Source organism: Haemaphysalis longicornis, unplaced genomic scaffold, assembly GCF_048455015.1.
Source record: "Haemaphysalis longicornis isolate Haplotype H1 unplaced genomic scaffold, Haemaphysalis longicornis Haplotype H1 scaffold_13, whole genome shotgun sequence".
Taxonomy (NCBI): Eukaryota; Metazoa; Arthropoda; class Arachnida; order Ixodida; family Ixodidae; genus Haemaphysalis; species Haemaphysalis longicornis.
The window spans coordinates 7703352-7847530 of record NW_027526233.1 but is presented as its reverse complement, the minus strand read 5'-3'; the positions used below and the strand labels follow the sequence as shown (position 1 = coordinate 7847530).

General features: G+C 48.1%; 2 protein-coding genes and 1 pseudogene across 2 annotated transcripts; 2 read left to right on the top strand and 1 right to left on the bottom strand.

The window, feature by feature from the left end:
* Positions 1 to 47406: 47406 nt before the first annotated feature.
* On the bottom strand, positions 47407 to 51441 carry LOC144164322 (uncharacterized; annotated as a pseudogene).
* Positions 51442 to 63577: 12136 nt separating this feature from the next.
* On the top strand, positions 63578 to 143294 carry LOC144164316 (AB hydrolase superfamily protein YfhM-like). Its single transcript, XM_077694813.1, has 7 exons — positions 63578 to 63907; positions 87680 to 87810; positions 108158 to 108270; positions 111075 to 111258; positions 116071 to 116210; positions 138682 to 138950; positions 143199 to 143294. The coding sequence occupies exons 1-7, from the start codon at positions 63665 to 63667 to the stop codon at positions 143292 to 143294; spliced, it is 1176 nt and encodes a 391-aa protein (XP_077550939.1). The 5' UTR covers positions 63578 to 63664.
* LOC144164165 (uncharacterized) lies at positions 125332 to 127640 on the top strand. The gene is made up of 2 exons (XM_077694683.1): positions 125332 to 125584; positions 126227 to 127640. Exons 1-2 carry the CDS (start codon positions 125332 to 125334, stop codon positions 127360 to 127362), a joined length of 1389 nt encoding a protein of 462 aa, XP_077550809.1. The 3' UTR covers positions 127363 to 127640.
* Positions 143295 to 144179: the final 885 nt, after the last annotated feature.

Here is a 144179-nt window from a genome sequence, read left to right as displayed (position 1 = left end):
TTTATCGGCTTCTTTCGTACTAGCTTGTTGCGGTCCCTCCTCAACTCTAGCCTAATTCGAGATCTTACCATACGGTGGTCACTACACCTTACCCTTCCGAGCACTTCCACATCCTGCACGACGCCAGGGTTATCGCATAATATGAAGTCTATTTCATTTTTGTGCTCCCCATTCGGGCTCCTCCAGGTCCACTTCCGACTCTCCCGTTTACAGAAGAAGGTATTCATTATGCGTAGGTTATTCCGTTCTGCAAACTCAACTAGTAGGTCCCCCCTGCTATTTCTACAGCCCAGACCATAGTTCCCAACTGCCTTGTCTCCAGCCTGATTCTTGCCTACTTTAGCATTGAAGTCCCCCATAACTACAGTATACTGCGTTTTTACTTTAGCCATTGCCGATTCCACATCTTCATAGAAGCGTTCCACTACTTGGTCGTCGTGGCTGGATGTGGGCGCGTAGCCCTGCACCACCTTGAGCTTGTACCTCTTATTGAGCCTAATTACAAGAGCTGCTACCCTTTCGTTAATGCTGTAGTGTTCGTCTATGTTGCCAGCTATGCTTTTATTGACTAGAAATCCCACTCCCAGCTCTCTTCTGTCCTCTAGACCACGGTAACATAAGACGTGTCCATTTTTCAGCAGCGTAAAGGCTTCGGCTGCCCTCCTAACCTCGCTAAGCCCTATTACATCCCATTTAATGCCCTCTAATTCCTCGAACAACACCTGAAGACTTACTTCGCTAGATAAGGTTCGCACGTTAAACGTTGCCATGTTCAGATTCCATTGGCGGCCTGTCCGGATCCAGTGATTCTTAGCACCCTCTGCTGCGTCACAGGTCTGACCGCCGCCGTGGTCAGTTGCTTCGCAGCCGCTGGGGACTGAGGGCCGAGGGTTAGTTGGCGTATTCATGGTATCACTTTATCAATATCGATTATCAATACAAAGAAGACTGTGAACTGCTGCAACCCGCTCACACTGCTGGATTTTAAACTGCTGCTTGCTCACCATTTGCTGAGAGAGGAACCGCACGTTTGTGAAAGCGACGAAGGACTGCCACCCAAACGATCTGCGACCATGACAGCACTATTGCCTCCTGTCTCATTCAGGACAGCGGGCGCCAAACACATGACCGAGCTTTCGAAACAAAAGTCACCATCAAGGTGCCGTAACCTCGGATGCTCTCAACGCACAAAGTTTTGGTGCACTTGCTGCAACGTTTTTCTTTGTTTAACTTCCTCAAGAAACTGCTTCAAGCAGTGTCATAGCTAGAATTTCCATGCACATTGCCGTGCACATTCCGTGGTAGGCCAACGCCAGATTTTACATCAATAAAACTTTTTTGTTGTGATTCCCTGGGTTCAGGGGCTTATGTACACCTTTTCTTTTTCTACACGCGGCTGTTTGTTAGTCGGGTCTCACGAGGATATTGATCTTTGGGGCATCCCCACATAAGCTGCTGAAGGGTGCCGAGGGACTGGCAGGCTCTACAGTTAGCTGAATGGTGTACGGCTGGCTCTATTAGGTGTGATTTAGAGGGTTTGAGAAATGCGTTTGCAAAGGACGCCATGTTTGTTCTTGATGGATGGTGATTTGTGTGCGTGCCGAGGAGGTAGACACGGCGAGAAAGGCAGTAATGGGTGGCAATTTTACTGTATGTGATCATCCGGTGTCTAGAGGATCTGGCGCCATCGTAGGGGAACGAGCTGGGCCCGGATCGGATGGTGAGTTCTCGAGCCATACTGTGGGAAACTTCATTCCCCTCCAGGCTAGTGTGCTCCGGAGCTGCGATGATTTCTACGAAGGACGTTGGAGCTGCTTTTTGGAGAATTTTGAGTGTCTGAGCCGGAGGCGAAATTTTGAACTGGCATTTTAGAATCGGTGATGACTAAGGAGGGGGTCGGCTTTTGCATTAGTGCCAATGCTACTGCCGTCTCTTACGCCGTGGCGGGGTTGGCCGTGCGAATAGTCAGGAAGTTGCGCTGGACCTGACTGGAAGGGCAATGGGAGACGACCGAGAAGGCACCATGCCGCCGATATTCCGCTGCGTCGATGTAATGGACGTCATGTTTGTCGTGGTATTGTTTGTGTAATGCTTGTGCGCGTTGAGAAGGCCTATTGATGTTGAATTGTGGGTGCATGTTACTGGGTATAGGTTTGATAATTAAGGTAGAATGGATATAGTGAGTTTGTGTGGTCTTCTCGGGGGTCTAGAGCATTTATTGCCGCCGTGGAGAGAGGGATGCTTGGACCGCCATGCACGGCTTAGCCATGCATGGCGGTCCAAGCGCAGAGTTCTGAACACCAGCGCATGACCCTCGCAGTTCTCATGCGTCTAAACGTGCCACAATCCTCGTCACTGTCCATGTTGTCGGCCAATTAGGAATCCGCAACATCATCCGCGACCACCATGTGCTCACTCGCACAGTTATCAAAAATACAGACACAACAGTTGCACTAGTCAAGTGAATTCTCTACTGTATTCTAGCTGCAGTGGCCCGGTCCTATTTTACAGTTCTTTTCTATACACTTCGCCGATTGTCCAAGTTTCTTAAGCGGAGCAGGTCTTTCGATGTCTCCGTCACTTCATAACGGTGAAACTGGAGTTGTCGCAGGCTACAGCTTGAAACACGGGCACGTTTCGCGGAAAGGGGGGCTTAGCGCAACAAAAGATGACGACGCTGGCAGACGAGACACACTGCCAGCGTCCTCGTCTTTTTTTTGCGCTGAGTCCCTCTTTCAGTATGTACTAACTAGCCCGACAGCACATTTTATTGAAGTTTTGCAGCGTCGCAGGCCCTTTTTCTAATATTGTTGGTGTTTCGAACTACACGGGGATTCTTGCGTCTTTCAGCAAGAGTATCGTTCACTTCGCGATGAGGAAGTCGGTTACGAGCGCTGTTAATGGGCTGAGTACAATGAGGATCTTCCGCCAGTTGTACCGCGCGTCTGTCTTCTATTGAGGTCATGCTGAAAGGTATCTGCTTAACGTGGTTCTTCTAGGAAGAGGCTCCGACAGCATATGAGGACACGTTACAAACGACGCGAAATCAGGCAGTTTGAAATGCGGAGCATTTCTTAGGCTCGCCTGGTCCTGCGTCGTTGATGGCGGCGCCGTCCACACGCTCACTGCGCATGCGAAACTCTCCTCCTTACACCCCCAGCTCCGCGATACTACACTATAAAAAAAGAAATATTTAGCGGCGCCCGGTTTCGATCCCACGACTCTCTGGCCGCAACGGCAGGTACGCGGTGCTGTTCCCACTACGCTACAAATCTTTTTTTTTTATTGCCTGCTTTGGAACATACAGAACACATACATTCATTCACAGACAGTCGTCAACCTGACTTTGGTTGACGTCATGTGTTTAAAAGTCCCTTAGGTGTACCAACGATTCCATGTCTGCAAGACATTCGGGCGGATTCAACATATATTTTTGATTTTCCACGTATTCACTCATTGCCTCCCTAAAATACTGCCTCCGGCTTCGCGCATCGATGTCAGAGTACCTTGCGGCCATTCTTTCTTTCCAAATAGAGCTCAATCCAACAAGCATGATCAGGTCGTAAGGCATACCATCCTCGCTTTCAACAGGCAAGAACCGTATGCCTTGGGCATCCACAGGCAGATCCTTTTTCAGAGTTCGTTGGAGCACATCCCACAGGAACACAGCCTCCCAACAATCGATGAATACATGCTCAATAGTTTCAGCTTTTTTGCATATGATACAGTCAATTCCCCATGGCACGAACAAGTCTTTTTCAGCCATCCACGTCTTAACAGAGAGGGTTCCAGTATGCAGTTTGAAGAAAAAGGTCTTTACGCTAGGGGGTACCTGCAAACGCTTAACTCTTTTAAGCACATCTTTACCCCTACCTCCTCTATAAATCAACCGGTACATTGGTTCTGGGAGGACTACATCACACACGTCTTTATACAACTTTTTTTCCTATTTACTTGACGCAAGTATTCCCAAGAAAATCGAACAGCCAAGAAACGGCATGACAGTACAACTTCTCTCATAAAACCATGTAGGCCGCCAGGTATAACATTCGACGTGACTATAATATCCGGTAACGCTCTACCCAGGCGCAATTGACAGATAGTTCTTAACGTTGGGTCCTTAACATTGCGGAGAAACAAGAAACGGTTTACAATTTGACGTACAAACAAGTGTGCTAGTCCCAAACCTTCGTCCCTGACCCTACGAAACAGGTTTGTCCGGCTTGTCCGTTCCAGTTTGACCCCCATATAAACACAGCGAATACACGATGCAGTCTTTGAACATTTGCTCGGGAATTGTGAAGAACCTGAAGGACATACCACAGTCTGCTTACAAAAAATAAGTTGCACACAGTCGTTCTTGAAAATATTGATGAGCTCCACCCTTTCCACTTTTCTGCCCTTTATTTCATTACTTCGGCTTCCTTCCTCCAATACGGATCGCTGTCTTTATAAAACTCCAAAGTCACACCTAAGTACTTTGCCGGTGTGCTGACCCAATTCATGTTAGCGAAGATGCTAGGGGTTGATGGCCAGTTTCCATGGCAAAACCCGAGGCATTTTTTCCAGTTTACGGCACTCCCATTCCCCTCACAGGATCGTTTGACGATTCAAATCAGGACGGGAGCAAGTGCTACGAACCCGCCTTATGTCCTTGACTCATTCAAACTACGTCAAGAAGCTACTATTACAACGAAGGCACGCGAAGCTGAACGTCAACGGAAACTACGAACTGAAAACTTTAGAGGGGGATGCTGAATTTCCCGTGGGAAAGCTGTGGCGGGAAGCGCAACGCGCCTTGCAGCTCAACCAGCCCCGTCCGCAGCGCCTCCGATGCTGATTGTGGCAGGATGCCCCTAGGGATTGGCCAACCAAAGAATCCATCACGAGATAGGTTCGCGTTCAACCACCGTCGTCATCTTCCCTTAGGGGACCCGCCGAAGAAGAAGAAGAACGAGAAGACAAAGCTGCGAAGAGGAGGGCGTGTACATTGCTCTCAGCCGGTGCACCAATTTCAACAACCTTTACCTCACCAAAGCTGACGGAGACTACCGATTCTACCACAGAGACAACATCGACAAGAACATGATGGACGAGTTTCGGCGCCTCGAGAACCACCGCCTACTCACCATAACACAACAGCACTTGCGTGCCTTTGCCACCGGTGTGGACCCGGACGCGGAATTCCCTCTGGCGCTAGTAAAAACCAGATCACTCAACATAACGGCAACACAATGGAACCACACGGAACCGCCACGATGCTTCGTATCCTGATCAGGGTTCCCCACGGGAAGATGGTGTAATTTTGTTGTTCTTGACGCGTCTCGGAGGACCCTACGGGGGCATGTAATAGGCATTATCTGAAGCGCACGTTTCCTTCTAAACTTTTCGCGGGGTCATTCCTCCGGCATTTCATCAGAGCTTTATCGTACAATTTTATGCTTTCTTTGTTGAAAGAAAGTAGTTGAGGTACTCCGTCAGGTCTCGAAAGGGCATTGTTACCATCGTCGTCCATGGTGACCGGCGTGCACGTCTGTGGGAGTTGTTCCTCGTCGTGTTCATTTTCATACACAGTTGAGTCGGTGCATTTTCCTACGAATTGTTCACTGCGACGCAAGTTCGGCGCGTTATTAATGCCGGCTGTGGGTACCTCCAGAAACTGCCAAAAAGTGGAATAGATGTCTTCATTCGCGCGGGCGTCCGTGCAAAGAACAGACGAGTCTGCAGCCTTTCCATCTATTGCTATCTTCTCAGAGATAACGATCATTGTAAGGTCCACGCCATGCTTGTATTGAGAGTGACCAAAGCAGAATTTGTTTCTTGCCACTGTAGTTCGCTCGTTTTTGGCGCGAACTTCCAGATCTGGTCGGAACCAAATAGAAGGCTTCTGCCTTGCTTGACCTCCATTCCTCGGACAGCCATGGTGTGAGCCAGTGGCTGCCACCTCGGTGACCAGGCGTTGTAGAAGCGTGTTGCCCTTTGGTGCTTCAGCCACGTCTTCCCAAATGAAAGGCACGACGATTGCTTCAATGTCTCTGCACGTACTGTCATGTTGACTGCGAGGGTCTCTCTGACGACTTTAAACTTCTTCTTGGGACATCCAGGTCACCCGAAAGCACTGATGGCCAGATCGATTTTCCCAATCGCCGCTGACTTCAACTTGAAGGCGACGTCTGCTCTGATGAGTGTCCGCTGGCTGCCATTCTCAAAAACTCCACGACGTAGCAGCAAGGCGACGAAGTCATCATCCACGCCCGGAACGTATGTAGTAGAACGAATTCGCTGACGAGTCGCGGAACGGCTGATTTGCGCGCAGCCAGATACAAAGCTTCATGTGGCATTTCTGCAGCCGATTGCCGTGGTTTTCGAGAGTGGCCAGCGGGGCACATTGTGGTTACATGTCATCGTTACTTGACCTACACCGGACCTTTTTCCGGCACCTCCGTACGAGATGTCCCTTGGCAGTACATCTGAAGCATCAGCCGTCACTTCCTAAACGGGTTCGCTTGTAAAGCAAAGGTAGGTCATGTGGACATGCTTCCGTTCTGTGATGTTTGGCGGAGCAGGAGAAGCAAGAAGAAGTCTGTGCCTTTTGCGCAGGACGGCAGCGGTCGGAATATTCTGCTGCTTATTGGGCCCTCGGTCAGTCTCCTCACTGCGTTGAGGCTCGCTGATCCGTAAACTTCTTTCCCTGCACTTGACTTGCACTCGCAGGAAAGACAGCAGAATGTCTACATCCTAGGCAGAACTCTGACTGCTCGTGGAAGCGGTGCTCGCTGCAAGGCTCTGCTGTTTTAAGTAATCGACAAGAATGTCACCAGGTATCACCTTTGAGAGCACTTCATTCAGCTTAGCGGCGGAAGAAAAAATTCCAATACCCAAGCTTTATCGTCCTGGTAAGTTCATTTGCAGGCTGTCGTACAGCTTCCTGAAAGCGGCCACGTTGCTGACTGAATCGACAGGCCTGAGCGCCGGCACGTTTTATAAATGCATCTGCTCGATCACTGTCGAACTGCCAAAACGATTCTTTAAGATATGAGGCGCATATTGATTGCACTACAATGTCACTTGTAGTCCAGCAACGGTTTCAGCAGCAGCTCCACCAAGAAGCGAAAGCAAGTTATGAAAGCGGTAAATATTGCAGAGACGGGGATCTTTGTGAAAGGAATGTCGAAAGATGTCCAACAAGGTTGCCGCCGCGTGATCGCTCCGTCAACACGCAACAGTTCTAGTTTCTGGAGACGTGCTCCAAGCTCACGATTGGGTGGTATGTGCTGCCCGGTAGACTTCACCGCTCGGCCGTCTTCGCTAGCGTCATCTCGTGGAGGAGCAGCCCGGAGCGTCGAAGATGACTTCAACACTTCTGGTGCTCCTGGAGTAAAGCTAGTACACTCGTTACTGCGTCGATACACTCCATGACGGAAGCGTAGTCTTCCGATGCTCGTTCGTAGGACAGGTGGGCTTCAAGCTCGGCGTTAAGTGCGGACAATGATGCATTGCTCGTTCGAAGACGCCCGTGAAAAACACAAAGGGCAGAAAGGTCCAAGGTCTGAGATTGTAGCAGCTAGTCCACCTTGCTGATGATCTTCGCGTTCGTAGCCCGCCGTGACGCGCGCTTGTTATTCATTCGTTCCCTGCCGGTCGTAGCTGAAGAAAGGATCAACCAGCTCGTCAGGAGAAGGCTTGCTGTATTGCTGGCTTGCTTCCGGGATTAGAAATCCGCAGCATCTCTCACTTTTGCGGCTGCAATTCCCCACCCTTTTTTCAGTAGCTTTTATTTTGAAATTTTCTTACTTAGATCAACTGCACGCGTCCTATTCGTAAATACAAGTGGCCTAGTACGTTTTGGGAAGGTTTGTTAGCAGAGACGGTGCAATTACCATGGTTGCCTGAAGTTCTGCATCACCCCAAACCGCCCATCCAACACCAACGTGAAAACATGCAATGAAGAGGCTCTGGCAGCAGCTGTAGGCTTGATCTAGCAATTGATGATGGTTTGATTTTATTGGCGCAAGGCCGACATGGGCAAAGAGCGCCAAACACAAAGTGATTTGATGAGGAGAGAACAAGAAATAAAATCAGTTAAAAGCTATGAGCATGGCTGGTGTAAAGGGCCAGGGTGAAGAACAAGAGTGGTTAAAAATAAATAAGGTGGCTGGTGTATAGGACCAGGAGTAAAAGCTATGGGTGGTATGAGATGAGTTGTAAAAAGTGAACTTCTGATAGGAACTGAAAAGTGCGTTGAACAGAAAACATGGCATCGTCTCCTAAGAAGTATGACGGGTGTGGTGGAATATGTCGTGTGTGTAGTTGAGGGAAGTGTTTGCGTCGTGTAGTGTCGAGTGCCTTACATTGTATGAGAATGTGCATCACGGATAGGGCCTCTCCGCACCTGCTGCAAAGAGGTCTTGGAGATCCAGTGAGCAGGTGCGAGTGCGTTGCATGAGTGTGCCCTATCCGTAATCTAGCCAAGGCGACTTCTGTGTATCTATTGCGTGTATCGGAGGTGTACGGTCCCAAGTGTGGTTTTATTACGTGTAACTTGTTGTCTGTCTGTTCGCTCCAATGTGTTTGCCATGTTTTGCGAAGTTGTTGTTTGATGTGTGGTTTCACGTCGGTGTAGGGTAATGTGGTGATGTCTACTGCATTCGAAAGTGTAGCAGCAGCGGCCATTCGATCTGCGGCTTCGTTCCCGGCTATACCACAGTGGCCAGGGACCCAGCAAAGGACGAGTTCAAATTTGTGGACATACACCGACATAATACCTTTGATGATAAGATTTACGACGTGATTTTTTGAAGACTTTGTAGAAGACAATGCCCGCACAACACTGAGGGAGTCTGTATAGATAATGGATCGTGGGATGTGACTTTGAAGGACATGATTAACAACAAGTACACCATAAGCCTCTGCCGTAAAGATACTAGTATGACTATTCAGAGTTCTAGTGACACTAAGGCCGGGCCCATGCGCCGCGCAGGACACAGAGGTGGAAGTCTTAGAGGCATCCGTATAAAATTCAGAATAATGATACTTCTCCTGCAGATACAAGAAGTGCTGCTGAATTGCACATGTGGGAGCTCGGTTTTTATCAACATGTGTGAAAGATGTGTCGCATGACACAGGGCGGAGATGCCATGGTGCTATGAAATCTGTTACAGAACTTTGGATGGTGTCTAAAAAGGAGACAGCAAGCTCTGACGCTTCCTCTCTAACTCTGTAAGAGAAGGGCGCAGAGAACGATGGTCGATTTAAAAGGAGTACAGTCATGGATGTATCATAAAAAACTGATTTAAAAGGATGGTGTGGCATGGATGAAATTTTAAAGGCATAAAGGAGGTCTGTGTATGCTCGTTGACGTTGAAGGTTCCATGTGTTGCACTCTACATACAGGCTTTCGACCGGACTAGTTCGGAAGGCGCCACACGCCAAGCGGAGCCCTAGATGAAGGACAGGGTCCAGCATTCTGAGAGATGTTTTAGTGGCTGACCCATAGACAACGCTACCATAGTCCAGTCGTGAACCTATTAGGCTGGTAAAAACACGTAAAAGAAGTTGTTTGTCAGCACCAAAAGAGATGTGCGACAGAACCTTCAAGATATTCATTGTTTTTAAGCATTTATGTTTTAGTGGTTTTATGTGTGGGATGAATGTGAGCTTTTCGTCAAAGATTATACCTAAAAACTTGTGTTCCTTTTTGACAGGAATAGAGGCACCGTGGAGTCGAATGTCTGGATCTGGCCGCATGCCACGCCTCTTAGAAAACAGAACACAAGTGCACTTTCCTGGATTAAATTTAAAACCGTTGCGATCTGCCCAGACGGCTAGCTTGTTACCACCAAGCTGCACTTGGCGCTCGCAGATAGACAAGTTACACGATTTGAAGGACAGTTGAATATCGTCTACATAGATTGAACAGGAGATCGATGGTGGCAGTGCCTTCTGAAGAGAATTCATTTTTACAATAAACAAAGTGCAACTCAAAACACCACCCTGCGGCACGCCGTTTTCCTGCACATGAACCCTAGAGAGTGCAGCTCCAACTCGCACGCGAAACGTTCTTTCAGACAGGTAACTAACAAGCGTATTCATCATGTTACCCGACATGCCAAAGGACTTCAAATCGCTGAGGATGCCGTACCGCCAAGCAGTGTCGTACGCCTTTTCAAGATCAAAGAATACTGTCATACAGTACTGCTTATGCAGGAAAGCATCTTTAATATACGACTCTAATGCAACGAGTTGATCGTTCGTAGATCGCCCCACCCTAAAGCCCGCCTGGCAGCTCTCGAGAAGACCGTTGTACTCTAAGAAGTACACGAGTCTCCTGTTTATCATCTTCTCGAGGAGCTTGCACAGGCAGCTTGTGAGGGCGATGGGCCGGTAGCTAGCGGGAGAGGAGGGGTCCTTTCCTTCCTTCAGGAAAGCCACTACTATGGCCTCCCTCCAAGAGCGAGGAATGTGCCCCGAAAGCCATATGTTGTTGTATAGATGTAGGAGTGTTTCAAGAGTGTCTGGGTGTAGGTGTTGTATCATGGTGTATGTGATTTTGTCTGCACCAGGAGCTGAAGGCTTACATGTGCTCAAAGCAACCTTTAGCTCATGAAGTGAAAAAGGAGAATTGTAAGAAGTGTGCGACTTGTTGTTATCACGCAGGGACTTCTTTTCTACAGATGTTTTGTGTTTCATGAAAGTGTTTGTGTAGTGTGCTGAACTGGACACGTGTTCGAAGTGTTGTGCAAGTGTGTTAGCCTGGTCTTCCAGTGTGTCCCCTGTTGTACTAACCAGGGGCAGGCTGTGTGTCTGTTGTCCTTTTAGTTTTCGTATTCGTGTCCAGACTTTTATGTGTGTCAGTGTATGAGTTGATGGAAGTGAGGAAGGTGCGCCAACTCTCCCTTTTCGCCTCACGACGCACTCGTTTTCCAAAAGCCTTTGCCCGTTTAAAAGAAATGAGGTTATCTGACGTGGGGTACCGGCGAAGGACACCCCACGCCTTGTTCTGGGCCTCTCGCGCCCGCCTGCAGTCCTCGTTCCACCAGGGCCTCCTTGGGCTGCGGGACCCACTGGAGGCCTGGGGAATGGACTTTTCGGCGGCGTCGAGGATGTGCGCCGTGACGAGTTGGGCGGCTTCCTCCACGTGTAGGTGTTTTATGGTTGTGTGGTGTAGTTTAGATGTTTCTGTGAATGTACTCCAGTTTGCTTTGGATTCATTAAACCTGTTATGGGAAGATGGACTGCTCGGGCCTATACCTATATACGTTAATGAAGTGGGGAAGTGGTCACTACCATATGGGTCCGTGCCCACACCCCACTCAAGACATGGAAAGAGAACTGCGGAACCAATAGCCAAGTCAAGATGCGAGTATGTATTGTGTCCTAAGTTATGGTATGTAGGCTGTTTTTTGTTGAAAAGGCATGCTCCTGAAGATGTAAGAAACTTCTCTATCAGGCGACCTCGGGCATCCGTTCTAGAGGAGCCCCAAAGAGAGTTGTGTGCGTTAAGGTCGCCTGTTATGATGTATGGCTCGGGCAGCTGGTCGACCAGCGCCTCGAAGTCAGAGCTCAGAAGTGCATCATCAGGACGAATGTAAATGGAGCATACCGTTATCAACCTATTAAAAATTATTGTGCGTATTGCTACAGCCTCGAGGACGGTGTTGAGAGCGACAGGGTGGCATGCTAGGGATTTCCGGGCTATTATGGCTACACCGCCCGAAGAGTGTGTGCAGCCGTCCCTGTCCTTTCTGAAGACCATGTACCTATTTAAGAAATTTGTGTGCTTGGAATTCAAATGCGTCTCCTGAAGACACATCACACTTGGCTGATTAGCATGCAGTATTTCGTATACATCGTCAAGATTTTTAAGAAGGCCTCTACAGTTCCATTGAATTATGTTTTCTCTTCCCATTATTTAGTGTTGGAGCTACTGGAGTGTGTGTGTTTGTTTATGTGTCGTCTTTCGGGGCTGTGACTCTCGTCTTTTTTGGCTTGTCGGGAGGCTTTGGCGTCGGGACGCGTTCCTTGCGCTGCGTTGCAGGCAGGAACGGCCCGACATCCATGTCGTCGTCGGATGTCCGAGGGGTGCCCGACGGACCGGGCCCCCCAGACTTGGCCCCCCCTCGGGAGCCCTTCGTTTGAGCCGCCACCGCCGAGGGCGTCCGGGGCGCCAGAGGTGGCACAGGCGGTGCGGTGGCGGTGGGAACCGGTGCGGGGCCCGTGGTGTCCATCACCTCGGTACCCTCCAACGCACTGGAGGATGGGGAGACAGAGGCGGGAGCGGCACCGGTCCCGACGGAAGAGGTTGCCACCACAACCGCTGCTGCCTCAGCAAGCGGCGTGGTGGCGGGTTGGGCTGCCAGAGGCAACCCAGGGGGGGGCGGGGGAGGGACCAGGTCAGACTCGCTGAACTGGGTCCCTGTGGAAACGAGACGCCGCTCCGCCCCCCGGCGAGCTGCGTCGGCGTACCTCCCCAGGGGGAAAGAGGCGAACCTCTTTCGCGCCTCTGGGAAGGTAAGGTTCTCAGTGACTTTCACCTTGATGATCTCCTTCTCCTGTTTGAATTTCTCGCATGTTCTAGAGTAGGCCCCGTGGGGCCCCTGGCAGTTAGCACACATGAGGGTTTGCGATGGGCAGTTGTCTGATGGATGATCGTGTTGTGCGCACTTGGCGCATGTTAGTCGACCACGGCAGGCGGTAGTGCCATGCCCAAACCGCTGGCATTTAAAACACCGGCGGGGGTTGGGGATGTATGGCCTGACGGGGCAATGAATGAAACCTGCATGTACTGATTCAGGAACTGTGGAATGGTCAAAAGTCAATATTACATGTTTTGTTAGGATTTCCTTGTTATCTCTACGAATCATGATACGCCTCACTGCTGTCACACCTTGGTCCTTAAGGCCTTCCAACAGATCGGTGTCAGTTTCATTCATTAGATCTGACTCAGAGATCACACCCTGGGAGCTATTAAGGCTGCGGTGGGGTGTGACCCTGATGTCGAGATCTGCGATGCGAGTTTGAGTCAAGAGATTTGTAGCTTGTTGCTTGTTATTCACTTCTACAAGAACTTCTCCTGTTCTGAGTTTTTTGGCTTTGTAGGACTGACCAACAATGCCCTCAAGAAATTTGGAGATCAGGAAGACAGACTTTGTGGCAAGGGGGTTCGACGGATCAACAGATTCGATTACCAAAAACCTAGCATAGTTGTCCGGCTTTCGGAAACTCGTCGTTGGCAACGGAGGAAAGGATACTTCGGTGCGGCCCCTTTTAGGGGGCCGATCTTTGGATTTGGAAAATTTGGAAGCCATATATCATAGTATAAAAGCAGGGAGACGGGGGTACTTTCTCCTTTGACCTTACCCTGGTAGTCAAAGAGGTCCCGGAGCTCCCTGCCTGGTAGACAGGCAGGGAGCCCATCGGCCGGAGCTTGACCAAGGCTCCGACGGCCACCGTTCATGGTTTCTAACCCTCCACCTATAAACACATTGCCACGGTTGGATCCAGCGTATGTTTGGGGGCTCGGGGTCCGCGGTATCGCCAGTACCGTCACCAAGATTGCTCAAGGTGCCCCGTGCGGGGTTGATCTAGCAATTCCTCTGGTGTGTGAGTAAGCTGTCGTTCCAGCGAAATCACAGCGTGAATCGGCCAGATAGCTTTCAATGCAGCTTTCAATGACGTTACCAATCCCCTTTAGTTGCCATAACACCAGTGCAAACACTACTGCACACTATGCCGTGATATGCATCGAATTTTTATTTTCGCAGGTTCATGAAACAGTAAGGCACACGCAATGGAGCAGTAAAGTATTGCCATGGCCAGTCGCAATACTGTCTCATTCAGAGAACAAAAAAAAACAGCAAAATGTGCATCGAAATCCGGGGTGTGTCTTTTCGGGCGTAGAGTATCGGTTTAAGTCATCGCCTCTGGCCGGGCGTTCCATGGAAAGATTGCCATTTTTGCCACTGCAATCGCCATGGCCAACCCAGCTCAGTGGGCGTGGACAAATGTCCGAAGAAAATCGTGCAGTCTGTGCTGAGGAGCTATTAAACTATATTGCCACCATCATTAGAAAACCCAGGTCAGTGGGCATGGGCGATCGGTCAGAAGAAAATTCTGCACTCCGTACTGAGGAGCTATGAATCTCTATAGCAATTGTCATTGGCCAACCCACTTCACTGGGCGAGGGGACAGGTCCTAAGATAATTCGGAACTCCGTGCTCAGAAGCTAATGATATATATAGCAATCTTTATTGGCCAACCCAGTTCAGTGGGCAGGGAGGCACGTTCGAAGAAAATTCTGCACTCCGTACTGACTAGCTATTAATCCCTACTGCCATCGTTACTAGCCAACCCAGCTCACTCCGCGCCCTTTTGTCTCCTGTCTCTTCCTCCTCCTGTCTCCTCTTGTCTCCTCCTGACTCATGTCTCCGCGCCCAGTTCACTGGGCGTGGAGACAGGTTCAAAGAAAATTCAGAATTCCGTGCTGAGAAATTGTTAATCTGATTGATTGTAGGGTGTAACGCGCCGACGCAACGCAGGCGATACGGCGCGCCGTATTGGAGGGTTCCGGATTAGTTCTGACCACGTGGGGATCTCTAACGTGCGCCGAAATCTCGTACACACGGGCGTTTTTGCTTTTCGCTTCCATCAGGAAAGCGGCCGCCATGGCCGGGAATCAAACCCGGGACCTCGTGCTCAGCACCGCGGCGCCTTAACCACTGAGCCACCGTGGCGTGTAAGTTATGAATCTATATTGCCATAGCTTCACGGAACCTTCATGACGCCAAGTACATATGAGTATACCCAATGCAACTCTTCAGCTTTCGCATTCGAGCCCGTAATCGGGCTTGCGTATATATTATAAACCTTGCAGTTGTAGGTGGTCAATTTCCTTGATTAGGCTAGCAACAAGTCGAAGGCCATTCAGAACTACTAAGAGCTACGAACGGGTAAAATGGGAGTTCCATATAACAGAATGACACATGCGTGATATAACAGCAAAGCATGTACAGTACAAGAAAAGTGCCCACAGATACCCATTCAAAACCTGCAGAACAAACTTTTCTCGCCCACTGAGCGAAACAAAAACTTTACCATCCATTCGTTACCCATACCCTCAGAGAAGGGCGACAGTTTTCTGTTGTCAAAAGTGCGTCAATTGTAGGACAAAAGCTTCACTGAAAGTGGATGCAGCCTTCGCTGAAAGAGCGTCCAATCAATCGTCAAACCTTCAAAGACAGAAATCGCAAACGAAGAACGAACCCACGCAGTGATTTTTCGCGGACTAAGTAAACCCATCTAAGCACGATCTAAATGTACACCGATACGTGCTTTATGAGAAAAAAAGTATAGTATTGTACACCTTTATACTCGGTGCGTGCACGGTCTAATGTAAAAGCGTTTTTTTTTTATATTTTGAAGTAACCGTTCTGCCAGGACGGAAGCCCGATTTGACGCCCACGCCGTGTTTCGAGATATTTTGTGCGAACAGTTCAGTCGGTAAATTGGTACATGGGGAAATGCGTTAGTTTTTTGGCAGAATCCCGTCAGCCCCACTAAGAAATATTTCGCGTTAAAACCATCGCCCACAATATATAAGCAAAAAAACGCCTCCTTCTGTGGCCTATCCACCCAGGACGTACTCATTCAAACTAAAGGAGACATCCTTGACCGGCTTCCAAGAACCATACACGCTGCATCCTGGCTCTAGACATAAAAGGTGCTTTCGAACACATCAGTCACCACGCTATCCTTCAGTGCCTTTCATGCATTGATCGTGGGCTAAACGTACAATTACGTCACAGCCTTTCTTACAAAACGCACCGTGACCATTGGAATTCGACAGTTGTGGTATGCCCCTTTCAAGACCATCGCTAGTTGTACCCTACAAGGGTCAGTCATCTCGCCACTTTTTCTCAACCTTGCAATGAAAGACCAACCACCATTATTGCAAGATATTCGGCACCGTTGTCACGCCAACTACGCAGATGAACTCAACTGATGAGGCCCCACAGGATTCATGGGTGAGCAACATGAAGCACTTCAAGGCGCAAAAATACCTTCGAAAACGAGGTGTTTAATTTGTCTCAGACAAATCGGCACTTTTGACACTCAGTGCTGGTACCCCGAAAAAAAAACAAGTGCACGCGGGCCTATTCATAAATACGCAACCCGTCCCAACTGTGCCGCACTTGAGAATTCTTGGACCTCTAGTTCCCCAATATGGCTCTGGGCTCCACACAATCGCTCCCCTCCAGAATACTGTCAACCATCTGACACACATAATTCAGCGCGTCGCACATCGTCGATATGGCCTCGAAGATCCTGACACCATCAAAATATTACAAGCAGTACTTAAAGCAGAATCACCTATGGAACACCGTACTTGGCCCTTAAAACGTGCAAAAAAGCTAGATTAAATATAATTATTCGCCAAGCCTAGTAGACTGCACTCTGGCTGCCTACGAAGACGTCGACATCTAAATTATTACAATTAGGCGTAAATAACAGTTGGACGAATTGCAAGAAGCGCGCCACACTTCTCAGATAGAGGGCATGAAGGAAACAACGACGGGGCGCGCAACTCCTCACCGATTAGGTTATACGACCCCACCGGTTTAAAGGGGCCCTGAAGACAAAATACAAGTTTTTGTTATTTGAAAGATTTCGTGTTTTATAGTGCCCCCAGCGCTTGTCCGAATGCGAACGTTGCTTTATTCGGTGAGAAATTATTTATTTTAAGTTAAAATTTTGATTTTCCCGCTACATCGTGCGTTTCTGTGGTCTGCAATGACATCACAGGGACCGATCGCTCTGCAGCCGATTGGGAAGCCTTGTTTACATTCAGTGAACCTATATCGCACCACCCTACCTTGGCAAGCCGTTTTCTGTCTTTGGTTTGCTTTAAAGCAAAGCTTTATGACTCCACCCCATAAGGGTTCTTTCGCGACTGTTGTTGTCAACAGAAAACTCCCCGGAATAAATAAAAGAATAAGTGCCATTGACAGGAAAAGAACCTGGAACTAATAGCATAACCAAGCGAGAGCTCGTTGTCTTACCGATTTAGCTACGAGCCCACGCCGAGACAGGGAAGACAGGTGGTGCTCATCAAGCACATCTACGGGTTTGCCCCTTGTATTCTCGCTGCATGCAACGTGATAGCGTGACACGACCTCACGCGCCGCTGTGCGCTCCGTCCACGGCACGTCTAGCGCCCTGTGCACACCTTACGCACGTGCTAGGTGTTACAAAAAAGGAAGCTCACACCAACGCATGGCATCCCACTTCTAGTACGCCAATGTGCTAAATCCTGTGGTATCCAGTGTTCACGTAAAAAATCACAGCTCCTTGTCGTCCGCCCTCACGCCAAACGACACACTAACAAGCACTTCTTGATGGCCTCGCCATCACGCCAAGCCCCAGCATCAAGATCCCGGGCCTCCGCCTCCAGGCCAACACCAAGAGTGACGTATATGTGCAGCGTCTCAAACACAGCATCAATCAAATAATACACATGATCTAGCGAGTTTCCCCCAAGAAGCGAGGCCTCAAGCAATCCGATACCTTTCGATTAATTCAAGCTTTTGTCCTCTCGACAATCACTTACGTCAACCCCCTGTCTTCTCGGCAAGGAGGACATAAAAATGCTTTATATGATAAGTGGAAAAGTAGTTGAGCAGGCCATTGGTCTTCCCCTGAGTGCGTCCACAGACTGGATGCTTAGCTCGGGGCTCCCAAACACGGTGGAAGAGCTGGAAGAGGGCCATCTTTCTAAACAAAAGCTCCGAATGAGCAGAACGGTGGTGGGTCGTCGTATCCTTCACCTGATTGGCTGGGCAGCAGGGAATGTCACACAACGTGATGTACTCCCGCACTCTTGGCGACAAGAACTAAAGGTGCACTCCTCACATGACGAGGGTCCCCGACAAGCACGGGCTGAAGCGCTCAACACCAGCCTCTGTGGGGATCATGCGGTTACCTACAGTGACGCCTCCCAACATCGAGAACGGTAGTACGTCATCATCGTGGCTACCTCCAGAACCAACCTCGTTGCGTGTGCCTCACTCAGACCCAAAGTCATGATGGCAGCAGAAGACGCAGCCATCACCTTGGCTCTCACTCAACCAGGGAAGGTAGTAACCGATTCCCAACAAGCCTATCGAAATTACCAGTCGGGTTGGGTGTCCCGATGTGCACTGCGTGTGCTAAAAACCCACTCCCCAAACGGTTCCATTCAGCTCATGCGGACACCCGCCCACGCTTCCATGGAGGGCAGCAAATAACCCACCAACAAGCCTGCGTTTTACCCCCCGTGCTATGGAGCTGCATGAGGACAGTCACCGGCTTCTGTCGTTCAGGGGCATAATTCACCATTATCACCTTCAGAGACGGACACTACCTTTGTCTTACCCTGACCTTTTTAGAGAAAAAAAAACTACCCTACGGCACATGCAATCCTGTTTTTTTCCACACCCAAAGCGTCTTCACTTAATGCACCCGAATCGCTACGACGCTGTATGTAAATATGGCTCAGAAGTAGGAACACTCCGCCACATAGTCGGGGTGTGCGACTGCAGCCGTGAGCACCCTCCTCTCTTTCTGTCAACTACCCAACAAGAGAAATGGGAGATGCTGCTGTCCAGCCCCTCTTTGCCTCCCCAGCTTCAGCTGGTGGACACAGACCAGGCGGCGCGGGCTGCATATGGGCTCCAGTGAAGAAACAACCACTCTCTTGGGCCGCACTCGAGGCCGTTCAGAAATATGAATAGAGTATGTCCTGCTCGTCCACCTCCTACTCGTTCTCCTGCTTCTCCTGCTCCTCCACCGTCTCGGCCATTCTTTCTAGAGCGGTGTGAATGAATTTAAAGGATGTCGCATGGGTAATTGTTGTGGGTGCCGTTTACAGCTTTTCTCTCTAACCACATTCACACGGTGGATTGGCGCGATTTTTTACCTTCTTTAAACATTTTTGTTCAGGGAGAAAATGGTCGTTTCTTGAAATGTAGTGCTCGGTCGACCAATATGGTCACGTAAGACACCGTTGCTTGCGTGAATCGGCCAGTGTCGTCTAAGACAACCCCAAAGCCTCGCAGTCCTGTGTAACTAAACCAAGCCTTGTGCGCACGGTACCAACAGCAGTATGCATCGGCGCTTCTATGTTTACGTATATTTTTGTAACGTCCACTGTCTGTCCCACCATTTTTACTGCTTTAAAAAGAATTTACCCTAAATATAAGCGAAAATAGCTGATTCAGCAAGCTTATCAGCTCAGCCTATTTTGTGTTTGCTTTTGCCGCCCTCCGCCAATAGCAGAGCTGGCTGGTATGGCATCATATGTTCTTTTGCGAGAAATGATCTAGTGGGTCGCATGACAATTTCCTTTTTTCCTAATTATGTAGCTTATTTGAGCGACGGTTACGTAATAGTGGTGTCAGTATGATACTAACGAGGGAATCTTTTGAATGAACCAAACTTGTGTTTTCTCTTCACGGCTCCTTTAGGATCCGAAAGCAAGCATACCTTTGAAGATACAATAGCACATACGAGTTGCCCCAATACCAATAAATATGCATGCTGAGTCAACAAGGCCTGAAGAATTGCCCCTGCACGAGCCATGTCCACCAGGTTTGCAAACGACCTAAATACCTGTCATGTAGACACATCACCTTATCCGCACCATCCCGTCCCCGTAACTTGTGTAGAGAATAGACAGAGACAAGAAATCACATCCTGCGTGAAAAATACCACAGCGATTGATACTGCTGAAGAAGCCGCGATAGCCCATGCCATCATCACTGCCCAATACCCAATCACCCTACGCACCGACTGTCAGGCAGCTTGCAGAAATTACTTACAAATTCGAATTTCTAAAAAGCACTTCATCTTTTAACAAGACCGAGGATTACCGAAGTTCATATATTTTGGGTGACAGGACACGAACCCTTTTAGGGGAGTCAGGCGCATCACGCCGCTGCCCGCGCTTACACACACAGGGCCATTTCTCTCACGGGGAAGTCCCCTCCTTTTCAACCTAACCAGCAACCTGTCTTGCACTGCACAGATATCTTAGCGGACTGCGGACACAAACGGCAAATTTTCCCCATTCCACACCACCAATAAACACGGATGAAGCAACAACGTTCACACGACTTCAAACAATCACGCATCCACACCGTACCCTTCTTCATGCCATTTATCGAACAGACTATCAAGCCACCTGCAACTACGGCCCAGCGCCCGGTACCCTTTACCATCAGGTGTGGAGTGCCAAAAAACACCAGACCTGCAACCAATCCCCAACCCCTTCATACAACAGTGGATGGTACGGTTGACCAGCAAGGACCCTACGTTCCAGCTTGACCTGGTGCAAAGGGCCCGCGCAACCAGCCGCAGCCAGGGGATCCCGGGTTAGGGATCTCCTCTACCGGGCGGGTGCCCTAAAAACTGTACCTGTTGTTGTTCATAAAGATTTTATTCATCCATTCATTCATTCCATTTTCTCTATGATATAGAGTGTGTGTGCACTCTGAAATAATTGTATTATATAATTTTCCGAAACGCGCTCTATTGACAATCAAAGCTTCTAAATATGGGGGAATGCGGATATCGTCTAAACCTATTACATAAAAACTTCATTTTACAGTTTGCATCACGGAAACCTGGACGGGCGTTCGACACTGCGCGGTGGAAGAACGCATGACCAATGTTTTTATTTAAATATTTTGGACGTCCCTGTCGGACCGCAGGTTTTTTTTTTTACTATCCCGAAGTCAATTGTCGACCGAGTGCATTTAAGTGAAGGGGAAGCGCGAGTTCGGCATAGAGATAGGTGGGGTTAATGGGCTTTCGAGAAGAATTGGTCACATTGAATCAAAATACTCATGAAAATTTTACTCTAACACCGCAATCTACCACAACTTCACCAAAACACGGCCCAACAAAATTGTCTTCAATTTTATGTTGCCCAATTTATGTAAACACAAAACTTGAGTCGAGAATCACTGTGGTGTACTGAAAAAAAAAGCAAATTCTACCAACTAAACTAATTTTGCCTTTCGTACAAGCCAGTTTCGGAAAATGTAAACCTCATGTCAATGATCACCCTTGCGGAATCAAAAGTTGGTAGTCCTTCTGAAAGTGAAGCCATCTTTCATCAGGGAGCGCATGCAGAATTTTGTCATGTAACTGAAAACTGCAAATCAAGTACAGAATGTATTCTGACTAAGTACGTATTCTTACTGCCAATTTAACCTTACAGGTGGGGGGGGGGGGCGTGGGCGAGGGTTCTGACTTTAGTCGGAATCCTCATTACTACGGAGTAATCTTCGTGAAGTTTTCACGCCCAAAATAGCACTGAGTTCGGACTCATACCGACAAAGATGGCCCTTCCCCTGCGGCTTCGGGCCATCCTTTCTTAATAAAGTTTTCTTCCTTCCTTCCCTCCTTCCTTCCGACAAAGGTGCATGCATATGGTGTTTTTAGTGTTGGCAGCTAACGTCCTGTTACGAGATCGGTGTGGAAGTCTATTGATGCAACCAACAATTCTGACAATCATACAGCGAAACAGCGTACGTGTATGTGCCTTCTGTACACTATCATGATAACAAAGGATAGCAATCTACTTGGACGTGTTCAAATAAAATTAACTGTTCAAATACTACTTAAACGTCTCCGATTCAATAACTGCGTTCAGGTATGCTTAATGTTTTCGTCACCTTATTATCGTTCCAGTCGAAGTTTCAGGGGCAGTAAATTGCTTCGCTACTGCCGATATTTGCGGACTGTATAATTGCAATGAGCGCAAGTTAATAAAAGAGCAAATATTTTAAATGTACCTCGATGTTTATGCATAACATTTAGGTCACTGCGACCTGTTGCGTCCTCGTGTGAAATCCTCACTGTCGTTTGAGTCCTATGATAACCTCTCTTGACCGGAAGATTACTCCTCAACGACTATGTATGTGAGCTCCAGCATATTGTTTCAATGGTTACTTTGACTTCAGCAGTGTCCTTTCGGCTACATTTTGTTGACATTCCAACTGCTTGTGACGTTTTTTTTTATTGGAGTAAATGCACCCGTGGTGTTCGAACGTGACGTTTGGAGCAATTTAAAGCCGACGTAAATAAGACATTGATAGGGCATTGAAGTTGGTACTGTAAGAGAAACGAACCCCGTAATACGAAAACAGAATCTTTGTTTAGATGTGGACACTTCTTTCAATCCATAAGAACTCGCAAGTGGTTAAAGCCTGTTAAATATTGCATGCATGTGCAGCTTTCCCGCTCATGGCAGTCCTTTCAACAGTAATTACTCTGTAGCTATATAGCGAAATGTAAAGTTATTTCGCGCAGCTAATATTGGGGGTGAAAACTTGCTTTGTGCACAGTTTCAAGTGTCGCACGTTGCGCGACTGGGTTCCTGATCCATGAAAATATGCCATAGAAATGCAAGGGGAGTAAGATATGACAGCGAATTACACCAAAAAACGTGTTTTCCTTTGCCGTTTTAGCGATAGTGGATAGCTTCAGTTGAAAAGGTAGTTCTTTTCCAGTGCGCAGCCACAAGTGGCGAAGACCGGAGATGCCGAGCGGAACGCGTTCCTCTCCCCGCTAGCAGACGACGCTCGCTTTCCTAGCGCAACTCGCAACCGCAGCGCCGCGGGGGCGAGAGTCGCGGCAGGCCGCCTTCTCTCCACGGCCGCGGTAGAGTGTACTATACTCGGATACAAGTCAAGAAAAAAGGGGCGTCGCCTAATCCCCCACTTCCACCACCCCCTTCCAGCCAATAGTGTCGCTCTATCAAGGTGACGTCGTGGCCGACCGCATTGCACCTGCGGGCAGCACTCGGAGCCACGCTTTCCTTAATGCGTCCGTGCCGAAAAGTAGTTCGTAAGGGCGCCTTCACTTTGAGCGGAGATAAAAACCTTAGCTAAAATTTTTTATGTGCCCGTTTTAATGCAATGCGTGAAAGAATTTATCGTGAGCTGCAGTAGCGAGTTTCAATTATATTCCTGATGGTGAATTTCTGCTCTTCCGGGTTTTCCCTCAGCCGCTTGCTTCTGGCAGCTTCTGGTTTTATGCATTCCCGGCCCCATTTCCCGCCATGGATCCCGAAGAAGTCGCATCTGAATGTGCTTCATCGTTCTCGACTGAGAATTGTGGTGCGTTGCCATCTACGCCACGCCGATGGTACAAGAAAAACAAAAGCGGCCGTGTCATCTGCAGCTGCGGACGGGAGATGATCCGGAACGCGTACGTTCGTTTGCGGCATCTTCACCCAGAGCGCAGCGTTGAAGAAACGTCCGCGACCGTGAGCGATCTTCTTGGAGTCAGCGTGAGCTTGGTGATGGACGTGAAGAAGGAGATGAAAAATAACGACGGAAATGTTGCGACGCCCTCCCGAAAGCGCCCGCGAAGCGCCGGAAAGAGACGACGCACAGAAGTGTACGACGACTTCACGAAGTGCGCATTGCGGTCGTCCGTGCATCGTTTTTTTCGCAGCAATGAGATTCCGACAGTGAAGGCAATTGCTGCGGATTTCAACGCTAGCGGCGATGTTACTCCTCTTAAGCCATGGACTGTGCGCCGCCTGCTGAATGACATCGGGTTCAGGTATGAGAAGAGGGGCCGGAACTCGCTGCTGATCGAGCGGGACGACATTGTCGCGTGGCAGCAGAAGTACCTCTACGACGTCGCCAGGTACAGGATGGAAGGTCGAAAAATCTTCTACCTTGATGAAACCTGGGTGAGTGCGGGACACACGCTATCGACTGTTTGGACGGACACGACGGTTGCTTCCCACCACGACGCCTTCATGCGTGGTCTGACGACAGGTTTAAAGCAGCCGTCAGGGAAAGGACAGCGCCTGATTGTAACGCACATCGGCAGCGAGGACGGCTTCGTCAGTGGTTGCCTGGATATCTTTCGGGGTATGAAGACCGGTGACTACCACGAGGAGATGGACGGCACCCGCTTTGAAAGGTGGTTTGGCGCCGTTTTGCCGCAACTGCCACAAGGTAGTGTAATTGTCATGGACAATGCCTCGTACCACTCGCGGCTGGAAGAAGCAGTGCCTACGACGTCTTCGCGCAAACAGGTCGTTCAGGACTGGCTGACGTCCAAAGGACTTGCTTGGGATGAAAAAATGCTTAAAAAGGAGCTCCTCAGCCTTGTGACCTCTGTAAAGACACGGTACATCAAATATCGTGTTGACGGTGCAGCTGAAAGGGCAGGATGTATTGTGCTTAGGCTCCCACCCTACCATTGTGAGCTCAATCCCATTGAGCTCATATGGGCGCAGATGAAACGAGGTGTCGCAGCCAGAAATGCCACATTTAAGCTGGCAGATGTAGAGGTGCTCCTGAGGGAAGAAGCTGCCAAGGTAACAGCTCAACACTGGGCAAACGCAGTTCAGCATGTGATCAGCATTGAAACAAAGTTCAGGGGAGACGGTGGAGCAAGTGCGCATGTTCAACCTATTATAATCCATCTGGATGAAGATGACATGGACTCCGACAGTGACCTATCTGGTATCGAGTCCTTTGAAGATGTGTAAGGCGGCCAGCTATTCGCCAGTGCCGCCTTTGCCCCTTTCAGTTAGTGTGGAGTGCACAATTTAGCTTAAGTAGGTGTGTTTCCATAGCTGCAGGAGCAAGAAACTCCATCATACAGCAGAGAAGACCAGACATGCTGTTTGTGTGCGTTATTAAGACTTATTTCTGGAGTTAACTGAGCTGCCTGTGTGTGCTGCGTAACTTGTTCATGGTTGATTGCTTTGATATGTAGCTATGAGAATCAGAAGATGGAATTGCAGTGTTTGGTTTTTATTTCATTTGCCATTACTGAATGTTGTATGCTGTGTTGTAGAGTCGACAGGGATTTTCCAGTATGACAGTGAGGGTGACAAGTTATTTCAACAATCGATGCATGATATCATTTGCTGTAGTGAACCGAGCGGTGTATTGTGTGGTGCTGGCTCAGGACTGGTTGCCTTGATATGTAGCTATGAGAATCAGAAAAGGCTGTTGCAGTGCTTGGTTTCTGATTTCATTTGTTGCAAGTGTGGTGCAGGAATTAGGCCGAATGAATGCAGTCCTGACAAGACACTGCGTGGCAGACGTATCCATAAAAGAAAATTGTACATCTCGAGCTAGAGGAAACCCACACTGTTCCAAACTATTTTCTGGAAGCAGGGCCACGCTTGCACTATGCGATAGTTTTCGCTGCACAGGGAGGATGGCTATTCGCATGTGTAGCATGAGGTGTGTGCAGGCAGAGTCAAGCGAGTTCGCAAATTCACTTCAAGCAGAATCATCTGCAGTGTGTGGCTCTACGGCTCCTTGTGCGACACTATATAAATGGCTATAAAGGCAAGTTTCACCTACAGGAAAAGACGCTAGCTCGAGTTTTCACCCCACGTTTTTTACATTGTTTGGACACTTATGCGTGTATTGGATGCAGAAACAAAGTTGCAAATTAAATGCCTATGTGAAAGCATGTAACTGAACATTGTGTGTCCGTGTGGCTGGCTGAGCCAAGTTGTCTTCTTGTAGAACATTGAGAACAAATAAATCTGTTTAAGTGTCTTATTGCTCGTTTCATTTGCTATGCATAATTCAGCAGTGCGTCTGTTTAGCTGTCTGAGCCAAATCTGACAGGATACAGCAGTGAGGACAAGAAACGTTGCTTCGGTGTTTTATTTCTAATTTGATTCTATTTAGCTATCTGCTGTCTTACGCACGACTTAGGATAAATAGGTTTTATCTGTTGCCTACTCCACTGGATAAAATGCAGAATCACAATGTTAAAAACAATCCCCAAAGCTTTGGGAAGGGGAAACAAGGTTGGTTTCAATCGATCCTCCCATGTATGGGAATCATTTCATGTAGTGCATATTTGGCGAGATTATAAATTTCCTCCTGAACATATGATCCGATTTTGCCTTTGCATAGCAAGAAAAGTATGATATGCATTGACCAGTTTCAGTGCAGCGATGTGTACCATATGTGTGGTTCCATGCATCAACTCAACCGACATGTCATCAATCAGTGCAGATCACTACGTAACCCTTCAAACAGACTTCATTGCCTGTGTTATGAAGTGGGCATCAATTTATGTTCTGTCATTGTGATTTACACTCCTAATATATGTGTAGACATTGCACGAGTTGAGTTGCGAACAGTGCTGTGGCAAGCAGCAGCTTGCTATTTGACTTGGAGCAGCGAGCTTCTCGCTCCAGCGGCCACTTGTGACGCAACAGTGAGAATGGATGAAATGCTGAGCTGTTTTCCACCCTGAATGCTCTATTTTGAATTTAGAGCACGTGCATGCAGATGACCATTGCAGCAGCAGCTTCTTACTTAAGAGACAAACACAAGGCGGGCAGTGTCTATATAGCTTCAATAATGCACATCTCATGCAAGAATTTGATTTGGTGAACAATATGCATGCGCATGTGTAGAAAAAGCTGAAAGGTGGTTTATTTGATTTCAGTGCTGCGTTTCATGTCTTCACATGCATTGTTGCAGCTGGTCATACCGGTGAAATCTAGCTAATGCAATGTCACTATTGCGAACCACAGCTCATTCACAAAGCATAAACGGGACAATGAAATTGAACTTACAGTGGTAACACTCCTGTGGAATCTTAATTATCATAGACAATGCAAACTCAAAGCAGATGCCTATTCGTATTTAATTCACAAAGGTTTTTGTCCGAAACAACAACTTAAGGCACTCCAACAAAAAACAGGCGACAAAAACATACTTGTGGCAATTAACACATTTAACAATGGTATCTCAGCGTAACCGAGAAAAAAAATAGAAAAGGTGGCATATTAAATCCCATCACGTAGCTAAGCTACAGCTCGTACGCATTCACGGTCAAAAAGTGTGAAAATTCTGCTTCTTGTATTTGGCAACTTGATCACAATTTGGGCGAATACGCTTGCGCCCGACATGGACTTGGGACACACGGCTCGACATATATGCTTTAACGAAATGCAGCGCGCGCCGTCGCGTGGCTTGCGTTTCGCCCCGTGCGTACTGTCCATGGCGTTAATAACTTGCTGGCGTAATCTACGAGAAATAAACAAGGAGTTATCGCCCCCTGTCGCAGACACTGGTGCGATAACGTGGGTAGCACAGACACAGGAGGTACTAAACGTAGAACGGTACTTCACGCTCAAGGCCAAACGCCCGCACAGGATGACGACGACAGCTTCGTATCATACAGCGTACTGCAGTAACTGCAGCGGCGGCTGCTTACCGGCAACGCGAGCGCTCACAAAGCAGAAGAAAAAACACCGTAGCGATTGTCATTACCGAGCATGTTAAGAACACTGCACACAACACGCAAACAAGGAATACGACTGAACGGCACTAAAAATCGTCCTCAGAGAGCCCGACGACGCCGACGGTTTGACGCGAACAGCGGAGGCGGCCATTTTGGTAAAAGTCCGGAAGCGCGGAAGAACATGTTTTGTGATTTCTTCCGTGAGCGCGGCGTGGAGGCGGTCTACCGCGACGTCACGTTGATACGGCGACACCATTGGCTGGAAGGGGGTCCTTTGATGAGGAAAAGCCGCACTTTTCTTGAGTTGTATCCGAGTATAGAAGTTTTAGAGTGGCCCGACCGGCCGCCCGGAGAGGTGCTCGTTTCGCGCAGAAAATAGCGGCGGCGCTGTAGTCAACGACAACTCAGGGAGCCTACATAAGCCGCGTCTTCCGAAGGCGCGGCTTATGTAGGCTCCCTACGACAACTGAAAGCGTTTCCTGCGTTTGCTACAACTTTTCCTACAACTGAACAGCATTTCCTGGCCGCGCGCACGGCCGCGCGCGGGCCAGGAAACGCTGCTGCTTTACGCGCGGAGCGCTCGAAATTTGTTCTCCGTGTAGTCCAATTGTTTAAATATACTGTAGGTACAGTGGACTGTGGGTAACGAAATGAAAAACAAACGCTGCAGCTCATTTTGCGTTAGTTTTGCCTTTACCGCTCGACAACAAGGAAAATTACGGATTTTTCTTTGCAGCATTCGTAGCGGATTGTAAATAAAGTAATTGTAGCGACATTCTCGCTATTACAATTTCCCATAAAAAAGTATTTTGCGTGAAATTGCCTGGTATGAACCAGTTCATGATTGCTTTATGATTGTGTCCTTATTGTGCTGCTTGATGGACATAGTTTGTCGACGCAAATGACATGAAAAAATATATGAGGACTGGGATGATAGCTTCTCATAAGAATTTTTTATTTATTGTCTTGCAATTTACGCTCGGACTGCAGTTATGTGGGTTAATATCATAAGTTGCGTTTGTTTTTTATTGCGTGAGTTGTTATTATAGCAGTATTTAAGCAGTGGCCCGCTTGGGATAATTACGGGTCACCGTGGTGGCCGATCAGAAAATGACACGCGCAAGCGAGGTATCCTTTTAACTAAAAAGGGCTTAGCCCAGCGTTTAGCTCAGTTGTCCCAATGACCGTCTTTCATAGAACTATTCCAGCAACGTTCTATTAATCGCACCACCTTTCACCTGATTAGGTCAAGAAAGGAGTTGAATCAAATGAACACAAATTTAATTCACAAATATGCTGATGGTACAATTACACGCACATAAAACAAATGCAAAACATAGATCAGAAAATATATTGACCGCGACAACAATGAACTCACAGATGGCGCGTGACAACAGCGTTCTTGACAACAATGACAACAGCGTTCTTGAACCTCTATAGGTTCACGAACGCTAACATGGAGGTTCAAATAAACGGAACTGGAACAAAATACACATTTTGTTTTCATTTTCGATATCCCAGAAAATGAAATGTAACGTGGGAAATCATGCACAAAGTCTACACAGGTAAACGTTTAGGAATAACGCTAACATGGAGGTTTAAATTGACATTTTTGGCCAACGCATTTTGATAACTCGCCCTCAACCATTAGCGACGGCTAAGTTTAAGGTGTTGCTCCCACCGTCGCATGTAATCACGGAACTTGGTTAAACCTTTTATATAGAAATGAATCCGTGCCACAATGTATACAGAACCCAACCAAATTTGCTGTCAAGGTCTCACGTGCTGGTCGTAACCAACGCCGTTAAGGTGTTTGCTGTGAATAAGGGCTGCGGCACATCCATAACGCTGTCATGGTGGAGATCCTTGTTGCTGAAGCAACCGGTAAAAACGTCCTAGAGATCGCTAATAAACTTTAAAAAATGCACGAAAGGATTCAAAAGCCCCCCCCCCCCCCCAAAAAAAAAAAAAATACAAGAGGTAGTAAACACAGCGGCATCTTCCCCTTGGATGCAGGATTGGTCATGCAGACTTGGCACTTCGTTTTCAGTACACACTTCCTTACCAAGTGCCTGCAATATGCGACATAGCAGGTTAATAAAATAATTAAGAAAGCCCACTAACGACAGTACAAGCATCAACGGCAGGGGAAGCCCAGAAGAAGGCTCTTGGTATTTTTGTTCCAAATGAGAACGTAAAAAAACGTAAAAAAAGACAGCCTATATAGAATGTGCGCCCGCCGCTTTTGCTTCATGCACAGAGTCAAGAAGGGGAAGGGAAAAGCATTCCTGGTGCCTGTCCGTCAAATTAATCCCTCGTTAACTACGAACTCTGCTATCTCAAAATATCTTCCCGAAACTTTTTCTCACAGTGTGTTTACCTCCCATAGGCGCTAAGCATTAGCCCGCTGTATCTCTACACGTTTTTTCGGATGACCACGGATGTCTCGAAATATTGGCAGAGAGGACACAAGGCAAAGTACGCTGCAGGCAGCTGACAAGGTCCCCGTTCGAATGACAAGGACCCCGGGACAAGGTCCCCGTTGCACTTCACTACTCGCCGAACGAGGTCGTGAAGTGCAAGTTTACGCGGACTACGCGTCCCCGTTACCGGAATGCTGTCTGGCGCGTACATCATTGCTGTGAACGACGCAGCTGATCATGCGGACGAGGAGGAGCCTCCAGAAGTGCGTGCGTACAACGCCAGAAATAACATACATGCTGCGTCTGCTTTGTAACAAGGTAGAATGTAGCGGTGGCGATGACCAATTCACGCGATGCATTGAGAAGCTCGGGTACGCTTTTTTGGGGTGCAGATGCGAACGCGAAACAGCCGAGCGCAACACAGTTCTTTCTTCTGCAAAGGTTCTTTTTCCTGCAAATTATTTGCCTTTATTACGAAATCTCCCCTGTGCAATAGTGATTTTGTTAGCACCACTAGATGTTATTTCAGGGACCTGGATACAAATTTTCTGCATTTGACTTGACTCGAAACTCTGCGCTTATCTCAAAATTTTCAGCTAATTTTACGACTTTGAGTTAACGAGAGGTTACTGTATATCAACAATTAACGTTTTCAGAAAACGCATAAAAAATGAGAAAGTATTGTTCAAGCGGAGTCATAACGTTTCTGCTTCTGCTTTCTAAATCAGCTGACCGAAGGTGCAGGTTCGATTCCCGGCGGCGGCGGGGCCGCTTTTGTGATGGAGGATAAAAGCGAAAAACGCGCGTGTCTTCGAGATTTCGGCGGACGTTAAAAATCCCCAGGTGGTTAAAATTAATCCGAAGCCCTCAGTACCGCTTCCCTCGTCGCCTGTGTAGCGCCGGCGCGTCAAACTTCATAATCCAAAATAAATCAGCTTCGCAAGCGCAAAACACCGCCGCCAGCAACGCAAATTTTGCCGCGCGCAGGCTTGGAGCTGGTGCCGGGGAGCGCCGGCTGTTCAGTTGTCGACGACAGCAGCGCCGCCGCTACACCAGTTTTATTTTCTGCGCGAAAGTCGACCCGGCGGAGCAATGGGAGAGGCCGCCGCTCGGGCCACTCTAAAAATTCTAGTACACTCTAGCCGCGGCGGGGAGATACGGAACTGAAACTAAAGCGTCGCAAACTGTTCGCATGGCGACGCAGTGAAACATCCCCCTCGCGAGGGGCACGATCAAATGCAGAGCATTTCCGGGGGCGCACGACGTTAAGTACTTTGCGTTACGTTAATGTTGTTGCACTTGTGGCAACTGCTGACGAGAGAGCCCTCGTCAGCAGTAAAATTGGCAGCCTCGGCGCACGTTGAGTCCGAGAGAGGGGAGAGAGTGTCCTTGAAACGTGCCTGGGCGCGCTATCAAATGTTGATCGCGCCGATAGCGAAACGTCTGAGCCGGCCATGTCGAGGCGAGCGATGCGGACAACTACGGACGGCAGGAACGGGTGACATCGTGAGTTAAAGAAATGCTCTGCATTTAAAATATTCAGACTCCTGGAAAGTTCTTTTAGTGTTTTCATCTTCACGTTGAGTTCTTGCTTTATGCCGAATATCACTTTCCAGAAGTAGTTTCGCTAGGTTCCTGAGAGGTCGGAATTTTGAGCGAAAAAGCTGGGTATGACAAATAATTATTTAATAATTGTTTCTACTTATTGTCGAATCACTCACTCAATCAATCAATCCTTCAACGTCTATTGGAGCAAAATTGCGGTCTTAAAATAACTATCACAAAACAGATGCGCCGAAAAAGCAGCCCACAGAGTGACGTGTACAGAAGATCACCGGCAAATCGGTTGCCTGGACGTTTTCCCTGCGAGCATGTATGCTCCGGCGTCATTTTTTCTGAAACTTTCGAATAATATCGAGAGCAGTGGCAATAAAAAAACAGCATCATAATCAGGTGAGGGCAAGGCAAAACGCTCTCCCTCTCACGTAGGGTGGCCTGCGGAGCTTGTGAAAGAAAGCGAAAGGGAACACGCGCTTCGCTTCAAAAACCAATGAGACAGCTGGACGTATCCAGGCGCTGCCAACAACATAAGCAAACAAAACAAAAACCACAGCTCGCGGCAGTATCTGCCTAAGGTGTTCGCTTTTTTTCTTTTATTCAAATACGACATGCCTTCAAGACGAACTCTCATGTGCAAAAACCAGTCATTGTTAGGCGTTAGAAAAATTTCCCGGTTTCGCAGTAAACAGAACATCAGTAAAAATTGCGTCTTATCAGTAACAATTGACCACGGGTCTCCACTGTAACAGCACGATCAGTTACCACTGCGCTATATCCGCACGTTGTGAAAGGTAAAAAAATTGTAGTCATTGACGTTGTTCCTTTCTTTGGTGCGGAAACACACTTTGGCGATTCGCGAGTAATCGGGAGTACTAAGGGGCTAACGCGGCTGGTTCACAAAATTTACAACACAATTCCTCGGTAATGTAAAAGCTGTAAAAGCTGTAGTGCATACCGCGTGACTCATGGCTGTGAAGCCCCGTGTGTTGGCCGGTGCACACAAGCCGCCAAACAATCGTCGTATTCTGTGGAAGCTCTGGGTGCTCCAGCTTGCTTGCTGGCGCAGGTCGCGGCGTGAGAAAAAGAAATGAATGCGAACAGATGGAAACACGGCGTTGTAGCAAAATTACGAATAAGTATCGCCATGATTTTGACTTGAAATCACATAACACCACAAGTCTACCCAATGTTTCGAGGGGGCATAGAGGCTCGCATGTAAGTAAAATATGTTGATATGAACCCAAGAAACAACAAACAATTAGCTGAAACCATAGAAAATGCGGGTTCCTTAACCAAAATCAGAAACATTTTCTTAGGCATTCTTTTTAAAAATGGCTTAGCTATAATTTCTTACGTTTAATGTTCATCAAATAAGCGCTGGTCTTTACTTTACCCATGACTTTTTTCATCTCCTTCTATTTCTGGGCTGTTCGGATGGAGGCCAAAAGAGAAAACGCCGTCGTGTTTGGGATTTCGGTGCGCGTTAAATATCCCCCGGTGGCCAAAATTAATCCGGAACACTCCACTACGGGGCGCCCCATCGCCTGTGCAGCGTCGGCGTGTTAAAACCCAGAATCAATGATATTTCTGGGCCGAAACCGAAGCTGAGTGGTCCACACATAACTTCAGCGACTTTCAAATACGAAGCTTGACTTATCGAGTAAGTATGGACAACTGGAGTCCCAGCGATGTGCGGTTTCAAAATAGGAATACTCCTAACAACACTGCCGCTGCGTTATTACGAACACTTCCGGTTTAGACCTCCTCGCTGTAAGCCCGAGGTAGTTGAGAAGTTTATAGAATGGTCGTGTCAATCAATTATTTTCTTGATTCTTTCAAAAAATAGTTTAGTCCCTCTGGCACTGAGCGCAGTGGACAGGTAAACGGGAAAACCCAGTAACAATTGAGTAATGAAAAGAATTCAAAATTCAATGTGAGTAATTCAAACCTGAAATAGTTTGTCACATAAACATTGTTACGGTGCCGCCTTCTAAAGGAACTCCGTCTTCTGGATGAGACCGTATACGGGATGAAGACGAAGACAGGAACTGGTCTCCCGCACACCATGAGCGGAACCTGTTTGAGCTGATTTCCTCTCCTGCAGTGTCAACTGTTCATTTTTCATATTTTCATATACTTGTATAGCAATTGTTCATATACTTGTTCATATACATTGTTCATATAATTGTTCATATACATTGTTCATATACTTGTATAGCAATCCCGTCTCCTACGTTTTAATAATTACGCACTTGTGATGTTGAAACGTGACCAACGTTTAGTTTTATTTTAATGGCTTTCATGGAATGGCCGAAGGTTGACAATCGTCCATGTGAGGTATGTCTCATGAAGGATGTCACCACACGTGTCCTTCACAATTGTCCAAAAAATAACCGTGACCCTGGAAGAAGAAGGGACGTAATTTGGTAAAACAGGGCTGAGGAATCGAAAGAACCTGGCTTCCAAAGCCTGCCTGCGAGACACGCGCTATGCGGTAGCTGTTGTCTCCCGATATCCCCGAGAAGACGCCCGAAAATCCAGCCAGGCTGCAGTGGCAGCCTTGTCTACTAGATGCCGAATCGCAGCGCATGGAATCGCCGGTGTCGACTGTCCCACGTGCTATACCCCGTACTAAGATACCAAGATTCCGCCAACCACTAATTAATCAACGCCTGAGCATCAACTGGCCACGTTGGACGTTTTTTCTTTCCCCGGAAGTTTTTTTAACTGAACTCAGAGTTGCCAGTGTTTTCGCCTTCGCCAAGCTTTTGGTGCGTTTACGGCGTATTCTATTATCGTATTCCTGTTTTCACTGTAACGTCGTTCTCATTATTTCTTCCCTTCCATAGAAATGTTTGTGTCTATCTTCTACTTATTTCTCAAGTGCCTATCTCGGTTCGGCAACGTCACTTCCGAGGACTAGCCACGAATACCATCGAATTTTCTACGGTATAAAACCTAAGACATTGAAGTGCGGTATTTTGATGCTTTTACTCGTGTTTATTGTTATTTTGTCCAAACTTAGATATTTTACACCATGTTTATAAAATCCTTTTAAAACCTAAAAGGTAAACAACGGTCAACTGCTACGCAAAGTACACTTTCACTTCATCGATAGCCAATATGTGATAATCGGAATATCGCGGCAACGGCAATGCAGATTGAAGGCTAAGCAGGAATGCATGCTTAATGCCAAAATCTTAATGCATTGAAATTCCACATTAGTGGGGCCTAAGCCTGCTATAACAGCTAAAATTAGCTTTTCTGGAATTTTCAAGGCAATTTCTCTTGTCTTGCTGTCGCACCAATTCAAAATAGGCTTGTAAAACGCGTGTCATTTTTATCGTTTACACCTGTTCCTCCTCCGTACGCCCACTGGAAAACTCGCGAAAATCCGAAGTGTTGAAGATGCACTCGATTGTAAAGTGTTTGGTATAGTTAAGATGTCTAAAAGGCATGCATATCTTTTATTTTCATCTGTCACTTTGTAAAAAATGGCTGTGGCTTAGTTCAGATATTACTAGATACTCAAAGCGAAAGCTTGGCTTAGCCATGTCAAGACTTGGTTTCAATTTCTTAACATTTATTTTAGTTATATATATACACTTCGTCCAAAACCGGCCTTTTTCAAGGGTTGTGATTACGCTTCCGGCGTTCTCCGAGCCTTGCGGCTCACCTGGCGAAATCCGCGGTCAGGTCAGACCCCGCTTGCAAACGACGGCTGAAAGCTTCATGCTCCCGAGAAACGCTCTTAGGGCACGGCCCCTCCTCGCCAACCCAAGCCAAGCCTGGCCATGTACAGCCAAGCTCGCGTGCACAAGGCGAGTTACGAGTTCAGGCGCGAACCAGCTACGGAGAGCGCGTGCGCAAATCCCGCAGCGGAGGAGGCAGCGGCGAACACGGCCATTGGCGAAGCTCGGTCGGCGGAGCTCGGCCGGCCGAGTCACGTGACGCGTTGCCTTAAGTACGGCGCAGCTGAAGTCAGATGGAGCTCAAATGTACTACGACGGAGGATCCGCTTGACGGGATTAGTAAAGCATTACTTAAAAGCCAGCGGAAGACCCACCTATGACATTTTGTGCTGCGGAGTATGTTTCAGCTAATACGGAATCAGTGCTCTCCTTTGACGTTTGATTGATCTTTCGCACCGTCTGAGCGGTTTAGATGACCAGCGTAATATCGAAGCTCAAGTAGAACAAATAAACTAACCGGCCACGGAGCCTCCGTGCCTAAGGCGTTGTGCTGCTGATCCCAAAGACGTGGGTTTGATTTCCGGCCGCGGTGACCGCTTTTTCTATGGAGAGGAGAAGTGAAAAGGCGCGTGTGTTCGAGATGTCGGTTCCTTCGCCTTGTAGGTGGTCACAATTGACCCGGAGCTCTCTACTACGGCACGCGTCATCCCCTGTGTAGCGTCGGCGCGTTAAACCTCATAATCAATCAAGAATGACTAAACTGCAAAGCATTCAAGGAAGCTTTGAATCCTGCTACTATTGAAGCCATACATTCGAAGCAGGCGCTTTTAACTGCGATTTTAAACTCAGCGAAATCATCTCTTAGCCATGTGTCATATTTGAATGTGTTTTACTTATTTCAGGTTGACAGACACAGTTGCTAATTCTGAGATGGTCTACAAGAGCAGAGTGCTCACACGTGAGACCTACTTGTTTGCTTGTGCTGCAAGCACAAGCTACTTTGCTGCTGCCGCTGCAGAGTAATTTGTAGATCGTATTGTTGCGTCCTGGGAGATGTATGTAAAAGGAGGATTAGCGAGGTACCTATTTATTAGGAGTTGCGCTTGACAGCGAATATGGTGGTGCTGGTGGGGGTGGTAGCAGTGAAATGGCTCGTACCCACTCAGAGGGATTGGCAAGGAAAAGGGCTGCTTACCGAAAGAAATTATGTAATTTTTGTAGGGAAGGAAAAATATTTTAATATTATAAACGATTAGCAGTAGGTGACAGGAGAAAGTAAAGTAAAAAGAACAAAAAAGGAAATAACAAAAGGTAGAAACGAACACCATTGAAGGAAAATTGAAAGTAAGAAAGAAGAAGAAAGAATGTGGTACAGACGAAGCATTGAGCTAGGCGCGCGTATACTTGCAGGGGAATCCAAAAGGTTTAAATCATGTCTAACACGGCAGACGGCCTGATTCCAGGATGAATGAGTGCAACGCACGGCAAAGATCCCCGTGGCAGAATCCCAGTTCCTTCGCCGCGAATGACAAAGTAACTGTAGCAGACAGCGGGCGTTTAGCCGTCTGCATGTGCTTTCTAGGTACCTTCATCTTACAGAGGAGAACCGTTGGCAGGAGAAGAAGAAATGGTCGATCGTTTCTGGTTCTCTGACGAAAGCGCATAGCGGCGACGGTGCTAGATTAGAGCGGTGCAAGTAATATTTTAAATTTGGCACGCGACAGCGAAAGGTAGTGAGGGTGACTTCGCAAACTCGCGACTGGCTTATGCTCCATTTTCGTCAGTACCGGAGGTGCTCGAGCTCCTGGTCTTCGGAAGCTGAATCAGACATACTTTTAAGTAAGCACAGCCTACGAAAGCGAGCCGAAGTTATAAGGGTTATAGGTGGCAGGACCTTCACTACTGGACCGCCCAATTCCATTCCCGCCAGAGTATCCGCCGATTCATTAAGCCAGATAGCTACCTGCATGTCCAGGTACGGCTGACTGTACCCCACGAGCGCGGGGAACGTACATTTCCGCCGTCGTCTTCGAACTACGTGGCTGGCCAAGAAAACGGGCGCGTACCTTTCACTGGGGGATTGTACACACCACTGCCACAATACACACCGGGAGCAGGGGCGCTATTCCAGAAGGCCTGAGTTTCGCCTACTCCCGAGTTTCCAGCGGCTTGGGTTATGAAACCAGACATAGTGGAGCATTCGATACACCTTGAGCAAAACGACCGGAATCCCGCGCTGTACGCCTTGCATATTCAGCGCGCTGTGTTGGGGTCGCTTACGTTGATACAGTACCGCGTGTGCTATCTTCTGCATGCAGCACCCTCTCAAATCGCTCTCCAATACTCATTCCTCAGCATAACTTAGATAACCCTACTGCTACTTCGAAATCCCCAGCGTGGCTGTTGGCCACGCACGGTAAGGGGTGGTCCTTTTTTCTCGGTGTCCTGTTCTTCCACTGAATTATGTTTGCAACGTGGACTGAGGGCAGCCCCAGAGCAGCTCTGCGCAAGCGCAAACCAAGTAATCAAACTGTAGCGAGTGGAACGCGTCGTGCTCCCGACCATCAAATATGGCTTTTGTTTACGGCTTGCTTGAGTGTGCACGGCGGGCGCTTATCAGAAATCGTCCCGTGTCAACTGAAGAGTGCGTTTGAGAATTGGCGAGTGCGTTTTAGGCGTTGAAGTTGTGTCATTAGTCATCGACTATGCTTTCACGGTGTATAAAGAAGGCTCCCATGGGAAAATCGTGTCGGTTTAGATCCGGAGCATCTTATAGTCTGGGCATGTCCAGCGTCGGCGCCCGCACTCACACTCCCCATGCGCAACTCTCCTCCTCGCTCTCCCACAGCTGCGCGATACTCCCGCCACTTCTTCTCTCGTACCAGCTGCGTGCACTTCGCCTTCGCTTCTCCCGCGTTCTCGCTTCCTCTTTCGCGGCGCATGCTCGGCGCTTGCGCATCTCTCCTCCTCTCGCTTCCTTTCCTTCAACCTTGAATGTAAATCGGGTAGCGCGCTACGCACGTTCAGTCCAGCGCTTGCTGCGGTGGACTCCACTTCACTCCGTTCTCCCGATGAAGTGTGATGGAAGCAACAATCCCGTCAGTTAGTGGGTTAGCGCAAGCAAGCGTCAGCACCACCCCACAAACTAACAGCAAGGCTACGTGCACTGAAGACAAAGCTGCGCAGCAAAGGGCACGCGACGCTGAGCGCAAACGCTTGAAGCGAGCGGCGGCCCTGAGCTTTGTCGGCGCGAATGCTCGGCGCTTGCGCATCTCTCCTCCTCTCGTCTCCTCTCCTTCAACCTTGAATGTAAATCGGGTAGCGCGCTGCGCGCGTTCAGTTCGGCGCTTGCTGCGGTTGGCTCCACTTTACTCCGTTCACAACGGAACACAACGAACACAACGGAAACACAACGGAACCCCGAGATACTCCGCATCTACTCAGCGTTTCCTTCGGGAAGATGGGGCTAATTTTTTGCCTCTATTCTCGGCTTGTAAAATAGTGAATTCCAGTTTGGACCGTACACCCCGGGACCGTGGCCCCGTTGGCTGACGGTGGCCAGAGACTTCATTTTTGTTTTTGCTAAGATCTTGTCACTGCTAGCGGGCGCCAAATTACGACTTCGTGGCTACGACGCCACGCCCACCCAAAGTGGGCGCCATGGATTGGTGTGGCTTCGGTTGTTACGCCGCGCCCCCGAAGGGGCTGGATGTGTTTGACTGACATTGGAACTCGGAGGAAACTCGGGCATGGTTTTGCACGGCCGAGTTGAATTCGGGACGCCCGTGGTGGCCACTGCTGCGGCTTGGTTTATATTTATGCTCTCCGCAGCACGCATATTTCTGCCCCGACAGGTCTTTTAAACAAAATAGGAATTTCAAGCCCGTTTCTTTCTCTCGGGAAGTGCTTTGCATTGGTTGTGGAGTCGTTTGGCGACCGACCCCCGTTTGCGATGACTAAGAAACGGCTTCAGCTCCATGACCGTCGAGGAGGAAGCGTAGTGTGCGCTGGGGTTTACGCGGCGGGCCGCTTTTACAGAAGCGTTGGTGGCGACCGCACCATCGACCGTCACCAGTCGACTGTCAGCGGGTGTGTGCCCAATATAATCAGTGGAGGCGTGTTTTGCAGACCTCGACGTTCTCTTAGGTGGTTTGGCGGACATAGCTTCCGCAGGTTCCTACCGCACATCTATCCGTCTGCAGCCGGAGCGTGCGCGTCAGTTATCGTGCGCTCGCAAAGCAGTTTCGAAGGAAGAGTTGCATGACCGTGCTTTTTCTTTATCATCAGCGCGGCGGACAGTCTCATCATCACCTTGCTCCGGCTGACGTGTCTTCATCGAGCTCCTGCTTCTTCAATGAATTTCGGCGGTTATTATGCCAACGAAACACTGAAAACCTCACCAACGCAAGGAGAAGAGTGTCCGATCACCACCACTGCAAACGTTTCTTCGGTGAGTGCTTTTGACGGCACTTTTTCTGAAAACCACGCCGCCGCTTGGGTAGGCCTAACCGGCTATGCCAAGCTGCGCAGCGGCCGAGGCGGCTATTGACATGCCAGTAACCTGCGGCAACATGGAAATTGTTAAAGGAGAGGTAATTTCCGAAGAGGAGGCCCGCCTCCCGGGATGGAAGCAGCAAACGCGTAAAAAGAAGTGCGAGTGTGATGAAAATGGCAGAGCAGCTTCTACAATGAGCTCCGGCAGGGACCCGCCGCGCCGCAACGGCAACCCCACAGGCACTCTCAAACGCCTAACGACCGAAGCCAGGCTCCCGAAACTACCTGCGGACCATTTTCGTGTCATCGTCCGCCCGAGGGATGGAATCGATGTAAAGAAAATGGATAAGATGACCTTCATGAAGGCGACCGCTAAGGCCACCGGCGTATCACACAAGCAAGGAAAGCACGACATGCTCTGCCCGAATTACGGGCAGAACATTTACATCATATCGACACCAAGGATGGAGAACGCCAAGGCGTACGTGCAGCTAAAGCAACTTCAGATTGGGGGAAAGACTTACAGAGCGGCGGCATACCTGGCCGCCCAGGAAAATACATGCAAAGGAGTCGTGCGAGAAGTGGGCCTAATGCACACGGACGAAGACCTTGAGAAAATGTTTGTAAACGAGAGGAACCCCACGATACTGGATGCGAAAAGAATCAACAACTCGAAGACGGTGGTCCCGCTCTTCAACGGAATGAAGGTGCCACGATATGTATTAATGGGCAACTGCCTGATGCAGTGCTCGCTATTCCGTAGACAACACGTCGTGTGCTACGCGTGCGGGAAGGCGGGCCATCGGGCCGATGTGTGCATCAACCCCATTGGTAATGCCTGCAAGCACTGCGGTACGCAAAACCCACAGGAAGACCACCAATGCACACCGACATGTATTCTATGCCGAGGGGCGCACGCCACCGGAGACAAAATGTGGAAGAAGAGATTCCAAGTCCCCTACATTGTGCGACAACGCCGCTGGCAGCGTAGCTGGGAGCGGCGCCACCACATAGATACACGTGACCAGGTGTTCAAAGGTGAAACAAAACAAACACAAGAGACCGCTCCGAGACGCCGCATAGCCACAGGCGCCGCAGCTCCCAAAGCAGACCCAGCGCGAGCGCCGCAGCTGGCCCTCGAAGAGGGCGGTCGCAGTCGCGCCAAGGCCACCGCGCCGAAGCCCCGCACCCAAGGAAGAGCCGCTCGCGATCCAAGCGCCGCCGCAGCTCCGTGCGGTGGAGGAGCCCAGGGAACCAGGGACCCGCCGCGGCCCAGGGACCCTGCCGACCGGCCGCGAGGAGGACTGGTGAGGCGAGGCCCGGGAGAACGAGAGCAGGGACAACAGGTCCTGGGCCGACAGAGCAGCGGATGCGAGAGCGGAGAAACCACCAATGGACAGGGAAGAGAAACAGGTAACGCATGCCGCTTTGCTAGAGCATGTAACAGCACAAATCAAAAGCATAGAGATAATGCTCCAAACGCAAATGAGACAAACTGGGGAACCTAAGCAGGACAACAGAGAAATTGAGAGCGGAGATCGCAGAAATGAAACGTAAACAAACCGAAGAACCAAGAGATTACAGTAAAGACAGGAAAGTCGCTAGACGCCGATTAAACAATGGCGAGACAGAAGAGAAAGAGGAGGAATCATTCACGGAAATCCTAGCAGCAATTAACAGACGACTTGACAAAATTGAGGAAAACGTTACGAAACAAGGGGAGGAGATTCCAGCACTTCACAGACGTCAATCAGCAATAGACGGCGCTATGGCAAATTACAACCTGAGAATCAGAGAGGAATCTAGACATACTGAACATAGGGGCATCACCGATCACACGTACAATGGCACCCAAAACTAAGGAGTTCATTATATGGCAGTGGAATTGTGCGAGCTTTAAGCAAAGAAAAGAAGTCCTTAAGCAATACATAAAAGCACAGAAGAAACCGCAGGTGATCCTGCTCCAGGAAACACTAGCCGAAAAATGCGATTTCCCGGGATACGGAACGGCCAGCAGACGGGAGCAAGATCATCAAGGTATAGCTACGCTAATCAGCAAGCAATGTTCCTGCGTTGAACATCAGGTCCAACTGAGAAGCGAAAAATTAGAAGCCCTATTAATTCAAATCATCCCAAATAGAGAATGGAACGCAAGAATATACGTACTCAACGTATACAGCCCACACTCGGATTAACAGCAGACCTTCGCGGAGGTCCTACACAAGGTAGTGGCAGTTTCCAAACACGCCCCGCTGATCGTCACAGGCGACTTCAACGCGAAGCACGAAGCCTGGGGATATTCGAGACAGACCAACACAAGGAAGGGAACCGGACTACTACAAGCCACAATCAACCACTCACTAACTCTAATCAGTGACCCCAACTTCCCGACTAGGCTAGGTAACTCGGTAGAGTGCAACATTACCCCGGACTTAACATTTGTCCGGAACAGCCGGAATGCCACATGGGTTAATCTGCAGGAGAATCTGGGCAGTGACCACGTAATACTCCAAACAATGATAGAAGCAGAAACTGCCAACCCCGGTACCAGGAAGCACAAAATCATAGACTGGGACGCCTTCACAAAAAGACGCAAAGATGACAAGCGGGAGGTCAATACTTTCACCAAATTCATCACGATCATAAAAGACGATGTCAAAGCGGTGACTAATAAAATTGAAGCACCGGCGGAGTACGAAGCGATGGACAATAAATTAGCGCACCTGCTAGAAGCCAAAAACGCGCTCAGAAAGAGGTGGGAAACGCAGAAGCTCAATAGGAGACTTCGCAAAAAAATCGCGCTCCTCAACAAGCAAATAGAAAAGTATGCCAAGGAACTTAACCAGCAGAAGTGGAATGAAATATGCACACAACTGGACGGCCGTATGAGAGCGGGGGGGAGATGGAATCTCCTCAAACTTCTCATCGATGGTACGCAAACCAAGAGCAATCAACAGATATCGATCGACAGGATCCTACATCAACAGCGCGAGAAAGGTCTAACAGACGACGACATCCTAGAAGAACTATCGAATACCTACCTCCCCCTTGGGACAAGCGGAGAAGAGGACTACCCGGAGTACAAGGGCGAAGCGAACCCCGGTCTGGACGAGCCGATCTCGGAACAAGAGGTCTGGGAAGCCCTGCAAAACCTAAACTGCAGATCGGCCCCGGGACCCGATGGAATCACCAACACGCTCCTCCACAACCTGGATGCTAAGTCAGTAAGAACGCTGACGAATGCGGCCAACCAGGCCTGGGAAACTGGACATGTTCCTGATGAGTGGAAAACGGCATCAGTGATACTGATCCCCAAACCCGGCAAACCTTTGGGCCCCAACAACATGCGACCCATATCGCTTACGTACCGCATTGGAAAGGTACTCGAGCACGTCGTAAAAAACAGAGTATCGGACTACATCGAGAAACACGATGTCTTCAAGCACAACATGGTGGGTTTCCGGCCTGGGTTATCGACCCAGGACGTGATGCTAATGCTGCGCCACCAGATACTGAATAACTACTCCAAAGACGTGAGAAGCGTCCTAGCACTCGACGCAACCAAGGCATTCGACACTGTTAAGCACAAATTCATACTTGAAGCCATTTCCAAAGAGAACCTGGGGGCGAAATTCCATTCGTACATTAAGTCGTTCCTCAGAGACCGGATAGCAACGATCAAGATCAGACTCCTCCAATCACGAGAATTCAAGCTGGGGCCGCAAGGAACACCCCAAGGAGCCGTCTTGTCTCCCTTGCCATTTAACCTTACCATGAAAGGACTGTCAGACAGATCAAGTACAATTAAAGGAATCAACCACGCCGTCTATGCAGACGACATCACGGTATGGAGTCTTGGAGGATCGAAAGCAGAAACCGAACACGCCCTGCAGACTGCGCTGGAGACAACGGAGAGCTACATCCGTGACTCGGGTCTCCAGCTGTCGCCGACGAAATCGGAACTGCTCCTGCACAGGTCTAACAGGAAGGGCGGCAGAGGTCAACCACCCCCTAACCAAACGGACATAAGAATCGAAACACAATACGGGAAAACCATCCCCATAGCAGACACACTGAGGGTCCTCGGACTAATGATACAATCCCGAGAACAGAATACGAGAACTGTAGAAAAGCTCGCCAAGAAATCGCAAGACACAATCCGACTCATCGCACGAGTATCGAACGGACGAGGGGGCTTAACGAAAGACAACCGCCTAAGACTTTACAACGCCTTCCTAATGAGTCACGTACACTACGTCGCAGCAGCGGTAGACTGGGCCAAAACCGAGTTGGTCAAAGTCGACACGCTCATTAGGAAATGCGTCAAGAGGGTACTTGGTCTCCTTATTAGTGCCAGCACTGCAAAGGTTGGAAGACTGGGTGTACACAAAAAACTAACATAGATCATCAAGGCACAAAGGGAAGCGAAAAAGCAAAGACTCTTAACTACGAGAGCAGGGAGGGCCATACTCCTGACCACGGGGCACATCCCCGAAGATTTTGAAGCATACCAAGTAAAACTCGATGGGAAAACCAGGGAGACCTTCAAACCAGGCCTATCCCTCGCAACATACACCCGCAATTCAACGAAGGCAGGAGGGCGGCCCGGGCCAAGGCGCTACTGAAAATTGCCCAAGAAGGGCGGCGACCGTCGACGTTCGTGGATGCAGCACGATACGGCCGTTCAAACAAATACGTGGCGGTCGGGACCGACCCTGCTGGCAAACTACTGAACGCAGCATCCGTAGTTACCCACAAACCCGCTATCGCAGAACAAGTGGCGATTGCCCTGGCTGTGGCCGACCCTTCGAGACCGAACATTTACTCTGACTCAAGGGCAGCAGTCCGTGCGTTCCTCAAAGGAACGATAGCCAAGGAAGCAGCGCGAATCATTAACAACAGAAGCGAGGACTACTATCACTGCATTACGTGGTTCCCTGCCCACATGGGACATGAAATACATGATAACATTCCCAACGCCAACGAGATGGCCCACGACTGCGCGCGTGAAATCACCCGCCGCGGCAGCGTAGGACGCTCGACGACCAGCGACTGGGAAGAGTATAGAGATCCGCTACAAACTTTCAACGAGATCACGGCACACTACAAGCTAGAGAGAAAGAAATGTCCATCCCCGCACACCAAGCTTCAGCGATCACAATCCACTGCCTTTAGAATGCTCCAAACGGGTACATTCCCCTCGAGAAGCGCATTTAGCCACTTCGCACACGACATTCAACCGCACTGCACAAAATGTAGTAGCACCACATGCTCGTTAAACCATATGCTTTGTCAATGCCCTGCGTTACCGCGCGGTGACTTTATAATAGAAGAAGAGTGGGAAGAAGCCCTACAAAGGGAAGAGTACATGACTCAACTCTGGGCTTTCCAGATTGCTTGCGAAAGAGCGGAGGAACAAGGCCTTCCGCCCCCTGCGCAAGTGCGGCCTGCCTCCGCAGGACGCAGTCACTAAGACTGCCACGGATTTTCTGGACCTCAATAAAGTTCTCTGTCTGTCTGTCTGTCTGTCTGTCCTTCGAGGAGTTGCGTAGCGCGCATTTCTTCTGAAAACGTAACTGACAGGATATCTTATACGTGTTGCATATACTGTCAAGGAGACAGTCGACGCACCGATAGTCCGTTGAGGTGGTGTATTCGCAGGAGTGACGCCGATAGGAACGCAGGTCAGAGCGTTGAGATGAGATGGCTCATTTCTCGCGCATGCACATTATGGGGTTCATCATCTTCCCCTGGCACGTCTTTAGCGCATATCCCCGTGTCTCAATTGGACATAATCCTGCCTTCCTCTTCCACATGGTCGATGCTGGTATGGCAAATGCCCCGATAGCTTGATGGGCTGTTGCATTGTTTCATTATCCTGTTTACAATACAATCAACGGCGTGGGCCTATTGTGAGAGGCGATCTTAACACCTGTCAACGGGTTTTGTTCAGCGTTACCGTCGTGTGGTAGGAAGCAGAGCGTAGAAAGCGAGTAAAGGCGACAGCTAAGAATTAGAGCAACCATGTGACGCCAGAGGGATGGTAAGCGGGAGTGGGAAGGGCGTAAAGAAGGAGAGGGTTATGAGGGGATTGAACTCTACGAAAAAAAAAAACCCCACTGCGGAGAGCTTCTTCGAATAAAACCGGTGAACAGCAAAATGAAACAAAGCAAAAAAACCTAAAAAGTCGCTTTTCTTGTCGCTATTCCTTCCTTCGTAACACATGGCCACTTGGGGGATGGGCCTGGAATGTGGACCTTTGAGGAACTAACGTACCCGGTTCACAAAATTCGTAACATTGTGGATTCGAACAGTAACAGTTGTAGAATCGTGCCTGCAGCGTGAAGCCTGAACGTGATGTCACGGGAGTAGGACAGGTGCACACCACTCTCACAGAACCCCGATTCTTGGGAGGCTGTGGCGTGTTCCTGTCTGCTTACACACTAAGACGAACAAAATGAAAGAGAAGAAGCTGACGCAAACACGCAACAGCAGAAAAAAAAGCCATTTAAAGTAATCCCTGCCAAAAAAACAAGAAACGAAAGCGAGGAAAAAGGCGCAAATACAATAAATTAAGAAAAAGTGTCAGGGTTTCGCCTTAAAAGCACGTGAGCAGACTGGACCACGCCGAGGAAATTTTGTGTCGAAAATCGGGGGGTTTGGTAACGTAATACGATCAGCAACTGTTTTGAATGTGGCACGCTTTCATCACCCGCTTTCTTTTTTTTTGCCAGTAGGCCATAGTCACGTGATTGCACTGCGTGCCACCAACGGCAGAAACTATTTCTTAGGACGAAAAATTCCAAACCAAAAGCTCATATGAACGCATGAAATAAAAAATAAAATGGAAATGGAAATAAAATGGAAAAAATAAAATGGAAATAAAAAATAAAATGTAGTGAAATACGGATTAATAAAGTACAAGTACAATAAAATGAAGTAATTGGATTTGCGTGCCCCCAGTAGCCACCAGTGCAGCAGTGGAGCGGGAGAAAGCACTGAAAGATGTGCCCCGCCCCAGTGACGCTTCCTTGGTGCGCGCTGACCTGGACCGATTACATCACCTCAATAATAAGCAAATAGCATGAATGGCATTTTTAATGCATTTTAACCCTCCCCCAAAATATTATCACTAGCTTATTATTATCACCACTGCTCCGCCTTGCCCGAGTTTCGCTCGAACTCGGGCCTTCAGGAATAGCACCCCAGGTGACTGCTCGGCTGGACCGATATCCGCGCGACAATATTTACGGCTCAGCGGACATGGCCATTATACTTTGGCTCGACTGCCACTTCGGAAAGTAAGTTTGAGTTTATTTTTTCAACAGTTGTCTGAAAGAGCCTACTGTCTTTGTATACTGTACCTATGGATATATGCTCTTTAGGTAGGATGCTGATGTGTTGCTACTTCGGGCAGTAGTTTCTCGACTTCGTCGGTGTAGTTGTGCGTATGTATGTGATAAGGGACAGAAATCGTAGCTTTAGAATTAGCATTTGAATTTGAACATACTTGAAGTAATTTGCTCCTTGGAAACAAAAGTAGAAGAAACTAGCCGCCAAACCCGACTTTTAATTCCGTGCAAAAACAGTTATTGTTTGTTGTCGGCAATATTTAAACACAAAGCCACTTAGTCTGTGCCGGTCAAGTAAGTTTTATAAGTTTTATTTTGTTTATACTTCAGTACTTCCTGGACATTCAAAATGATATACGCAGAAAAGAACGCAAACCCTAGCTGTTCGAACCACTGTTCCTTCCAATTCGCACAAAAGGGCTCCTTTTCATTTCATTTCCTTTTATTACCTTAAAGGTCCCCGAAGGGACATTACATAAGGGGTGGGGTTACAAAAAAAAACGTACAAAAAAGCCATGAATTAGTTTGAAAAATAGCTTGTGACGCTATGCATAAATGTTGATGGACAGGTGATTGCTGCAATATGGTGGGGGAGGTCATTCCAGTCTTTTGCTGCACGAAGAAAAAATGAGGCAGCAAAAGTAACGGTGCGGGAACGTTGACGGGCAACTTGAAAGATATGGCCAATGCGATATGATCTGCGAAATGGGGGGGAGATGTAAGGATCGATTGCAAGTGAACTGTGAAAAAGTTTATGAAACAAGCAAAGGGTAGCAATGCGGCGGCGGGAAGACAGGGGGGACAGGCCAAGTTCTACTTTTAAAGATGACACGCTAATGTGATAGGTATATGAGGAACGAATGAATCTAGTAGCCCGGTTTTGAAGTGATTCGAGTGCAGTAATGACATACGCGTGGTGTGGGTTCCAAATTGACGACGCGTATTCGAGCTTGCTTCTTACGAGGGATTGATAAGCTTGTAATTTTACATGGCGAGGTGCGTTGCGCAGATGACGTTTTAGGAAGCCGAGAGTACGATTAGCAGCTGCGATGATAGTCCGGATATGCTCAGTCTAAGTTAGGTCACTGCACAAAGTTAGGCCAAGGTATTTGTATGATTGCACAAGTTGAACATTAGTGTTAGAAATTATGTAGGAAGTGGTCAGCGGGTTATGGCGACGCTGAAACGACATAAGTTTACATTTGTTAGGATTAAGTTCCATTTGCCAGTGTTCACACCAACGCTGTACTTGGTTAAGGTCACATTGGAGGCTAATTCGGTCGGATACATTAGTTACTGTGCGGTAAAAAACGCAGTCATCAGCAAACACGCGTATGTTACAAGTTAAGTTCGTTGGGAGGTCGTTAATATATATTAGAAATAACAAGGGGCCAAGGACGGAACCCTGAGGGACACCTGATGTAACTGGAATAAAATTGGAGAGCTGATTATTTACAAGGACAGATTGGGAACGGTTATTTAAAAATTCATGGATCCAGATGAAGACTGCGGGGTGTTAGTTTAAGTGGGAAAGTTTCAGTAACAGCGTTTATGGGGTACCTTATCGAATGCTTTGGTGAAATCTAGATATATGGCGTCGGTTTGAAGGTTATTATTGAGATTGGAATGAAGGTCATGGACAAAAAGTGCTAGTTGAGTTTCGCATGAAAATCCTTTTCGGAAGCCATGTTGTGCAGGATGAAAAAAATTAACCTTGTCAAGAAAACTGATAATGTGAGTGAATATGATATGTTCCATGATTTTGCAAGGCACTGACGTTAAGGAGATTGGACGATAATTTAGAGGTGAGTTTTTGTTACCGGTTTTGAAGACTGGAATGACCTTCCCTTTTTTCCAATCGTCGGGCAGTTGGCCTGTTGCGAGTGACTGCGAAAACAATAAACATAAGTATTCGGCACAGACATCGATAGTGTTTTTAAGTAACTTGGAGTTAATATTGTATACACCAGCGGAGGACGACAGCTTTAGGTTGTTTATTATAGATATTATACCCGACACGGAAAATGTGATGGATGGCATGAAGAGTTCGATAGTGGAAGTCGGCATGAAGAATGGAAGGTCTGTTTCTTTTGTGAACACTGATCCAAATGCGTTATTAAAGATGTTTGCACAATCGACGTCACTCACTGGTCTGCCGGCATCATCGGTGAAGTTAGTCGATTGAGTTGGGTGAGGGTTGATTATTTCGAAAAACTTGCGTGGGTCACTTTATAGAATGTTCGGCAAGTTATAGTTATAGAAAGAGTGCTTTGCTTCGCATATTTTTCCTAGGTAGTCATGTTCAGCTACATAGTATTTTTCCCATGCGCATTGGCTTCCCTTCTGTTTGGCTGAACGAAATAGGCGTTTCGTTTTGTTTTCTAGGCCTTTTAATGTTTTGGTGAACCAGGGCTTTTGAGTGTCGGCCTGGAAATTAAATGTGGGTATATATTTGCTCACAAGATAATATACTTTGTCCGTAAATGTTTTCCAATTATTTTGCACGCGTGTATTTTGGAATAATGATTGGAATGATGGAAAGAAAGAGTGGAGTTCATCAATGATAGCTGTATAATTTCCTTTGTCATAAAGACGTATAGTTTTTTTACTTTTCTGACGAGACACCGGTTTGAACGTAAACTCAGCATGAATTACCTTGTGATCGCTAATTTCTGAAAGATATGAAATGGACGAAAGGCTCTCAGGGTGACCTGTTAGTATTAAATCAAGGGTATTGACGCAGGTATGAGTTACGCGAGTTGGTTCAATTACAAGTTGGGTTAAGTTAAAGTGTAGGCGCACATCAAGAAAGTCGTGCGCTTCGGGCTCTCCTGACGTCAAAGTAATTTGGTTTACCCAGTCAATGAGAGGATGATTTAAATACCCAAAAAGCAGAATGCGGGCGTTATGGTATGCAGTAGTTAAATCATTTAACATGTCGTTAAGTTTACGAGCAAAATCGGGAGTGCTGTGGGGAGGTTTATAGCAGGCACCAATTAAAACAGTTTCAGGAGTGGCGTGGCAAAGAAGCCATATAATTTCGAGGTCAGTCTGAATGTTAATTGCAGTACAAGAAATATCTTTGCTGATTGCAATAGGCACGCCTCCGCCTCGCCTATCTATACGGTCCTTGCGAAAAACTGTAAAATTTGGAAGGTATGGGAGAACTTCATGGTCGCTGATGTCAGGGTATAGCCACGTTTCTGATAAAACTAATATGTTACTGCTCGACGAGGAAACAAGATTAGAAATGACGTCTCGCTTTGGTAGAAAACTGCGTATATTAGTAAAGATAACTGAGAGGGAAAGTAGTGGGCGTTGGGTGGATCGGGGGCCATGACGCACGGGTTGATTGCAAGGAACTAGCTATAGTAATCCTTTAACCGTTTGTGTCGATTCATCAAATATGTAGCGTTTTTTTGCCTATGCGTAGGGTTTTAAAGGTCAACATAACTGGACAGGACTGGGACCTTGCGAAAGCAATAAGATGCCTGCGAGCAATTCGACCTGTGGCGGAAAAGTCTTCGCAAACGCTGTAATCGGTATCTTTGAGTTTGCGGCCGTTTGAAAGAATCTTGTCCTTTGTTTTAAAAGTATTAAATTTTACAATTGTCGGCCTTTCCTTGTCTACAGCGTGACGGCCAAGACGATGTGCTCGGTCTATGTCCTTTGGTTCAATATTCAGCTCCATGTGATTAGCACAAAGAGCAAATACTAGTTTTTCTGGTTCAGTAAAATGTTCGGAAGGGTTAGTGTCGGGAATGCCATAGAATATTAAATTGTTTCTGCGGGAGTGATTTTCAGAGTCGTCCACTCGGGCTGATAAGCTGTCTATCTGGTGGGACATCTGAAGTGTGGTAGCCTTTAAGCTGTCCATTTCAACTTTAAGAGATGAAAGGGACTTGAAGTGGCTCTCAAGATCTGTTATCCGTTTACTTAAGTCTGTTATTACTTTATCAGTGGATTGCAGCTGATCTTTCAACTCCTTTAGTTCGGTGAGTACGGTGAATTGACCAGCGGATAATTTTTTTAATTGGGTGGCAGCTTCTTCAATGGTACCAGGGCCGGGGTTTGTTTCAACGTCACCGGCTTGCAGCAACAAGGAATAAATGACACTCGCGGATTCAGCGGCAATGTCAATGCAGCACTGTGGGCTCGGTGACTGTATCAAAAAGTAATTACTAGATTTTTTAGCGAATTGACTGTGTGAATTACTGACCTGCATGGCAAAGGCGAACGGATTAGTGAAATGCGCTGCTGCGCAGTCACCGAGCCCACAGAGGGCAGGCGGACAGTGATGGTCTTTTATAGGAGAGGCGGCGGCTGATGTCGGTGGCGATGCTGTTTTCCATGACGAATCCAGGTATCCGGGAGGGCAGGAGAGGAGGAGGGGTGGCGCTTCCGTACACGCCGAAGCGTGAGCGAAGTGGCGTGAACAGTTGCCTGCCCGCAATTGTGCGTCGCTGGGATCGGTGAGGCTGCAGATTGGGGCAGCACGAGTCCAGAAAGCTGGGCTGCGGCGAAGAGGGCGTAGATCTGCATGCCAAAGGCGAACGGATTAGTGAACTGCGCTGCTGCGCAGTCACCGAGCCCACCCTGTTCCTCAGCCCGGGTCTCCTCGCAAAGCATTGGAATTATCTCCAAGGTTACTCTGTCATAGTCTTTAGTAGAGAGGTATTCCTTGCTGAGAAGTGGTTGCAAGGCTTCGTGTGACTGATTTTTTGTTGTTTTTTTTACTTGCTTCTGATATTGCATGATTTTCAGCGGCTGTGTACAGGCTAAATAAAAAAAAATGTTCGGTAACTGTTAAAGAGCAAAGCGTACCTGCCCTTCTCTGGGCCCGCAGTATACTTTATATCCCTTACTTAAGGAACTCAGGCTTTATTGTGCATTTTAAAAATTTTACCCAAAATGATGTTTAGCTAGCCAATGGTTTTTTTGCTAAATAATGGTTATATGTTTGTTTGTCTCACCAGCGAACGTACTTACTTGAGATACCCTTTAGGATTAACCTTTGCATCATGAGCGGCAGGAAAATAATGTGCGGGTATTGAGGGGAGAAAATTCTAACTACCCGGCTCGTAATCGTAGCTCGACCGCGGTGACGCAATCTAGTCAGCTAAGGCACGGGACGTCACGGACGCAAACACAGTCCCGCCGCGTCAGGCACCGAAGCAAAGGCTTCGAAAACAGACCTGCTTGTCCCTTGGTTCAGCCTTCAGGCCAAGGTTTAAGAGGATACTTGATCAAAAAATTTATATATGCTGAACAGTTCGAAACACCTGCAACCGCTGGTACTTCTCATACATGCGCCCAAAAGTTAGCGCAAATAAAACCGCAGGCAAATCTTTGGGAATATGTATGAAGTTGCAGTCCCCGCATCCATTTAGGTGGAATGTTCATTGGGTTGGTTTTTACGATAGTAACACGAAAAAAACTCCCAAGCATTTCCCCGAGGGTGAACATGGTTAAGTGCGAATGCACGGGGTGATGCTATGAGGGGGAGTAAAGTTAAAATCCGTTGGCATTCGCCCGTGAGCGCGTGCGAGCCGACCCACGGAGGTCTGGCAGTTTATCGCTGCATATATAGGGGGGTACGCCGCGCCGAGCCCGCCGAGCCAGGTGGCTGAGAGAGGAGGCGAGCGCAAGGGGAGAGGGACAGCGGCGCACGGCAGCTGCAGCCGAGCGAGGGGGAGAGGAGAGAGTGTGACGTCACGGTGGAGAGAGAGGCGCGCGGCAGCTGCTGGGGAGAGGGGGCGCGCTGTGACGTCATACCATGACGTCACGGCGCGAGGAGTGGTGCGGGGAGCGGCGCGCACCCGCGCAGCCACGGCGAGGAGGCGGAGCGAGCGCGGTCACGTGGTGAAGTGACGTCACCGCGCCGTTGCTACCGACGCTCCTCTCCGCTCCACGCCGTTGCTAGGGAGAGGAGGACTGCGGACGCCGCCGCCGCCGCCGCCGCCGCCGGTGGAAGGTTTGGGGTCGCTTATAAAGTGCATTCGCACTTAAAAGTGGCCGTCGAAGAAAAAGAAAGCGGTGCGTTCAAAATGGCGCAGGAAGCCTCCAACGGTGGCGAGATGAAACCAAACACAAAAAGAACAGAACCTACGCTCGTGCTCTTCCTGGCAGATAGCGAGCAAGCACTGCGAAGGCGGGAAAAGTCAACTGCCTTGAACAAGCTTGTGTTTATTTCATGAAGAGAGGTGAGACACAGAGAGGGGAAGAGCGTGAGGGATGGTAGCAAACAGCGAGGAGCGGAACCACAGCCCGTACAGCGAATTACTGCTATGTGCTTCCGTCCGCTTTCATCATCATCATCACCATCATGCTCATAATTATCATCATCATCCTCATCATCACACCGCCACCAGCCTATCTAAGCCCACGGCAGGGCAAATATCTCTCCCATTAATCTCCAATTATCCCGGTCCTGTGCTAACTGCGACCAATTTATCCTTGCAAACTTCTTGATCTGCTTTGCCCATCTAACATTCTGCCGCCTCCTGCCTCGCTTGCCTTCTCTAGGGATCCACTCTTTTGCCCTTAATAACCAATGGTTATCGTGCTTTCGCATTCATTGCCATGCCAACGTCCATTTCTTCTTATTAATTTCTACTAATATGTCCTTAACCCGCATTTGTTCTCTGACCCACACCGCTCTCTTCTTTTCCCTTAGCGTTACTCCTGTCATATTCCGTTCCATTGCCCGCCGAGTCGTTCTCAATTCGGGTTGAACCCTCTTAGTGAGTCCCCAAGGTTCTGCACCGTAGGTGAGTACCAGTAAGACGCAGCTGTCATACACTTTCTTCTTGAGGGGATGGTAGGCTGCCATTCATTATCTGAGAATGTCTGCCGTATACAGTCCACCCCATTCTTATCCTTGTAATGATCCCTGTCTTATGGCTGGGATCCGGGGTCACAACTTGGCCTAAGTAGATATATCCGCTTACTACTTCCACGGCCTCGCCACCTATCTCAAACTGCTCAGCTGTCCCGAGGTTAATGATCATAACTTTAGTTTTCTGCGTATTATTTTCACGCCCACGGTTCTACCTGTAAGTCTAGTGCGGAAAGCATGCTCTGCAGTTCATCCCCCGAGTTACTTAGCCAGGCAACGTCATCAGCAAAGCTGAGGTTACTAAGGTATTCTTCATTAACCCTGAATCCCACCTGTTCCCAATACAATGTTGTAAATACTTCTTTTAAACATGATGTGAATAACATTGGAGACATTGTGTCCCCTTGTCTGACGCCCTTTCTTATAGGTATGTATTTTGCTGCTCTCCTTATGGAGGATGATGGTAGCTGTGGACCCATTGTAGATATTCTCTAGTATTTTTACATAATACTCATCTACACCCTGGTTCCCTAATGCCTGAATGACTACTAGGGTTTCGACCGAGTCAAATGCTTTCTCAAATCTATGAAGGCTATACATAGGGGTTCAGTATACTCAGCGCACTTCTCCATCACCTGATTGATCGGGGGAATGTGGTCTGTTGTTGAATAGCCGTTACGGAACCCTGCTTGTTCTCTAGGCTGACTGAAATCTAAGGTTGCAGAAATTGTGATAGCGATTACCTTGGTAAGTACCTTGTAGACGACTGACAGTAAGCTGACCGGGATGTGATTTTTCAAGACCTTCATGTCCCCTTTCTTGTGGATTAGGATGATGCTCGCCTTATTCCAAGATTCCGGTGCACTCGCGGTTATTAGGCATTGGTTTTACAGGTTTGCCAGTTTTTTAAGTACTTTTTTTTATTTTCTTATTTACAGAATACTGCAGGCTCATTTAGGACGCAGCAGTAGGGGCAAGAATATCAAACTGCACATTGTTGTAAATAAGCAAGAACAATAAGAAGATGCATCAGATACAAAAGATACAAAAAGGTACATTATGGGTCATGGTTCAATGCGATCAAGAGATTCAACAGAGCCGGTTAACGGCTGAGGTAGGCAGTTCCAGTCGTTTATGGTTCGATGAAAGTACGAGTATTTGAAAATTTTAGTTCTGGTGAAATACGGTGTTCATGAATTAGTCTGCTGAAGCCGGCTTTGTCTTGGCGTAAGCGGTTTTAGACACAAATCACGGTTTACTGACAGGTAGTTATTCAAAAGAAAAATGAATTTGAGCCTGTGAGTTTTACGACGTTTTTCAAGTGTGGGTGTAATGTTTTCTTTTATAAGGTTTGATGAGGAATCAGTTCTTCTGTACTTGGAGTAAATAATACGGACCGCTTTACGTTGGATTAGTTCAAGAGCCTCGATATTTTTTTTGTGTATGGGTCCCAGACTCCGCCATCCTTCAAGAGCTCTGCTGTGATCTGATCCTCACAAGGTGCTTTGCCCCCTTTCATATCACTCGAAGCCTTCTTTACTTCTTCGGTCGTTACTGGTGGGATGTCTAGCTCCTCTGAACTCCTTTATCATTCGGCTCTATCCTGGATGTCCCGGCAACTGTACAGATCACTATAAAACTCCTCGGCTAGTGTGACTATTTTCTTTCTGCTTGTGATGACAATGCCTTGCTTGTCTTTAAGTGCATACCTCTTATTTTTCCCCACGCCAAGACACCTTGTCGCTGCTTTCAGGCTACCTCTGTTCCTTACAGCGTATTCGATCCTCTCCGTATTATACTTCTGTATGTCAGTGCGTTGACTTAAAGTGGTTTGATTTTTTCCCGCGTTTAAAGCCTCAGTGGCCCCTTTCTGCTGGTGCTCCACAAAGTTAGTCAATTTTGTTTTAGTCAGCGCTCTCTCAATCTACGCTCTTTCGCACGGTACGGAACTCCACAAAGTGAAAGGGAAACGTCTATTTCCGTAGCAGCTGTCGATTAGGGGCAGCTGCTCTCGCAACTTGTTTTCTCATCGACCATAAAACCTTACTGTTTTATACTCGCGAATTATGATCTCTACAGCATGTGTTAAAAATATCTTTCTGTATGAAGCTTTGCGTACCTGCTGTTATTTGAAACCGCCTCAGGAATCCCGGTTAAAGCCAGAATTTGGTCCGCTTCGAAACTTACGTAGGAAGGGGCGCTGATTTCCTGTTTTTTATTTTGCAAAGCTGAACTAGTAAGTAGTCTCTTAAAATTACGAGAATTCACCACTTTATTTGACATGTATATTTTCACTGTAACTTACAACACACGGTGTTTGGTCTGCACGTTTTCAAAATGTCGTTGTCAATTTAAACGAAATGTCTTTCCACTCTCTCTCCTTTTTTATGAAGTAAATCTTTTACTGCGCGTATAAAATGTGCCTATTTGTAACATACAAGTATATGGCCAATGGTCTCTATACTCTTTTTCTGCTCGTTCGAAGCCATTAGACAAATATATGGAGGGTGATCTTGTATAGACTGTTTTTGTATATCTAAATGAACATCTTTGTCCGGCTATAAAAGCATTCTTCGGTACTGCAAATGCAACGCAAAAGAAAACGAAATGGAGGCACGGCTGGGTAAAAAATGCAGAACTTCTTGTGCACAAGGAAGATAAATCGCCAATTGCTTCCATTACGCAGTTGGATGACCTGGTTGTTATCGCGCAGAAATGTTGTGGGCATATTTTCTGTGTTCATAGCTTGAATCAGATTATGGTTATTCATCAGTGGCGTAGCCAGAGGGGGGGGGGGGTTGCGGGGTGCAACCTCCCCCCGAAATTTTCACTTCACCCCCCTCCTCAGTGAAGTAGCCAGAGGGGGGTCCTGACCAGGCTTCAGCACCCTCCCCCCCCCCCCCCGAAATTATTCGGGCTGGCGCCGTGCTGCCTGTTCTAACAGGTACATCGCCTGTGAACAAAGGCGCATACCTTTCGTAAGTGCCGCTATTAGACACATGCATGACTAAATGCTGCCCTACGCATTCTTGTTTACACAAAACGAAGCGCCTGAGTCAGGATAATTGCGGAGGGGTGCAGCCCCAAAAACCGATCGCGCCTTCGGGCAAGCTCAGCGCGCGGGAACGTTGTGCCCCTTTGTGCGTGACATGTGGCCACACGGAGAATATTCGGCCGGTTGAGTCTTTCTCAGCAGAGGAGATTGACTTGTCACGGTAGGGACGAGGAAGCAAGGAGTAATCCGCACTAACTCGCGACGGAAAAGCAGAGGGACCGCCGTCTATTGACGGGTGAAGACTGGTACGATGAAGGTCCTAAAGGGAACAGATGACAATTGTATGTTAGGAAGAACAACATGTAAGCGGTGGTGGCAGACCACGGCCACTCCTTCTCCTAAAAAGGGGGAGATCGAGCGGCCGTGGGCAGACATTCAAGACTCCTTCAAAGTAATTGAAGAATGCGATGCAGGGGCTGCATATTGGACGAAATGTGGGGGTTCCCTGAATGAATGTCGTGCGTGCGCAGAGGGCCTTTGTGAGTGAGATCAGGGCGCACAGCAAAGTATGCCCCTCTTCCGCGCGTCACCCCTTCATTCTTCCTTTTTCACGTTTCTGTCGAGCCAGCGAGGGTGTTGTTGGTGTGGTCTCAGATTGCGCGCACTGCGTGTCCTCTTCTGAAAGCGGTGTTGCGAGAGTTATTTTCACCTCTGCGATTACGCAGATTTGTTCGGCGGTATTTTTCCCTAATCTAGGGTATTGGAGAAAAGCGGGTCAACAAAAATGGCGCGCTGCGGATGATAGAGCCAGTTCCAGACTATCCTAAACGTGAGGGGACGGCGGTCACTCCCCGCCACGAGCAGACGGCAGTCGCGACTGTAAGTAACAAAGAACCGATGGCCATCTACAACCTCGGTAACAACTAAAGCCCCTCCATTTCGTCCACGGACGCTCTTTACATGGGCGGACGCTGCCCGCAGCAGTGTATATTCAAGAGCTTATTTGAGACACAACAGCAATGTGCTGCAAGGACAGAAACGCCCATGCCTTTGAGAAGCTCATGTTCCAAGTGCCAACACACAAAAAAGGTGTCAAAATGTGAGTCATTTTCTTCCATTGATTTTTCCTTGCATCATCACTGATGTATTTTGACGATGGAGGTTGCTGTACCTTGTGCCTTAAGTTGTGCGGTGTAGATCAATTGATCACTTCGTCAATTTACACGATGTTACAGTACCTTTGTTTCTGTGAGATATAAATGTGCGTCTCGTTTTATTTCGAATGCAATATTTGCGTTTGAATTGGTCGTCGAAAGAAGTGCCCACGGTGAAGCGGAACGGTAACTTTCAATGAAGGAAACCGTAAATTCAACTCTTATAAACGCCTAAATGTTTTATTATGCACAATCTTAGGGAACGACACTGAGAGAGTATCGGGCAGCATAGTATCGGTACATGAATAGTTAAAATATATTAGTTCACGCTGCTGTTTTAGTAGTTGGCTTTTACAGGGACACAACTCCGCGTGAAGTAGCCGCTGTAGCATGGTGTGCCCGTTATCGAGACTTTTGTCACCGCATTTCGTACGAACGCGTGCATCCACTGCTGCACCCAACTTTAAAATAATCATGCAGCGTGCGCAAGTGAAGGACATTCGTAATCATGGCGCAGAAACGGTACGTGCCGTTGTGGTAGAATTTTAGATGCAGAGCATCTGATTCACTCGCCTTGTCCCTCCGGCGTCGTCGTCGTTGTTGTCGGCGGTGTCCACCCCTCTGCCATTCTCCTCGCCGCGCGAGCTGCGCTCTCCGCCGCTCACCCCCTCTCCTCTCCGATAACGAACACTCTCTCGCGAGGGGCATTGGATTGGATTTGATTTGATTGGATTGGATTGGATTGGATTGGATTGGCTTGACTTGGCTTGGATTCGGTTGGATTGGATTTGGATTGGATTGGATTAAAGTGGATTGTGTTGGATTGCGTTGCGTCATAGCCGCGGCACGTTGCGTCATAGCCGCGGCAGACGCGCTGGGGCCGGCACATGTGCAGTACTCTCTCTTCCGCGGTTTCCTCTCCTTCGGGCGCGCTGCGCATATAACCGGTGTGCCGTTCTCCGGCGAAGCAACATCCACGCTTGGCTCAAACACCTAGAGTCCACGCCGCTTTACATGTACGCCAACGTCGTCATCGACTGGGACCAGCTTACGCAGTCCCCTCAACGTTATGAGCGCTATAAAACGCGTTCCCTTCGCCGCTCCGCCTATGCGTCGCATCTACACAGGGGTTCCCGCGAGGGGAGGTGGGAGTTTTCCGTTAGCGCTTCCTGGCTTTCGAAGTTCTGTGTGCGTAGACGTATCGTCCTTTTAATGGTCAATCGGTCTCGCATGACAACAGAATGTCGTAATTAAACAAACAGTCTACAGACCACAGTCCCTATAAAGAGCACCAGCACACCTCCGCCGCCAGCACACAGCAATATATTGCTCAACACCGCCGTCTTTGCATTATTAGTTTTTGTTGCTGAATTTTAAGCTTGATACAGAATTGAATGGGCAACTTTGCAGGGGCTTAACCTACCTTATCCACGAGCGGTACGTATACACCTAAAGGGAATGGCCTCCCCAGAAATGCTACTGGACAGTGCACGTCTTCCGACAGGCTACAGGACATTTATGCACGAAGCATTGAAAACTTGACACAGAATAATGCAACTATTTCAGAACACAATACGGAAGCTCATTACAGCAGATATTTGGGCTGTGCCGAAATGTCAACCTGATTCACTATGTTACAAAGCACCAGCTTCTCATGCCTGGCCGGAGTCCTGATTGCGTTGAGACCAAAAACGTCAGCGGAAATTTTAACTGGCATGGCTTAACAAATACCGATGGCTGAATTATTCCGCTTCACGTGAGGGCTAATCCTGCCATTTTTGTCTAATTTTCGCCGTTAACAGCGGTGTTCTTGTGCTGGATGTCTGTGTGTTTATATAGGGTTAGTATTTGTTGAAATATTTGCTAGTGATATAACGCTTATTGTAGGCAAAATTCCTAGCCTATCGTTTTTTTCTTAAAATAAGACCTCCGCTACACATAACCTAAGGGCATGAATTCGATGTAGACTGTACAGAATGAGCTTCATTGGCCTTGCACTGAAAGCTGCTGTACGGGCGTAGAATGCTTATACGCACAAACATTTTCTTCTGCATTGTGGACAAGAAATAAATAAAAAAAACTCATTCTTACGGCCCACGCCAATTTATTGCGGATCTCACACTCATCATACCACACACGTTGAAATAAAGCAAGGAATCACATGAAACTATGGCTATTTAATCCAATGCTTGCACAAGGTTCCGTGCGTGCAGATTACGTCCGGTATCACGGGAACAGATTTGCACCACGCCGTCTGCGGATTTTCTCCCAGTTTACAGCTTCACCTGGCGCAAATACCATCATAGTTAACACCGATATCATGAGAGAGACCCTAAAGGGGCCATTAGAACAAAAAATACTGCCTCATTCAATTTGGAGGAACTAGCTTTGGTAACTCACACGCTCCCTTCCAGTCACAGACGTTTTTCAACCGAAGCAATGCAACAAATGTCAAAAACTCTAAACCTTTTCATGCGTTAATCTTTCATAAGATCAGGACATATCCTGAGCTGTGTTGCGCATGCGCAGTCACATATTCCTGTCGGATGCCTCAATTATAGAGCCGCTAGCACAGCCCACTGATAAAATGGCAGCTTCCAGGAAGAATAAGTTGAAAAGGTCTATAGCGCTGCATGCAGTGACGTAATATGGGCGGGAGTGATGTATATAGGCCAGCACTAAAAAGTAGTTATCGGTGTGTTAACTTCGCGTTAGAATTCAAAAGATAGCATAGGACAGGCACTCTACAACCACGCAATCACGTTCCTTGGCGGTGGCTTTGGTCGTTAAGCGCCAATCGTATGAACGAGACCCTGTGATGTCATACAAAAATCGCGAGAAAGTGGGCGGGGATTCGCCACGGCTTCATATGTCCTATATAATATATCGACTATCCCTTTTAGGTTGGCGGTAAAACTGGTATCATTGTTATCAGGACAATGCAGTCTTTTAAATGAACAGAACATGTAAACTCCACGCTTTTTTTTCCTTTGAGGGGTGGGGGAGGGGCTTGGAACAACCTTAGCTCCTCCCCAAAAAAAATCCTGGCTACGCGCATGGGATTCATCATCGAAAATCTAGTAGTTAGTAAGCACCAGAACACCAGCTATGGCGTTGTTTCACTTGAACATGCGTTCTTTGGCGAATAAAACAGTCGACTTGATACTTGAAGCATTTGGTACAACTTTTACTGTGATACTGTTAACATAGACGCGGTATACATCGGCATCAAAAGTGTATTATCCGGATGGCCCTCAATCTTTCTTTCGTAGGAGGCAGGAAAATAACCTCACTTTTTGTTTTATTGCAAGAAACGGTAGTATGCAATATGTTTCTGAAATTGTACCTTTAAACCTAAGCTGTCTCCACTAAGCTGTCAGCGAAAAGAGGTCGAGGTCCCTTCAAGCTGTTCAAAAATTTTTTTGTCTCCCCTCGTCATATAAAAAATAAAATAATGATGGAAGGATGATGTTGGGAAATAGTCTTCTGAGTATTAGTCTAGTTGGCAGATAATGCGGGACAATGTGTAACCGCTTTAAAGAATTCGCATATTTTTCATCTAGTTTAGAAATAACAAGATGGTAATCGCAGAAAAAGCAATCATCGCATTTATCTTTTACTACGTTTACGTGTTCAGTTCCAGAGGCGGAGCACTGTTTCGAAGTACTCAAATAACCAGAAGAGGTACTCCGATACCTTACTAAATTACTGGAAGAATCTTCTAGAGGGGCTATTCAAATAATGCGTAAGCTTCACCTCGGACGCTTCACGCCTGCGCATTCCTAATCAAAGTGACATGCGCACACTCTTTATCCTGAAGTTCGCTTTTCTGGGATGCAACACACATTTCGACCGCAATGCGCAAACACACGGATTGCCACCACAACGTCGCACAAATTGAAGAAACCTTGCTGTCACATAGACAAACTTGCTATGTTCTGACCTGAAATGTACAAGCATGGATCGTTAGGAGAATGCGGCCAGGGATACATATGAAACGAACCGTGTTTGTTGCTATGATCGGCCGGTGAGAGGAACGGTCTTATTAGGGAAAGTATCCGAAATTACTTGAAGCCGTGTCGGTTGAAATTCAGATGCAAAATCGTATAAGCCAGATGTTCATAAGATTTTAAAAACTGCATTATCTTCAAAGAATAACTAATAAGGAAGTATTGAATAAACCGTATAACACATGTGTATTGCCCGGCGATAAGGAAGAATGTGCACATACGTACACGTTGCTTCTGCTCAGACTGCATATTTCATGGAAAATTGTAACAAATGTCCGGCACGCAAAACGGAATCTGCTGCCATCTAAAAATTATTTCAGAGAATGACTTACTTAACCTACAAAACTGATGTTCTCAATATTTAGCAAGACAGCCAAAGCAAGGTACACCATTCTATACCCTGGTAACCATGCCTTGCGCTTAGCATGCTGCACCGCAAAACGTCTATCAGTTCCTTCTTTAACCTTAAAGTGCTGAAGATAAATGTTTATTTATTGTTTTGTTCATTGTGCCATCCAGGTAATTAACAGAAGCTGCGATGTCCGTGCACTCCGGAGGACCCTCGCTCAAATCCCACCGACGTTAATTTTTAGCGAACGTTTATATGAAACATAATTACTTCCTTTTTTACAGCAGCCTCCAGAGAAACGTGCGGTAATAAGTGTAATGATTAATCGGTTTTTATAATTTGAGTGGTGGGTCATTTTGCCTGCCGTGCGTTGCCCAGTTTCTGTAAAATTCCTTAGCAATTTTGCGCGCAATAGAAGCCGGATATTCGGCCAGGAACGTAATCAAAGGTTTTCGCAGTATATAATAATGGCGCTTTGCTGTGCACATTCATAAACTCTGGGGAGAATTGCCAAACTCAGCTGTGAAATTCACCCCAACTGCAATAGTTTTCAGGCAGTTTTTCCAGCTTCTTAGAAGGCTAAAATGACTACATGGTGCTTTCTCAATTGTACGGTCGTTGAGTAGAAATGCAGTAAGAATTTCATATTAACAAGGAATCTTGGGAGCAACAATCTGTTACTTATTACGCTGTGTGTATATCATCTCGCACTTTAGCTTCTCATTACAATTATTACTATGATGTCATGCCTCATCTGCTTCTGCTAACCGTCCGCATCATCATTGATTGGGTTTTGTGCTCTGGGCTGCCGAAACGCGAAATTTATAAAAAAATCTGCTCTTGATTTTTAAACAACTTTCAAAATCAGTGATACACGGAGCCTACGCTGAAGTGCGATGATTTGGGTTTTTAAATATATGCTACCGAACGAACACCACGGTTCGACTGGAAAGACCTAGAGGCTTGTACAGACGGCACAGAAATATATTCCAAGCTGGTGCTGCGCGTCCTAATTTGTAAAAGTTTTTCCAGACTCCTGAGACTTTATAATAGCTCATTGCCACGAAGGAATTGGCATCCGCTTACCTGCACTTTGCCGGAAAAGAAAAAGTCGTATTACGCCCATTCAGTTGGTATGAGGAGCACTTTCTTGACATCAGTACATATTTTATACGATGTATTTAAAAGAAGAAACCTCACAGTCGATGTGAACGTTGGCCTAATTTGGTACACAGTATTGCTCGGAAAATGGAGCGGAATACTTTGAGAAAATAGTGCACGTGAACACAAGCTTTGTAGTTGTCATTTACTTTGTCGAAAGTTCCTGCGGTCTTTTTCAAGCGCTAAAAATAATCCAATGAACAACTTTATGCAGGAATGCTTGGTGTGGAAGTTTCCCTGATTGATATTCTTTTCCTTCGTTAATGCCACGAGCAACACGGGCAAGCGCAACATGGAATAATAAATGAATTTGCTAGAGGCGCAATGATATCTTTTTAACGTTTTATGTTACTAAATTTTCAGAAGAGATTGCTGAGCATCAAAGCAGGTGCGAAGATGTGGTTCCCATCAATTGTTGGAACAGGAATGTTTTTCACAATTGGGAGCATCATGTGGATTTGGATGAAAGGATACGTGGGCGTGCAAAAATTTTTATATGGTGACGGAATCTTCTTGCCCAAGAATAGGATGTTGCCACAAGACTTCAGCAACGAAATGTATGGAACGCACGCATATGTTAAACTAAATGTAAGAATACCTTTTTGATTGTCACGTATAAGGACATTCCTCGGAAATGTTTTTTTTTTAATATTTGGCGATATGCACCCAACTCACCCCTGTTGTTATTTCAAATTCTTATTACGCTGCGGGGGAAACATCTTTTGAATGCTACAAGTAATCTCATTTGAACACAAAAGAAAACTGTCATGTGTTCTTTTTTTTTGCATGCGTTGTTTTGTTTCCGAAAATGCTCAATAGAAGTCACACAAGAATGTAAGCAGGGTGTAATCGCATGGTCTTGGTTCGAAAGTGATTTACGTACGAAGGTTTCACTAATTACATGAAACTGTTCACGATTTCACCCTCCTACTTCGTATGCGGTGTTTTGACCTTGAGGATTCGTTATCAACACAAAAGATGCTTACCACAAACAATTAGGTTGTGACATCGTCTTTTTTGTGAAAATGCAGCTTTCTTCTGAATTGGGATTCGTTCCTTTGGTACAACTTGCCACGCGATTTTGCCAGTTCTTGTGATTAGGGAAACTTAAACCAGCTATGAATTTGTTAACACGAAATTATAAATGTGCGCAATGTTGCATTCCAGACGCGTCGGCCTCAATACGAACCAATGCTTTAATGTTCAGAAACTCCCAGGAGCTGCCAGCTCGAAATTAAAATAACGAAGCTGTTCCTGGTCGAGGCATTCATTGGATGAAGCTTGGTAATGCGGGCGCAGCGATGTAGAGAGGGAATAACGTAGAAAGGGGGAGCAACTGCCAAGAGCAGGCCGGCAGAGCCGCGTTGTGGGAGATAGGCAGCGCCGGGCGCAGGTGGGCGGTGTCACAGAGAGGAAGAGACGTCGGCGAATTTCCGAGCATGCGACCGACATGTGATTTGGAGGAGCAGGCTTGGCGGTCGTTTCTCAAATGTCGGGAAAATGGATAAATGATTCCGCCCGTCAGAAACTGTATGGAAAGTTGGCGCGGACAGGAATGTATTGGCTGCCTTCGAGGAGTTATACGAAGAAGTTATACGAAGAAGGAGTTATACGAAGTTTGCCATTCGGGATGCCCAGGAATCTTCATGGTGAAAACAGTGCATCCAAGACGAAGACAGAGAAGGGAAATTAAAAAGACGGCGCTGAATATTCCCTTCACCAACTTTCCAACTTGCCGTCACCAACGTTCACAAACTTGGCCAGTTCGCCGCCCAGGAACCTTCTATGTTCGTGACAGGAATCAGCGTTTGTGACATTGAGTCGGTGAACGTGGGTTCATTTTTATTTAGACCTAATTATGTAAACATTTCATTAGCCCTAGCGAAACCTCAACCTTGAAACGCAATTTAAAATCTGTACGCGTTTACGAAACACATATTTGTGGATTTATATACGAGATAGAAAGGGCTCACATTCAAACGTGCATTTTGAGTTACCAGGTTTCTCAACTTTAACCCCTGTTTACAGCCGACAAATAATTTTCTAAGAAATACTCTGCTATCACTTTGTTATCACTGCAGAGTCCAAATGTCGCAAGAGTTAATGAATATTGGTATTTTATAGACCCCCACACTATTACAATAACCCCATGGGAGTTCACTGACACATATCACTACTATGTTGCTTCAATAATTTGCCCACCTCCTTAATGAACAGCTTTGCTGTTATGGCGAAAAGGTAAACACTAGACACTTCATGACAGGGCTGTAAAATCGGCATCTTTCCATGTTCATCCCGAGATTGTTGTTTTTAGGGGAGATATACCATTTTCCTCTATAAAAAACACGATTAGTTGTGATCTTCGACACATTATCCAAAATACGCTTTGCCAAAGCTAAACAAACGAGAACATAATTACGCACCTTCAGGTAGAACTGCGCAATCGTTTTCAGTTCTTTTTACAAGGGTATTCTATTCTTTCGCACACCCTTAAAAGTTGCCATAGGTAATCGCACCGTTGCAACACAAATGTTCATACCCACTGAATCCAAGAAAAAGATGAGTAGAAAAACTAAGGTATGGTTGTACGATAACCTTGTTCCGTATCTTTAATTTTGTGCCCCCAAAACACAAAATGTGACCGTTTCGGTGCGCAACAATAGCCTAAAACTAAATTCTCAGGCCAGCTATGTAGCCTGTGACAACGAAAGCCTGGGACGATTTATCAACCACTGATTCCTTAGTAACTCCATTTCATTCTTTGATTTGTTTTCTTTATTTTTTGTTTGAAGTACAATGTCAAAGGCCTTTCATTGCCGTATACTGACATGATTCTGGAAACCAGCATTACAATGTTTGCCATTCTGCGGGACACGTGGTTTCTTTCAAAGTTATATTTTTACTGCAGGTGATTTATTTTGAATAAATCAATTGCCCGCGACTTCAGACGAAAACACTCCTCATTTTCGTACCCTGTTACAAATTCTGAAAATTCGGAATATCCGCCAAGAATGCCGCTAGACAGCAGTTACGAAACTTTCTTCACCCGTCACTTCTTTGGAAAACCTCAGCTGTATCGTGCGCCGTGTGGATATTGTTAGGCTCCTCGGTAACTGGCGAAACAGGCCGAGTGAGTGAAACACTTTATTAAAGACGAGAGGCCATGAGGCCCTGTGGGGAAGTGAGGATGCCAAAGGGGGAGCAGAAAGAAAGACGTCACAATTCACACTGTCTACACAGTTCTAGTTTTAAGGTCCTATTTACAAGATGCACAGTTCACTCTGTCAGTGGCACCAAAATGCACAGTTTGCAATGTTAACTTTGGTCGTAGATGGGTATGGCCAGTCCGGGAAAGTGTGTCAGACCGCTACACCAATTTGTACAGACCGTTTAAAATGCGTACTGGGTAATTATTTCTAGAGTAGCGGGGTCGTCACCGACACGACTAACGTGCTCCAGTTCAGTCGTGGGTGCAAGACCTACAGTTAGCAGTTGACAGCGGTTACGGGCGAATATAGGACAGAACCAAATTAAGTGCAAGAGATTTGGTATAGCATCACTATTGCAGTGCGGACATCAGTGCAATTGAGAGCCTGCCGGGGCTGACCACTTATGTACAATGTGTAGTGTGTACGCTGCGTTCGCATACAATTTATTGGCGAATCCCTTACAAAAATGGTTATTGAGATTGAATTGAAAGTCAATTGACTTTACTCAGTACATTGTGTTGACAGTCAATTGACTTTGAATAGAAATTTTGTATTGAGTTCTCGTTGAAAATAGGCCGCCGCGTTTCAATTGAAACTCAACGCTGAGTTTCAATTGAAAGTCTATTGACTATAGTCAACATGTCTGTTGATTTTCAATTGACTTTCTGTTGAGTCTCAATACACTTTTCCTGTTGAGTAACCTGTTGTGACGTGTCAATTGAAAGTCTATTGAGAAAAGTCTGTTGAGTTCCAGTTGTGTCTGTGTTGACTCTCTATTCATTCTCCTGTTGAGTTCCTGTTGAGAAATTTCAAATGAAAACCTACTGAGCATATTCAAGACAGCCCGTTTGATTTCCTGTTAGTTTTTTGTCAAGTTATTTCAACAACTGCATAGTAAAGTTCAGTTAACTGTACTAAATATATACTAAGTCTGCATCAATATTGCAAAAACATTCTAAAAACTGTCGTCAAGGTGTGCAATGAGCAGGCGAAATAGTGAGGTGTTGCATGGCAAAGCTTGCTTTATTGCTCACGAAAGCATCACGGGAGGGCTGGAGCCTCGCAGGGTCCACTTGCCTACTTGACTGTATAGCCTGCAAAATACAAGAAACAGACTTGTTTGTTTGCACCAGTCAAGTACGAAATGATGATTGCATCCCTTCTAATTAAGCATGCTGGTTTAAGTACCTGGCTATTTTAAAAGTTACCTGGCTTGTATGTTTGGAAAGCAGGGAGATAGCAGTACAAGAAATGTATAAGCTTTCCTCAGATTTTAATGCCGCAAGCCAAGCTAGCCGCATCAATTAATTCTACAATTGTAAGGGAGTGGAATGCCTTTAGTTGAATGCCTTCCGCATTAAGGCGCCTGAAATCTACAAGAACGACTATGTTTCAAGGCGGCAGGGAGCCAAAAAATCACCCGCATGGGTCCGTAATCGTGTCTTCCACATCTTTCAGGCCCAAAAGAAATCCAAATAGGCCTATCAAGACTGGTTGAGCCACTACCTGACAGGAGAAACCCCAAACCTGTGCAAAAGCATACCTGTCAACCTGTGGATTTTGTTTTTTAAAATTTTAATGCTTGAAATCTCGTAAAACAAAATTAGAAAATTGTCAACTTGCATGAACTTGTTTACAAAACAAGCCTTGATTAAAAAAAACTAGGATCAGATGGTACTGTAATCTAAAGTTACTACATCAGGCAATCATCGCAAATGGCTTTATGAATGGATGAGCACATAATACTTTGTGCTTACCGACTAGTGGAAAAAAATACATGAACCGTGATGGAAAAAAACGTGCCAAAAAGAACGTGACAGGAAAAATACATAACTTGAATTTCGCAGTCTTTTACACTCTTGTAACGCTGAAGTATGGTGTGGGCCTTGCAGTACGTTTACCAAACAAGTAGCACTAAGCCGCAGCTTAAAGGGATCATATGAGACATGGGTATATCCACATTTTTGCCTTCATCATAACAATGCCAGAGGGGTATACCAGTATAACAAGGCCGTTTAATGCCAGTTTACACACAAGGAGAACACGAAACAGTGTTGTTTGGTGAGGGGAAAAACATCAGTTTCTGTAAATGAGAAATAATTTAAAAGCTTGTATCCCTTTGCTTGGCGAGATTTTCTATACACTAGCAGCACTAAAACAGTATAGTGATACCATGCCGACCAATCATTTGGGTAATTCCTAGAGGCAGAACATCTGTCAAAACAGATTGACTAAGCCCTCGCGCAATGCCGGTGTAGCATCAGTCAGTGGCACGTCTGATGCCACATTCAGCCAAAATGTCATTCAGTGATTTTACTATTACTCACACCACATTCAGCCCAACTTATTCAAAACTGCTCCGAGAAAGGCAGTCAGCAGGTTGTGATTAGAAGCAATGGCAAATTTTAATTTACGCTAGCAAGTCGAGCAAGTGCTTAAGTCAAAACTGGTATTCATCAGTTTGAAAGTTTGACGCCTGTGCATGTTCTAGCGCAAGCTGCCTAGCACCTGTGACAAAAATTGGCAAATGAGAAATTCACGGAAAGATACATGGAGAGAATTGGCACTTAGGGGTAAAAGACTAATATATGACAACAGTGTGCAGTCTGTTTCCAACTACTACTAACGCAGCAGGTTTTTTTCTGCATTGGTTTTAAAGCCAAAGTGTCTGCTTGCCTTTAGGGTGCCGAGGTAACACATCAGACTTGTGTAAAGATGTTTTGGGTTCAAACCCTACCTTCTGCGGATACATAGTCTCTATTTTCCAAAAGCAATCAATGAATTTGTTATATTCTTGGGCATTATTTTTTTAGCTGGAATGAAGTAGGGTTTAGGCCACATTTGTCACTGCTCTGCACTCAGGGAACGCTCTTTCTCCAAGCAATCGCTCAAATGAATACGCAAATATATTGCTGGCTGCCAGCACTTTAGCTTGCAAGTACATTTTACCGCCATGTCTCCTAACTGGTTGAACACACTATCCTGTTTGTGACTGGTAGATCTGCCTCTCAGCCTAGCGCTGTCAGGTGTGCTTGCATGGCGCAGTATTCGTACGTCTGTTATTGATCCGACAGGCACTTGTTCGATTCAACCTCTTTCATTTTTTTTCATTTTCGTTAACTTCGTTCGTCAAACATTTTATTTATCTTCATCATGGTGTTCTTTCTTTTTTTATGACACTTCGTACTAGATAATTCATGGCTGCTGCTCCGTTCTGTAGCGGCACTGCATCTGGGATTTTATTCATTCGTCAATTGCCTTCAAAGGTTTTGCTAGATCTTTAGCTTAAGGTACATACAAATATAGAACACGGGAAAGCAATACTACAGCAGCGCGGAAGACAGTAAAACACTGATTGATGTCAAAATGTTGTGTGCCGGTACAATAGCCTCCCCCTTCAATTTGTTACACTTACGTACAGTATTTTTGCAAGGCTGAAGTGAAATCATACCCTTTAGGTCGATCTGGAGACGGCGGGAATAAAAAAATCGCGCCAATCCACCTCGTGAATGTGGTGGGAAAGCAAAGCTGTAAACGGCACGAGTAACGATTACCCATGCGACATCACTTAAATTCCCTCACATCGCTCTACAAATAGTAAAACGAGAGAAAAGTGAAATGCACTTAACCACACCATTTATTACTTCAAAGAGATATTCTTGGTAAGGTGAAATCAATGCATGATGCTTGAACGCTGTTTGGTTTAGTTGTATTGGTGTAGCACAAGAGTGGAAACTTTTTTTATAAAATAAAGTAAGCTCCAACCCGGTATTAGACGATCTGACTTCTCCGTCTCTGCGCCGCGGACGGAGGCGACGAGATTTGCGGCAGAGAAGGATGAGAAGGAAGAAGAAATACTTGTGTTCAGATTTCTGAACGGCCAGAGTGCAGCCCTGGGGAGTGATTCCTTCTTCTGTGGTGCCCATATGCAGTCCGCGCAGCCTGTGTTCTGTCCACTCACTTAAGCTGGGTAGGTAGAGAGGGCCTGGCCAGCAGCATCTCCCATTGCTCTTGTTGGGTAGTTGACGGAAAGAGAGAAGGACACTAATGGCTAAAGTCGCACACCCCGATTGCCGGGTGGAGTGTTCCTACTTCTGAGCAAAATTTACATTCAGCGTCGGAGCGATTCGGATGCATTAAGTGAAGACGTGTAGGTTGTGGGAAGGAGCCCGGATTGTATGAGCCGTAGGGTAGTTTGTTGTTGTCTGGAAAGGTCGGGGTAAGGCGAAGGTACATTCTGTCTCAGAAGGCGATAATGCTGGGTTATTTCCCTGAACGTGATAAGCGGGTGACTGTCCTCGTGCAGGTCCATAGCACGAGAGGTAAAAGCGCAGGCTTGTTGGGTGGGCGTATTTGTTGCCCTCCATTGAAGCGAGAAAGGATGTCCAGATGAGCTGAATAGAACCGTTTGGGGGGTGTTTTTGAGCACGTGCAGTGCAGGTCAGGACACCCAACGCGACTGGTAATTCCAGAAGGCTTGCTCGGAATCCGTGACTACCCTCCGAACCCCGGTTGAGTGAGAGCCAAGGTGATGGCTGCCTCTTCTGCTGCCGTCATTTCTTGGGTGCTAAGCGAGGTACACGCAAGCAGGTTGGTTCTGAAGGTAGCCACGATGATGGCGTATTGCTGCCCTCGATGTTTGGAGGCGTCTGTGTAGATAACTGCATGATCCCCGCCGATGGTGGTGTTTAGCGCTTGAGCCCGTGCTTTTCGGTGACCCTCCTAATGTGAGGGGTTCATATTTCTAAGCAAATGGAGCATTTTTAGTTTTAGTCGCCAAGAGTATGGAAGTACGTCAAGTGGAGTGACATTCTGGGCTCCTCAGCCAATCTGGTGAAGCATGCGGTCACCCACCGCAGTTCTGAGTCGGACCTTCTGGTTAGAAAGATGGCCTTTTATCAGCTCTTCCACCGTGTTCTGGAGCCCCGTGCTAAGCAGCCTCTGTGTGGACGCACTCATGAGGAGACCAATGGCCTGCTCGACCGCCTTTCTAATCATTATATAAAGGATCTCTATGTCTTCCTTGTCGAGAAGAAGACAGGGGGTTGACGTAAGTGACTCTCGAGAGGACAAAAGCTTCAATTAATCGAAAGGTACCGGATTCTTTTAGGCCTCGCTTCTTGGTGGCAACGCGGCTAATCATGTGTATCATTTGATTAATGCTGTTTTTGAGGCGCTAGAAGGCGACGTCACTCTTGGTCTTAGCCTCGAGATGTAGGCCCAGGATCTTGATGCTGGGGCTTGGAGTGATGGCTTGGCCATCAAGGAGTATTTGAATGTATTCCTTGATTTGGCGTGACGGCAGACGACAAGGAGCTGTGATTGTTTACGTGAACACTGGAGGCCACAGGCTTTAGCACATTGGCGTACTAGAAGTGAGATGCCATGCATTGGTGTGAGCTTACTTTAATTTTTAGTAACTCTTAGCACGTGAGCAAGGTGCACACAGGGCCGCTAGACGGGCGTGAGTGGTGGCGTGACGCTTTCCCACGGCATTCAGCGAGAACGCAGGGGGAAAACCCGTAGATGTGCTTGGTGAGTACACCACTTGTCTTCCCCGTCTTCGCGTGGGCTCGTAGCTAAATCGGTAAGACAACGGGCTCTCGCTTTGTTAGTCTATTAGTTCCAGGTTCGATTCCCGTCGGTTCCAGTAAATTCTTTTATTTGTTCGCTGGAGTTTTCTGGTGACACCAACGGTCGCGAAAGAACCCTTGGGGGGTAGAGGTAGAAAGCTTTGCTTTAAAACACTGTTCCTATACCGACAAATAACCAAGTCGTGATTATCGCCATTCAGGTAGGTCTGCACAACATTTGTCATGATGAAATGTACAGTGTGCGTCAGGCTTGTCTAGGGCAAGCGAGTGCACGGCTCCGGAGCGTGCTGGCGACATCTGCTGATAACTGCTGGGTTAGAGATAGCTTGCCATTGCGCGTGCGCGGATCTCGGACAGGGTCGGGCCGGTCGTCATTTCGCATGGGCCACTCTTATTTGCAGACGCCACCACCCACGAGGGGCACTGGTCTTCCCCAGTGCCAGCCATCAGCGGTGACAGGCCAGATAGACGCGCCGTTTGACGCGTTTATCGCAGGCAGTTACGTAATCGCATAAAGCAACGAGCGCCAGTCTTCTGCATCTCAAGCGCACCAAACGGAAAGCACGCAACAAGAATTCACTGCAGGGCTTTCGCTCGAACCTGTTGTGCGATTACGTAAGTCCCTGGGGTGATAATGCACCGCGTCAAATTACGCACTGATCTCCGGCGTCACCGCTCACGGCTGGCACGAAGAAAACAAGCACCCGTTGCGGGTGGTGGTGTCTCCAAATTTTAGAGGCCAAAGCTGAACGACGACCGGCCAGGGCCTGTCCGAGATCCACGCGCGCGCAATGGCAAGCTATCTCTAACCCAGCAGCTATCAGCAGATGTCGCCAGCATGCTCCGAAGCCGCGCGCTCGCTTGCCCTTGACAAGCCTGACGCGCACTGCACAGGAGCACTCGGAAAGAATAAACTTACCTTATAACAACGTCGCTCCCAGCGGCGCTTCCAGCGTGGTGAATTTGACGGATTCCAAAGCGTTGCTAACAGGGAAGGTAACACCTCACTTCGCAAGCTTCTTCACCGTACGATCACAGCGGACAGATACAACACGGACACAAAGGATGTTCACCGGCAGTAGAAAAGTGCATACGATGGCTTTTCCTTCAATAAATTCGATGTATCGCCAGCTGCACTGCAATGTCTGACCTTCGATGCTCGTTGAAAAGATTCGCACACGGCACATAAATCGTCAACAACACGAGCAAAGCTGTAAATTTGCACAGAACAGTGAGAACGACCGCACAGCGTTGGTGCCCGCACATCCGGGACTGCGAACAAGCGACTTTGGCTTGGCTTCGAGTCGGTTTGCGATGGCTATGCCACGGCTACGCATTCTTGTGAAAAATTGAGCGTGAAAACATTGACACGACATATTAAAAAAAACCGACGGCGGCTTGTGAGTCCTATGTTAATATTTACGATCATTGTTTATAGAATTATTACCAACCCGTTGAGCAGCAGTAATATTATTTTTCAGATAACCGAACTCCGCCGAGGTCGCGATGTTGGCTCTTAGCGCCACTGGCGGCAGTGGCAACTCAGCGTACTAGACATTCGCGGGGAATCTCGGAGACCATGTCGCGACAGCGCGGTCACTTCAGCTTAGCGTGGGAGGATGCCAGAGGAACCAGAAGAACTGGTTATCGGCGGGTGTGGAGGTGGATGGTACGTCTTTTGTGTCCGGGCGCCCGCGCCCTTCCAAGTTCCCCGCCTCGGCGAATGGCAGCAGAAGAGAGAATCCTTCAAAACAGCTTTGAAGTTCGTGGTCTGCTTGCGGGCGCAGGATATTTGTGAGGCGCTTGTGTTTGAGAAACATTCCGCGGACGCGTTGACATCTTTAAAATACTTTTGTTAGCGAGAGAGCGGTTCGGAGTGTAACAAGCGGCACGCCAGCTCACTAATTTGTTCGGTTTCTCTATTTTGCTTTCTTTTTTTTTGTAGTGACGTGCAGCAGTGTCAGGCTCGTTCTTTCTTTTTGTGTCCCTGTGTGCAGTAGAGAGGAGTTGTTAATCAGCGCTTCAGTTTGTCTTTCTTCCCTTTTTTCTTCGTTTGTTCGTTTAGTTCGTGTGAGCGGGGGCGCCTTGTGAAAGTCTCTTCCGCTTACGCGTACAGATTTCTTTTGCCGTGAAAGAACTGTTTTCACCTGTTTTAGTAGAACATAGATGCGCGTTTGCTCCTTGCGGGATTCTCTGTATTCCACACTGCAGTTCTACAGTTGTTATCGTAGACAGTTCACGGTATCCTCAAGGAAAGTTATGTATGCGAGGGATATTGATTTGTTTGACTACGAAATTTAGGGCGCCGACGCTACACTGGCGATAAGGCCCGCAGCAGTGGAGGGCCCCGGATTCACAGCCCGAGCCCGGGGTCTTAACGTGCGCCTAATCTCGAACACATTGGCGTTTTCGCTTTTTGCCTCCAAGAGAAAAGCGGTCTCCGCGATGGGGAACTGAACTCGCGTCCTTGGGCTCAGACCACGGCGGGGTGTAGTTCTGGATACCCTAATGAAGTTCACGAGTGAACGACGATGAGGCCAAGCTTGCGTTGGCTTGATTTGAAGGCTTGTTTTAAAAGTTCGCTGTATACAAAAATTTAATTGTTCTTTTTTCGACGTGTAGTGATTTACACCAACGTTTTGCTATTTTTTTTCTGAGTATGTATAGGCACATTTTCGTTACTGGAATATTCTTTCGCGTTTGGGTTTGTGAGATAAGTATTCATTTCTGCAAAACAGCGCTGTTATTATCGTGCCTCCACAGAAAAACACTGAATCATCGCACTAGGATGCGATGTCACATGACTTTTGTAGATGTAGCAGATGAAATGACTTTTTAAATCTACCTCCTTCCCCCCGCCCCCCCGGAACACAACGTATCACAGCATTGTATGTGTGATAAGAGGTAGGAGGAGTTACGACTTTTTGTTTTGTCCCCAGAACTGGGACCCGAGATGTGTAGCGCCCCCCCCCCCTCCCTTCCGCCTGTCTGTTTTTTCCCGGCCGAGATATGCATGCTTCATGATTCCACACCAACCTTCCCGGAAGACTGACTTCGAATATCTCACAAGACAAACCCGGCATCGGCAGACTCATTCATTAACACCGTATTTCGCCAGAACAAACATTTTCAAATACTCGTACTTTCCTCGAACCATAAACGACTGGAACTGCCTACCTCAGTCATTAACCGGCTCTGTAGAAGCACTTGATCGTATCGAACCATGACCCATGATGTATCTTTTTGTATCTTTTTATTGTTCTTGCTGATTTACAGTTGTGTGCAGTGTTATATTCTTGCCCCTCCTGCTGGGGCCCTCAAATGGGCCTGCAGTATTCTGTAAATAAATAAATAAAATCTCCACTGCCGCTAAAGCGCCCCAAAGCGGAACCTTAGCAGTACTGGAGATTGCTCACCCATTATGTCAATGTGTGCTCAGGTATAAAGAAGAAAATCAGCTGCTATAGCACGGAAACCTTTCCGCGGGAGTCACGTGCCAGAAGAGATGAGTCACTGGAGTTTTGTCAATGTTTATTTCCTCCATTGTTTTGTGCAAACCATGTTGCGGCAGTATTTGAGGAAATGCATTCAAAAATTGTCCAATACAATTGATTTCCCACTTAGCAGGTATAATTTTTATTTGTGCAAAGATATGCTGCTGGTAAAGGCTACTGGAATACCCTACGGAGTTTCATCAGTGTTGAAAATTAAGCGCGAACCATAAAACACGAAAAGAAAGAAGGACACCGGTATAATTTTCAACAATGTATGTTCACCAACTAGTTCGACTCTCAATCCTACTTAGTTTTGTCAGTAGAAACTCTATTGAGTTTCAATTAAAGGAAGTCATTTGACATTCTTTTGAGGTTTGTCTATTGAAACCTTGTTGACTTTTTATTGACTGCACTCAATAGAAATGTCAATGTAAACTAAAAAAAGCATAAAAGTAACCTAGTAGTCTTAATTCCGTAGACACAGTGGGCAGCGCTGAAAAAAATAACCCTTCAAAGTGTATGTTTGAGCCTGATGAGTTTTGTTCATTGGTTCTCCAAAGAGTTTCAATTGACTGGTGTCAATTGGTTTTGTGTTGCGTTTTCTCAATAAAAATCCTTTTGAGTTTGTACTGACACATCTCAATAGCCAATTGAGTTTGAATTAAGTTTCTGTTGATTCAATAAAAACTCAACAGGAAAATAATTGAAACTCAAATTCCATTTTTGTAAGGGATACCTCGCCCGAACGTGAAAAGGGCTTGACTGGTGCAAGGATGCCAACCGGAGTTTCAGCTTGCAAACGCTTAGTGCTTTCTTTTTTGAGGAGACGTAGCTGGAGTTGCAAATTTGCTTGGACATAGGGGACGGGCGTGGCGGGCACCGTGGAAGGTGATTGTAGCCTCTCCCTGGCAGCGTCGTGAGCCATGCGGTTGCCTTGTGCGCCGAAAGTATGTCCCGGAGTCCAAACAATGCGAATTTTGAATTCTTCCATTTGTAGGTCTCGTATCGTTTTCAGGATATTTGTCGCCGTAGTGTTCGGGGAAACTGGACGGTTCAATTCTCGGACAGCGACATAAGAATCCGTGATAATGCGAAATTCCTTGGCGGTGAGATGGGAGGAATGGTGATAGATTTTCCGGGTGACTGCCAGAATTCCCATAAATTCTACTTCTTCTACAAGGCCGCATGTGTAGGAAATTTGCCGGGATCCCTTCATTTCTCGCAAGTCTGTAGATGTCCAGGCAATGGCCGCGGTCATCCCATTCATAGACGCGTGGTCGTAAATGTCAATTTCGTCGCCTGTCTTGTCTTCTGCGAACATGCAAAAGTATAGTTCGCGTACTATTAGGTTATGGTGCCGGACCGGGCGTCGACGTGGAATACCGATGAAGGGGCGTTCCCACGGAGAAATTGCTGGCGGCAAATCCGGGCTCTCAGAGTCGCCATTTAGGCGGTCCCATTTCTGGAATTTTTTTTTCTTGTGCCAAATGGTCCAGATGATGTTGGAAACGTAGTTTGGTCTCTTCAATGAGGTCAGTGAGAGGCGGAAGAGGAACTGCTTCGTGGAGAGTATCTACCCGGGTGAATGAAGGGAGGCCACTAATCGCACGGAGAAGGTGCCGATTCATTTTGTGAATACCACTGACATGTGACTGTCATAGCTCATGGACCGGGAAGTCGTAAGTGAAACGTCCATGTGCCACGGCACGCGCGAGCTTGGTACAAGCTGCTTGGTACAACTCCTTCATATTTAATAAATATCCTTGTAGCGAGATGTAAGGAGGAATTCTAGGTTTTCTTAAGTGATGCTATCAACTGTTTTGGGCTATTACAGTTGCTTATTGGAACACCCAGCAGTCAAATTGCACCGTTGCAAGATTCAAGGAGTATATCCCCCACTTGAAGGGAGATAATCTGTTCCTCATTTGAACGATGTTTGCCATCGATGCTGAGTAGTGCTGTTTTTGTCGGGAATAGTTGTAGTTGAAATTGCGACCGCGTATTTTCCAAGCTCAGGACTGCTGCTTGCAACTCTGTTTGCAAAGCTTCTTTTGTTTCGTAATCAGTCCGTAATTGTTCGTAATCAGTTCGTAATTGTCCGTACCACAAAGTCGTCCGCATAAACAGCGAACCGGGCGGCAGTGTCATGTTCAAGCATTCTAGCAACGCGGTTCATGGCCAGATTGAAGAGGAGAGAAGCCAAAATGGACCCTTGTGCGGCTCCTCAGTCCAGGTAGAAAAAAGTAGGCTGGTGGGTTCGATGGTTAAGACGGATAGGTCAATGTTAAAGAAAGCTGCTTATCCAGACCTGAGTATTTTGGCTTGGGAAGGCGAGGGCACGTTGCAAAAGAATTCTTGATTGCCTTACATTATCAAAGGCCTTGTGCATGTCTAAGGCGAGTACGTAGTCCGGGAAGGCCTTGCGCGAGATCTGATTAATTACGCTCCGGAGCAGCCACAGATAATAGTGGGTAGCATGGTGGGGGCGGAAGCCGGTAAGAGCGGAGTGAAACCAATTTGTACGCTCCAAGTGGTGTACGAGCCGATTGTTAAGCATATGCAGGATGAGCTGACATATTTTTTGACTTATGTATTTATTGCTCCCCTCAGGGTAATACATTACAGAGGGGAGTGGGTTTAATGTGGAAGAAAGCATGCAAACAGGCATGTATGTAAAAAAATAACCAAGCTGGCTCATGCAATGTTGAAGAAAATACTTGACATATTTGTAAAGACATACAAATTTGTACACGTATATACACTTTTGGAGTAATACAATAATTTAAATACATATGACGCGTAAGAAATTGCGTGTGCACAATACAAGACCTATTCAAGTAACACTACACAATGCAGAACGGAACAAATCGACATCGGTAATTTCTACAATGTCTCGTGGAAGGTGGTTCCAGTCATTGGACGTACGCGGGATGAACGAATTAAAAGAAGTCTAAGTAATAGACCTGATGACGCCGACTTTGCGCGTGTGATGCAGACGCAATGATACATATGATGCCGAAGTGATTAACCAATCTCCCAAAGTGCTGTGGAAAAAAAATGTATGAACGAGGCAGAGAAGTCCAAATTTGTGACGTGAACTTAGTAGTGGACGGCCCAAATTGTTTTTTCTTGTGGTAGTGCTGGTTGTTCGGTGGTAAATTGAGTTATAAAACGTGCCGAGTTCTTCTGAACCATTTACAGCAAATGAGTAAGAGTTGCCGTGGAAGGATCCCTAATGGATGATGCGTATTCAAGTTGAGAGCGTACGATGTTTTTTGAAAATGAATTTTAACGTACGACGGGGTGGGATTGAAGTTGCATTTTAAATAACCAAGCATGCGGTAAGCTTTGTTTGCGATGAATTTGATGTGAACTTTCCATGATAGGTCTGATGTAATACGAAGGCCTAAATACTTGTAAGATGAGACACATTGCAGAGGGGTGCCGTTTGAGGGATACGAAAACGGGATAGTAGCGGCACGAAAAATTCGCATGGATTTGCACTTGTCAACGCTTAAGTTCAGCTGCCACTTACCACACCAGGAAGAGATAGCGTTAATGTCATCCTGTAGTGCATGCGTATCGTTAATTGTGGTTATTTCACGGAAAAGGACGCAGTCGTCAGCGAAGAAATGGACTGGAGAAGAAATACAGTGAGGAGAATCATTAATATAGATGAGAAAAAGTAGTGGCCCTAATACTGTTCCTTGGGGGACACCCGACAGCACCAGCTCAAATGAAGGGCTTGTCTCGTCAGCCGCTACAAATTGTCGGCGGTTAGTGAGGAAATGTTCAATCCATTTTAGTGTATTAGTATCAAGACACAAATTTCTCAATTTTAGTAGGAGTAATCGGTGCGAAACTTTATCGAACACTTTCGCAAAATCTAAAAAGATGCAATCAGCAAAACAACTACGGTCAAGAATACTATGCACTTTGTGTGTGAATAGCGGTAATTGCGTCTCGCATGAAAATGTCTTCCGAAACCATCTTCTGCTGGACGAAAGAATAAATTAGATTGAAAAAATTTGCTATGTTGGAAAAACGTATGTGTTCAAGGATCTTACACGGAACGCTGGTGATTGATATGGTTCTATAGTAAAAGGTGAACTTATAGTTGAAAGGTATAGTTGAAAGGTGTCTGTCCTGTGAGTTAGATGCTGCAACCAATTCCCTATTTTCCAGTCCTGTGGCAGTTCACCGATGTCTAGTGGTTATTGAAATGTTTTGGATAACATATGGAACAACACTGTTTAGTACTTTTAAGGAACTTTGAAATAATACCGTCAATACAGCCCCATCGCTCTTACAGGGGTAAGTGCAATGGGGCGAAGATTCTGAGGATGGAGAGCATCTTTACCGGGTTTGGGTATTGGATCAATAACCGTTACTTTCAGGGAGTCAGAAATCTCGCCTGAGTCCCAGGAGTGGTTGGCCAGGTGTAGTAGAGCATCGAGGCCGTGTGGGGGAAGGTTCCGATATCTTGCAATTTAACTTGATCGTCACCAGGAACAGACTTGGGCTTCCCTTGAGAAATGGCTACTTGCAGTTCGCCCATGGTGAAAGGAGAGTCGAGTTCTGACAGGGGGTGATTAATGTTGATGTTCGGTAAATGTGGGAGGGTTGAGGGATGGGTAACGGTGTCAGGAACAACGCTTGAATGATTGCATCGTAGGGACTGTTTGTGCCACTTGCGATGGTCTGGTGGCCTTGATGGGTGCAATCTTGGCATCAGTCGATGCAGCACATCAACAGGAACAAGAGGATACAAAACAAGCAGGCAAAGACAGGTTATTTTCGGGCACAGGGCGAAAACAATCGAGCCTGTTTACTATGTAGCGATGCCGCCTGCGTCATAATCTTTCTCTTCCCGGATCGGAGTAAGATGTTTTTTCCCGAACAGTGTACAAAAACACACTCGCTGCGTATCAACAGGACGTTTCTTGTGGGGTACAGCCGTCTCCGAACACCGACCTAAAAAGCGATGATGATGATCAGCCGACAAAGTAGTCGAAGTGCTCCTCGAAGTGCTTGATGATGGGAATAATATGGAGGCGAAATAAATAATATCCACGCTTCTGAGATTCTCGCTCATAATATTTAAAATAACAATGGAAGATGAAGCTCCCGACATCTTCATGCACCCGCAGATAGCCCCTCTAGAAACAAACGGATAGTCGTACTGTAGTTTACTTAGACGCCTGAAAAGCGTAACCAGAGCAGTGGTATGCGGGTCCCGTACCTCCTTTTTATACATCAGTAACGGTTCTTCTTGCGTCGTCACGTACCTTCAAAGGGGAAGCAATGCACATCCCTCTGTGTAGTTATTATGTGGCTTTAAGAAAAACCCTCCTATAAGTCGTTTCCCTTGAGGCGATGGTCGCAGCAGGATTTCCTATAAGCAAGCGGCCGATGAATACGCTATTTATTTCTTGTGCATAGTCTGTCGGTCTGGTCGGCACCAGTACTTGAAAATAGCATGAACATGTTCATGGTGACCTCAGTGTTTTTGCTGTAGCAGAAACGAATATTATACAAGGCAAAAATATAAACGTGTACGGCTGGTGTCACAAATATTTGAACGTCTATAATACCACAGCTTCCCCCCAAAATTCTGAAACCAACCCCGTATTTAGGGCGTATACAAGAAGTAAGCCAGGCAAAAGAGACGAAATTTTGTGTTATACTGCATTGGAATACGAAAACACTATCCGTGCTCCTAAGACTGCTTACGTGTTTTCGAAAACCGAACAATACTGATCCATGCTGATTTACTGCTACACCCTAGTGCTTGTCTTTTTCTCAATTTTATTTCTTGGTCTTTCGGCGGAGGAAACTTGGACAGGCTCACGACCGCTTCCGCAGAATCGCAGCTCACCATTTGGCGTGCGCCTGTGCTGCTCGCGTTCCGTCGCGCTCACTTGTTCATTTGGCGGTAAGCAAACCTCGATGATGTCGGCTTAGGGATCTACGCATTTGTTGTCTGCTTTACCCCGGCTCACTCTCCCTGGTGTTTCATTGTGCTCGGTTGATTTATCATGCATTTCCGCACCAGAGAATTACACTCGCATACACTATCGGAACCTGAAAGTTAATGAACAGTTTTTGATACCACTCCGACAGAAAATATTGCGGCCGTCACCCCATCCCTTGCAAAGCCGGTGCAGTGCGAAGCGCGAAAAGTCGGAGCCCAGTATCAGCTGCTGTACCGAGCAATCTTCGTTACAAAGAGAACAACGAGCTGTTAATAACCGACCCCAGCTAAAATGCCAGATGAAACTACATTCCAGGCCATCACGGTTGTCGGGTTTGACAGAAGGCGTTCCGGTTCTCGGTAATCTTATGTAAGGGGATATTTAAACAGTTTTTGCATTCGTGCCGAACGCTAGAAAGTATTGTATCACATCACGATAAGTTGTCATGTCTTGAGTGTAGGCGACATGTGCTATGGGGCGCAAGAAATGTATTCGGAGTTTTAAATAACCTACACTGTGTATAAGCGCCTGTTGGTTTTTTACCAGGCTTCTAACCAATGTGGATGTATACTTCGCAAGAGGTAAGAATTTGAGAACGATTCGAATAACCTGTCGGTGCAAGCTCGGAGACTGCCCTCGTATACAGAGACGGCGCTATCACCGCTTCATATACAAAGCAATCGTGGTTTCAACATCGTCTGATATCTGTAGGTGTGAACCAAATCATAGATACTTCGGAATGACAGATCCATTTTTATTGCTGCTTTTCTGTCCTGTAAAAAATTAGCACGGAGTGTAAAATGTCAGTACGAAGAGTAGCTAATGCTAGTCGGTTTCCATCGTTTATGCAGGTGTGCCGCAATAACAATAACAATACTAGAACCCGGCATGTATGCTGTTTATAGCGTTCGTTAGGGAGTATACAAAGCCTTCGCACCGTAATAATGTCATGAACTTTCGACTTGAGTGTCAGTTTGTTACTATTACGATGGTCACTGTAGAAATTCATGGCACAAAAGCCGCCTTCGGGTACTCTGTCCAACGTTGTCTGCACCGTTTCTAGGTGGCGTAGATCAAACCTTCTGATCGCATTTGCACGTGAATAAACAACCCACGCTGCGGATACGCACCTGCTTGTACGCAGCCAAACCGAAACCCAATTTGTAAAAAAAGGAATGTATTCCATACGGCCTCCAGAACAAATCCCCTCGAACTTTTTGAGCCTCCCAAATATTTCCAACCCTTTAATACGTTTGTGACGGTACAAAAAGATTAAAGCGTTAGGCACAGAAAAAATATTCATCTGATACAAGTAAACAACTAAAGAAATAGAAGACCGTCGTTTTAATATCTGCTGTGCAATGCGCATGCAGATGCCCGCGGATTGGTGAGTAGAGTTACAGACAGTTGAGTGTTTTTTAGAGCATCTCATAAATGATTAAGAAAGCCTACGCATTTTCTATACTTATCGAGGACATCTGAGCACTCAACATCGCAAATAAGTTTAAAAGGACGAGTTACACACGATCTTCGGGCTGGTGCTCTGAAGAATGTTTTTTTTCTTTCTCTACTCATGTTTTGGAAACTTGTGCGTGATACAGCTTAAAATTATTCAGAAGGGTCATAAGCTGGCAACATAGCTTAATCTCTGGAATAGCAAAAGAAAGTTTTTGTAAAGGAAAGTTTCACTGCCATCTAAATGCAGCCACACGGCGATAAAGGAAAGCTATACAGCTTTCTCGGAAACTAAGCAGTTGAAGAAAAATTCGTCCTTTTCCAGCACTTTTTAAACCTCTAAATTTTCCAAACGGGCGATTTCAGGCACAGGCACTGCTGCCCCTCACAAGTGGGCGGTAGCAGACGAGAGCGGTGCGAGTTTCAAAGGTGACGTGAGCCACTCTTATATCTCATCGCCAATACCGCATCACGTGTCGGAGAGCACCCACTAGGCTAACTCTTTTTCTGTATTTGGCAAGGTCACGAGTTACCCAAACCTACCGCTTTAGGCGCTTGGTGTCCGAGATGTATGTTCTCGAGATCTGTGTTCCTGAAATCTCTCTAGAGCAGCGGTCAATTTCTGTACCACAGATCCGAAACGACTGATTTTTTTTTTAGAAAGCTTGCGCCCTAAAAGAAATATTTTCTATCACGCACTCTGGCACACAAATCCTCTCTGTCCACTTTTCTCACACTCTCCACCAATATAAACGTTTAGCATCTCCCCCCGAATTTCTTCTAGCTGCATTGCTGTGGAGGCGTTACATCTAGCGTCCCTCTCTCAGCTGAGCTTTAGTGCATAGATAGCATGAATGGTAAATTCCACAGCTGCCTTCTCAATTGCTTTCTCATCGACAAAATAACACTCTCGCGTCGTAGCCTTGACAACGAAACCAAGGCGTCCTCTCCAACATTTTTTGATAGAACTGCAGTTAGGTAATGTTACTTGATAGGTTTTGATAGGTAATGTGACTTTGGGGAAAATCCGCACCACACAGATCGCAAGAAAATGCAAAAGCCTTTTTATATCGCTTTCCACTACGTAATACGTACACGTCTGAAAGTGTGAGAGCCTGTTCCTGTAAAGCAGCCTTGACTAATTTTGTGCAGTTGTTTTGCATACGTTATTGATGAAGCTCTGTTTGGAATTCTAAGCGGAAAACGTTTATAGAACAGCTATTCATTAAAAATAAAATTTGGGTCCGATGTTTTTATTAGCCTAGTCAGTGTTTCATTGCATCCTGGATGCCGGTTCATCTTGCTTCCTTCAATAAAACAGTGTTCCGCCCTCAAGCAAACTTCATCCTACCCCTTCTTTACACAGGCAGACATCTCGCAGGTGAAACTGAACAGAAAGACAGTAAGGACACAACGAAAAGAACGTTCACATGAAACACTAAACCCAGCAAAAAGTTTATCCGTATTTTTATAATAGTACTGTGTTTAATGTGCGTTGATGTATCCCAAACAAATTGCATGTCGCCTTCCATGCCGATTCAAGGCGACAAACTCTTCAGCTGTCGACGGACACTCTATGTTTGGTAAAATATGCTGTTGGTCTAGTTGGTTCATTGCTTAAGGAAATTGCTCTATGTTTTATTGCTCTATGTTTGATTCTCCATTCGCCATAATGATGGATTAATTAAAGTGTATTTTTACATAATCTTCATCAGCCTACTCAGGTTGACTGCAGGACGAAGACTTACGATATTGACCTCCAACCGCGCCTGGCGGCGCTTCTCGAGTCCACAGTCCCAATTTTTATATTCATCCCTCCAACGAATTTTCAGCCTTCCACTTCATCTGGACGCATCTGTTGTTATCCACTCTGTTAGCCTAATTTTCCACCGGCTGTTGGTTCGTCTGATTGCAATCTCAACTCGAGTACATTTCTTTTTCTTTATTTCAACAATGATATCTTCTACCCTAGTTTGTTCTCTGAGCAAGGTAGGTCCTTTCATGTCTCTAAGTTTTACTCCTAACATTATTCGTTCAATGGCCCGATGAGCATATCTAAGATTTCTTTGTAGTTGTTTAGTAAGCCGCCAAGTTCCAACTCCGTCCTCACCGGCAGTATGCACTGCTTGTAGACAGTTTTTGGGTGACAGAGGTAATTACTTTCCCTTATTCGGGAGTGGTGACCGAATGCTCCCAAGCCCATACCTTTCCTTCGCGGGATTTGTCCGAGGCAGTTATATACTTTTACTTCTTCAAGCTTTGGATTTCTTAAGCTAGAGAGGACGCTTTTGGCATGCTTATTTTTCATTACTTTAGATTTATTCATATTTATTGGGGGTGAAGGCTCTTAGGGGCTGGGGCTGTTAGCGTCTCCTGTCCTCGCCGTAAGCGTCGGCTCATGAGTCACGGTACTAAATCACCGGAAAACTCGTTTACGGCTCGCGCTATAACGTAACGCGCACTAAAAAAAATCACCGGGACAGTCATTTGCGCGTCGTTCTTCGGCGCGTCGTTACGCGTGCTTAAAAAACACCAGCACACTCCTTTACGCCTGGCGCTAGAAAGCTTCGTGGTTCAAGGACAATAGAATTTTACAATAGAGCTGTATACCTCCATCCTCCAACGATTCCGTATCTGTTGGCCAAAACGCAAAGACGCCAAGAGTGCATTTATACACTGCATGCGTCACCCCTCTCCAGGTTTCTCGTTAGAGGAGATGACCCGGGTTTTCTTTAGCCCCACGACCGTGGTTTCTGATTGTAGGTCCTGAAGCATTATTTGTAGGTTTTCTGCACTTTCACTCAGCAAGACTATGTCGTCCGCAAATCTAAAATGGCTTCAGTATTCCTCATTTATCTTTAACCCTGTGTCGTCCGACACAAGATTTCTAAATACACTCTGCAGACATGCTGTTGATAGTTTTGGGGAGATGGTATCTTCCTGTCTTACTACCTTTCAGATCGGGAATTTATCTCTTTGCTTGTGGAGGGCTACTCTGCCCATGCATTAGTTATATACGTCTTCAGGAAGATCTATGCCTCCTCTGTTCCCAGGTCTTTTAATACTTCTAGCACGGCTGCGGTGAATACGGAATAAAAATATTTCTTATACTATTATTTGCCATGTAAAAGGGCTTACTCTACTCTCCGGCTGTTTATATCACTTCATTGACTACATGGATGTGGTCTACGTCTCAGTAAACTTTCTTCAAGACCGCCTGCTTTCTGGATTGCTGGCAATCCGGGCTACCAGCTGTGCGGCTGACAACTGGTAAAGTACTTGTAAAAAACCGCCGAGAGTAGGCAAATGGGTCTGCACTTCTTGAGGTCCTTGGCATCTCCTTTATGGTTTCAGAATAAGGCTGGCGATTTTTCAGGTAATCGCCACTTTTTGAGTCTTCAAGCATTCTGAAAATCGTAGGAAAACTTTTTCAGTACAATATTTCTTCCCCCTTCAAAACATCCACGCTTAGGCCGTCGTCGCCTCCTGAAATTCTCATTTTCATGCATTTGAGAGCATTTCCTACCTCCTTTTTAGTTACTGGTGGGACATCGCAAGTTGGGATTGTACGCTCAGTAGTTCGCTTAGTCGAACATCGCTGGCATACTCCCTGGTGTAGAATGGGTGATACATTTGTTATATCGTCGAAGTAGAGCGTAATGTTACCCTGCTGGTCTCTGTGTGCGTACTTCCTCTCTTTGCCCATGGGTAGCTTCGTCCTAGTTGTTTTCAAGCTTCCCTTCATTAGCAGCGTTTCCTCGATGACTACCATTTTATATGCAGAAATGTCGTTTTCGTTACATCTGTTAATCAGTTTCGTTACTCGGCTGATTCAATTTGTCCCACCGCATTTGACGCTTCCATTCTCTCACGTTTAGCAACTAGTGGTTTCACTTTCTTGGCTAGTTTTTTCTGTCTTCTTTACACATTGCTTCACCCACAGTGGACCCCAAGGGAAGAAAGAAGACGGGGTGGGACTTTGAATCCCAAGAGACCTAGCAGGGAACACGCAGATGTTTTTCAGCATTAGCGACAGATTCGCGGCTGTTATGATCAAGCTAAACAAGCGATACAGGTTAAATTAGTACGGACCTATGTGCCAATAACCATCTATGACGATGAAGCCGTAGACATCTTCTATGACGACTTCGAATAAGCAATGAAGAAGGTAAATATACAGTTTACTGCTCTAATGGGAGACTAATGCAAAGGTGGGTTAGAAGCAAATGGGGGAAAGGTCATTTAAAAACTTCGGCATAGACAATCGCAATAATCACGGAGATACATCGGCCGGATTTCCAGAAAGAAATAACGTGAGATCGATGAACACATTTTTATACAAAGGAAAGAATAGGAAGCTGAGATGTAAAAGTCCCGATGGTACAACTTCATTGTAAGTGAGAACCCAGATATTGTGCAGGCCGTAGAGGTGCTGAGTAAGTTTTGGAGCAGACATCATATGACGGTTAAGTGAAAGCTAAACGACCATAGCGTGGTCAGTGTAGACATTATGATCCCTACAAGGGCACTCAGAGAATATTTCTCACTAATGGGTTGACAGCTTTTTCTATTTTTTTAGGTGACACCAATTCTGCAAAAATACTTTTGTCTATTGTGTATTTTTATTTAGGAGATCACAATGCACTATGTGACGAAAGGCTGCGATGAAAACGATGTCCGTCCAATGCTGCTAATGCTACATGGTTTTCTGGACTTTTGGTACATCTGGAACCGACAGATACCATATCTGAGCAAGTACTTTTGGTAAATATCCGTTGAAAGTCTTTTTAATATTGCAATCAATGACTCCCTTTCTGCACAAGTCTTCGTCCGCATTTTCTTAAAACTGCAAAAACAAACATTTGATTCATTGTATACCCGTAATTCATGCATGAGCAAATAAATTACCATCCCTAAAACGATGTGAAACTGTCGAAATAATCCACGCTGCTTTAGCGTAACAAGATATGTTATAAGGCATCCAAATAATGTTTTAATCACTCTAAACAAAATAAGCGCAAGTGCGAGACATCTAACTTATTGGTAAAGAAATATTCATGCACTAATTCTAAGTTTCGGTAATTTTACCATAGATTTTTTGAAATGAACGCTCTGCATATATTCGGTCTATCTTAATCTATGCCATTGCGCATAAGGGGAATGACACTAATCAAAATAATCCCCCCACCTCCCCGAAGGGGATCGTACGGAAATGCGAATGCATTGGGTGCACCGAATTCTTCTTTGCGGTATCGACTTCACCGACTTCCATCGCTATCAAGGCGCCAGTCGGCAAGCAGTCACGGAGAGAGGCGCGCGCTTCCTGCATTTATATGCTCAGCGAGCGGAGAGGGGTACGCGGAGAGGAGAGAGAGACCCGCGCCAGCCCGCGCGCGAGCTCTCTCTCCGCCCCGAGCTCCGCGATGCAAGCGTGCTCCTCCTCTCCACTCACTCTCCGCTACTCCGCCAGAGCTCCGCGATGCGAGCGCCCTCACACGCCGAGCGCGCTCATCCTCTCACCTTGCCCTCCGCTACTCCGCACCTGCTCCGGTTGCTAGGCGCGCGCCACAGCTGTTGCTAGGCGCACGCCTCTCAACGACGCAAGACAACCTGCGGCTAAGAAATGCCTTCGCATTTAAAAACAGACACCGACAACGAGTGTTTACAAAACCGAAAAAGCAAAGACCTTTCGGCTCCAGTACGGGAGCCTTGTTGAGCTTAGGGGCCAAACGTGGTCTGGTTGTGTTGTATTCAAATGTGACGTACGCAACGTGCGTACACGTGTGGAAAGTTGCCGTAATTGCAATTAATTGTGTGCCCCGTGGTCTGGGTTGTGAGGAATTCAAGATAAAGGCGTAAGGTCCTTTTGTTCTATTTTTCAATATTTTTGCATTAGCCCAGTTCATTTTTTTATGAGTTGCCTCTGCGTGTTGGGCCGGAGCGTAACACTCTGGTGACACGCTTTTGTTTTTCACGTCGCGCATGTGCTGCTTGAGCCATTGTTGAAAATTGCCAGTCCTCCGAACATGGTTTCCATCGAAGTCTGCGCAGGAAATGCTGTAAAACTACTGGGAACTTTGCTTTCATTATCTTGTGTTTGACGTTCACAAGGGATATATGTGTGTTTACATCATGTGGCTGTGTATACATGGAGCAATAAGACTTGGGTGATGGTAGGGAACACAAGAAAGGAAAACCTCGAACGAGTTACTGACCTCACCCGGCCTGAAACGTTGGTCACAATCGTGGTCGCTACCTTTTTCTAAGTTTTATATTCTTACGTGTGTGTGTGTGTGTACTGTTGGGAATGAGCATTCCAGGGCGGTCACCAAGGTTGTGACTCGCATCCAGTTAGTCACCGATGTTGGGAATCAGTCATCCCAAAACTGTCTCCGCTGTAGGGTCAGGGCCCTCTCAGCGCCGCCTCCACTGTTGCTGCTGGCCATCCGAGTGCAGTCACCGATGTAGCGACGTCGCCTTGCTCCGTCCCCTATCGACGCGCCACAGAGAAGAGCGACGAAGTTCTCGGGCTGACGGAAAGTTGAAGTAACATTTATATACAGTATGTACAGGGTAAGCAAACGTTACATAACTCGCACAAAAGCGACAGCACCCTTTCACTCGGTGCCTCCGAAAAGTGCCGCCGGAGAGAAGCCACTGAGGAATGCCGACGATGAGAGCCTCAGGGCTTCTTTTATACCCCGGGAAGTTTGTTGTGGCCCAGAGAAGTTCGAATAGCTCCAATAAGGGCTCTCGCTGCCTGAAGTTTGAATTCCGACGAATGGTAGCAAAGCGGTGAGTCAGATACGTCGCCAATGGGGAAAGGGAGGGCGATGCCCCCCCGGTACCGTGACCTCGCCTCCAGGTGCAGCGACATGCCCTTATTTGGTCGTTCTCAGATGCGGGATTTGGCCGCGCCGCAACTACAAAAGGAAGAGGCGTGACAGCCTCGCTGTCGGCGCGTCGCCTTGTGCAACGTATTTGGGCCAGGCGCTCTGGCACAAGAGTACATATCCATTTTTATAAATATAGCGAATCAGAAAATGGGAAATGAGGGGATCCGTGAAATAAGACAGAAAATAACGGTCGGCAGTCAAGAAAACCTCGGAAAGCAAAGAAGAGGTTGTGGTGGGTCATAGAAAGAGATGAATTTTTTGAGTCGAAAAGAAAGTGGTGAAAAAATGCCCCCCGGGTGGGATCCGAACCCACGACCTCCAGAATACCGGTCTGGTGTATATATATATATATATATATATATATACAGAAATATAGGTCAGCAGTCTACAACGCCAAAGGAGGCATAGGGGTGTGGTTGGGCTCTTTTCTTTTTCACTACGGTTAATGAAATAAACATTTTTTTAAATATACAGAAGAAAGAAAGAAAGAAAAACACGCGCCCAGAGTGGGGACCGAACCCACGCCGTTCTATTACATGTCGAATGCCTTACCAATTCGTGCTATCTGGACGACTGTGTTCTCCTTAACTTTCTGGGCTATTGATAGTTACTAGAAGTGTATCTGACGCTTGAGGGTGGTAGCCAGCGCCACTCTGAATACACGGGGAGAAGGGGACCTTCTTTTCAACCCCCGGGGCGTGACTCGAACGTCTGCACCCTGTCATGAGCGTGTAAACTGGCGGGAAGCCCTCTTATGCTACCTAGGCATCAAGGCTGCCAGAACCGAGACCCTCGCTACGCTTTCGCAGAATAATATAGTAAGGAAATGAGGGGCTCGTTGAGGAAATACAGAAAGATAGGTCAGCAGTCTACAACGCCAAAGGAGGCATAGGGGTGTGGTTAGGCTCTTTTCTTTTTCACTACGGTTAATGAAGTAAACATTTTTTTAAATATACAGAAGAAAGAAAGAAAGAAAAACACGCGCCCAGAGTGGGGACCGAACCCACGCCTTTCGATTAAATATATATATATATCGGCTATATAACGGCTATATATATATATATATATATATATATATATATATATATATATATATATATATCAAGCTTGCAGTCGTCATTGCCAGTGCTATTCGGCTGTTAAAGAGATATTTCATAGTGCCGAATTACGTGTGTTCGTCATGTTTTTTTTATTTAATACAGTGCTAAATAGGCGAAAATATAGGTCGAGAAAAAATCCGCCGTTTTTCCGGGAGCGGGAGTCGAACCCACATCTCCGCATAACGCGTGCGGTGCGTTAACCAATTACATATATATATATATATATATATATATTGTGATGAAGTTCGGGTTAGCCGAGACACGTGCCAGAAGTCATAAGGGTCGGAGACATGGCATGGATGAAGAATGCAGTTATATTGTCGGAACGTGAGACACGTGGTGCGCGGAACGAAAGAAAAAAAAACCAAATAATAAGATTAGGAGAAAGGAAAGAGGACAGCAGTCTTTGTCAGTCCTAGTCGCGCTAGTTCAGTGACCTTAGTCGGGTGCGGCGTCAGCGCCTAATGCCAACCGAACGTGCTCACGTTGCTGCGCAGCGTCCGATGAGGTCCAGTAGCGCCAGGCACGGTAGAAGCGGCAGCAGGCACAGGTAGTGGGGTGGATCCAACGGGTGGTCTGCCCGAAGAGGTTGCGGCCCCCTCCTGGTTGGCCCGACGACCAGGCGACCCGGCGCAAGGCGCGGATGCCCAGCGCAGCGACAGACACGGGTATCCGGCGCTGTGGCTATGGCCCTGTAGCCCCGGCAAGAGCTGTCGACGTCCCGGCGCGGTAGCACGGGCGCCGTTAATGGGTTTCTTCGCGATTCCAAGCGCGACCCCGAGCTCGAGCCGATGTCGCCGTTTCGTCCCTCTTTTCGCACTCTCCCGCTGCCTTCTCATCATCAGCCCGCATGACAGCGTGGCACATACCCGCGCACGGGGGATTGACTTGGCATCTCGTCACACTACCCCCGGCTTCAGAAAGTTGCTGGGGCGGAGCCGCACACACTTTCAGAGTCCTCGGTGGGCGGGATGCGGTGATGCGGGAAAACAAAACAGAAACAATGTTCGTACAGTCAACAGATTTCGTGAACCGGCAGTAAGTATCGTCTGGACAACACAACACTGCCGAGACGCCAAAACAATGTTGAATAGGTTGACCTCACAGCACAGATGCTTCTGTTCGGCGTGGCCTGTCGGTGCGCTGCGGGCTTGTCGTTTTGCTTGAAAGCAGACTTTCCATTACGCACAGGCCAACAGTAGGCATCTTTCTCGAAAGAGCAATGCCCACCTCGATTTTCGGATTAGCCGTCTTGCATGGCTGACAAGTCCTCAGAAATCTTCGGAGGTCGGCGTAAATGGTTGGCCAATAGAACTCCCGGAGGATTCTTTTAGTTGTTTTTAAAAATCGGTGATGATCTGGGACTCCTTCATGGCCCTTCCTCATGACCGCTTCTCTGAAAGGATGTGGAACAACAAGTTGCTGGTTGAAGCGGCCAGATGGTAACGTGTACCGACGGTACAGCAGCCCCTTTTCACAAACAAACTTGCAGGGGTTCTCCTTATCGGAAGATGACTCTGTCGCTGCCATCTTCATGCAGTTGGCCAGAGTCTTGTCCAGCTGCTGCTGTTGCCGCATCTCTTTTCTGGTAACCCCGGCGAACATGATGGGACTTGCCGGCCGGTTACGCTGTACCTTCTGATGGACACGGCTGGTGTTCTCGTCGGCCGAAGAAGGATGTGCTTCTCCACCGAGCACCGCTGGAGTTGCTGGATGCCTTGGTTGCTGTGGCTTCCATGCAGGGTTAGGACTGTTGGGATCCCTAACACCAGGTATGTTCCCCAGTATCAGATCATACAGGGGGTCGGCCATGCATTTCGCCAGAACGTGTCCTGTGAAATACGGCGTGTCCACGTAAATGTATGCCTCCTCAAGGCGCCGCGTGGTGTTGTCTACGAACAGGACTGTCGACGCCTGGCCTGTGAGGCAACTGTCTGGAATAAGTTCCCGACGCGCGATGACGGTGTTGCAGCCGGTGTCTCGTAGAACGGAAACCAACCGCCCGTAGACCTGGCCGGTGGCCACAGGCATGCTGCTTGCCAGGCATCCTTTTTGGAGCTCGCATTCTTCACCCCCTGAATGTGTGGGGGCCAGTTTGCGTTTGCCTTTGCCGCCAGTGTCCGTATTCACTCCGCCGCAAGGGTGTTTTGCAAAAGTGCAAGCGGAGACCTGTTTGTTATTTGGCGGTTTGGACCGGCAGCTGTCCGTCTTGTGCCCCCGTTTTCCGCAGTTTTCACAGCGGGTAGCCCGGGCTGCTATCCTGCAGTCAGGAGCACAATGTCCGGTTTTGCCACAGATGAAACATGTGGGGCCTCTCTTGGTAGGGGTGTCGACATGGGGCTCTTTCCTTTCGTCCCGGAACTTGCCCAGGTTTGCGACCCTCTGAGCTTCAAGGAAGCGGTCACATGCTTCGGTGATCTCTTTTGTGGACTTGCATTCCCTCTCCTTGATGAAGATTGCCAGCTGGGAGGAGCAGCACCGTAGAAATTGTTCAGCGATCATCTTGTCGCGTACTGCCTCGTATGTCTTGGGCACCCCAGACGTCTCCAACCACCGGTCGAAATATCCAGAGAGGCGGGAAACAAGCTGGGTTCCGGTTTCTCCGTCCTCAGCTTTGGCCAGGCGGAACTTGTCGTTATACCCTTGAGGGGTAAAACGAAACCGCTGAAGGAGAGCCAGCTTGACCTTCTGGTAGTCCAGCGAATCTTCTGGCGTCATTCTTCCTATCACGGAGAGGGCGTCACCGGTGAGGCAGGTGCTGAGTCCTACGGCCCATTTGTCCTCCGGCCATTTTTGCGCGCGCGCGACCCTCTCAAACCTAAGGAGGTACGCATCAAGGTCATCTCTACGCTCGTCGAACGGAGGTATGAACTTGTGGGGGCTGGCAGAAATCGTTGGTTCTGCCTGAGGCACGCCTGCAACAGAGCCATCAGCTTGCGGGTTATTTCGCGCACCTTCCTGGAGCCTTAGGTTAAGCAGCAGGTTCTCGTGCCTAGCACGCTCCAGATCTGCTGCTGCCTTCACAGCCTCACGTTCTGCTGCCCTTTGGTCTCTCAACCGGTCTTGTTCCGCTTTCACCCACTCTCGCAGCTCGGCGTCACGGAGTCCTAGCTCCTTTCCACTTGCTACAAGCTTTTCAACCTCCATGTCGCTTCTCAGGCCGGAACAACTCTGGCACAAATCTCGTCGTCCTCTCTAGATGTTGTTGAGAGGTCCTGTCGCGGACGCCAGTTGTGATGAAGTTCGGGTTAGCCGAGACACGTGCCAGAAGTCATAAGGGTCGGAGACATGGCATGGATGAAGAATGCAGTTATATTGTCGGAACGTGAGACACGCGGTGCGCGGAACGAAAAGGAAAAAAAACCAAATAATAAGATTAGGAGAAAGGAAAGAGGACAGCAGTCCTTGTCAGTCCTAGTCGCGCTAGTTCAGTGACCTTAGTCGGGTGCGGCGTCAGCGCCTAATGCCAACCGAACGTGCTCACGTTGCTGCGCAGTGTCCGATGAGGTCCAGTAGCGCCAGGCACGGTAGAAGCGGCAGCAGGCACAGGTAGTGGGGTGGATCCAACGGGTGGTCTGCCCGAAGAGGTTGCGGCCCCCTCCTGGTTGGCCCGACGACCAGGCGACCCGGCGCAAGGCGCGGATGCCCGGCGCAGCGACAGACACGGGTATCCGGCGCTGTGGCGATGGCCCTGTAGCCTTGGCAAGAGCTGTCGACGTCCCGGCGCGGTAGCACGGGCGCCGTTAATGGGTTTCTTCGCGATTCCAAGCGCGACCCCGAGCTCGAGCCGATGTCGCCGTTTCGTCCCTCTTTTCGCACTCTCCCGCTGCCTTCTCATCATCAGCCCGCATGACAGCGTGGCACATACCCGCGCACGGGGGACTGACTTGGCATCTCGTCACAATATATATATATATATATATATATATATAAATATATATTTATATATATATATATATATATAGCCGAATTGGTAAGGCATTCGACATGTAATCGAAAGGCGTGGGTTCGGTACCCACTCTGGGCGCGTGTTTTTCTTTCTTTCTTTCTTCTGTATATTTAAAAAAATTTTTCATTAACCGTAGTGAAAAAGAAAAGAGCCTAACCACACCCCTATGCCTCCTTTGGCGATGTAGACTGCTGACCTATCTTTCTGTATTTCCTCAACGAGCCCCTCATTTCCTTACTATATTATTCTGCGAAAGCGTAGCGAGGGTCTCGGTTCTGGCAGCCTTGATGTCTAGGTAGCATAAGAGGGCTTCCCGCCAGTTACTCGCGCATGACAGGCTGTAGACGCTCGAGTCACGCCCCGGGGGTTGAAAAGAAGGTCCCCTTCTCCCCGTGTAGTCAGAGTGGCGCTGGCTACCACCCTCAAGCGTCAGATACACCTCTAGTAAATATAAATAGCCCAGAAAGTTAAGGAGAACACAGTCGCCCAGATAGCCGAATTGCTAAGGTATTCGACATGTAATCGAAAGGCGTGGGTTCGGTCCCCACTCTGGGCGCGTGTTTTTCTTTATTTCTATCTTCTGTATATTTAAAAAAATGTTTACTTCATTAACCGTACTGAAAAAGAAAAGAGCCTAACCACACCCCTATGCCTCCTTTGGCGCTGTAGACTGCTGACCTGTCTTTCTGTATTTCCTCAACGAGCTCCTCATTTCCTTACTATATATATATATATATATATATATATATATATATATATATATATATATATATATATATATATATATATATATGTATATATATATATTGAAGTGGTATTTATTGGGACGATAGATAGGGTGCGACGATGAGCAGGGCCAGCCCAAGTGGTCGTTTTAGCTGGTCGGAACAGGGCGAGCACGAGACAAGCGGGTGCGACGGGGCGTGACCAAAACTGGACCATGTTAGTGTCCTGAACCTGGTGTATGCCCATAGACGGAAGATTGTCCGTTGCACTGTCTCCGCACTGGCGCATACCCCAAACAGGAGATTGTCCGTGGCAATAACTCGGTGACTATCCTCTTTACAATCACTGCCCCGCTGAAGAGCAGCCAACCTGGCTGCCTAGGGGCCCGATAAAACGAGGGGGTCGTAGTAAGGCTTCAGGTGTTGCACATGAACGGTCTCTTTCCCACGTCGGCGTTGGTCGGGTGAAGGCTGTACTGGCTCGACAAGGTAACTAACGGGCGAGGTACGCTCCAGGACCCGGTATGGGCCGTGGTAGATAGAGAGAAATTTACTGCATTGCCCAGAAGGTGTGGATGGTACCCACAGCCACACCAGCGATCCGGGGGAGAAAAACACGTCTGGGAGGTTCTTGTCATGGCGATTCTTTTGCGTGAATTGATCGTAGGATGTGAATGAGCGGGCAAGTTGGCGGCATTCTTCGGCATACGAGGATAGTTGAGACACAGTCGAATACTCAGTGGCGTCAGCTCTGTACGGGAGAATGGTGTCAAGGGGGCGAGTCGGTTCACGTTGATTTTGATTGATTTGATGTTGATTTTTATTGGTCGCTTTGGGCTGAACACTCGAGTTACGTTGGGAAGCGGCAGCACTCGCAGTACGTATTATAGTGATGCGCCTGCTCGCCTAATGTTCTGTGTAGAATCTTCATGACGATCAGTGTTTGCTCACTACCACATTTAACAAACGACTAGGGTGGTCATAAAAGCATTGTTATCTCGCCTCTTCTTCCTGAAGAGGGAGGAGAAGAAAAAGCACTAGGTGGCGGTGTTGTGATGGTTGATCGCCTGCTTCTGTAGACCGCTAAGTGCCGTTCAAAAGGAAAGAGGTGATTGCCGCGTGGAGGACGGGGTAGCGAGATAAGAGTTCGGTGTGCTCTTTTCCGTGTGCGAAGAGCAGTGGGCCGGCCTTTACTTCGGAGCTGTTTGTCGCGCAACTACAAACGCACTTGGAGGTTGACCTGCGTTGGTTCTCGCGTTCATTACATCCCCCCGTTCCGTCCACTAAATCAATAAATCAATAAAAAATATTTCAAGTAAACGTGAAAAAAATAAAAACCAAGCAAGCACGCACGCACGCACGCCCGAACGAATGAACAAACGAATGAAGAAACAAACAGGCAGGTACTGATACTACGTGCGTATATGCGTATATTTGTCTTCATAAAAAATTGGAACAAGAATTTGTGAATATCACAAATATTTCTCTTAGTGGCTTCATAAAAGCAGTTCCCGGATTAGAGAAGCTTTTTTTATAACGGAGGACTCCTGTAAATGCTCACCAATGCAGCAAGCTAGTTTGCGAAAAAAAAATTCCTGCATGACGAGACCAAACCTAACGAGACCATGATCTCGTTAGGTTTGGCGGCAGCTGTGCGCAGAATACTATCGGTGACTTTACGGGAGTTACTGTGGACGCATTCACCCCACCGCGATAACCTGGGGAATTAGACATACGCAGCTTCGCGGTAAAATGTTTCCGTGTTTAACCAAAATTAAACGAAGGACAGGGGCACAACGGGCACGACAAAAGCAGGTCACGGCGCCTTCACGAGGCCTCCCAATACTCTGCTTGAATTCTGATGAGAGGGCGTCGCTAAAAATAAACCACCAAACCGCGGTATCCCAAAAACACGGAAAAAAACTCAAGCAAGAGTGCGTGTTGAGTTGGGCGTATTCAGCCAGCCACAGTGACACAGTGCATACTTTGGCATGAAATGATGCTGCGGCACTTCCGAAACTCTCACGAACGCATCAAACAAAACGTTTAAGAAATAATCACGATCAATTATGCCTTGTGAAGGCGGACGATGAACAAAACGTAAACAGAGGAAGTGGATCTGTAACTAGCCGGTCCTCGCCATGATTGCAATTTCGTAAATTGCTTCTAATGGAGGGGCAGGAACATACGTTCGTAGTGGAAAATAGGACTAAGGCACCAATAGAGCACACATCGTGAATTTTTCGCGTACGCATATATTATCGACGTCCTGCAGTCGAAGCATACGTCCCTCACCACGTAAGACGAGGCAAAACAAGTGTAATTCAAAATTTACAATGGCATCTGTCAAATAACCTCTCACGTGCTAGTATGGCAGAGGTTGAAGCTTAGGCCACGGCCGGCACCTCCGCCGGCATCAGCCACCTATAATCAAGGAAGCATGCAAACCAAAACAAAGGCACTCCCATGAACACAACAGCCCTCCTGCGGTTGTGTTTTTGTGCCGTAATAATTGCCCAAGGCAAACGGGCCGCTGTCTAAACGACTGCTTTTGTGGGCATCACAACAATGCGAGGCGTCGTCTAGAAGTGTATCTATGCTTTCATTACCCAAAGATGTCGTTAGCATTGTGGTACCGGGGTCTTAGCGCCCGGCCGCGGCTCCCAAGAAAGACACCGAGTCCCCAGAAACCACACCTTTAGTCAGCTCTGACCCGAACCCGTCCGGAGACGTCTGATCTTCTCCAAGCCCAGGCACGCACTGCCTCAGTCCCTCGTCACGCTCCAGCGCGCACACGCTGCGCGTGCCCCGAACAGCGTCTTTCTCCTCTTCTGCGCGCCGTTCCCACACTCTCCCCCCCTCCAAAAACAAAGTCAAGACTCGTCGGGCATGTCGATGACGTGGTCGGCCGGGAGAGGGTCGCGGAGGAGGTCCGGGCGGTGGTGAAGCAGCAGAGCAAAGGCAGCAGCGACTGAGTCTTCAGTTCGGGGTCCTGCGGAGGCCGACGCTGCAGCAATGGCGGCAGCCATGCAGTCACGGTGCAGAGCACCTGCCAGGTGCGTGGGCACATGGATTTGCGGCACCCGGCAGTAAGGGCAAAGGCGACGGAGCTCCTCTGCCGTATAGATGGATGGAGGTTCCTGGGGATGTCGATCCGAGAGTAAACGGCCCCGGAAAGGCTCTGGGATATCGGCCGCGGGATCGCCACGTTCAGGACGGGGCTGGAGTTCCCAGGGGAGGCGGGACACCCAGCCAACCGAGCGATCTGCCTCCACGACCATCCAGGTGGCGACGGTGCGAAGTGTTGGAGGGCGGTGACGTGGCGCCCGGGGAAGCCAGGGATGGAAACGGGCCTGTGCGTACGCAGAATGACCCCATCCCCGAGAGGGCCCAGGAAGATTGCGTGGTGGCGGGGGCATCTACGAGAGCGTGCAGAAGAACATACAAACAAAAAATATTGAAAGCGGACAAAAAAGAGGAAGCCAAGCTGGTACTACGGAACAAGTGAACCCCACAATAACCATAAAGGACTGATCAAGGCTTTACAGAAAAGACAGGTCAAGAATAAACAGAGGAGAAAAAAGAAAATGTGGATAGTAAAAGAAAAAAAAACTAATTCTGTTATTTCGCTAGCGCCCATACGCAACGCTAGGCGAAGGCGTCCTCTAAAAAGAGAAACATGATCAGTCCGCATGGTACCGTTTAAGGTCGGGTATATTAACCGGGCCTGCATGTTCACCGGTCCTGTTGCTGCGTAAAAGATACGTGATGGAAGACAGCTTCTCGCTTACGGTAAAAGGGCCCTCCCATTTAGGAGCTAGCGACGCGGAGAACTTCCGTGAAGCGTCGCTCAGCGGATGAGTGCGCCGGAGAACCATGTCGCCAACCGCAAGCTGAACATCTCGACGACCCCGGTTGTACTGCTCCGCCTGCTGGAGACGAGCAAAATCAAGCTGCTCCCGGGCAGCCTGTATCGCGTCACGCAGGCGCTGGCGAACGGCCACAGCATGAGGCGACAGACCAGAACCCGCGTCCGTTTCTGGAAGTGTCCTGTCGAGAGGAAATGGCATCTCCCGACCGTAATTCAGATAAGCCGGCGTAAACCCGGTTGAACGATTCACCGTGGTGCGAGTGGCAAATGCAATCTCAGGCAGCTTAGCATCCCAATCCTTGTGTTGCTCCGTATGAGCAATTAGCATCGCCTTGAGGTTGCGATTCACACGCTCAGTTATGTTTGTCTGAGGGTGATAGGTGGTAGTACGTTTGTGTTTCACGCCTACAGCTCGGCAGTTGTCCTCAAACAATTTGCTCGTAAAATACGTAGCATTATCCGTTATGAGCTGTGCGGGGAACCCAAAGCAAGAAAACACTTCCATTAGGCACCTCCATACATTCGGTGTATTGACGGTACGTAGCGGGAACAGCTCTACCCACTTCGTGAAATGGTCCGTCACCACAAACAAATAACAATTCCCACGCGGGCTGCGGGGGTAAGGGCCCATGATATCGCAAGCAACGATTTGCCAGGGGCTCTTACTCTCAACAGACTGCATCAATCCGGGCGGGCAACCGACTCGGGGTTTTGCTGTCTGACACACATGACAGCTCCTGGCGTACCGCAGCGCATCCTGCCTCATTCCCGGCCACGTGACAGTCCGACATAACTTCACATAAGTTTTGCTGCCAGAGCTGTGTCCAGCCAGAGCTGAATCATGAAAGTAACGGATGAAAGCCCTCCGAAGCTTACGGGGTACAACAGCGCGGAATGGGGAATTAGCTTCTTCATCGTCCTGCGGGATATACCGTAGCAGGAGACCGTCTTCCGCCAACACATATGTATCAAACTCACCGCTGTTGCTGGTGGGAGCTGCGCCCTGTGCCCCGACGTGCTCAATGATCTTACGGCAGAGTCCGTCGGCACGTTGCGCCGCGAGAAGATCTGCTCTGCTCACCAGCGTACCCCAGCGTGCGTCAGCATCCACTGCAGCCACCAGCGCCGGCGCTTCCGCGTCCGAGGATGGCGGCAGGGGCGCGCGCGATAGCGCGTCAGCGACTTGGTTCTGCGAACCCTTCCTGTGCTGGATAGTAAAATCGTAGCGCTGAAGCGCAAGCACCCAGCGCGCAAGACGACCAGCAGGGTTCTGCAAACGCTGCAGCCACGTTAATGCCATGTGGTCTGTCTGAATGGTGAAAGAGGCACCGTCAAGATACATGTCAAATTTCTTTAGTGCAAACACAATTGCCAGACACTCACGTTCTGTGACCGTGTAATTGCGCTCAGCCGGAGTGAGCGTATGGCTAGCAAATGCGACCGGACGGAGAACGCCCTCAAACTCCTGCATCAGCACTGCGCCCAGTCCATACTCGCTAGCATCGGTCTGCAACACAAATTGTTTGTTAAGGTCCGGTATCCTTAACGCCGCTGTTGTAGCGATTGCGCGAGACAGTGCTTCAAAAGCTTGCTGCTCAGCCTCTGCCCATTGCCATTTCACGCCTTTCCGTAGTAGCTGGTTCAGCGGACGTGATAGCTCCGCACAATGAGGGATGAAGCTGCGGTAAAAGGCTATCATGCCCAAGAAGCGCTACAAGCTCTTAACGTCAACGGGCACGGATACTCTGTAATTGCTTTCAGTTTGGCATCGTTAGGACGAAGCTGTCTCTTGTCCACGACAAAGCCGAGCAATTCAACTTTGCTTGTCGCGAGTTGGACCTTTTTAGGATTGATGGTGAGACCGGCGCGTTTCGTGCGGTCAAGCACATCTCTGAGATGCACAAGATGCTCCTCAAAGGTGCGCGAAAAGACGACGACGTCATCCATATAGGCCATCGCGTACTTATAACGTACATCTTCAAGGACGATGTCCATTAATCTTTGAAACGAGCTCGGGGAGTTCTTCAGCCCAAACGGCATGCGCACAAACTCGAAAAGACCCCTGTAGCATGTGAAGGCGGTTTTAGGAATATCATCAGGGTGCATTTCAATTTGCAAAAAGCCGCGTGAGCAATCTAGAGTGGTAAACACGCGGGCACCACCAAGCGAGGGAATGATAGATTCTACGGCAGGAAAAGGATATGCGTCTCTTACAGTTACGTCGTTGAGACGACGGTAGTCCACGCAGAGACGCACACTGCCGTCTTTTTTTGGCGCCAACACGACTGGAGATGCATGGGCGCTCTGCGACGGCCGCACAACCCCCGTGTTCAGCATCTCGTCAAGGGCGACATCCCGTTTCGCCTTCTTCTGGATGCTGAGCGGCCGTGGATTGCAGCTCCAAGGAGGGGCGTCTGCCGTGTCAATGCGATGTTGAAGGACGGTTGTCCGCCCAGGGGCCTCCGTGAACATTTCGGCAAACGGCTCCAGCACATAGGCGAGCTGCTCCCTCTCATAGTCACTGCAAGGACACTCCTCAAGCAACTGCCTGATTCGCTCAGGCAACACCGATTTCGTTGCGACTGCGGCTGACCTTGGCACGGTACAGATATGCGTTGACGCCACAAAAGGTATCAGTTCTGCGTCATTGCCCAATCTATAACCACCACCCTCCAAGTCAAGCAGGAGGCCGTCGCGAATAATGAAATCCCTGCCCAAAATCATGGGCACCGCCAAACCCGGGCAGTACGTAAAGCACTGCCGACACCTTCTGCTTGCGTAAGAAATGCGCAAGCGCACAGCACCACGTGCTTGAACAACAGCACCATTGGCCACTTGCAAACGGGTGCTGCATTTGCGCAACTTGACACCACGTGCTCGGCAAAGTTCAAACACTGTATCGCCAATTAGCGACAAACTGGCGCCAGTGTCAATCAAGGCGTCAATGTCCGCTCCAACCACGTAAACAGAAACATGCGGTGCAATGGGCTGTGCCGGCGCTTCAACACGACAAGCAGATGGTAAAAAACACAAGTTTTCGCCGTTCGTCATATCCGGAGCCCATAACGATGCTTTGGTGGCCATTAGCATCGCGGGCCGTACTCGTTTCCCTGATGGCTGTTGATATTTTGGCGACGAGCCATCACCACAGGACACTCCCGACAGAAGTGTCCAGGCTGTCCACATCGGTAACAGCCGCCAGCTTGATTTCCATTGGGCGCGTAGCCCCGCGACCCTCCCGTCTCGACGACCAGACGAGAAGGACCTCTGGAGTTCAGAGGATTTCGTTGCCGACCCCCAAGGGAGAGACTCGGGTCGGGGAGCGGTGAGCCTGCCAGTAAAGAGGGCCTGTTTTCCCAACGCAGGAACCCTGGCTCTAACCGCTGCGGGGAGTTCCCGCCGTGGGCTGCACCATCTAGTGGTCTTCCGCGCTCCAAGTGCCTGTCGCCAAGGGCAGAAGGACCTCGTGCGCGGGGGGAATTCAAGCCCGCCGCTGCCGTACGCGGCTGTGGACTTCGCTGTGGCGAAGTCTCATAGGTGTCTCTCCATGCGCAAGCTGGCTCACGTGCCTCCCCTACTGGCGGAGGGGCCACATAACTCAGCTGTGATATCAGAGCGTCCTCGATTGCTCGAGCTGATCGCGCCATCTCCTCCAAACTGGAGTAATCACGACCGTGCAGGAAAGTTCGGAAGCGCGGATGGCAACGCCGCAAGACGTGCTTTACCATTTCCGCGTCAGACGCACCCGGGAGAGCTCGCTTGAAGAGCTCCTGGATAGCTCGAATGTATTCGAGCAAGCCCTCGCGCGGGTGCTGCGTACGTGCCTCCAGCTCACGGCGGATGCGGTAGTCGTAGTCGGGAGGCAAGAACTCCTCGCGGAAGCGTGCCTCGAAGTCGGCCCAGGACGCGAACGGGGTCTGGAGGCGCCACCAACGACCAGCCGATGCCTCCAGGGCAACCGGCAGGACACGGGTCAACACGAACTCGTCCGAAGCACCCGACGCCGTCTTGTAAACATTGAGATCGCTCAGGAAGTCCGCCACGGATTTGAAGTCGTCATAGCCCGTGAACCGTGGCACTGCGAGGCTCGGGTGGAATGCCGGCACGCGCTGCGGCGCCTCGAGGCTTGTGGGGGGCGCATGCCTGGAACCAGCGGGCCCCACCTGCAAATTCTCCAAGCGATTAACAAGATTCTCGCAGAGGCATGCGATCGGGCCCAGGGTAGCGACGACCTCCGAGGCATCCGATCCAAAGCCAGCACCGTGAGGGTCGGCCGAGAGGCTCCGTCGAGCAGAAGGCGTGGCTGCACCCCGGTGAGGCCTACGCTCCATGATGGAATCCGGTGCACCACGAAACGAAAAAAAAGGCACACAGCGATTACCGCCGCCGCGCTATCACAAGGGAAATGCCACTGTTTGCCAGAAAAGCGACACAAAAATCTCCAGAGAATTACCGGGGAATACCCCAGACACCAGCGACGCGAACACCGAACGCTCTAGAACAAAGAGGAAGAAGACCACAATGTCTTTCCCGAGAACCAACGGCCGGCCCCACGTTGGGCGCCAAATGTGGTACCGGGGTCTTAGCGCCCGGCCGCGGCTCCCAAGAAAGACACCGAGTCCCCAGAAACCACACCTTTAGTCAGCTCTGACCCGAACCCGTCCGGAGACGTCTGATTTCCAAGCCCAGGCACGCACTGCCTCAGTCCCTCGTCACGCTCCAGCGCGCACACGCTGCGCGTTCCCCCGAACAGCGTCTTTCTCCTCTTCTGCGCGCCGTTCCCACAGCATGTAGGTTCCACCTACATGCTAACAACAAGTTAACGCTCTGATACCTTTGTTATCATTTTTTTTATTGCGTCAATGCTGACGTTGTGTCGCAAACAATCTCAATGTTTTTCTAATATTTTGGCTTTTCTGGTGAACACAACCCCTTTGAAGCCATAGTGATATCAAAGAAGTTACCAAAGGCTAGTTCATTCAAATAAGCAAGGTTGGATTTTCTTTTTGTGGTCCTTTTACAGCACCAAGCAAAGCGAAAAGGGAACGTTTTAGCCATAGAGTTTGTTACAATATAAACTAGAGAGGCACCTGGCGCTAGCGTCTATGCGGCTCATATCATGGCCGTCTGTGTCGTCATGGCCCACCGTTAACCGTGCACTCGCCTTCGTTTCGTCATTCGGTTAGATTCAAACGTTTTACACGCCGTATATTCGAGCCCAGTTGCACCAAAACCCAAAGAATAGTGTATTGTATACGGAGAAAATAAAACAGGCTGTTTTAAAGCTAAGGGTAAAGGAAGTTTGCCGCAGCGGTTGTGCCTGCTATTCTACGCGCCAAGCTGGCAGTTAACAACACTGTTGATATTTCTGGGGAAACTCGTTAGGCAGCATTATTTTAATAATTTTACCAGTATATAAAATAACGAGTAGTTTAAAGAGCTTGGAATGGTTTTTCAGCATTCCTATGAAAATGTCGCCTTCGTGGAGAACTGGTGCACCGACCGTCAGCTACAGTTAAACAAAAGTTGTTGCTGTGCGAGTTGGATCATACTTGAAAAAAAAGGAAACTTGTCGTTAAACAGTCGTGCAGGAAGACAAGTCAGGACGGATACAGGCGCGCGTATCTGTCGTACCTTGTGTTCGGCGAAGTATGTGTTGTTGTTTTTTTTGTCACCTACAAATTTCGCGCTGGCGTATTACCCGCTCATTCTAATGTTTCTTATTTATTTTTATTTATTTATTTATTTATAACTTATTTATTCATTTATTTTTACTTATTTATTTATTAATTTATCATCATACCCACAGTGCCAATGGTGGGGGGTGGCATACAATAAAAAGAAAAACACTGAGTACGGGTTTGTACAAAGCAAAATAGAACAGTAACAACCAAAATAACACAAAGTGAGAGTACAACGGCGAGCAAAGGCCGCTTACAATCGAAATGAATCACCTCCTCTGCAGGCATGCGGCGAAAGTTTCACTCGACGCAAAAGACACCTCCTTCTGAGTTAGACCTCCTTCTTATATAGAACTTGCAAAAAGGGGCATTTTGAACAGATTTGTTCTGCATTAAATTTCTTTCACTTTGAGGGAATCATCCCTTCTGGACGAGATGTAATCTGGATTTTGTAAGTAATTATCGCGGTTTATTCCAGTTTTTATCTAAAATATGCTGCGAAAATGCTTCAGTAGGAGGATTTTTCTGCGGCCATGCAAAGATTGCCATCCCAGAGAGCTTTTTGCCCAGGACACACTGAAATTTCTAGAATAATCAATGAAAACAAAACGTTCAGACAAATTTCGAATCCTTTCAATCCGCTTTGTACCTGTGACCGTCCGAGGGTCCCAGACAGTGCACACGTATTCGGGAATAGAGCGGATGTAAGTGTTGTATAAATAGGCCTTTATGTCTAACGAAAAATGTTTGGTGTTGCAAAAAACCGAAACGGCGTGAAGCCCTAGAACAGACAATAATTTGACGACTCCAGGAAAGATTAAAAGTAAAAAAAAATAACGAGATATTTATGCTCATTTACGAAGGTAACATCTTTTCCGTTAACGACATAGGTATAGGAATGAGCATTTGTCTTCTTTGTGAAATGCATACAAAGAGTTTTTTCCGAATTGATGGTCATACCCCATTTCATGCATCATTCGGAAAACTTATTTAGGTCATGTTGCAAGAATTCACAGTCCTCTCGATTACTAACAATCCTGTACAGAACACAATCATCAGCGAAGAGTCGCATAAACGAAGTAATGCCGGTAGTCACATCCTTCGCGCACTCCGTGCTCTTTTACCGAATGCGCAGTTGCGACGGCTGACGGCTACCACAGAACAGCGGATATTTCGGCTACCTCGTAGCTCGTACACGTGTTAATGCACAGTGAAGAAAGCCAATCCCCAAAACCATTTAGGAATCCAGTTGTCATGCCAAGCCTAAACCAGAAGCTGGGGTTTTACCCTAACCTCCCACGATGACACGGATTGGCAGGTTCAGTTTCTTTTCTAGTAAACTTACTAAGAAACTCTATGGCTTCAGCAAAATAGCACCGACCACGGGCAGCGGCACCTTCGGTGTACGGCTTGCTTCTACGTCAACAAAGGGGGAATGCTGCCGGCACTGTTACAACAAAGCAATCTACAAGAAACTTCCTCATAAAGCGCGCGCGCCCCTACCCCCACATAACACTCCGCTCCATCCACCCGTGAAAGCCACCATTTCCCGCGCAAGAAAATGTAATGTGAACGGTTCTCATGACGATCTGTGAATTTAAACGTCTAGTGCTCGACGGTGGGTACACCGCTCAATTCGAAACGATGCAATATCTCGAATTTTGACTTTACTTCCAGAATTTTCTGTTTGCACGTTTCATCTAGCATCTGTTTATCTTGCATTTTAGAAATATATTTCTGCAGCATCCATTCGCCTTCTTTTTCCTCCTTTCTGGTTGCTAGGGGTTCACATCGCTTGTATGAAGTCGATGCTCCTAAGCCATTAAAACACGCTGTTTGGACAGTCAGCGCAAGGACTTGTCCCTTTCTTTCTGCGTCCCATCCGTCGCGTCGTCCTATTCGTTTTTGCGGCCATGTACGACCGGATAACATTGCAACACTTTTGCAACTCCGCAAGTAAGCACATTCATGGTTCGGACCTTGGCTTCTACACAGTAAAGCAGTATCGCGGCCTGATGTTCCTCCACATTTCCATCGAGGGAAGGGCAAAGTCGCTGTTGCAAATCACCGGCAGGCTTCCCATATTATGACGTTTATGTTGCCCAGCCTCGCACTCTGCTTCTTTGAGGAGCAGCAACCTACTGTTGCAGTATTGGCTCGCTGTCCTTTTACCATGTTCCGACAACGAAGAAATCGTTTACAGTGTTTTGATGCATCTGCAGGAGAGAAGTGCGGTAGTGGTTGCGAAGTTGGAGGAGGGTGAAAGAGAAAAGCTCCGAATATATATATTGCAGCGCAAATGAAAAAAATAAATAAACTGTACGTGGAATATCTCAGAGCAGTCTACCATTATCTTACTGACCGTAGCCGTACCGTTAACAAAACAACAAGGTAGGCGGTAACCACTGCCAACGTTTCTCTCGTGTCTGGCGCAGATAGAACTTAAGCTCGGCCACTGAACGGTGTTGCATCCTTTAAATATGTTATCGAAGACGACCATAAAGGTTAGTCCCCACGCTGCAGTTATCAGCAACGTTGAGCTCGTAAGAAGGGCGTGACAGTCACGCGGCCGGTGCTCATCGCTATTCCCTCTGCCATTTCTCAGAGCTCTGCTGCAACTTATAGAAAATAAGCCCTCGAGAGAGAGGTAGAAAGAGAGTCCCTGGTTGTGTACCAACGTACGTTTCTTTTTTCATGTTAAAACATTATGTATCTTTGAACTGCATGTCAAGCCAGCGTTAAAGTAATTACTGGATGTTTTTATGTGTAGAACTTGTTGCTTTTGTGCATTGACATGTTAAATTTGTCCTAAGTATGTGTGAAATTCATCAGGTAATGCAGATATACTTTTTGAGGTGCTAACCGTCGTCTCATTCTATCTTTCGGCAGCGTTGTAGCGCCGGATTTGCGCGGCTATGGAAACACCTCCAAGCCTGAACATCCTGCCGATTACGTGATGGAGAAGTTAGTGGAAGACGTGCACAACTTGATTGTGACTCTAAGCAAGTATCCCTTTCTCCAAAGACTGGCCATACGTGCTGGCCACACGCAGGAGGCGTTGTGGGGCAATCGCGAGAGCCGTATAAAAAAATCCCTTTTGGGGGTTTAACATGCCCAGAATACAGTTGGACAGTGAGGCCCACCGTAGTAAAAGACTTCTGCTTAATTATGACCGGTGTAGATTTTTCACGTGTGCCGAAATCGACTGAAGGACGCGTTAAGTTTTCGCCTACATCAGCAAAGCAGCCGCCGTTGCCTAGATCACACCCACGTCCTTGTGCTCAGCAGCACACCGTCTTAGCTACTGAGCAGCCGCGGCGGGTGAGAGCTGTTGTGAAAAGGTATTGAACTTGCCACTTTTACTGGGGGTCTCACCTAATAATTTGAGGGGACGACGATGAATGTATACGTGTTACTAGTTACACGACCTGCAGTACTAAAAACACTGGTCTTGTTGTCATAAAGCGCAAAACAAGGTAAGTGGTCATGGTTGTCGTATCTTGCATCGACGGCTAGCGGCCGGACTTTGTGTATGCGCCTGCGTAAATCACCATCGGGAGTAAAGCGTATCAGGGCCTGCTGGAACTCGATAATGAAGGGGTTGTGATTTTGCTGACATTTTAGCGTTCGGCATCAACAACCCTGAGAGTGCTGGTAAATTTTCGCACACGGCTGTAGTGAGAGCTCGTGAGGTTGGTTTTAGGACTCTTTTCATCAGACACCGCTGGTAAAGTTATAAACAAATCCTTAAAAAACTTTAATACGTGAAAGAACAAGTACAAGGGAGGACACAGACGAGCGACATCTTAGTCCGTCCACTGTTTTATTAGTTTTTTACACAAAGAAGTCTTCCCTACTGGCCGCCCTATTTAGGGGGGGGGGGTTCTGTGTGGAGGCATGACTGATTGGACGAAATTTTCGAGTGGCGATAGGTTAAGTAAACATACAGAGTACAACCGTACAAAGGGCATCCAATGTAAACCCTTTGTGAAAACTTTGTGGGCCAATCCTAAGCCTTCTCGACCACAAACAATTCAGAGAATGGGCTTTACCGTTCAATGTGACAAACATATTTTAGGGCAGTAAGAAACAAAGGTGTTTTTTCTAGCTTTCCTGCATAAAAAGTTTCAGCCTCGCTTGAAACGGAAGCTTCCACATTGTTTTTTTTTTTTGCAGCTTGCGCGTTTTAGGATTTGCCCACAAAATTCTGAAAAAGGCTGTACCTACTTGTCCGCTTCGGCAAGTCGTACTGATATTGTGCTTTAGCGTTGTCAGTACAGTTGGTTGAAGTTCCTGGCGGAATATTCGTGCCACATATAGAGGGAATAGAAACGACATTTTTCTTAGACAGGTAAGACAATTGCGGATTTCAAGCTACCTCGCCGTGAGTGTTCCTCTCATGCATTAAAAAGTACTTGAAACAAAATTTCTGGAGAGAATAGAACCATGTTTTTCTTAGAAACCATGAAAAAATATAGATGTCCAGTGGCCCTTCTCCTGAGTTGCTCTAGTGCATTAAAAAGTATTTACAACAAAATTTCGCGCATTGCACCAAACTAGAAAACAAACCTATAATGAATTACGTGTCATGGAAAATATTTAGGCGGGCGTGTGGGAACATCGATGTTGTAAGCCACATTTACACAAAGTGATTTAAAAATAAAATAGCTTTCTTGCATAATATAAAAACAACGCAAATCAAACATAATTTTTGCACGTATAGACTACCTGTAAGCCACCACGTGGCCATCGTCTTAAAAATTTGTAATGGAAGAAGAGGTAGGTCGTGAAATAATACCGCTAAACAGAGACCATTTTGTGTAAATTTTCAAAACACTTGAGGTCAATTTTGATGTGTTGGTCTGAATAGAAATATTTAAAAAAAGTTTACCTTAGATATAGCATAAGTATCAAGCACTCGAAGAGAAGTCTCAAACACAGTTCGTATAATTATAACAGCATCATCAGCGTTCCTATAAATCCGACAACCAGACAAAGCACTTGTAAGGTCGTTACTCATAAACAAAAAGAGGAAATAAGACACCCCTGATGTACATTTGATTTTATGGACACTGGAAAACCCGTCACTACACTAGCAACACCCTGAGCATGAATGGAAAAGTAAGTTATTATACGCCAACTGGAAATGGTACCGATAGCTGTAATCTGCCAAGTTACAGAATGAACTTGCTTACAGGCACCCACAGCAGGGGCGAATGGTTTTTTTTCTTTTGATCATTCGCCCCGAAAAGCCTTGAAAAAAAGTTCTGAACAACTCGGAGCTCTTCATAGAACGTAAAAAAAGTCCCGTTCTCCCACAAACAATCCACGAGAAGGAAACTGTTGATTTATCTAAAGTGTTTCTTCCAAATGCAGCCAATAGATGACAGTATTCTAATGTTTCTATTTTTAGTTAATGTTGGCCACTGGTATGAAGCAGCTTTTTAAGGGGTAGGGATATGACACGCCGTCAGAAGCACCACTTCTATGTCATTGGGAACCAAGAAGCACATAAGAAAAGCCGAGGGCAAATATAACCACACAGGTTCTACAATAGAGAATTTTGGTTGCAAGTACTGCATACCTGTTTTGTCTATAAGTGTTTCCTTGGAACTAAAGTTGCATGTGGTGACATGCGGTATTAGAGTGAAAATGGGAGAATAAAATGGGGAAATTGTACTTCAAGTTTTCTTGAGTTAGGGGAAACTACACAAAATCTGACCAGCATTTAGGCCTCTTTGGCTGGTTTTCAGGGTCAACAAATATTTACGTACTGAAGTATATTCTTTTCCTTTTTGAACTGCAGACAAGGATAAAAGGAGGGAGGTTGTATTGGTTGGACATGACTGGGGAGGAATGATTACATTTTGTTTTGCAAATCGTTACGAGAATCAAGGATTGTTCAGCAAGATTGTAATCATCAATGGAATGCACCTCCAAGCTTTGAAGAAGGAGTTATTGCAAAGCATTACGCAGATGAGGAAGTCCTGGTAAGCTCTCTTCGTAAGACGTTTTCCTGCTTTGCTCTACGGTATGAGGTACAATTATTTGAGCTTTAGCTTAAGCTCATGTCCTGATTCAGTGTGGCAATCGTACACCCAGATATTACCGCTGCAATCAAACGCAAGAAAACATGTCTCGTTACTTGCAGATTATAAAGGAAAGCCAGATGTCAAAATCCGCAAAGGAAGCACAGGGAACTACTTTCGCTGTTCCCATTGTCGATTCTGACTTCTAGATTTTTTGTGTGCCCATTCAAGGGGCAGCTCATTCCCACTTAATAACTTTGCCTTTGGCGCCCTGCATGGCTTTGACATCAATAGAAGTGATTTCTTATGTGTTAAATAATAAAATAATTAGCACTTGTGTGGAGCCCTTAATATTCCAGTGACCTCATTTTGCATTGAGTTGGGTACTTGGTCTTTATAGAAGTAAACGTATCTCTGGACATCGTAGCATTTGAGCTCACTCTTGGGATAAAACAAACCAGTATGGTCATGGGGATATCGGTCAAGCAGAGCAGTACACCTCCCGCGGTGTGTAAGGTCACCGTGCTGTATACAATCCTCTAGTGAGGGATATGTGTCCTGTTTCGTGGCCAGCGAAGTAGTTCGAAGACGACAATGCAAATTGGCGTGCCCAGCGCTCACGCGCCAGAGTCACTCGCCCATCTTAGCTCAGACCCGCCGCCAGAATACACTTGGTGCCGGTCCTCTTCGGTTAAGCGATGCGCCGAATAAATTGGCACATCACCACATTGCCGTTCACACCTGTGTCTACCAGGACGCAACAATATTAAACACAGTAGCATCGTTTACACATTCCAGTGACAAAATTTAACAGACCACATGATCAGGGCCCAGCCGCGACTCTATAATTTGTCCCACCTTTACAAACTACCGAGAAAAATACTCCGAATTTTCCCAGCATCGTCAACGGCAAAATTTATTTCAAGAACGTGAATGACCTGAAGTCATTGCGATCTATCAAAAGCCATTTATCCCACCTTTACACCCTAAAAAGGTAGTCGTTCCTGTTAAGCACGTGGATTTATTTTATTGGCGAGGTCATAATTTCAGAACTCAGAGGAGAGAGATCTTACAAGGTTCTCGCATATTTAGACAAAATTGCTGTTTTTTATCACTTCAAAGCAATGACGCGGGTCATGACGCATCCGGATTTCACACACACCGGGCGTATCCTTCTTGCATATCAGCCAGCCCTTCCATGAGGTCAAGGTAATCCCCACAAAGTTAACTGACATCATGGCAGATTAGTGGTTAGAACGAAGAACCTCTCCACCTCCACATCTCGAGATGTTTCGCGAAGACATGGTTATCTATCGACCGCTTCCACATGGTACATTACTACACTCCACACGTTCGACATTGTACAAATACCGTTGTAAATTCTGCGTACCGCCATACACTCTGTACCACATGGTGTGGAAATGCCGCCACACAGCATTCCTTGGGTGTGATGGCCAGCTCCAACCCTGAACACCACTAACACCTGGTAGACCGGGGAAGACAGGCCGCCATGACCGAAGACTTCCACAACTAACGAGGTAAAGCAGCCGGCTGGCAACTGAACAACAGATATCTGCTCTAATAAACCTTTATTCTTTCTCTTCCTACATCAACAAAAGCTGGCTACAACCCGTAAATAATTATGTTCTCGTTTGGAGGCGGTAAAGTTAGGTTCATTGTAGAGATGGATGGTGTCTTCGTGGAACGGTGAAATTACCCGATGAACGCTGACGTAGGAGGTAGAGGACAAAGAAAAGCCTATTTAAAGGTATTTACAGAAGATCAAGCACAAAATAAGACAAAACGAAAACTGTGTTACGATTAAAAGGCGCCGCAGCGCACAAGGGGTATATCGCGGCACGATCCCTGGTAGGGGCCCGGAGGCCAAAAAGGTGCCGAACCGCCGCGCGGTTGGCGAGGAATTCGTGGGGCTCTGGCGCCAAGAAACCGCCACGGGAGCAAGTCTTGATGCGACGGCTCTGCGCCGCAGCTCCAGAAGAACTCATTGAAGGATTCGGGAACAGGGCGCAAGCAAGCTGCCTCCCCAACGCAGCGCACCTGCCAATTAGGGTTTTGACCTGCGCTCCCCCCCCCCCCCTGTCCGTCCCCGAAGGTCAGGAGAACAGCAATGCCTTCCCCGACGCCGCGTAAAATGCTGCCGGCGAGGCCCATGCAAAGGGTTGCGACTCGCTGGCGTCGGCGGCGGCCGCCCATCGCTCCCGCCGAAGGAGGAGAACACAAGGCCCCGAGAAAAGAGGTGGGTCATCGTCCCGACGCGGTCGATCGGCGCTGTAATCAACAGAGGCCAAATAATAACTTTACGCAGACGCTTGGTGTTTAGTCGACCTTTACCCATTCAAAATATCAATTTTTAACCTGTTCTGTTAAATGGCGCTGCCTGCACTAGTGGTGCAAGGCTGGAGAAACAGCAGAGCTGGCGAAGGAGCTAGCTTTTATCATCACTGACAGCGGATCCCAGGAGAGAAGCAGCAGCCGGACCCCAGTAGTGCAAAGCCATTTTAGACGGCACTGTGAAGCAAATACTATTAAACAGTGTACTGCGTTTTATTCAGTAGCAATCGTCGGCGTCAGTTTAATCGTCGTCTTCCGACGTCCCAGTCGCGTAAGTCAGATCCCCTTGCACCGCGTCCTCGACTCGGTAGACCTCCACGTCTTATTCAGCTTTTCCGGTGGACGTCTACTCGTATGTGGTGGTGGTGGTGCCAAAAGAGATGGCTCATACCCACTCAGGGGGATTGGCCAGGAAAGGGGCGCTCACAGAGAGAAATTACAAGGTAATTAAAGAAAGACATTTAAGGAGGTAAATAAAATATGAGGGAAATATATACAGAAAAAAAAAAAAAACTGCTCAAACATGAGACGTAGCAACAGGAAGTGTTGAAACCAACATAAAATAAAATAAAAAAATAAAGGAAAGAAAACATGAAAAGTACGTAGAGAAATAAAACAAGAAGGGAAGCTGGCGAAGGAGAGGCAGTGGGCGGGAAGGCACTGATAGTAGCGATCATACACGCAGGGATCTTTTTGAGGGACTCGTATGTGTTGTCAAGAAATGGCTTGACAGGTTCGTTGTCCTCGTCTTCGGCGCGGCGGGCTCGTGGCACGCCGGTCGCTACAGAAAGACGCCGACGAAAGCAGGAGCTCCCCATGCGGCGAAGCCCAGGCGCAAGCCTGGACAACGCCGTGCTGTCTGCCGCGAAGCAGGCCCTAACGGGCGCTAGGTATTTCTTTTTCTTTTTTTTTTTTTGCTAAAGTCGCAGCGCGAAAGTCGTCCGCGGTTCCTCGCCCCGGGTATTCCGAGCAGTCACCGCGATGCACGCGCTCACGTCCTCTCATGTATCTTTGACTTGGCCGTACGAAATTATTATGTCGGCCTGAACATCTCAGCTGTTTTTCATTTCATTTTATTTTTACGTGATATTATGCTGACACCACTACGGGTTGAAATTACAACATTGGTTTGCCATCACAAGGAACTGTTTTGTATAGCGAGCACGGTTGCTGGAAAGTTATGCTGAAGTATTCTAGGCAATAATTTTCTACAGAAATATTTGTTATAGTCGTTTACTTTAAATAGACATTTGTGGAAGTGGGGCCAACAAATTGCCGCAAGGAAGTCTGGTATAAGCGTGAGAGGGTACGGTTTTGCTACTGGATGCAAAAAAAACGTCCCTACAGAAGTTTTTTGATTGCGGTGATGCTTGAGGAAACAAATTCGGTTCAGAATCGTTTGACTGCTGCATTCTCATTTTGTGTATTTTCGAAAGAAGCAACCGCATAGTCATACAAGCACGCAGTTAGTTTTATATACTTTTTTATCTTGTGTTCACTTCGAGGAGCATAAGAAATTCTACAGTACGTTGACGATGCCAGTATGGTCTGGGTAGGAGCGGCTGCTAATATTTTATGCGCAAGGAACACATGACTTTTTGAGATAAAATCTAGCGTCCGGCTTCCGGCGTCATCGTCGCCTGTCTTGATGCGAGTGGGTCACACGGTGTTGTTACTCTGCCCGGTAGCGATTGTAGTGTCCAGTCTCTAGAGAAATATGTAGAAATTATACACAACTGCTTTTGCATTGGGAAATAATAATAGGCCTTATAGTGACCGGAGTGCTCAACAAATCATTTGAGTTCGAACTGTTAAAGAGCGGTGAACTGTGCTGCTGAGCTGTACCTATGTCTAGATTCTGGAAGATGTTGCAGCTTTAAAAGCGGTGTATTCGCATTCGTACTTGAAATAATTTTCCTCAAATGGTATTCATACATTCTAAAAGATCCCCCAAATGAGGGGCAGAATAACTTTATAGTTGCTTTTGTTTTGTTCTGAGGGACTGCAGACCCACTTTCTAAGAATGTTAGTATAAAAACGGTGTTAGGACAAGCCGTAGGTACACTTTTCTACTCTCTAATGAACAACTAATGAGCAAAACCTAATGATAAAGACACTGAGCTTTGTTCGCATACTTCAATTATGTGGGATACTGCCACGTAGTTTAGAATTACATTTATTTGGTAGTGCAGTAGGTATTATTTTAAGAGACTTTCAGTTTGAAAATAAACTTGTTCTCCTAAAGTTGGACACCAAAGAAGTGCGTTTGCGTCGACCAGCAGTGGACACAACTTAGTAATGTATCTATGTAAACAAAGATCAATTAATGCATCTAGTACTTACTCCAAAAGGTTACATTCTACGCGACACTTTACAATGAGTCTTGCAGTTTGTGGTATCTAAAATATACTACTCTTTCAGGTACATGATTTCATTCCAAAAGGCTGATGTTCCTGAGCAGTATATAATGATGGAGGATTTACGGTTTTTTGACAATATACACAAGAATGCTTTTACTGAAGCGGAGGAGGAAGCTTCAAAATACGTATTTTCCCAGCCCCGTAAGTACAGTCATAAACGTGGTTCTTGAAAAGTGTGTGCGCTAGGAGAACCACAAATTGCATGGGGACTACAGGGAAACAGAATGCGAAGAGAAGGCCAGAAAGGGAGCACATCTCTGGGGTAGTTTGTAAATTGCTTTCATAGGCAAGAAGTGGCCCCGCTTGTATCCACACCTCAGCGATAAACCAGGAGCCCACCGAGAACACAAAACAAGTGGCAAACACGTGTTATACATGACTCAAAACCTGTCTAAATACGGCACACCTGTGAAAGGTAGCGCGATCGAAGAAAAAAATATTTGTTGATACCTCCTTCATAGGAATCGGTAAAACACTAAAGTGAAAGGTGCCGTCACGTGAGCACTTGAATATTAGAGGAACCTCCTTCGTGTGCACAGGTTTAGCGCGCCTTAACCCACCAGACGAAGTGGGGCCAACACGTAAAAACAAAAAAAAAACTACTAGTTGTGCCGCGCCTCCGCCAGATGGCGCCACGGGTCCCACGACCGAGAGAAGACGCAGGGAAACATCCCCCTCGCGAGGGGCACGATCAAATGCAGAGCATTTCCGGGGGCGCACGACGTTAAGTAGTTTGCGTTACGTTAATGTTGTTGCACTTGTGGCAACTGCTGACGAGAGAGCGCTCGTCAGCAGTAATTTGAATGAGTCAAGGATATAAGGCGCGTTCGTAGCGTCCCAATCTGTGTCGGCTTTGTGGCGCAGTGGGTAGAGCACCATGTACATTGCGTTCCGCGCGCAGCGCCGAGGGATCGAAACCGGGTGCCGTATAGTAGTTTTTTTTTATATAGTAGGGACAACGACTGTGCGGACTACGGACGTCAACGCGGGTGACATCGTGAGTTACTGAAATGCTTGCATTTAAAATAACAGGTTTATTCCGGGACAACAAAACCAAAAATGACATGCACAGAAACAGCACCTTGAAACACAACGGTCATGTGAACAACGCCATAGCGGAGGGTGACTCAACTCGCGCACGTCCCCCGTACACGAAGGCGCTAGCATCGAGGCGCCAACTGCCGATGCTCATTGGCGTCATGATGCACTACTTCGATTCGCTTCGCCTAGATGGCAACACCATCTGAATGAGTCGAAGGGAAGGACATAAGGCGCGTTTGTAGAGCTGCTCACGTCTCTGCTCATAGCGCAGTCGCTAGAGCACTACGTACTTCCTGTTGTGGTGAGAGGGCATGGACACGAATGCGGGCGCCGCAGCGTCGATTGGACTTTTTCTGGCGACGTCACTTCCGTAACGGATATGACGTGAGTGATCTAGGTGCACCCGGGCATAAAACACTGTCGGGTTAAAAATTAAATACACTTAAGAGACTCTTCTGCAATGACAAACCCGTCTACGATATCGTGGTGCCTGGCTAAATTCAGGCAGCAAGTGAAACATGACATACAACCACACAGGAAGCTTTGCACCGTTTTGAGTAGCAATGTGTAGATGTTTAGAGACCGCTCATGCTCTCTTGTACAAATATTCACGCACCTTCTGGTGTGGCCACAAAACAACCTACCACAGCAGCAAGGAACAAATGTGCAGGAGGTATAAAAGAAATAGGAACAACGGAGCGCGCAGCCTCCGACGCATGCCGCACCGTCTTGCTGCACTGCCAGTTAACTGCGCGCATGCGTGGTCCTTTCTGAGCGTGTGAGAGTGTGGCCCTCCGTGGTGTGGCCTACGGTTACGAGAAATGCGTTATAAAGAAGCGACGCCGGTCATTTAATTTGGGGCGTCTTTTGTTTTTTTTTTGTCTATCGCTACTGAGCATCTTGTTATCTACTACATTCCGGAGCCAAGCGCGCAGAAGGCTGTTCGCAGCTAGCAGGACGCCCTTCAACGATCAACGTGCTCAGTGGCGACGTAGCATAAAAAGGCGCCTCTAAATAACAACCGGAGTCGCTTCTTGATCAAGCATTTCACACGAATGTAGGCCACAGTTTCAAACGCTGTCGAAGGAGTGCACATGCGCGCAGTTTACTGACTTTGCAGCCAGATGCTGCAACATGCGTCGGAGGCTGTGCGCTCCGTTCGGATTTCTTTTGATCCCCCATGAACGCCACCTTTTTTGCACGATGTCTCAAATATGATGCGTGTTTGCTACCACGGGCAGTTTGGGAGCATTGTAGAAATCTTCAGGCATTTTTTTTTATTAACAAACACTTTTATTTGTCTTGAAGCGCTGAACACCACTTTAAACCCATATAGTGATGTTACTCTTTGAATACCGTGGGACATTTTATGTAGATGGGTGTCATGCGAAGAAATCACATGACCAAAGGAAACATTACTCCAAGAAGAAAACACTTGTAACTCAGCAAGAAGATGACAAAGAAGACTACGTAAGGCACGCGGCGCCAAGGTCATTGCCTGGGCTACGGCGATGAGCGCTCGAGATTAGAGCACGAGCTTGCGCCGGGCGCGGGCCAATCGGAAGCGCCAACGAGGGCGGCCGGCGGCAGAGGGGAGCCAGAGAACTCCGAAGTGTGGAGAGTGACTGGGGGCTTGGCGGTCCGGCGACCGGACCCGTGCTGCGCCCCGAAACATCCTCCACAACCGCATTCCCAACACACCCCCGCGCACAAGTCGTCACGCCGGCCTCAGTGAAAGAACGCGACGCCCCAAGGCAGCTGCGTCGGCCACTACGCCACGGGAGCTGGGAGCGCACTTGACTACCGCCGCCACGACATCACCTGGACGTTTCAAAACCGCAACACCACTACTGGGACGTGAGGTAGGAGAAGCCCGTCCCCGCAGAGAACACATATTTTGGGACATTTCATTCCCGTACTTAGTCCTCGCCCTTGACTTCCGGACTTTGACTATTCCCCGTTTGCTTGAACTCTTTACCGTGTTCCATACCGCTTTTTCACCTTTATTCAGTATTTATCAGTTCCCGCTGTTCTTTAGTTTATCTCTGTTTGCTGTGTGTATTTGTTTGGGTTTCGGGTTACATAAACAGAAAGTCTCGTTTCCACAGTTTCTTATATTTTTATTATTGTCCCGAACCTGACAATAATTGGCGTCCGCGACAGGACGAAACCAGTTCGTTTTATAATACCCATAAAACCCACGATGGACACACGGGAGCTCATTGCCATGGGTGAATGCTTGGGCTTGAGTGGCGAGGAATTGAGGAAGTGGGTCCAGGCGGAGCATAAGCGCTTGCGCGACGAAAGAGCGTTAGAACGCGAGCATGAGCGGGTGAAAGTCGAACAAGAGCGGGCTCGTGCAGAAGTCGAAGAACGCAATTTGCAGCTGCGGATTCGCTTGGCGGAACTCAATCCAGCTCGAGGAGAGGGGGCCCAAATAGATGGCGAGGGAGAAACCACTGGTCAGGCTCAGGCTGCCACTCCGCTAAGCTTCAGCGCACGCAAATTCCTGCCGCCTTTTGAGGATGCTCGAGATGATCTCGACGCATACCTTAAACGGTTTGAATGCGTAGCCCAAAGTCAAAGCTGGCCTAAGCCGAAGTGGGCCATCGCCATCAGCACGTGTCTTACCGGAGAGGCACTGAAAGTCTACGGGTGCCTTTCCCCAGAAGAGTCGCTAGACTACGACCAGGTCAAGCTTGCTTTACTGCAGCGCTTTCGATTCACTGCAGAAGGCTATAGGGAGCGCTTCCGTCACTCGAAGCCGGAGAAGGACGAAACCGCTAAACAATACGCCGCTCAACTGAAAGGTTATTTTGAGCGGTGGGTAGAACTCTCTAGCATTGACAAAACCTTCGACAAACTCGCTGATTTGGTAATCACTGAGCAACTTCTCTCTAACTGCCACAGAAAACTCGCGATGTTCGTACGCGAGAGGGAGTGCAAAACACTCTCTGAGACCGCGACAGCTGCTGACCGTTTTATGGATGCCCAAAAGCAGAACCACTTGTTAATTTTTGATGATAATAACGGGGAACAACGAGGAAACCCGGAGACAAGTGAACGTAACGTTGAACAGCAGGATAGTCCCGGCCCGGGTGGTGTAAGGAAAGGAAAATGGAGGGTGGCTAATGCCGTCTTAGACGTCCGTGCAGGAATGGATAATATGCCTGATTCGAAAGGCAGAGTCGAAGACAAGCCGGCCATCATTTTAAGAGACACGGGAACTAACACAGTAATCGTTCGCGAGTCTCTCGTTCCAAGAGCGGCACTTACCGGCACCTCTTGCATGTTACAGTTAGCCAATGGAACATGTGTCACTGCCCCAGAAGCGGAAGTGTTTATCGAGTCACCGTTTTTCACTGGAATTGCATTGGTAAGCTGTCTAAAATCTCCGCTGTACGATGTGGTCATTGGCAATGTTCGAGGGGCTCAAGACTTTGAGGATCTGGCCCGGAGTTCAAACCCACTGAGCCCAGAAACAGGATCGCCCGGTAACTGTACCACGTCGAGACTTCGGAGAATAGACGTAGCCAGAGAGCAGGTGAATACCGGTTACGATGACGATCCAGGCGGCTGTCAATCAAGCCAGTTGTTCCCTGTGTATCCGAGCAGAGTATTTTACTCGAAACGCCGAAAGCCACCAAGTCCACTGTAACACGCCCAACAGCACTGCTATGTTGTTTTCTTGGCTTGGCGCTGATTTGGTATACGTTTAGTTTCAGGAAGTTTGACTACAGTTGGTCAGCATGTGGGTTAAGTTGTGCTTTAGTGCCGTTGGTTAGTATGATGATGCTGTTAAAGACTAGGAAGTGAGTTGACGTGCTATATTATGAGTGTTCCGCCGACAGTTTCGGGAAGTTTTGTTGAACTGTGCGTTGTAGGAGTGCGAACACTTTTGTGAAGTGATATTGAACTGTGCGTGGAGTGTGAACATTTTCAGTGAAAATTGCTTGAGTGGGGGGACGTGTCATGCGAAGAAATCACATGACCAAAGGAAACATTACTCCAAGAAGAAAACACTTGTAACTCAGCAAGAAGATGACAAAGAAGACTACGTAAGGCACGCGGCGCCAAGGTCATTCTCTGGGCTACGGCGATGAGCGCTCGAGATTAGAGCACGAGCTTGCGCCGGGCGCGGGCCAATCGGAAGCGGCCAACGAGGGCGGCCGGCGGCAGAGGGGAGCCAGAGAACTCCGAAGTGTGGAGAGTGACTGGGGGCTTGGCGGTCGGGCGACCGGACCTGTGCTGTGCCCCGAAACATCCTCCACAACCGCATTCCCAAGACACCCCCGCGCACAAGTCGTCACGCCGGCCTCAGTGAAAGAACGCGACGCCCCAAGGCAGCTGCGTCGGCCACTACGCCACGGGAGCTGGGAGCGCACTTGACTACCGCCGCCACGACATCACCTGGACGTTTCAAAACCGCAACACCACTACTGGGACGTGAGGTAGGAGAAGCCCGTCCCCGCCGAGAACACATATTTTGGGACATTTCATTCCCGTACTTAGTCCTCGCCCTTGACTTCCGGACTTTGACTATTCCCCGTTTGCTTGAACTCTTTACCGTGTTCCATACCGCTTTTTCACCTTTATTCAGTATTTATTAGTTCCCGCTGTTCTTTAGTTTATCTCTGTTTGCTGTGTGTATTTGTTTGGGTTTCGGGTTACATAAACAGAAAGTCTCGTTTCCACAGTTTCTTATAATTTTATTATTGTCCCGAACCTGACAATGGGCAACAATGACAGGTGTGTCGCACATTCAGGCTTCAGAATGGGGAAAAATGCATATTTTGATAGGAACACGTGTATGAACGTATAAAGCTTGCGTGCTTTTGTTAGCGGTGCGGACACGTTCATGTGATTGCTTATAAAACGTACACAAGATGTGATGAGATAGAAGGCAGCCGTAGTGCGTGAGTGTGTGGCAAGGCTTCGACGAAGAGGAAGTTTTAAGTGCGAATGCACTTTATAAGCGACCCTGAATTCCGGCGACCGCCGTCCGTACACATAGCAACAGCTGCGGGTGCGCGCGCTCCTCGTCTTCCTTGGCAACGGGGGGAGATGGGCGCGCGCTGCCTGGCCTCTGACATGGCACATACCCACGTGGGGGATTGGCCAGGAATCTCCTCGTCTTCCTTGGCAACGGGGGGAGATGGGCGCGCGCTGCCTGGCCGCTGACATGGCACATACCCACGTGGGGGATTGGCCAGGAATCGGGCGTGAGAAGGGCTAATGCACCCGCTTAAAGGAGTACTGACACGAATTTCAAAGCTGAGATCCGCTCTAGCAATCAAGTACAACGACAACACAAATAGGTGTCTGTGCATGGCACATACCCACGTGGAGGATTGGCCAGGAATCGGGCGTGAGAAGGGCTAATGCACCCGCTTAAAGGAGTACTGACACGAAATTTCAAAGCTGAGATCCGCTCTAGCAATCAAGTACAACGACAACACAAATAGGTGTCTGTGAATAAATGCATCTTTCTTTCTTTGTAGTTGTGTGTGTGTGTGTGTGATCTCTCTTTCGCGAACATTGCCGAACCGCGCAAATTCAACTCGTGCATTCGCACTCTCACATTCTTCCCCTCGGGGAAGAGGCTGAGATGACAGACCATGAAAAATTGCCGTTAGATGGTATGCGCCAGAAGAGAAGGGCTTGTTCAATGCGCTTGTTCAGTTCCACAAAACATCTTTGGCGTGGTCACAGCTTGAGTGTGAAACGTGTTGTAAGCATTGCTTTGACGCATTGCAAGTTTTGTATTGATGGGCGCAGTCGTCTGCCGTTTCGAATGCATCAAAGTGTGCTTTTTGAGGTTGGCGTGGTGGTTATTCAGGATATAAAGTTTAATGCACGAAGCGGGTAAGAAGCGACAAGACCTGTGCATATCCATGCATTTGCCACACACTTGTAAGATTGCGCTGTGTCGTTATAGAAACACGAAACAAACAAAAACAATTACATTGCACACGAGCCGTGCGCTATCGCCCATACTTTCCCGGGGACGTATTTCACCCTCAAGCGCCCGGGTGATCGAGTTCTTCCCGTACCTTTTCCAAAATAAGCACCCTTTTTGGACAGACGTTGCTTATACTGTGTTGCTAACTTTACCTATTTTGAAATGCGTTTCTGTGGACGCGCAATCTTATTTCTGGGGGATGTCTGGGTAAAATTAAGCAGTTAGTTTTCGCCGGTCCTGTGGCATGTCAAGTGTCATTTTTATATATTCCATTTTCAATAACCGACATGAATCACCTTGTGCAGAAATGTGTTTCCCTCAGCCTAACTAAATGCCTAATATGGTCACGTCTTCTCCTCTTCACGTGGACCTAAGTTTAAAGGAGGAAAAATTGCGTAATATAGTGCGCGTTGTTGCCCACATGTGTGCAGGGTGTGCGCCATAACTCGCCGGATTTATTTTCCCCACAATGCTCGCTTTCAATACACACTCTTAGGCAAAAAGGACTAAAATAGGGACTAAAATACAGCCGTTAGTCTTCGCGGGCGACCGTTCATCTTCAACGGGAGTATCTGCAGCAGAGTACGTGCCCTGTGCATAAATGCGGTATAACTGTTCGTCTCGCCGATCTATAAGGACTAACAGGAAGACGAAACGCATGCAGTTAGTCTCTTTGCTGCGTCGTTAATCCCCTAATGGCGTCGTCGTTGCCCTTTTGCGCATATGTCTGCGAACAGTTTTACATTTCCAAAACACAAGCCATTGCAGTCAGTGGGTCCCTTAGATGGTACCACGGGAGAAAATATTGATGTTAATTATATGAAAATCGCCAAGGGTTTGTAGAGCGGCGGGTAATGGCAAGGAGCGGCGAAGCGCGATTGCCAGACGCTTCTCGGTGAGGTTATGTTGATACGCTGTGTTTCATACGATTCATGCGAGGTAATAGCGTCCAATGAAAGATTTCAAGCGCGTCAACAGTCACAAAAAATATTGACAATAGCAAACGTTGATTCCTAAGCGTAATAAATCTGTATATGTTTAACCGACGAGAAAAAACGCAGTAGGTGCTGATGACAACTGCAAAATAAAAATGCTCGCTAGAAGTAAGCGTCTCGAAGTAATCTTTTGCACTCGGTACATAATTGCCTTGTGCACCAAAGCCATGACAATGCTGCAACTGCTGTAAAACCAGGTTGCATTTCCCAGTCGCCATCGTCTAGCGACGCGAACTTGAAGAATTCAGGCTAAGGAACACCGAATTTGGTTTCGCCGATGCAGGAAAATATGGTCCGTTTCCCTATTCTGACAATCACACAGGCGACCGCTTTCACACACGATACCTAGTGTACTTAACATATGTATCGAACACTAAGAAAACACTTAGCTTGCGCTAATTTGTGCGGAAACACATGAGTCGTCCGACCGCCCAGCTACCTATGTCAACTAGGCGACGACGAGTTGATTGTTATTTACGAGGAAAAACTATAGTTGTGAGGCTCTACTTCCAATCGAACTGAGCAATGGTCCCTAAACCTAGCAAAGCGCTAAGCGCAAGGCGGAAAACGCGGTCACGTTCGCTTGCACGGATAGAAATTCAGGCACCAGTTGCAATGGATATGTTGCGTTATGCACAGAACTACACGTTGTACACGCTGTGCAGCTGGTACCCGGCCGCGTGGCCCAGCGGCTAGCGCGTCTGGTTCCTTGTGTGTAATTCCGGGCGTGGGGGGTTCGATCCCTGCCGGTGCCGAAGCTTTTTTCTTTTTTCTGCACTCTCAGCAGTTTGTCTCTGGGGAGTGTCGGAACAAACTATCCGGGGTGGGGGACTAACCGTTCGTCCCCTCGCAGTTGGTCCCCAAAGGGACTAATCATTGTGGCAGAGGCAGTTAGTCCCCCAAAGGACGAACTGTTAGTCCTTTTTGCCTAAGAGTGCAGATTTGAAAAAGGCGAGCCACAATTCCTGGACAATCTCTGACCAAATGGGTGAGGGAGGCGCTGCGATCGCCGCAGTGAGCGGACGTGTCTCACATCGGCTCCGACGGTTATGATTATTTGTGCCTAGCCAATTGGAAATATCGACGAACTTCTGCTATAGGGCAACGCTGCTCGACCTACGGAATCGATCGACACCAATTTCGAGTGAGCTGCATCGATTTGCATCTATTTACTGGCGAAGACAGATCGGCCAACGTGGTCGGCCAGCTAGGCCTAACCTAGGCCTAGCACGACTTCGGGCCGGGCGCGTCGACGACGGCCGCCATGACGGAGACGGCAGCTACATTGGAGGAGATGACGACGACAATGGACATCGGCACCACTTTTCTACCTGAAGATAGCCCTCAAGCACCTACGATGCACGTGAACCACGACCACGGACGGGTGGCGGTAGCAGTTACCGGCACGGACCCAACGACGGAGGAAGAAGACGACGAGGGATGGCAGGTGGCGAGGCGGCGAATGCGGCGGCAGGCGATCGGGGCGGCCGGCGGCGATGGCGGCCGCGGCGGCAGCGGTGAGTCGGTCCCTGTTGCTTTGGCTACTCCTCCTGCAGCCTCTATAAATCAGGCGCGTTTCGCGAAGCAAGTCGCGGTTAGACTCACCAAGGCAGCACGCATGCCGCATGCGCTGCCGAAAGAGGAGATCAAAATCATACTTAGGCCACGTGGCGGGCTAAACGTGGCGCGCACCGAGGCAACTAAGCTCATGGAAGCCATTTTCGCGACGGCGGGAACTACCTTACAGGAGTCTAGAAAAGACACTATTTGCACCAATAATGCTCAGAACATCATCGTGATAAGTACCCCGCACGAACATAGGGCTCGAATGTACACAGGCATTCGCAAGCTCAGAATCGCGGGTAGGGAATACGAGGTCAGCGCGTACTCGTCGGCGCCAGACGGCACCGTAAAGGGCGTCATTCGAGGCATCTCGCTATCAGATACGAAGCAGGACTTACAAGAAAATATCGTGAACGAAGCGAACCCACTCGCGCTCGAAGCGCACAGGATCGGAAACACCACCACGGTAATAGTGGCCTTCGCGGGTACGAAAGTACCTAACGTAGTGAAATACGGAGCTGTGCTAACGAGATGTACCTTATACAGACAACACTACGAGGTGTGCCACTGCTGCGGCAGACTAGGCCACCGCGCAGACGTGTGTCCCTATCCGGACACCGAGATATGCTTTGCGTGCGGAGCGCCCAACCCGGGCCCCACACAGAAACAAGAATGCACACCCCGCTGCAAGCTATGCGGCGGGGCGCACCCCACCGGGGTGGCGGGATGCAAGAATCGTTACAAGACCCCACACGTGGTCAAGCAGCGCCGATGGGAGCGCAAGCGGGCGGAGGAGCAGCGGCGAGCGCCGCCATTAGGCCTAGCCGACTTCCCGCAGCTGCGAACGGTCGGAAATGGCGCGAAACGGACGCCACATAGAAACGCTGACGTCAACAGAGCGGCGGCGGCAACAACAACAACGGCTGGCGGCGCTCCGGCAGCACCCGGAGGAGGCGAAACGAGCCGCCGTAGTGGCAATGGAAATCAGGTCAAGCCCAGCCCGAGAGAGGGCGTGACGTGGGCTGCCGCCGTGACCGAGCCACGACCGAAGCGGGAAGCCAACCCGCAGGAACTCAAGAGTAATGCACCGCAACAACAACCACCGCAACCAACTCCGGAGATGATTGCACTCCGCAATGAAAACGCGCGCCTCAAAGCACAACTCGCACAACAAGAGCGGCATCTACAAGAGGTCAGCAGGAAGCTAGACATGCTCCTTGCCGGCCAACAGCCGCAACATCAGCAACAACAAATCCCAGATCTATCACCAAGGACAGCGCACAGACAGGCACAGAGACAAGCGCGAGCCCAGGAGCAAGAGCAAGACCAAGAACAAATGCAGACGCAGGAACCCGAACAGGCACACGCCGCGGAACCGCGAGTCGCAGAACCAATTGAAGAAGAAACAACAACAACGACGCAGAACGGAAACACAACCGAAGAAGACTTCGGCCCCAGGGCGAAAAGACGTGCTACGGTGACAAACGCGATCGAAAGACGCCACCAGCAATTGGAAGAGCGCATGGACCGTTTTGGAATGGACCAGGAGGCAATCAACCGAAGACTAGCGGCGCTAGAGGCAACGACAGCAGACATGAACATTCGCATGACCAACATGGAACGCATACTAGCGCAAATACAACAACTTCTAACGCGACCCGACGAGCTAACCCACCAACAGCAGCAGCAGCACCCAAGCAAGAGTCGTCCAACATGGCCCGAACAGCGATAACGCGAGAGCTCGTGGTGTGGCAGTGGAACGCGAACGGCCTGCGCAAAAAGAAGGCACTCTTACAACAGTACATCAGACAAGCCGGCCGGCGGCCACACGTAATACTCCTACAAGAAACGCACAGCGAGGCTCCCCCGGGCCTGCCGGGGTACCGCTCCTACGCCAGCCCGCCCAGTGCAAGAACGACTGGGAAAGGTGCGGGACAAGGGGTGTGTACCCTGGTGAAGAAGGGACTCACATACATCGAGCACGGCCTGCTTCAAAACAGTGCCATCGAACACCTAGCTATCGAGGTCGTCACGGGTCGCAAGCGAAAGGAGAGCGTCTTCATCGTGAACGCATACAGCAATCCCAAGCAATTCCAACAACGGTTTCGAACTCTTATGCACAAGACGAAGCAGTTGGCAGGGGACAACACCGCGCTCGTGTGCGGAGACTTCAACGCACCGCACACGGCGTGGGGGTACCCGAAGTCCACGACAAAGGGCCAAAGCCTTTACGAGGAAGCCATGGAAGCGGAGTATCAACTACTAAACAACCCATCGACGCACACGAGACACGGCACATCCACGCAACGAGACACTAACCCAGACCTGGCATTCTGCAACGCCGCCGGGGCTCGCTGGCGAAACACGGGCGAAACGCTGGGCAGCGACCACTGCGTCCTCGAGATTGCGGTGCCGCTGCACGGCAAAGCGCCGACCCCCCGCAAGCAAGCGATGACGGACTGGACCAAGTACAGACAGAAGCTGGACGCCCTGACCGAGCACATAGAAGACATCGACGAATGGACGCGTGCTCTCAACACAGCGACACAAGCAGCCACAACAGAGGTGGAAGCGGATGAAGAGACCCCACAAGTCGACAGCCGATTAGCGCACCTGTTGGAGGCGCGAAACTCGATGAGGGCCACATGGAAACGACAATGCCACAACCGGAAGCTCCGCAAGCGCATCGCCTTGCTGAACATCGCGATTGAGAAACACAGCGAGGTGCTCTGCCGTCAGCAATGGCAGGCGGTCTGTCAGGAAGCGGATGGCCAGATACACAAGAGTCGGACCTGGCACCTACTACGCCATCTATTAGACGAGAACAAGACGAAGGGGACACAACATCACGTCCTTGCCCGGACACTACACAAGGCGAAGCAGGATCTCGGCGAAGCTGAGGTACGCCGGCGAATCGACAACAAATACCTCCCACTCACTCCGCCAACCCCCCTCCCGAGTTACGCGGGCGAGGCCAACGCCAAGCTCGATGCCGACATCGAGGAATGGGAGGTCCGGGCAGTCATTCAAACCATCAACTGCAAGTCAGCACCGGGGCCGGACGGGGTGTTGAACAAAGCGCTGCGCAACCTCAGTGACGCGGCAATAACGGCGCTGACGGGATACTTCAACAAATGCTGGCGAGCGGGCAAACTCCCCACCAGCTGGAAAGAAGCCAGAACGGTTCTCATCCCAAAGCCGGGCAAGACGCCGAGTATCGACAACCTGCGACCCATCTCCCTGACGTCCTGCGTAGGGAAGGTTCTAGAACACGTCCTCCTAAACAGATGGCAAGCGTACCTGGAAGAAGAGGGCCTATATCCGGACACGATGCTGGGTTTCCGAGCCAAGCTCAGCACGCAGGACGCCATGCTGCTCATTAAGCACGAAGTCCTAGACCGACCGACCAGCTCCATGGACAATCGAGCGGTACTTGGCCTGGACTTGAAGAGCGCGTTCGATAACGTTCGCCACTCAGCCATCTTACAACAGGTCTCGCGCCTCAACATGGGGGAGCGTTCCTTCGCATACATCCGAGACTTCCTGACGGACCGCACAGCGACGATAGTGGCAGGAGACATGGAACTACCCAAGAAAAGTCTGGGAAGCACGGGAACACCGCAGGGCGCCGTGATCTCGCCGACGCTGTTCAACATAGTCATGATCGGGGTTGCCGAACGACTACAGAGCATCCCGAACGTCGGACACACCATTTACGCAGATGACATCACGCTGTGGGTGTCCGGCGGCAGTGACGGCGAGATCGAGGCGTCTCTGCAACGCGCCATCGACGAAGTCGAAGACCACCTGCAAGGCACGGGCCTCACGTGCTCCCCGACAAAGTCTGAACTACTGATCATACCACCGAAACGAAAGAGTCGAGGAAACAAGACGGAACCCGACATCAACCTCCGAACGCGAGACGGAACGACAATTCCGCGAACGAAGACGCTGCGTATCCTCGGGCTACACGTCGATGCACTCGGACACAACGGCCTCACCGTCACCAAGCTCGAAACGAAGATAATGACGGCAGTAAGACTCATCAAGAAAGTGGCAACAAGGCACGGAGGAATGAGAGAGGGCAACCTCCTGAAGCTGGTTCAGTCGTTTGCGATAAGCCACGTGGCCTACGTCGCGGCCTTCCACGACTGGTCAGCAGCGGAGAGTCGAAAGGTTGACGCTCTGATACGCAAAGCATATAAGATGGCACTAGGCCTTTACACACACACCAACACGGAGCGGCTCTTAGAGTTAGGAGTTCACAACACGTTGAGAGAAATAGCAGAGGCACAACGCACAGCGCAGTTTACGAGGTTAACACTGACTAGGACCGGCAGATCGATACTGCAGAGAGTAGGCTACCAAACGAGGCTGCAGGGGGAGGGGGACCGGGCGCCGCTGCTGTCGCTGCCGCGCGGGCTGCTCGGCCTCATGCAGATTCCGCCAGTCCCCAAGCACATGGATCCAGAGACGAATCGGGAACGCCGCCTTGCCAGGGCAAAGGCCCTCACGGCCACGCACGCGGCAGACACCAACGCCTACTACGTCGACGCGGCGGCGTACCCGAACCGCCAAGGCACGTACGCCGTGGCCGTGATAGCGGCGACCTCAGGGGAGCTGTACACGGCGGGCAGCGTGCGGGCCCAAGACCCCAGACAAGCGGAAGAGCTGGCCATCGCGCTTGCCCTGACTAACCCAAAGTGTGCGACAGTGCTGAGCGACTCACGCAGTGCGATCATAAACTACGCCACAAACAGAGTGTCCTCGTGCGCGTCCAGGGTGTGCGGTGCCCTACCACAACGAACAATGCCAGTGACCATCAAGTGGTTCCCGGCACACATGGGCCCGGTGGGAACGGGAGCGAACCGTAACGAGGAGGCAGACCGAGCAGCGCGCGTGCTCACCAGCCACGACGCTGCCCCGAGCCCTCGTCCTACGGAAGGCGAAGAAGAGGACGATCACACCGAGATGACGCCGATCGACACGTACAAGGAGGTGCTGGCTTGGTATCGGGAGGGCAGGAGAGCCTACCCGCCACCGCACCGAAATCTCACCCGAGGAGAGGCAGTGCTAATACGCCAACTACAGGTGCGCGCGATATGGACGCCAGTGTTCGCAAAACACGTGTGCCCTGAGATATACCAGACAGACGCGTGCGCGGTGTGCGGCGGCGACCGAGCTACCATGAAGCACATGCTCTGGGAATGCCAACCAACGGACTCAACCGCGGATCCGCTACCACCGCGCCTGCAAAGTGCGGTAACCAGCACGGACTACAATCTACAGCGAGAGGTCGTTCAGCTCGCGCTAGCGGCCATCGAGCGCCAGCGGCCGAACCCGCTGCCTCCCCCCCCCCAGGAGGCCGGCGGTAGTAGGTAACCCTTTTCGCAGGCCAAATAAAGATGTTGTTTCTCTCTCTCTGACCAAATGGGTGGTTAGTCAGTTTCAGCTATACGGACGTTTACTCGCTGAAATACTTCTTTTTCATGGCTACGAAACACGATGCTTAGCGCGCTTTCAAATGCAAGTAATACTGATATCCAACGTTTGGCTTTTCGCGTTACATGAGTTCTCTTTTCGTTGCGCTTAGAACGTTGGCTGACTCCCCCCCGCACACACACACACACACAACCGCAAAACAAAAAGAAAAAAATCACGCCATATCCACGGAATGAATGATGATAAGTGGGGCGAAGCTCGAGAGGGGGAGATCATCGGTAACCGTAACTCTCCCGTGAAAGTTCGCCCATTACATCATTAAGAAAGACGTAAGACTGTGTGCGTACATTGTACAAATAAACTTTTATTTTCGGAGTCAATGCTCCCAGGCCCAGACCTGGTGAAAGACCCCGCGCCATCGAGGACTACCCCGCACCTCCACCACAGTTTGTCACGTAGGATGGGACACAACGGTAAAGAAAGAACTTTTATTTAGGGCGAACTTGTGCCCGAACAAGACGAGAGGAAACGAGCAAAGGTCCTTGCGTCTCGTTCGATCTCCGAGAACGACTGCCTGCGTTCGTGGCGTGATCTCTTGCGTGATCTCCCCCTCGCAGTGCACGTGCGCTCGCGCCTCCGTTGGCGAACACAGACAAGCTCGCGCTCCCGGTGCCGAGTTTGCGCTGCCGGTTGCAGCCGGTTCTTGCGCGTGCAACGCGGCCCACTTTGCGACATCTCCGAAAGCATGCGGCGGTCACGTACCACGAGACACAAGGGATGGACAGACCCATGACTTAAGGAGCTTCGCCCCTAAAAATAGCGGTGGCTTAGCTCGGCTATGCCAGGATATACGTAGTGTGAGCTAAGGTTCAGCAGTCCAATTCAATTCAATCCAATCCAATCCAGTCCAGTCCAGTCCAGTCCAGTCTAGTCACTGCTCCTCGCGCATGGGCACCACGGCTCTCCAGGAGCCACGCGAAACGCCCATCCAGCAGCTCCGGCGCTGCGTCAGACTTGGCTACTGCTAACGGAGGCAAACAGATGGGCACGCGCCGGTGCCAGTGCGTCTGCCGCGGCTATGACGTCACTCCTCTGGAATGTGCAGACCGGCGAATGTGCACGCCCAATTCTCTACACACCCGTACTCCGATTGGATTGGATATCCAATCTAATCCAATTTAATCCAATTCAATCCAGTGCTCCTCGCGCTTGCGCAAAACATCCCTTCAGTGTCTACGCGAAAGTGCTCAACCTGGGCTAGTGTAGCTCACGCTACAAAAACGAAATGCACAGAATACTTTTATCAGTGCATTTTTTAACCAATCCGAAAAAATTAAATGGCAAGACAAAAACGAGGCTCAGCTCAAAACACAACGTAGTTTGTGTTGTAATAAACAAGAAATAAAAAGAAATGCTTTTCCTACATCTGCAACAGGGCAACTTCATTTGACATCTTCATGGTTCATAAGCCAAATTACGCAAGAATGCGAACACATCTCGCTGTTCAGGGCACCTGTTAGAATTTAAAACGAACACAAACGGTCAACAGTGCAGCCGTAACCGACAATCAGTGCTCACTGTGAGGTCCCAGAAGCTCGGCTTACACACTTTCAACCTGCTTGTCTTTTTCAAAGCCTAGCTAAACATAAGATGTTGATTGTACTGCGCGCGTTAGGAAATTAATTGGCGGGGTCACTTGCGAAGAAAGCATTAAATAAGTGATCCGATACCGTTATTCATCCACCCTGCCTTCAGAGTCGCTAAAATTTCATTTAACTGAAGTTGCGCTCAGAAGACCTGTTAGAACGGTTGGGTTTATATCTCTGCTCTGGTTAAGATTCAGTAATTTTATGTCGCCTTTCGAAAGCACAAAAATATTGTGAGCTCTCAGAAAAAATGCGGGGCAGTTAAGTGGTGTTACCATTTCAGGGCATCCCTTACATGCAAGAAAGCGTCATGCTAACTGCAAAAGCCATTGAAACTGCTGTTATAAACTGAATTCCAGAGATAGAGGCTTCTTGATATGTTTATATTTATGAGTTCATTGAAGGCTCAAAGCCATAGTCTGCAAAGATCAAGCTTGCTACGTGCCACGGCGTACAAGTTCATTGTCATTATTGCGGCAGTTTTGATATTCCCGATGGGTCGTCGCTTTTTTTTTGGTGTACTATTAAAATCTTATTGCCGCTTCCATGCTATACGTTGAACGTTAAGGAACCGAACTACAGCATACCACTCTTGTCTGCGCCTTTCGTGCCCACATAGCACGCGAGAAAGGCACGAAGCGCGCCCTCAGTGTGCATTCTCCCGGGCTGCTCAGCGGAGCATCCACACTAGCAGCGCGGCGCTGCCGCCACCTATATGTAGATCTCGCGGCGAATAGATTGAAAGAGTATTTAGGTAGTCCGGTCCCCCTGCGTATGCTGACATCGGTATATAATCTTCACAAGTAAACCTAGGATACATAAGTGTGCTACGCTGAGCTAATTGAGGAGTTGAAAAATACAAAACTTTACTCTTGGATATGAAAGATAAGAAATGCGCAAAGAGACAAAAGATTTTAATGATATTTGTATTGGAGTATTCAAAAATGGGATTGTAGCACGTGCGCATGTTGGTGTGAAATATTTTGTACGAGCTATGGTTTAGCGTTCCGCGTGGGCGTGTTGCGCTTGATACGCTAACTGCAGCTGTTATGACGTAATGGAAGCCGTCATCGTAGGCCGGAATAAGAAAAAGGCCAGCCTTCGTCACGAAAGTCATTGCCCAAAGGGTCGTTAGCACCAACATCATGTTAATATGATACAACAAAAAAGGATCAGTCAGACCAGAAAATGTTGATGGAAGTTATCCTGGTTGTTTGGTGTTAGGTGTCGCGGTGCGAAGGCGGGTTATATAACTTGTTGGCCACCTGTACAGCTAAAACATAGCCCAAGGTAACGCCACTTTTTTCATGCCGTAGATGTTGCGCTTCCTGATCCGGTGGCGCACGACATTCCCGTAGGCCATGTCTGTGGCACTCTTTTAACCATGCCGCAGACAGACCACTTTTTATAGCTACAGTTATATTAGTTATTTGAGCAGCAATTTCTAGAACGCCGATGGATGGATAACATTTTGATTTATTAACCATCAATTCTATATATGTCATCAAGAATGACAAGCTTCAACATTTCCTACGTATTGGTGTTTTCTTGACACATAAAAACAATGTAATAATGCGTCTCGTCCGAATACATGCGCTTAGGACAGTTATGTTTATTCATTCACACTTTCACTTTCGTCACTCACACTTTCATTTATATTTTCACAGTGAGATAGCGCAAATATTTAGAGTTACTGCTTCCCGCTACTGGCGCTTCGCATTGATGTTGGAAGGTTAAAAAGAAAGATCCCCCTCGCGAGGGGCACGATCAAATGCAGAGCATTTCCGCGGGGGGCGCGCCTGCAAGTCGTATGGATTACGTATTGGTTGTTGTTTTTGTAATTGTTGTCTTCCAGCGTAGACATTGTCGATGAAGTCGATGGTGAAACGTGCCGTGAACCCCCTGCCGCGGCTATGACGCAACGTGGCGCGGCTATGACGCAACACAATCCAACACAATCCACTTTAATCCAATCCAATCCAAATCCAAACCAATCCAAGCCAAGCCAAGCCAAGCCAAGCCAAGCCAATCGTATCCAATACAATGCCCCTCGCGAGAGAGTGTTATAGCGGCGAAATAGCGCCACCACATGAACGCGTGATGTTGACGTCACGATCACGCCACAGATGTTAGCGACCGGAGCGCGCTTAAACGACATATGTGGTTTAAGCGCGAACCGACCGCGGCGAGAGAGCGCGATGCGAGCGCCCCCACCTGTTCTTGCGCGCGAACCAACTGTTGCTCATCGCGAACCCAACGCGGCGAGAGAGGGTGTTGCGCACGTCCCCACCTGTTGTGCGCCCGAACCGAACGCGGCGAGAGAGGGTGTGGCGAGCGGAGAGAAGGTGAAAAGGACGCGGGGGAAAGGGCGCACCTCTGGCCGATGGTTGAATGAGCCAAGAAGATAAGGCGCGTTCGTAACCTTCCGTTCTGTGTCGGCTTTGTGGCCGAGTGGGTAGAGTACCATGTACCTTGCGTTCCGCCCGCAGAGTCGTGGGATCCAAACCTGGCGCCCGTAAGTATTATTTTTTTATATAGTGTAGGGGGAGCGATGCGGACTACGGACGTCAACGCAGTGACATCGTGAGTTACTGAAATGCTCTTCATTTAATATATAAGCTGCCAAGGGGTTTATTGGAAGGAAGACAGAGTCCGTTGGAGAGGGATCAAGAGGCAAAACCGTCCAAGGTGAACCAGCCATATAATTGGACTCGTGCTGCGCGATTACGCACCTGTGATGACAGCCGTCGATCCGTGCTCATTCGGGGATTGCCAGGTAGGTGAAGAGAGATTGGAGAGCGAGAGCACTTTAAGCAATCTTCATTACAATGCCCCGGTGAAGCAGGAGCCATCCTGGCGAATTACGGTGACGGAAAGACCGCGGGGTCGTAGTAGAGCTTCAAGCGACTGACGTGGACGGTTTCGCTGCCATGACAGCGAAGGTCTCTACAGGGCGTCAGTGGTTCAACTGTGTAGTTCACGGGAGAAGTACACTTGAGGATGCGGTAGGGGCCATGGTATTTCGGAAGAAGTTTGGAGAAAAGACCCGGTGTTGTAGAGGGGACCCACAGCCACACAAGGTCGCCTGCATGATAGGAAGATGAGGCGTGATCGTTGTCGTGAAGATGCTTCTAGCGACCCTGGTCATTTGTTGTCAGTGAGCGGGCGAGCTGCCGGCACTCTTCGGGTTGTCGGCTTATGGTTGTCGGGTTGTCGGCTCAGAAGAATTAGGGCTGTAGGGTAGTATTGTGTCCATTGTACAAGACAGCTCGCGTCCATAGAGGAGGAAAAAAGGTGAAAAGCTAGTAGTGGTCTGTGCGACGGTGTTGTAAGAAAATATTAGAAAAGGTAGCACCACATCCCAATTTCAATGATCACGAGCGACGTACATGGTGAGCATGTCACCGAGTGTGGGGTTGAATCCTCTCGGTCAGGCCGTTCGTCTGTGGGTTGTATTCGTACGTAGCGCGATGAACAATTCTGCATTGAGCGAGGAGGGATTCAACAACGTCAAAGAAGAATACGTGCCCTCTGTCGCTGAGTAATTTGCGGGCCCCACCATGCCACAAGACGAGGGAGCAGAAGTCGAACCCAGCAACATAACGCGGCGTAGCGGCTGGCAGCGCTGCCATTTCGGCGCGGCGTGTTAGGTAGTCGACCGCAACAATAGAGAGTTTTAGCTAACCGTTTATGACGCTCCGCTATACTCCCGACGGCCCGCTTAGCACAACCGCAGCTTCAGCGGCAGAAAGGCTTTTAGCTAAGCGATAACCGTATCTCCCGCGACGGGGACAGATTCGCGTAACTGGTAGTGCCTGTGCGCGTGCAAACGAAAACGCCATCGCGAACTTAAAGGTATACGAATTCTAATTTGGTCGCTCAAGTAATGTAAACTGCCGTGTTCAGTGCCTTATTTCACCTCTTTAATACAGTGGCTCGAAATTATTTTAAAGAAGCCGATAAACTTTGGAATAGCCAAGACAAGGCTGTCTTTCTCGACCTTGCATAGAAGCAGCCCTGCGCTTCGGTCGCCGTTTTTCGCTTCCATACTAAAACTCATTGAGGAGTGTGGCACTTTGCCTATTCGGAAGAGCAGTTGCGATTTCGTCGCTCGCATTTCAACTAAAGAAACGGAGTTCGCGGGAGCGCACTGGCATCGCCGGGCAGCTATGTTGACATTCCGCACGGTAACCCAAGCAGCCGCGATGGCCCGCTAAGAGGCCCCGGTTAGCGTTGCGGGGTCCCGCTCCGCTATCGCCGCTAGCGGCCTTGCACGCCACGCATGCGCAATGGCGCTCCCGCTACCTATCGGAGCGGAGCGGACCGTCCGAAACGGTCAGCTCTCTCTAATAATCCGTCGGTGGCCGGAAGGAGTGCATGGCAAGGGGCCGTAAAGGTCGATGCCGACACAATCGTAACGACGAAGAGGACATGAGAAAGGCTGCAGAAAGCCGGCTGGTTTCCGTGCAGGCGTCTTGCGGCGCTGACAGTCAGTGCAGGCACGAATGTATTTGTGCACGGAGCTGTACATTCTACGCCAATAGTATCGTTGGCGGAGGCGAATGTACGTTTTAAGAAGTCCATCGTGAGCGGTTTGGGATCAGCATGGTACCCGCCGCGGTGGCTCAGTGGCTAAGGCGTTCTGCTACTGTGCACGAGGTCGCGGGTTCGATTCCCGGCTGCGGCGGCCGCTTTTCTGATGGAGGCGAAAAGCAAAAACGCCCGTGTGTTCGAGATTTCGGCGCACGTTAAAGATCCCCAGGTGGTCAAAATTAATCCGGAGCCCTCCACTACGGCGCGCCTCATCGCCTGCGTTGCGTCGGCGCGTTAAACCCTACAATCAGTATCAATCAGGATCAGCATGGTAATTAATTGTGGGGTTTAACGCGCCGGCGCAACGCAGGCGATGAGGCTCGCCGTAGTGGAGGCCTGCGGATGAATGTTGACCACCTGTGGATCTTTAACGCGCGCCAAAATCTCGTACACACGGGCGTGTTTGCTTTTCGCCTCCATCAGAAAAGCGGCCGCCGCGGCCGGGAATCGAACCCGTGACCGGATCAGCATGGTAAGCAGTGCATACATCTGCTCGTAAAGTGTGCGGAATCACAAGAGGCCACTTCCCACCATCGGGCGTATAATTGCGGCGATAGAGAAGGTGGCCATCTCGTATGGCAAAATGGGCGGCTGTGCGTTCAAGAGCCCTATGGCATGTAGGTGTCGGTGTAGTGGAGAGAAACTCGACGATCTTCGCAATCCATGGATCACTGCGCTGCCGGGAAGCTATGTCGGTGAAGGTCAATGACGCTACGAGCGTATCGGTTCCCGCAAGACGTTCCGGATTACCAGGCAGCGGAGAGCGAGATAGTGCATCCGAATCAGAGTGCTTGCGGCCGGATCTGTAATCAACTCGAATATCATACTCCTGCAGGCGGAGCGGCCAACGAGCAAGACGTCCCTTAGGGCTTATTGGATTTAATAACGGGTTTATTGGAAGGAAGACAGTCCGTTAGAGAGGGATCAAGAGGCAAACCGTCCAAGGTGAACCAGCCAGAGGATTCGACTCGTGCCGCGCGATCACGCACCGCTGATGAAAGCCGTTGATCCGTGCTACATGCTCAGTCCGGGAGTTGCTGGTCGGTGAGAGGGATTGGACGGCGAGAGCACACTTCAAGCAGTCTTCATTACAAAACACGTTTTACTTTGCTGAAGTCCAATCTAAGGTAGTCTTCGTTGTTAGAAAACGGTGGCCTCACACCAAGCGCGTTTCTTAGGGTGGCTTGTAGTTGTAGACCTTCAGTATCCCGCCATCGCGACAGGTTCCGGGGTAGCACTATGAACGCTTTCGGGTACCATGGATGGCAATTCTGGTAATGCAGACGCTGATTCATTGCTGAAGCGTTACTTCTCCTAATAAATACAAAGGCTAAAAATTGTTTTTAGTAACTGTGTTTTACCTCATGCAGGGGCCCTGACTTCAGCTCTCAACTACTACCGAGCCTTCAACTACGATATCTACAGCCTAGACGAAAAAAACTACCGCAAGTTGAACGTATCCGCCCTCATTCTGTGGGGAGAACAAGACGAATTCCTCACTACTCGTGTGGCTCTCTATAACCAGGAATGGCTCACTAGATCTCGTCTTATATTTTACCCTCGAGGAGGACACTGGCTAATGCGTGAGTACCCTGAACAACTTAACGAAGAAATAATAAAATTTTCCAAAGAGGAAACAGTGACCGTTAAAGAAACCAGAAAGGTTGTGATGCGACGCTACGTGGAAGCATCAAATGAATCCGAAACATTTCGTCCCAATAGTACGTTCCAAAAGCTAATGCCGGGAGTACCACGAAATGTGAAACTGCCTAGGCTACCCGGAGGAAACTGAATAATGTTTTCTCTGTATTGTTCAAATGTCCAACTTGTGTATTAAAGGCAGCATTTTCTGGGGAGCATAGCAATAAAGATTTTTAAGTGTGTTTCGTTTACTGAGTAAAGCATCAATTCTGATTTCTGTGATCCGTATGACCACACCAAATACTATACGCCCTTATGAAAATGAATTTTTCCTTTCTGTTTACTTTGTGTCTCCTGCATGTTGACTGTGTGGCCTTTCTTTTGACTTTTCCTTTGTGTTACCTCTAGGACATAAGCAGGCTGTGAACTTTTTATTGACTGCCGGACAAACAGCCATGATGTTTCACCTTTATATGCCCTAGGGTAAAAATGAAGTTAATATTGCCATATGAAGATTTTATTTCGGACGCGAACTATAAAACTTTAAAACTGACTTGCTTTTTTCTCTTTCTGAGTTCCGCAATTGTATTGCCCATGTGTTTACTCGAGGCAAAATGAAGTCAAAAGAGGTTGGCCTATTTCCTTTTTGTTGCCTCTAGGATATTGTGTTGGACATAGAACTTAAATTTGCTCTCTTACTTCTTTTTCTGTGTGCCGTAATGCTGTTGCTCATGCCTGTACTGAAGGCAAAAGGAAGTCAAAAGACTTACTTATGTCCTTTTTGTTGCCTCTAGGACATTAGGTGGAAGATACAACTATTTGTTTTCTTACATTCTTTTTCTGAAGTGCCGTAAACCAAACAGTCCAGTTGTGTTTACTCAAGTAAACATGAAGTCGAGCATATAAGCCGTAATTATACTCGAAAGGTTATGTCTTTTGGCTTGGCTAGAGATGGTAAGGCACAATGCCGATGGTTTGTGGAAATTCTGCAGCACTGTATATTTTATTTCGTGCTAGTGAGGTCTGATAAATTCGTAGAATTTATGTTACCAACTGGTACGTTTGTATGAAACAGTGGCGTAAGGAGGATACATATTGATCGAGGCTATTCAAGTGCCTCCTCCGTCCCCTTACGAAAAAAATGGGAGACGAATAAAAAGAGCAGAAAAAGTAAAAAACAAACTGCCGAACTGAAAACAAAGCAATGAAAACAAAAACAACCTAGGAAGTGGCTTGCATTAGTCCTAGTCTTTGTGTTTTCCTTCAGGGTTGTTGTAAAATCGCTTATACTTGCAGCAAAATGCTGAAGCCAGGTAGAACTTGCGATAGAAAGATATTGCGACAGAAAAAAAACAAAGGACACAGCCACAGGGAAGCAATGACTTAAACCGAGAAAATGTAACCTAAGGCAAGAAAACCTAAATTGAAACACAGAGCTACAAAAAAGTCACCACGCAGGTTTCGAATTACCACCCTTCGGATGAGTGAGCGAGCATTTATCCTCTCAGCCACGAAAGCGCAATGCGAGGGGTTAGTAAACGGAGGTCTACATATTTCGGCTTGCCCAGCCTTGTTAAGCCTCCATTTCAGTGAACTGGTTGCCTGCGTGCTTGTGTGTGTGTGTGTGTGCTTTTGTGTGCTTGTGTGTGTGGGTATGTCTGCGGGGAATAATTTTTTTAGGCGCCCCTTCTGTATATGAAAAGTAAAGAAGTGAATGCTTGAACGCTGAACTACTATTCCAGTTCACTTTAGCTGCTTTAGCTGAACAAAACACTAAACAGTCAATCATGGTGTAGGCGACGATGATAATAACTTTGTTTGTTAATGGAATTTTTATTTGCTTTTGAACAACTTACAACAGAAGACGTTGCTCGCTATAAGAAAATATACTGCCATTATATATATATGGTTGCTATTATCAACTTTAACTAAAAACTATAATGGCGTCTGCCTAGTTTGCTTTAAGCGTGATCATGGAATAGCTGCTATATAGCCTACTGTAGTAATAAGTCTTGTCTAGACTAGCAGTCAGTGCGGTCCTAGGTGCGGTGTGCAAAAAAAACGTATCCTGTTCGTTGTGCGTTGTTCGTGGTTTTGGTGGTTTAATTTCGATTTGCTGGTGTTACGTGAATTACTGCGTGCTCCTCCTGCCGTAATATTCGCTCTCGAGAGAGACGCTAGTGACGCCATGCGTTTTTTTTCCGAAGTCTCGAGAAGGTGATCGCGAAACGACCGCTCCGGCGTACGGGCCCACTCTGGCAGTACGACGGCGGCGATGTCGCATGCAGCGAAAAGCAATCGCATGTGCAGTGTCCCCCAGTGCAAAAACCGAGCGAAAAGCGGAAAAACAAGCCTTCACTGCTTTCCGCAGAACCGAAAATTACGAAAATAGTGGGTGATTAAACTCCGCATTGGAAAGAAAGTGACGCAATTATGTTCGTATGCAGCGACCACTTCAAAAAAGATGACGTTTTGGAGCCAGCTCGGTAAGTGAAATATGTGATTCCTTGCGTATATTCTGTATTGTCCGGCTCACTGATGCATGAACGTTGATTTTAGATAACCTGGTTAAAGTCAAACTGAGACTAAATAAGGGAGCGGTACCTTCGCGGAACCTACCTGTGCGCAGTCACGATGTTGCAGCGAGGCCGACGCGCAACAGGAAAGAAGTATCGAACGGTGCGTTGTTTGACGTTTTTATTTAAACAGCCACCTAATGCAATCACTGCTGAAGGGTTTTTAATGTTAACCCTCTAAACGCACTGGTTTGGATCGCGTTGACGGTTCAAACATCATACGTTTAGATGCTGCATACCCCCAAAAAACAGCATTGAAGCGCTAATTTAATTTCCATTGAGTTCGCCTAATTGTCGGTTAACTGTTTTATTTCAGAGAACAGCCCGGGACCTGTTTCAAATGGTGCATGCACTTGTGAGCGTGCATTGACGCCGGAGGAACTCGGGAGCAGTGGTGAGGCAATAACAATGCAGTGCGTTGTTGTAGTGTGTTGTTGGGAATGAGCATCCCAGGGCGGTCGCCAAGGTTGTGACACGCATCCAGCTTGTCACCGACGTTGGGAATCGGCCATCCCGACACTGTCACCGCTGCTGGGACTGGGCCCTCTCACCGCTGCCCCCAACTGTTGCGACTGGCCATCCGAGCGCAGCCAGAGGTGTAGGGACGTTGCCTTGCTCCGTCCGCTATCGACGCGGCGCGGAGCAGAGCGAAGAAGTTCTCGAGCCGACGAATAGCTGAAGTAACATCTATATACAGTATGTACAGGGTAAGCTAACGTTACATGACTCGCACAAAGGCGACAGCACACTTTCACTCGGTGCCTCCGAAGAGACTGGTGCCGGGGAGAAGCCACCGAGGAATGCCGATAATGAGAGCATACGGGCTTCTTTTAAACCCCGGGAAGTTCGTTGGGGCCCCGAGAAGTTCGAATAGCTCCAATCAGGGCTCTCGCTGCCTGAAGTGTGAATTCCGACGAATGGCAGCGAAGCGGTGAGTCAGCTGCGCCGCCAATGGGGAAAGGGAGGGCGATGCCCCCGCCGTCTCCGTGACCTCGCCTCCAGGCGTAGCGACATGCCCTTATTTGGACGTTCTGAGATGCGGAATTCGGCCGCGCCGCAGCGACGAAAGGGAGAGGCGTGGCTCAGCCTCGCTGTCGGCGCGTCGCCTCGTGCAACGCATTTGGGCCAGGCGCTCTGGAGCAACAGTGTGCGCACGCACGCGAGGACACGCACGCACACACACACACAGACACACGCGCGCGCACACACACGCACGCACGCGCACGCGCACGCACACGCGCGCACGCACACGCACGCACGCACACGCACGCACACACAAACACACAGACACACACACACGCACGCACACGCGCGCACGCACACACACACACACACACACACGCACACACACCTGTCCCCACACTGTTTTTGACAGTTACATAAAGTTGCTAAAATACTTCTGAGGTATGTAGCAACTGTGAACTCAGGTTTCAAGTTGTTGCAAAACGCAATGAAGCTTTCGATGATTTGCGCTTATCCAAATTTGGGCATCTCCTTTTATCCTGCTTTTTGTAGCAGACCTACCTGTGCAACAGTGGATGGAAGATGCCAGCTCGCGCCCACCCTTGGCCTCACCTAACGTAGAAGTGACACAAGGTAGTTTTTCTAAACGTAGTTAGAAATGTGCGAGTACTGCATGTGTAAAAAGTTTGTGATTTGCCTCATTTCAGAACAGGCAGCTGCCGAGGCCCTGCTGCTGCTTCAACGGTTGGATGGTGCACCAAAGGAACACAAAGCAGTCCAAGCTAACTCGCAGCACGAAATAGGGCCAAAATTGAGGATAACTATTTTGCTGACAACAAACACTGAATTTAACACCTTCACAGAGATCCAAGATGATAAGATTTTGATTAAGCTAGCCGTACTAGTTAAGAAACACGAAAACACGAACAAGATGGAGGCATCACCTAAAGAAAGAGTGGTTCTAGTTTTCATTGTTCTAAATCAAGCGATTTCATTGTCCTGCACTGCTGTGTGTGTAGCATTTCCTCCGTGCACAGATATTTTGTGCACACCCTTCTAGTTCTTGCCGCTACGCTGCAGGCAGCTAGTGAATGGCCTTCGGAAGACGAAATATTTAATAACATGGGAGTTGCAGACTCCACTGAAATTCCCGTAGAGCGCTCACACTGTGTGACATGTCGGCTGTTGACCTATTCGCAGTACAAGTCACCGTACACAATTATATTTCTAGTGTGCGTCAGTCCAGGAGTAACGATTACGTTTATTAGCGACGCTTATTGAGGCCGCTCTTCTGATAAGGCAATAACAACTCATTCAGTAAAGCTGTAGACTGGGCTAGTTGGTAGTTTGTAGTGATCAAATGTAGCGGAGCAGAAACACACGGGACGGAAAGAATACACACAGACGAGCGCTGACTTCCAAATGGTACTTTATTCAGAAAATAGCAAATATATATGCTTAGCCTTAGCAGGAACAAAAAAAGACACAGGAAAACAAAAACAAAAAAACAACAAAAAACAAAATAAAACAAAAACTGACAAAGAAAGAGCGAGTACACCCAACACGTGCCAAACGTTTTCACAATCACAGTGGCCTGTCGCGTATGGCATCACATTGCAGAAAATGTAAGTCACGGTCAGATACCGCGACCGAGGGTTTGATAACACAGTCTTTTTCCCCCGCCATCT

What these genes read in the sequence shown, in the direction of transcription:
- LOC144164316 (XM_077694813.1), top strand. Translation starts at nt 63,665, where the DNA reads ATGTTACTAAATTTTCAGAAGAGATTGCTGAGCATCAAAGCAGGTGCG. An exon ending in CAACTTGATTGTGACTCTAA is followed by an intron (nt 108,271 to 111,074) that starts GCAAGTATCCCT and finishes TTTGAACTGCAG; the next exon opens with ACAAGGATAAAAGGAGGGAG. An exon ending in ATACGTATTTTCCCAGCCCC is followed by an intron (nt 116,211 to 138,681) that starts GTAAGTACAGTC and finishes TACCTCATGCAG; the next exon opens with GGGCCCTGACTTCAGCTCTC.
- LOC144164165 (XM_077694683.1), top strand. Translation starts at nt 125,332, where the DNA reads ATGACGGAGACGGCAGCTACATTGGAGGAGATGACGACGACAATGGAC. An exon ending in TGGCGGCCGCGGCGGCAGCG is followed by an intron (nt 125,585 to 126,226) that starts GTGAGTCGGTCC and finishes GCCACCGCGCAG; the next exon opens with ACGTGTGTCCCTATCCGGAC.